At 34.6% G+C, this 144179-nt stretch overlaps 10 protein-coding genes and 3 long non-coding RNA genes across 40 annotated transcripts; 6 read left to right on the top strand and 7 right to left on the bottom strand.

The window, feature by feature from the left end:
• Window positions 1–334: 334 nt before the first annotated feature.
• On the bottom strand, window positions 335–16972 carry LOC126967460 (HSPB1-associated protein 1). Of its 25 annotated transcripts, none has more exons than XM_050811933.1 (11): window positions 16412–16972; window positions 15006–15139; window positions 12114–12238; window positions 9998–10122; window positions 6564–6674; window positions 3782–4927; window positions 3554–3705; window positions 3098–3515; window positions 2908–3059; window positions 2794–2869; window positions 335–2641 (listed from the first exon to the last, which is right to left on the bottom strand). In XM_050811933.1, exons 1-6 carry the CDS (start codon window positions 16736–16738, stop codon window positions 4535–4537), a joined length of 1215 nt encoding a protein of 404 aa, XP_050667890.1. In that variant the 5' UTR covers window positions 16739–16972; the 3' UTR covers window positions 335–2641; window positions 2794–2869; window positions 2908–3059; window positions 3098–3515; window positions 3554–3705; window positions 3782–4534. The 25 variants fall into 25 exon arrangements, with proteins under 25 accessions (XP_050667890.1, XP_050667885.1, XP_050667891.1 ...); XM_050811928.1 differs by having other exon boundaries at window positions 335–2679; XM_050811934.1 differs by having other exon boundaries at window positions 335–2755.
• Window positions 16973–18490: 1518 nt separating this feature from the next.
• LOC126967465 (single-strand selective monofunctional uracil DNA glycosylase) lies at window positions 18491–22938 on the bottom strand. The gene is made up of 5 exons (XM_050811958.1): window positions 22353–22938; window positions 21528–21647; window positions 21309–21452; window positions 19270–19425; window positions 18491–19189 (listed from the first exon to the last, which is right to left on the bottom strand). Exons 1-5 carry the CDS (start codon window positions 22617–22619, stop codon window positions 19073–19075), a joined length of 804 nt encoding a protein of 267 aa, XP_050667915.1. The 5' UTR covers window positions 22620–22938; the 3' UTR covers window positions 18491–19072.
• A 1102-nt stretch (window positions 22939–24040) lies between these two features.
• Window positions 24041–24930, top strand: LOC126967466 (tRNA-specific adenosine deaminase 2). The gene has a single exon (XM_050811959.1). The coding sequence runs from the start codon at window positions 24380–24382 to the stop codon at window positions 24902–24904; it is 525 nt and encodes a 174-aa protein (XP_050667916.1). The 5' UTR covers window positions 24041–24379; the 3' UTR covers window positions 24905–24930.
• Window positions 24931–26508: 1578 nt separating this feature from the next.
• Window positions 26509–28227, bottom strand: LOC126967464 (protein HEXIM1). The gene has a single exon (XM_050811957.1). It carries the CDS (start codon window positions 28030–28032, stop codon window positions 27043–27045), a length of 990 nt encoding a protein of 329 aa, XP_050667914.1. The 5' UTR covers window positions 28033–28227; the 3' UTR covers window positions 26509–27042.
• Window positions 28228–30382: 2155 nt separating this feature from the next.
• On the top strand, window positions 30383–35841 carry LOC126967467 (trafficking protein particle complex subunit 6b). The gene is made up of 3 exons (XM_050811960.1): window positions 30383–30708; window positions 30924–31187; window positions 35591–35841. The coding sequence occupies exons 1-3, from the start codon at window positions 30625–30627 to the stop codon at window positions 35717–35719; spliced, it is 477 nt and encodes a 158-aa protein (XP_050667917.1). The 5' UTR covers window positions 30383–30624; the 3' UTR covers window positions 35720–35841.
• A 6464-nt stretch (window positions 35842–42305) lies between these two features.
• Window positions 42306–44226, bottom strand: LOC126967468 (uncharacterized). Its single transcript, XR_007730000.1, has 3 exons — window positions 44102–44226; window positions 42988–43089; window positions 42306–42595 (listed from the first exon to the last, which is right to left on the bottom strand). It is a non-coding gene; the product is annotated as an uncharacterized LOC126967468 (long non-coding RNA).
• Window positions 44227–45049: 823 nt separating this feature from the next.
• LOC126967459 (DNA polymerase alpha subunit B) lies at window positions 45050–60823 on the top strand. Of its 2 annotated transcripts, XM_050811925.1 has the most exons (12): window positions 45050–45248; window positions 45369–45594; window positions 45727–45769; window positions 50783–50853; window positions 53847–54014; window positions 54834–54957; window positions 55607–55731; window positions 56462–56610; window positions 57342–57576; window positions 57989–58192; window positions 59577–59769; window positions 60674–60823. In XM_050811925.1, exons 1-12 carry the CDS (start codon window positions 45173–45175, stop codon window positions 60800–60802), a joined length of 1743 nt encoding a protein of 580 aa, XP_050667882.1. In that variant the 5' UTR covers window positions 45050–45172; the 3' UTR covers window positions 60803–60823. The 2 variants fall into 2 exon arrangements, with proteins under 2 accessions (XP_050667882.1, XP_050667883.1); XM_050811926.1 differs by lacking the exon at window positions 45050–45248 and having other exon boundaries at window positions 45470–45594; window positions 45732–45769.
• Window positions 60824–63812: 2989 nt separating this feature from the next.
• LOC126967462 (mitochondrial amidoxime-reducing component 1) lies at window positions 63813–76936 on the bottom strand. Of its 2 annotated transcripts, none has more exons than XM_050811954.1 (8): window positions 76716–76936; window positions 74703–74928; window positions 73751–73895; window positions 72124–72221; window positions 70560–70668; window positions 67569–67774; window positions 64381–64449; window positions 63813–64007 (listed from the first exon to the last, which is right to left on the bottom strand). In XM_050811954.1, exons 1-8 carry the CDS (start codon window positions 76726–76728, stop codon window positions 63878–63880), a joined length of 996 nt encoding a protein of 331 aa, XP_050667911.1. In that variant the 5' UTR covers window positions 76729–76936; the 3' UTR covers window positions 63813–63877. The 2 variants fall into 2 exon arrangements, with proteins under 2 accessions (XP_050667911.1, XP_050667912.1); XM_050811955.1 differs by lacking the exon at window positions 76716–76936 and adding an exon at window positions 76682–76701.
• A 3361-nt stretch (window positions 76937–80297) lies between these two features.
• Window positions 80298–112850, bottom strand: LOC126967457 (zinc finger FYVE domain-containing protein 26). 2 transcript variants are annotated; one of them, XM_050811923.1, is made up of 16 exons: window positions 112630–112850; window positions 110938–112564; window positions 110618–110736; window positions 106203–107921; window positions 104238–104336; window positions 103338–104156; window positions 102854–103125; window positions 102051–102191; window positions 100512–100636; window positions 99174–99577; window positions 96925–97389; window positions 93873–94095; window positions 90775–91069; window positions 89440–89574; window positions 86832–86958; window positions 80298–82052 (listed from the first exon to the last, which is right to left on the bottom strand). In XM_050811923.1, exons 1-16 carry the CDS (start codon window positions 112693–112695, stop codon window positions 81888–81890), a joined length of 6801 nt encoding a protein of 2266 aa, XP_050667880.1. In that variant the 5' UTR covers window positions 112696–112850; the 3' UTR covers window positions 80298–81887. The 2 variants fall into 2 exon arrangements, with proteins under 2 accessions (XP_050667880.1, XP_050667881.1); XM_050811924.1 differs by lacking the exons at window positions 110618–110736; window positions 110938–112564; window positions 112630–112850 and having other exon boundaries at window positions 80303–82052; window positions 106203–109629.
• A 672-nt stretch (window positions 112851–113522) lies between these two features.
• On the top strand, window positions 113523–116606 carry LOC126967368 (uncharacterized). The gene is made up of 3 exons (XR_007729983.1): window positions 113523–113786; window positions 115397–115582; window positions 116481–116606. It is a non-coding gene; the product is annotated as an uncharacterized LOC126967368 (long non-coding RNA).
• A 4636-nt stretch (window positions 116607–121242) lies between these two features.
• LOC126967367 (uncharacterized) lies at window positions 121243–122509 on the top strand. Its single transcript, XR_007729982.1, has 2 exons — window positions 121243–121324; window positions 121457–122509. It is a non-coding gene; the product is annotated as an uncharacterized LOC126967367 (long non-coding RNA).
• A 6277-nt stretch (window positions 122510–128786) lies between these two features.
• LOC126967518 (probable cardiolipin synthase (CMP-forming)) lies at window positions 128787–132748 on the top strand. Its single transcript, XM_050812009.1, has 5 exons — window positions 128787–129429; window positions 129993–130130; window positions 130881–131096; window positions 131846–131941; window positions 132420–132748. The coding sequence occupies exons 1-5, from the start codon at window positions 129016–129018 to the stop codon at window positions 132570–132572; spliced, it is 1017 nt and encodes a 338-aa protein (XP_050667966.1). The 5' UTR covers window positions 128787–129015; the 3' UTR covers window positions 132573–132748.
• On the bottom strand, window positions 132739–136068 carry LOC126967519 (transforming acidic coiled-coil-containing protein 3-like). The gene is made up of 2 exons (XM_050812010.1): window positions 135799–136068; window positions 132739–135691 (listed from the first exon to the last, which is right to left on the bottom strand). The coding sequence occupies exon 2, from the start codon at window positions 135616–135618 to the stop codon at window positions 134662–134664; it is 957 nt and encodes a 318-aa protein (XP_050667967.1). The 5' UTR covers window positions 135619–135691; window positions 135799–136068; the 3' UTR covers window positions 132739–134661.
• Window positions 136069–144179: the final 8111 nt, after the last annotated feature.

Consider the following 144179-nt stretch of genomic DNA (forward strand, 5'->3'; position numbering starts at 1 on the left):
ACTGTATTTTATTAGATAATATATTATTATTATATGTAAAATAATGAGAATTAGACAATAGGGTTAACAAATTGTTTAAATTGTATCGTATTTTGTTTTCCTGTGGCAAATCAGGCATATATGGCAATGTGTACATTATAAGATTAGCTATTTTTATGCTATTTAATTCACTGTATAGTTTTTGTAGATTTTTTTTATTTAAATCATCTCTTCTCCCAATCATTACAATAATAGAAGTATTAGAGCAGTATCACTTAAAATTCGTTTAATAATTTGATAATAATTTGCCCCTGGCATGCAAGTATTGGTTACTGACATACAATAAAACCATGACTAAAAATAAAACCATATATTGCATAATAAATATTTTATTACACATATTGCAACACTTCCGAACCATACAATCGTTTATTAGATATAAGCCAAGTCAGTATGAAGAAGAATCTAAAATAGTTTGCTTATCGTTCTGTCCCATTTTTCCCAAATGTGAGCGTCTCACGTGCCTAAATACAAATAGTGGGTCAACTCTTTTGAACGCTGTCTCTACGTGTAGTCGCCAATGTAATAATAGGCCAGGGTTGTCACAAAAACTTTCTATAAAATGTTGAAAATGTTGTCATACAGCCATTTACAACACAGGTCGTAAAAAAAAGCCAAATCGTGTTGTGACATGAGTATTGAGTACCTTTACAAAAACACAAGTGATTTGATCTACGTGGCATGTCTCAATAAGAGTAGGAGATCGACACGCAGCAGTACTGCGTGCAATAATCAGCACTGAATGAACCATTAATACGTCAGGAAAGACCATGTCAGCTGTAAAAACGTCGATAAAATTGAGTTTAGAACTTACCTCTATTTTGAGCAATTCACGCACACTAACACAGTGTCATACAAATCGCGAGTGTATAACGTAGCTTGTAACGCACACTAAACTAATAATCCTTGTCTGTTTTTATCAGTTTTCTAACATTAAGAGACTCTATCTAAGCGTATATATTATCTAAGTTTACTTTAATAGAAGAGGCCGAAATGTAGGCAAAAATAAGCATGAAATTTTTATTAACCGTACTTATAATTACAATTGCGAAGCGCTATTTTAGATTATTTCTCTATTGACTAGGCTTATAAATTGCCGCCTTATTTATCAAAAAAATATCACATCTTCACAATTTAATAAATTCAATATAGAACTACTTTAAAAGTATAACAACCACTTAATCACTATTTCAAATTAAACTGAAATAATGTTCTTACATATAAAAAAGAACAAAAATCCACTATACTAAACCAGCAAGAAAAAATATAAGAATTATTAATTAGTTCACCACTATGGCGAACGGATATTGTAAAAACGTTGAAAAATAACTCGATCATTGCTAGTTTCATTTTAACTTAAACACATTTCAATTCAGTCATTAACAGACTGCTATAAGGTTCCTTTGTTTAACCTATGATATGCCAACACGTCCTGCGCGCCCGCAGAAACCACCAGCTGAGTTCTTTCGGCGCCCAAACTCGGCGCCGGCCACTTAAGACCCTAAACCCGCTTGTGTTTACGAGATATCATTATGCGGTTTATGTAACGGGTTCCTACATAAACAAGCTTGGTTATGATAAACAAAAAACGTGATTTATGATAGATTCGTGCTGTGATATCATCGCTCTTTCAGAGTTAACACAATATTCTATTTTTATTCAAATCTTTAAAATACGGGCAGCACCTGAACTTTACATATACGTAATATGTACCATATTTTATATGAACATCGTGGGTTTTAATTATGAATTAAGTAACCCGTCTTGTGTTACAATAATAGCTAATAAAACGTACCTATGTGCTGCCGCACATATTTTTTTTTCTGGGATTCGAAGATTAAAAATTCGCATAGACATCTTTCTTTTAGGCGGTCGTTACTTTCTTACAGCCGAGGGAAACACTCTAAGAAAAAAACTATTCTATGAACAATTACTGTGAGATTACGTCTAGTAAAAAACGGAGGTAGCCGAAATCCACTACGTTTTAATCAACTGTTCGCTTTCAAACTTAGCCGGATTATACTTCGTCAATGTAAACTAAATTTCAATTTTTACTTAGGCAGTCCCGCCTCTTATTACGTAGTATTTACATCCTCTTTGTACTTCACTTCTTTTATAAAGGCACCGGACCTGCGCAATGTTGACATCACTCATACGTGGTAAACGTATAAAAATTTTTTGGTACGCTACTTGCGCGGCATAACAAATATTTTTTTATTTGTTCCATGGTTGGAGAATAGTACATTATGATACAAAGGTTTGCCTTGCAGGTTATTGCAAACGAGCTGTCATTAACAAGTTTTCACTGCGTAAAACGTAGTGAATTTCGGCCTTCTCCGTTTTTACAAGATTATAGCCGTCATCTGTCAATCTATCAATGACTGCATGTTTCATACAATCGAGCAAATCGCTGTTTTCTTAGAGAGTTTCGCTAGACTGAAGTGTACGTCTTACATCTTGCACAAAATACAATGTAATTTAATAATTATAATTATACACTGAATTATTACTATTTATTAAGTCTTCTCTGTAGTCTTTTAACTAGTTTGGTAATGACACACGACCTGTTTACTGTTATACTAGTTTGGTAATGACACACGACCTGTTTACTGTTATACTAGTTTGGTAATGACACACGACCTGTTTCCTGTTATACTAGTTTGGTAATGACACACGACCTGTTTACTGTTATACTAGTTTGGTAATGACACACGACCTGTTTCCTGTTATACTAGTTTGGTAATGACACACGACCTGTTTACTGTTATACTAGTTTGGTAATGACACACGACCTGTTTACTGTTATACTAGTTTGGTAATGACACACGACCTGTTTCCTGTTATACTAGTTTGGTAATGACACACGACCTGTTTACTGTTATACTAGTTTGGTAATGACACACGACCTGTTTACTGTTATACTAGTTTGGTAATGACACACGACCTGTTTCCTGTTATACTAGTTTGGTAATGACACACGACCTGTTTACTGTTATACTAGTTTGGTAATGACACACGACCTGTTTCCTGTTATACTAGTTTGGTAATGACACACGACCTGTTTACTGTTATACTAGTTTGGTAATGACACACGACCTGTTTACTGTTATACTAGTTTGGTAATGACACACGACCTGTTTACTGTTATACTAGTTTGGTAATGACACACGACCTGTTTACTGTTATACTAGTTTGGTAATGACACACGACCTGTTTACTGTTATACTAGTTTGGTAATGACACACGACCTGTTTACTGTTATACTAGTTTGGTAATGACACACGACCTGTTTACTGTTATACTAGTTTGGTAATGACACACGACCTGTTTACTGTTATACTAGTTTGGTAATGACACACGACCTGTTTACTGTTATACTAGTTTGGTAATGACACACGACCTGTTTACTGTTATACTAGTTTGGTAATGACACACGACCTGTTTACTGTTATACTAGTTTGGTAATGACACACGACCTGTTTACTGTTATACTAGATTGGTAATGACACACGACCTGTTTACTGTTATACTAGTTTGGTAATGACACACGACCTGTTTACTGTTATACTAGTTTGGTAATGACACACGACCTGTTTACTGTTATACTAGTTTGGTAATGACACACGACCTGTTTACTGTTATACTAGTTTGGTAATGACACACGACCTGTTTACTGTTATACTAGATTGGTAATGACACACGACCTGTTTACTGTTATACTACTTTGGTATTGACACACGACCTGTTTACTGTTATACTAGTTTGGTAATGACACACGACCTGTTTCCTGCAGGATATTTGTGATATACTGAGCAACATAAGAAATGGAAGCATAAAAAACAATAGGAATAATCAAACAAAAAACGTAGGTACAAAATTATTTCTCTATCATGTAAAAAAGTCTTGTATAATACTAATAAATTGTACTTATCAATAATAAAAATATATTATAGTAATATTAATATATGGGTGGAGATACCAGTGGGAGGCTCCTTTGCACAGGATGCCGGCCAAATCATGGGTACCACAACGGCGCCTATTTCTGCCGTGAAGCAGTAATTTGTAAACATTACTATGTTTCGGTCCGAAGGGCGGCTGAAATTACTGGGCAAATGAGACTTAAAATCTGATGTCTCAAGGTGACGAGCGCAATATTGTAGTGCCGCTCAGAATTTTTGGGTCTTCAATAATCGAGAGCAGAACGTCATTGTAATGGGCAGTGCGTATCAATTAGCATCAGCTGAACATCCTGCTCGTCTCGACCCTTATTGTCGTAAAAAAAAGATATATACTTTAAAGAAGACAAACAACCATATTGTTAAAAATATATGTGATATTGAACATGACTTTTTTTGCTATTTACGGTTCGTTGTAATAGTAATTATTATAATGAACACATCTCATCTTTATAATAAAATATTCACTAATAAAAAATTACAACAACCTGTATGATCGACATACAGATATAATATATTCTTGAGTAGCTCAAAACTAACTAACTGAGTTTGGCTAAGAGGTTTTGTTTAACAAGTTCAATAACATCGGCCTGGCAGAACGCATCAATAACAGCCTTTGTGAGACAGAGACTACTGGAACCTTCCACTTCATCATCATCTGGCAACCTGTCAACATTAGCATACTTTGTCAAGTTAGTCTTCACCACCTTAACTAGATCATCACTAGTCACATTGGGCACATATTGTATGTTGTTCTCAGGATCTTCCAAAACAGCAGTCAGATCAAATTCCTCATCATCTGGCACTTGGGGTTCTTCTCGAGTTTTCAGCCGCTTCAGCCGCAGAGCTCTGCGTTTCTTGTCTATGTATGTATTGGCAACTGTCTCCAATTGTAGAAACAATACCGCCAACGGAGTATCAGCTATGTCAAACTAAAATTAAAATTCAAGAATTGAATACATTTTTGAAGCACGAAATTGTCTATGATGTTGTGAAAAGTTGGCATATAATATTGTAATTCCATCTAGTAGTTATATACAGACATAATATATCGCCCGTGACTTACACCCCGTACATTTCGCCGTAGGTACTATTTCAATAAAGTTAGGTATATGTCTTTACATAAATTAAATTTGAAAACAAAATTTGTGAACGATGTGGGACTTGAAACCGCTCGTGTTCCGTGCGTGCGCTCTTTCCACTGAGCCAACCGTTCGAGTGATGTATCGTTGATAAATCTTATAAGTCTGGTTCAACTCTCCGATCAAGATCGCCACGACGATTGGTCCTGCGCTGCCCTCATCCAACGTCCATCTTGTAGGGGGGCCTACCAACACTGTGTTCCAGTACCTTTACTTTGGGTCCATATTGGCTCACCTAAAGTGTTTTACCCGAAATTGTTATTCCTATCTATTTGTAATCCGAATCCTCGGCTAACATTAAATTTGACTCTGCATGCTTTTTTACTGCATATAAAAGAGCCCACAGTCCGATTGGATGATTATACAATCGTCATTGGTTTTTTATGATAATTACAAATGTTTTGCCTTGGAATCATTCCTTTGCTCTCAGCAAGGGCAAGAGCTTGCTCGCGCGTACCTAATAAAAATAAATCGAAGCAAAAAAGATATGACTTTGAATAATAGTATAAACGATGGTTATGTTGAGAAAATATAGGAAAACAAATAAAAGTATAATAGATGTTTATTGCTACTGACATTATGAAGTTGAATGCTTCGGAATTATTAACATTAGAGACAATTAATTAGGAATTGTGATTGTTAGGGTGAAAAATGTTAGGAAGAACATTTTCGAATTTCCAATTATCGAAGTTGAAATTTTAGGTGAACTTAGGCGCACCCCTTTACTTTATGTAAATGTTATTATTACATATAAATTACAATCGTATATTACAGCTGTTTGTTCTACACGTAATGATATTTTTAAAAGAAAACATGTTGGGCAAATTCTTTTGAACAAAATTAGGTTAATTGACGATTCAAATTTCAAGTGTTTTTTTATAAACCGGTATTGGTATGTCGGTCGATGCGTCACTCGGACCATATGTTTTTTTTTTATGAAAATAAGGGACGCGAAAAGCAGGACGTTCAGTTGATGTTAAATGGATACGCCCTGCCTATTACAGTGCAGTGCCTCTCAGGAGTCTTGAAAAACCTTGAGACATAAGATGTTAAGTCACATAATAAATCCACTAGCTGCGGCGCCTTTCAGACCAAAACACAGTAATGTTTACACATTACTCCTTCACGGCATAAATAGGCACCATCGTGATACCCATAATCTAGACGGGATTCTGTTCAAAGGAGCCTCCCACTGGTGGATACTAGTTCAGTTGGTAAGAGCGCTTGAACGGAACCCGAGTCCCGCATCGTTCTAAAATTGTGGTACAAATAAAATTTGTATATTAAATCCCAGAAGTGAGGGATATCACTTAAAAATAGGACAATAAATTATTATTAATATTATTACATTACGTAAGTACGTCACAAAATTTAAATGCATTTTAATTTATAACAGCACTTACTAACAGTCTGGTATTATACATACCTCGTTAGGATTAACAACCATTCTGGCCGTCTCAATGGGCAGGTCTTTACAAACTTGACCAATGAATATCTTAATAAGAGCCTCCGACACATGTGCTGAAGGATCCTTCTCCTGGAAACAAAATTAATGTTTGTTATGAAGCGATTGAGTTACATGTAACACAAATTAAAGTAGTCCTGTAGATAAAGCCACAACCAGAGAGTTGAACAAGACATACAAGATTTATCAACGATACGTCACTCGAACGTTTGGCTCAATAGAAAGAGCGCTCGCACGGAACGCGAGAGGACGCGGGTTCGAGTCCCACATTGTTCACAAAATTTGTTTTCAAATTTAATTTGTGTAATTAATTCCTGAAATGAGGGTTATTACCAATGACGTTCTATACATATGGACATATCATTCGCAGTCTGACAGCGGAACAGGAAAAGTGTGCTTAATGACAATGTAAGCACACTTTTCTCCTTAGTCGTGTGTTAACTGTGTGTCCATCAACAAACCTAAGTTTGCTATAAAAAATGCCTAAATAATACATTGACGACCCAAAAAAGGATGGTGTGACTTATCATCGGTAATGTTATTCTATTTATATAAGATTGATATACAAGAAGCGTAAATAGTAATTTAATAAAAACGTATATTTTTTCATTAAATATGGTACAATTATTGACAAGTCCCCAGACAAGACCCGCTTGTCAGAATGGGACAGATGAAAGGACACAGTTAGAAATGAAAACAATAGAGTCGCTCTTTTTAACAGACTTCAAAAAAGGAAGAGGTTCTCAATCAGTATGTTTTTTTATGTTTGTTTCCTCAGAACTTTCAACTGGGTGAACGATTTTGACAATTCCTTTTTAATTTGAAAGCTGGTGCTTCCCTAGATTTGGTCCAGATCTGACAATGGCAACCATGAGAAAACCATAAAAGTCTTAAATTTGCTATAAGTATGTGCGCAACAAATTTACGAATAACTCAATATCGCGCCAACCGATTTCGATAATTCGTTTTTTTTATTGGAAAGAATTATACTTCAAAGGTAGTTTGGTGATAGTTTCATTAGGTTCTGCTTATCCATTACAAAGTAACGGAACTCTTCAATTCTCAGGATCAAGACTAGGCCGAATCTTTTTTTATGCTTTCCGGATATTTGAGTCTCCTACCGTAACGTCGTTATGGTCAAGTAATTGTCGTAGTAAAATATGATGATCAATAGAACTCCTTAACGTACGGGTGCGAACTGTGGCAGAATTTCTAACAGTCTGTAATAATATTTCAATGCGCTTAGTTCACTGCTGCATTGCAAAATTTAGTAGATCTACACAAATTAAGACAAATTATTAGTTAGTGTAGATCAGATTCACTAAAAATCTAAAAATAAAACAAAAATTTATCAAAAAAACAACCGACTTAAAGAACACTATTCCAAAACAATAGATATAATATGCACTAAAAAGTATGAAAATAATTGCGTATTTTTATACAATCTAATTAATAAATCTCATTCTAGTAACGATTATTGTTATTTTTTGAGGCGGTGTCAGACAATGTAGGTTTGTAACTACCTACATATATAGTTATAGGTGAGATGTGCTTGAGTCGCACACGCGACGTGAGGAGCCGATAGCGGGGCCGCGGCGGGAGGATAACGAATCAAAAATAACAATAATCGTACCTAGATTTATTAATTAGATTATATAAAAATACGCAATTGTTTTTATACTTTTTAGTGCATGTTATATCTAGTGTTTTTGAAGTCGTTTGTTTTTTTGTTTACAAGAACGTGAACAATTACATACTAGTGCTATTTACACATTATCACGGAAGTATCGTTATCTAGTGATAATCCATACTAATGTACATCGCAAATATGTAAAAGCCAATATTTTTCAGCTTTCCCGTACAAGAGATACTGAAAGAGATTTGGCGCCAGTTGGTAGCAAAAGAGATTTGAAGAATTTTACAAACTTCACTTCCTCGAGGTTTTTTATATTTTATACACCACTAAAAGATTTAAGCGTTTAAAAATTCATGCTCAATAACATATGATAAAACTTTTATAATATTAAAAGTATTGAAATCTCTTTTAAATGTCAGTATATTTTGTCAATTTAAATATGTTGATGTCCGCTTACACTACATATACCAAAAAGTTACCCTGGAAAAGATATCAAAGTCTAAAAGACAAATTTTATTTAATTCAAGGTACCTTACATTTAAAGAACCAGTTTAACTAATTATTTTATGTGAATAAAAATATTATATTTGAGTATTAGTTTCTCTCATTAAACGTTACCGTAACTTATTAAATCCTATTCCCTTTAGAACGTAAAGAAGTAATAAATATAAATACTTTCCGATCTTTATCTTATGAAAAATTACTTTCATATTATCTTTATAATATGAAAGTAATTTTTGATTTAAAACGTAAAAACCTCCGACTGATCTTGATCGGAAAATAGGGTCAGAACTGACGAACGTAAAACTTATAGGAACCCTCTTTTTCGTCTGCGTTTAAAAAAATACTTAACTGCTACTCCACTGATGTCACTGTCCAAATCGGGTTCTAAATTCAAAATACGCAGGTAAAACTGAAATAGTGTTTACATTGCTGCCTATTGACCAATAATATTTTAAACAACTGGAGTAAACGCAGAAATGTATAGACATAGCTTGTACGAGTGAAACATCGCACATCACGTTGCGCCCTGTCAGCGGTTGCGCTGGCACGTGACGTGTTTCCACATTTTCCCCCAGTTCACGTTCGAGCATCAATCGGATCGCGTGTGCTCATAACCATTTACCATTATAACCATTTAGACTAAGTTCAATAAACTAATGGTTCTTAAGTCTAGTTTAATTTATGAACCAAACATAAATTAATCTGTACGGCAACCAGAACACCGTTCATAGCTTATTATGGTGTCATTTGTGGCATGTGCCATATTTCGGCTTTGATTTTGTATGAGGTGCATTGTTTATATGTATAGAATGTCATTGGTTATTACTTTAAAAAATTAAAATATTGTTTATATTTATTACAATCACAACATTATCATTAATGTATCAGTCTTTGTTGCTTCTCATCTATCATGGTCGACGTGCAATGTGCAGCTTACTACGAGTCAGTGAGTCTTAATGACATTTATCAGAATCTTTATTTCATTTTGCAAATTGTTACTTCAATTTGTTCTTAAATTTATTATCAAAATTAATCACATGGAAATTACACTAAAATCACATTAATATTACCTGTTAAAATTATTAATTCCCATATTCACCATACTAAAATAAAGAATGTTTGAGCACGTATTATCTGTAAAACTATATATAACTCTATATGTAAAACAACAATTAATCTATAACTACTGTCATGGAATATATTTTTTAATATTTATTAGCTTAAAATTAATTCACAATTCATAGTCAAACCTTACATGGGGTAGCCACATGTTAAGTGATATATTCAGCGCATCAATATTCTGAACGTAATGCCACCAGCCTCGCGGGACCAGGAGAGCATCACCTGCTGACAGCTCCACCATTCTTCCCCCAGTCAATCCTGAATTGAACAATATTTAATTATATTTTATACAATACTAGCTGACCCGAAGGACGTTGGTCTGTACATAATCAAAATTATACTGTATTTTATGAATTTGTCAATAATATTTCGTAAAATATGCTCCCTGTTGCTATAATGAAGTTGTTTCATGGCAGAACTGTCAAACCGTGCGTCGATAAATTCTCTCATAGAAATATGTGCATACAAAACAAATATTGGAAATAAAAATAATAATGGGTCCCAAATAGAAATAAAAATTATTCTATGTCTCAAGTTGGACTAAACTGCACTCCATGGTGTAATCCCCATTAAAATCCATTCATTAGTTTAGGAGTCCACTGGAAACAAACAGCAGGACACTGGATATATATAATAAGATAATATTTTGTTCATTGCTCCCTACAAATATAACTGTATGCATGTAATCATGCTCCGTGTAAAGCCGCGCTACATGTTAACAACAGCTCTCTGAATGTAGAGTTACCTACAACTTAGTATTTTAATGAGTGTATGCGTGTCTCTCTTATTTCTTGTAGTACTATTTATACAGTTTTCTTTAAAATTATATAATATAAATAATAAAATTTATGAAGACACCCGTGTCACTTTACTTGCACACTATTGCTACGAGGTGACGGCGAAGTTTTTGCCCCATTTTTCAAGTACATCGGCGTAGTTTTTGTCGTACAATAAGTGATTTGAAATTTATTTATAACTAGCTGACCCGGCAAACGTTGTTTTGCCATAAAAAATATTTTTTGAGTTAAACCGTTTCTTGGACATTGCAACTTTACCTGATTTTTCTAAAATATGAAAATTTTTATAAAATAAACGTAGCCTAAGTTACTCCTTATTAAATCAGCTACCTGGCAATAAAAGTCCCGTCAAAATTGGTCCACCCATTTCAGAGATGAGCCGGAACAAACAGGCAGACAGACAGACAAAAATTGTAAAAAATGTTATTTTGGTGTATGTACCGTATAAATATTCGTATTGTAGTAAAAAACGGTTAATTCAATATTACAAATAGACACTCCAATTTTATTTATATACAGTATAGATAACAATGTATTATTTTATTTTATTAGTATTTGGTATCTAAGCCTGCATGCTTTAAATATTACCACAAACATGTACTTATATCCTCGCTTGCACATAAAACTGCTACCACATGAATGCGTCTCAGCAAACACATTTCGAAGTCAATCAATACCTTGAGCAGCTACCATATTTTATGCATAGATCATTTATACATCTAGATAGACTATGACAGCTGTGATAACGTCGAAAAAAATTGACGTTCACTGTTAATCTATAGTTGAGCAATTCACGCACATTAACACAAAGCGTCATACAAATCGCGAGTGTAAGACGTAGCTTGTCACGCACAATAAAATAATATTCCTGACGTGTTTTCATCGTTTGTCTAACAGCAAGATACTCTGTGTAGACGGATAAATTATTTAAGTTTTGTGTTACATACTCATTACATATTATTATTATTATTTTTAGTAGAATAGGCAGATGATGCGTCTATACCATTTGCCATATCTATTCAAATGTTTGTCCAGAATATTATTAAACTGATTAACAGATTTTGATATAACCACATCCTTTGGCAATCTATTACATATATGAGCCAACTCTGTTGGTCAGGAACTGTATTAATGGATTTGATGATGCTAATTGATATTCTAGCTTCATATCATGTCCTCTTAGTCTAGGATTGCTATTTCTTGGAAACATGCTCTCAAAATTTAGGACATTATAAATATTATTTTGTATTTTGTATGTTTCAATTAGATCGCCTCTTTCTCGCCTGCTTGTGAGGGTGCTGAGTCCAAGCTTTGTAAATCTTTGTTCATATGTAACATTTTTCAGTTCCCAAGGCAACTTAGTGGCTCGCCTCTGTACCCTTTCCAACAATTCTACATCCTTAACAAAATATGGATTCCAGACCTGAAATGAATACAATGTTGTATATTTACCAGCAAATACATCCAGACTCTGTGGACAATAGAAGTTCAGTTCACTGTATACACTGGATTCTTCATAAGGCACTCTTGTTGGTTTCAACCCTGCAGTGTCAGGGGGGAATAGAATCCATCTCTTCCTAAAACGCAAAAAAATAAGAATAAAATGTTACTACACATTACCTACACACAATTGAGGTCAACATTCAAAATAGTTGACTGAATCTAAGTTATTATAGTATTACTTTGTTTACAGAAGCTTTTTGGCTCGAAAGCTCAGTCAGCTACAAACTCGTATAAACCTTTATCATTCTAATATGTCTCGAAAGTCGTAAAAATTTTATTTTTGTAGTAGGTAGTTAAGTATACGTAATAGTAATGCCTGCACTAATTAGAGTGGCCATGTATATATAGATATACAACATTTTCAATGTGTTTGAACTGCAATCATTAAACATATTTATTCCGAAGTTATTGTTAAGTAACAATAATGGCTTAAGTACTACCAAAGGTTTATGGAATGAAGTGTGACGGGAACACACAGACTAGACAGAAATGAAGGCCTGAGACAAAAAACAAAAGTGAACAACATACTTACTAAAATAGATCAGCAGATGTGGAGATGGACTGGCCACATGTTGAGATAGCCAGGAGAAAATTGTTACTAATTGGTATCCAAGAGGTTGCACATGGAGCCAGAGGAGACCTCCAAGAAGATGGGAGGATGAACTCAAACTCACAGCGGACCCGAACTGGAGAAGAGTGACCCACGACAGACTCCAATGGAAGCTAGAGGAGGCTTTAGCCAAGCGGCACACTGACTTAAGAGATATAATCTAACTCAGACTAAAAGGGCTTAATAGGATAGAATAGAACAATAATGGAATGGGGTGTTATATTTTAAAATAGCACTGATTGCCTTGTACAAAGCTGGTATGGAGCTGTGGATCATCAGTTGTATGTCCATACATCATACTATCAATAAACAAAACACATGCTGTATCAAAGATAAAATATCGGTGATCGACTGAGTTTAGATCTAAAAAAGGCTGTTAATAATGTTAATTGTTAACACCACAATTAGCTGAAATCCTATACGGAAAGAATACAATTATATAGCGTGATATGACACCTGCTAGGATTTTTATGTGTATCATAAAAGCCTCTAATCAATACCTATAAAGAGCGTGTCTTGATCATAATGTTTACTGTTCCAATACACATGTGAAAAGTACAAATATATCCAAATAAAATTTGAAAAAAACCTGAGACTTGACCAAAGCATGCAAGATTTTATATCGATACCTCACTCGAACCGTTGGCTCAGTTGGTTAGAGCACCGGCAAGGAACGCCGGAGGTCGTGGGTTCGAGTCCCGCATCGTTCATAAAATTTTGTTTTTCAAATTTTATTTGTGTATTAATCCTAGAAGTGAGGGTTATCACTTTAAAAACATAACAAATTGTTTAGATTTACAAGAGCGACATCTCAAGTCAATTTCCTAATATGCAAATATTGGGGTTGAGCAGGTTATCAACTGTAAAGTAGATCCTGTAGATGAAACCACAACATGAGAGTTGAACAAAGCATACAAGATTTTATAACGATACGTCACTCGAACGGTTGGCTCAGTTGGTTAGAGCACCGGCACGGAACGCCGGAAGTCGTGGGTTCGAGTCCCGCATCGTTCATAAAATTTTGTTTTTCAAATTTTTTTTTGTGTATTAATCCTAGAAGTGAGGGTTATCACTTTAAAAACATCAATCGAAATGTCAAAGTGTTCACTCATTTCTCCTCAGAAGATTAAACAGTGGTTATACAAGTGCAATGTGTTGATTATCCTGTGTCATTCACGGAGGTATCAAGGAGACACAAACCTCCATTTATGTGTAAATGGAGTGAACATTTCAGCCATATATCAGGAGCACAAATCATGGTCTGTTTTAAAAAACATGGCTTGCTCTTATCTACACGCCAATATAGCATCCAAATTCCACCTTCGTACGACACGCCACAAGTTAGGATATCATCCTCACCATCTGGATGTGTGGCGGTCCTCCACAGTGTGGTTTACAAGGACCTTTCTTCCATGTACTACAAAGCTGTGGAATGAGCTTCCTTGTGTGGTGTTTCCGAGACGATACGACATGGGTACCTTCAAAAAAAGGTACACCTTCCCTAAAGGCCAGAAACTCTCCTGTGACAAACACACTTGTAACAATCAGTCATTAAATTTCCCATGGAAGTGGATCAAAGCCCAGAAAATATTTTGAATAAAATTCAATTTTATTTATTGCTGAGTCTTCAATAAATTAATACATATTGTAAGTTTTATTAAAATTAAATTAAGTCATGTGTGTAAACTATAATAAAATATTTAAATTAGATCATAATATTGATATTTTTTCAAATTTTAACTTTGTGTCTTTGTCATTAAAAAGCTTAAATATAGATTAGTTAGTAAGTAATTAGTAGTAAATTCATTTCTTTTATTTTTCTAAATTGGATGTCATTCCAGAAAAATGTTCCAAACCACAATCATGTCGAAATTGAGTTAAGAACAGAAAACTGGTCATGTAATTCATATTAACAGACTGATAAAAAATGGCAGCCTTACTGTCACTCTTTAAATGACAGCATGACTTAGTAGCCCAACCCACATGTATGGAATACACTAATGCCTATTATACTTTAAACACAAATTACATAAAATGTGATGTTTGTGGCTTGGAATGTTTTTCAGGAACTATGTCCAATTGTTGTTGTGCCTTCCTTTTATACATTTGGATATATATAAATAATAACACTTATAAATGTTTATCTTATTTGTATGTATATAGAATCTGAGCATTCTAAAATTAAACTAAAAAAAATACATCAAAAAGATTATTTGGTCAGTAATACAAACCTTCCATGAACTTGAGCAAATATGTTATATCCATATGTGTCCTGATGTGCTGGTGTGTGTGAACCATCAGTTCCAACCCAAATGGTTGTGTCTACAGCACCTTTGTCATATCCAAATAGTTTCCAAGACATTTCCTTAAACCAATTATATTTTACTATTCCATTGTGCGTAAAACTGACTATAAGTTTATTAATTCATATTTAAATAAAAAATAAATAAATAGTATGTTATCTTTAAGAGAAAGACATAATATGCCATCTGGAACTTTTCTGTAGGCCTATGTAAGATACACAATTCCACCATACATTATTTTGTTATATCTCAAAGGGTTTAGACATTATTTTCATTCAAAGCAAAGGCTTATTTTTCCGACATCTCCAACAAATTTCATTAGTATATACAAAACTATACAAAAACTTTACCAATAACATACTAGAACATTCTTTGAGAACCATGCTATCCATTGGTGAAAACTGAGTGAAGATAGGTGCAGTATTTTATGAGTTTATCAAGGACAGACTGACAGATAGACATGGAGGATTTTTTTTATAATATATATTTTAAGCTTTGTGAATCCATTCAATTTTAGGTTCTGTAAGATGTGAATCCACTTTAGGTGTGTTAAAATAAAATAATTTAAGGTGAGTTTGTTAGTGGTCAGTTGTTTATTTGCACCTCTTAGAGTAAAAGTCTCCTCTAACAGCTGTTCCCAATATTCAGTGTATCTCTTACTTGAGATAAAAATCGTAACTATTGTTGACTTTTCTGTCTCAATAAACTTATCGATGGGAACTCACCTTATCAGTGCACTCTGTCTGTCAATAGAATGATGTATAGCTTACCAGCAATAAGAATGACTTATCGGGTATATTGGGACAGCTTCAGATTATTGACAGCTAATTACTTACAGTAGAAGGTAGTAACTTATCTCTATCTGTAGATAGTATATTGGGAACGGCCGTAAGGGCAAATACTCTCTGTTAGAAGAATCACAATAGCCTACTTTAATGTTCCATTTTTTTATGGAAAAGGAGGTTGTCCAATGTTCAGATCATCTGTTGTTAATTGATCACCACCACCCACATTTTCTTTCAACACCAGAGGAACCACATGAGTGTGGGCGGCCTTTAAGCAAGGTGAATTGGAAAGCCTAACATTGGAACACCTAGAATTGGAAAACTTAAAATAGATGTGATAGTGTGTGGTGGGCAACAATCAAACAGGGTGCATGGTGGAGAGTCAATAGTTGTACCAATTGCACCACCATTTTAAAAAAAAAACATGGTGTTAAAACAATTTATGTTGAATAGAGCTCAGTGGAGATTCAGAAGGGAAAAAACATTGAAAATGGTATAATTCATTTTAGCAAGTGGGGAGTGTGTATCTGGTGTCATAAAATTATATACCTTACATAATTCGCTGTCTGCATCAAACCACTGATGAACATACTTGTAATCAAAATACATCCATTCAGAACTTGCTTCTATACTGTCAACAAATTTTTTAAAACTCATTTTCTTAGTAATACATCTTCGTTCCCAACAAGGTTCATCAGATCTGAAATCTCTTTTTAAACAACGGAACGGCAATTCTCTTTCACCAAATACAGAACACCATTTTTCCACATCCCAATGGCGCATGGGCCAATTATTCACAAATTTATGAAAAACAATTGGAATTGTGGCATTCATTGTTATATTACGAATTAAATTTTCTTTTTGGGAATCTGCCATCGCTTTGCTGTGGACCGTGGACTACGCTCTAAAAAGCAAGAGATGTTCCAAGGTTCCAACTTCCAAGTGATAAACACAACCAAACACGTACACAAATAGTAATTCACAAGCGATATTTCTAAAATAATATTGAATATCTAATAAATGATATGATAGATATGAAAATAATTATAATTGTGAAGTTGTTAAAAAAGTCAACGTTTGTACAATAAATATGTAGTAAAATGTAAATATTTATATTTTGTGATATTATGTCAATTGTCTATTTTTTTTTATATTATTATTAGCAGTGGCCGAGCCATTCAGCTAACAGTTAATGGCTCGACCTCTGCCTTTTCCATAGGGAAGAATATTTAAAAAATTTAAGACCACTGGCAAAGAATATGTAATCGTACAAGTGCACTGGTAAATACTATATTATATTGTAATAGTACAAATACAGAAGTCTGACTCCGCAAAATCAATTAAAGAAATAGGGACTTGCGGTCATACAAAAAGGTGCAATTCAGATCGCAGAGCACTAAATTCACCTAGAAATTGCATCTCTTTCCATTGCGTGACTCTGACCTCAGAACGTAGTGTTTAAGTTCTCTTTGCTGACCTCTTCTAACTACGTTAGAGTTATCTTCGTAATGTAATGTGTGTTCACACATTACATTATCAAGAATATAAGTGAATTTGCCAGAAACTGTCATAACCATAATTTTAACACTAGGCTAAGTTGAGTTAGTAAGTCTTTTGTGGGGCGATGTATATGCTTTTACAACAAGATCCCAGAAAATGTTCAAAACAAAAGTATTACGTTATTCAAAAGAATAATTTGTTAAAAAACGTTTGTGTAGTAAAGGTTACTATAACATAAATGACTTTCTTAATGATACCACAGATTGGGAATGGAGCGACCGCCCTCATGCTATTAAATAATAAGTTTAATTGTATTGTAATTGCTACTTTGTAAATGTTACTTTAATTGTAAAACATATTTTTGATGAAAAAAAAAAGCCCGCTGAGTTTGTTGCGCCCATTCTTCTCAGGCCTGAGGCATTCATTTTGGAATGGGTGGTAGTTTTTTGACTTTCAATAAGTGATTTCACATCCTATTTTGAATAAAAATATTTGAATTTGACCTGAACTCTGTCACCCAATCCCACCTTCGCACGATACGCCACTTATTAAGATAGGTGTATCACACCCACTACCTGGATGTCTTGCGTTCCTCTACACAGCGGTTTTATAGAATTTTTCTTCCAAACTATGGAACGTACTTCCTTGTGTTTTGTGTTCCAGCACCATACGACATGAGTACCTTCAAAATAGCCGAAATTTTTAAGGGTATGGATTAAAATTTAATTAAAAGCATATGAGACATTCTTTTAAAGCTCAGGCGCAAAATATTTTGATAGACGTCGAGTATCAGATTACGCTACGCCTTAAGTCGTTGAGCTTTTTTATATGAAAAAGGAACTGACAGTCTACAATCTACATTGAAAGTCCTAAGTAACGAAGTGAGCTCACCCCGCTATACTTATACGGTTTATAAAACCCATAGGCCAGAACAGTTAAAAAACACAACAGCCACGAATTAGGAGTGGATTTAGTTTGGGGATTTAGAGTATTTACAAGTTTCTTTGAATTCGGTTTCATCTAAAAAAATCGTATACATTTACAAATAATTAACAAACATTAGGTATTTCATAATATAAATTATAAAGGCTTTACGAACAATGGTTGTAGGTAAATAAGAAGTCTAAAGATTTACAATATTTTATTTAGCTAAATGTAGGTATCAACCTTAATGATATATTAACTAAAGCTAAGACACTACACTGGCAGACATACAACTGCTACTTCTTTGTCTACATCTTGCTTGACTTCTTAATTATGTTTAATTTTAATCTTATGCTAAAAGTAAATAACGAGTTATCTATACAATAGTAGGCGGTATAAATGAGTATCATTATTAAAGCGTTATGGCATATCTTACAATCGGCGATTACACTCGAGCACGATCGTGTGGAGGGCTTATTCGCTTCTAATCGCCGATCATTGTTTATAATCGTCATAGTGATCGTGACGATCGGTGACTTGTCGGTTATTCGGGCACGCATCAAAGGGAATTCGCATGAAGTGCTTGGGTGTGCCCACACGTTCGCTGGTCATTCATTCACTGGAGTAAGCGAAGCCGTACGTACTTCGCCTCCTCACTGTTCCTTTTATTTACATAGCGCGAGTACGATACAGTGTCTACTAGGTGGTCAAATGATTGTATACTGAAATTAAATGAATGGTAAACTCCGCGTCCATCTTGAAGCCTTTAAAGTGTCCTCTGTTATCCTATTCACCTTGACTGTAATACTGCAGGAGATCATGAGATTTTAAACAATGCAATGCCTTTTCTTCCCAGTTATTGTTTTTCACTACTCTCGGACTTGGATGTGGCATATAAACAATCTAAAGGAAATTTTGTATTTAATAAATTTTATATTAAGTTTTCCATAGTATGAACAACTTAAAAATCAAATTTCAGTTACCTTAACATTTTTTAACAAAATGTATTGTGATATAGCTTTTTGGGCTCTCAAAAGGCAAAACCTTCCAATAGCGACAACTGTATCCACTTCATACAGCCTCAGTACATTTGCCAACACAAGATCTCCAATGTTATACAGGGGTTCCATTTCCGACATCTATAATTTTGAATTTTGTGTTTTACTAACTTCGATGAAATATGTATCTACCTACTCGAAGATAAAAGTAATGCTTCGGCCGCATCTGCGCCTAGTCCCCAGGTAATACGTGCCGAAGCTTCTTGCGTTTTGACACTATAAATTTAACGCGATAAAGCCTGTGGTCTCATTAGCGGCTTCTATTTTCCATAAATTATCGTGCAAGAATCCAAGATGGCCGAAATAATTTCTAGATATATACTATGGACGATTACTTTCATTACTTTGCCACCAAATGTTTTTTTTTTGGTTTACATGTTTTGGATCACATATGTTGATAAGGAGGAATTCCAAGACCATTACATCGCTGCACTCCATTTTTATCATTTAAACGTAGAATACTTAGCCACCCGCACCAGTCTGAATTAATCAAGAACAACAGACGAAATGAACAATGCTAGTCGCACCACATGAAGTGCGATGTTAGCGTGTTAAAACTTAAATCCTTTGATGTACCGACTACCGACTCACGTGCGATAACGCACACGCAGCCGGTCACATCTCCGCGTATCGTGTCATAACAGGAAGCTTCGTGACGATAGACGCAGGTGTGGCCCCAGCATAAAAGTACAACAACATTGAAACAAACATAGACAGAAGAACACGAATAAACGTGTGGTCTAATTTGTGTTTACTGTTTGTTCATGTAAGGGAGAACAAACAAGCGTACGGGCCACGGGTGATGTTAGGTCATCATCGGCGCCCACATTATCACAGGAGCGTTGCCGGCCTTTTGGAAAGTGTGATACGTATTTTTTTTTAAGATACCTATGTCGATTCGTCCCGCAAACATCCCACAAGGAAGCATATTCCACAGCTTGGTTATACATGGAAGAAAGTACCTTGAAAACTGCACGGTGGATGAATGCCACACATACAGATGGTAGTAATGATATCCTAACTTTGAATCAAGTCAAACAGCTGTTCGGATCAGTCCTCTCTGGTATGCAGTAGAAGACATACAATGAAGCGACATCTCTACACAACGTCAACTGATCTAGTTGGTCATAGAGATGTTATTTCTGGACCTCGCTGGAACGTGAAGCCCCCTCCCGTTCCCCTTTCACCCCCTCGTGCTCGTTCCGTAGCGTCAGTACAGTTTGCAGTTTCATTGTTAATGGTTCTGTAGTTTCTGTTGTTCTTACGCCACCTAGGTACACTTAACATCAAACCACTTTCAGTTGTTTGTCCTCCTCTTATATAAAAAGAAAAAGATCAGGTTTAACAATAATTTAATGATGGCTTTCACAAATTGCATAAAAATATCACCAATTGCCACCCAATGGTATATTGTACATTTCATATCACTATAGACAAAAACATTGAACAAGAGATGCAATAGAACTAACTATATTGTGTGGTGTTCATCTGAAGCAGTATTGCCACCACACCATTATTATTATATGATTTGAATAGTGTCACATTACTACACTTTTAGTGGTTTTGTTATTTGTGATGCGGATACTACAGCAGGACCTCTATAATCTGAACCCCTTCTAAACCAATCACATCTGTAATCCGATAATCATTAAATACCTGCCTTGAATGGACTGACCAAGTAGTCATTACTGTGCCAGGAAATATGATTTTATATGAGTTGTGAGACAAAACTTTTTAAAGTTTCACAAATGTTATGTTTATTGATTAATATACATTTAATATTTCACAATTCTATTTGTTTCATGTCATAAAAAATACCCTGTAGAGTTTCTGTACTATAATAGTGTATAAGCAAACTGGAGTTTTTCAGAGTATGGATTAAAGTGGTCCTGCTCTACTAAAAGTCAAGCACATTTTCTGCTTATACCTTTACTTAGTCCAACTTAATGAAAGGTTTTACATACTTTGAAATCAGAAGGTGTTATGTTGCAGCCACTGGAAGTCATCCATTGTTGATTTATATAATTATAAACAAAACTTGTTTTAAAGAAATTTTCAGGAGTGTGACAAAGCTTCTTAAATAATCCCCAGAACCTCTTTCCACTAACCTTTAATAAATATAATAATAGGTCAATATTACAGTAGACATGACATTAATTCCAAATCCATAAACAATACCCAACCTCAGTTCTTGTACATTGGAATCCCTTAACAGGCCGAAATTCATTCTCATTAGGTGGTCGGTCTACTTGACCTTCTATGCAGAGCCAATCCCTCACACTTGATATCTCTCCAAATGGAACCTAAATTCAATGCTGTGTGCTTTTTATTAAATATAATAAAAATTATCTCACAAACTATCATATTATAATAATTATACACATGAGCAATCCATTAGGTTGTTGGGCCCTAGGTTAAAAGCCTACTAAGTCACTGCCTGGTTTGTCAGCTAATAATTATCAGGTCCTGTATCCACCAAAGCAGACAGGAGATGTATTTTGATAACCAATCAGACTTCGTTATTTCCACATCTCCTCTACACTTAGCATTGGTGGAAATGAATCAAGTGGAGAGGAGAGATGTCTCATTTTTATATAGACTTTTGTGCTACATCGAGCAATCAGTAGGCGTGGAGGAGCAAAGACGCGTGTACGCGGCCGTCCCGCACTCGCGCGCCTTTTTCCCCATGACTCGCACACTCGAAGGTGTTGCTATAAACACAGCTCACATCTCCTCTGCGCTTCGGTGGAAATAACCTGACAGCTTCACGGCTTATCTCCTCTCCACTTTGGTAGATACTGGGCCTCATGTTAAAAAACTGTTTTAGAAAATGTGTTGGTATTAAGTTCTTATAAGGTATAAGAAAAAATGGGACAGTAATATAAACTGATATGATATGATTTCAATAATATTCTCCCAATTCCGTTGGGTTTAGGCCCTTTCCATCCACAAGGCCCTGGGCTGCATCTCTAATAAAAAATATCACTAGAAATATAAATGTGACTTACTCCCGTTTGTGACATTCCCCAAGGGCCGGGATTCATGCCAAAGAACATAATTTTTTTCTTTGAGCTACAATACTTTCTGATATACGTTTCAAACGTTTCACGAGCATAAATTGTTGGGTTGTATACATGTTTAACTTTACTTGGAAGAAATAATTGAGTTAGAGATTCATTGTAGTTTTCGATTATATTGAGGAATTCATCACATAAATCATCATTTGGTTCTTCATTTGTGTCTGATGCGAAGAATACGGATGTTACTTCAGACATAATATTATTTTCGTAAAAAACAGACTTATTAAATGTATTATTATGGTAAGTTTTAGGGATATGCTAGGTCTATTTAAGTACTAATTTGGAAGAACGTATTGGTAGAAGAAATTTTAAACAGATTAGTCGATATTATATCGGGTTATACGTTATAGTCGATTTCAAACCAATTATGTACTCATTTGCACTTATACTTAATATATGAAAGCTTCCATTCAACTTCCAAGTTGTGAAATTGCATTCATGATTCAACACAAAAAATATTTTTATTTTTTACTCCAACATTCAACATGTCAATGTTGACAACATTGTGTTTGTTATTTGTTTACAAAAAATGACTGCGGAAACTTGATCAGTAGGTAGCTGGTAGGTACTCTGTCGAATGCATGTCGACGATTCTGTCATTCTGGCAAGTGGCAACGTCAGGGTGAATGGGATTTAATTGGGGCCTATAGACTTGCATCCCGTGCTACTAAATAATTTTTTTAGGGATATAATTTTTTTTTAAACTAATTGAAGTAGCAAAGACGATGTAAATACTGTAATATTAGGCGGGACTGCCTAAATCATAAACCATGCATAGTGACTAGATTAATTGATAGCTTCCGTCTCACTCACACAAGAAAAGCTTAAGCGAGTCTTATGTAAAGAAATAAGTTAGAGTGATTAGATTTTTTATTTCGCCGTGGGTGCCGGTTTTTTCAAGGTCAACACACCCGGTGTGCTAATCAAACTTGACAGCGCTGCCTAGATATTTTAAAAACGTGTGAAATATCCACTATTTATTCCACATCAGTGATAATTTTAAGTAGAATCGAAGGAAATATGATGCAATGTTGTGTTTTACGATGTAAAAGTGATAGTGAAAGAATACTTGTGTTATATTATGTACCTATGGTACCTATATATATACGATATTATCTGTCTCATGTTGGCTACGGCAAACCGATGTCTAGTTACTATACTTGGTCTATGGCCTAAAGAAAAATTGAAATTTAGTTTAGTATGAAAGGTGCAGTCATTTGACATAAGTATGAAATAGTAGTAATTACAGTACGGCCATTGGCTAAGAAGTATAATCCGGCTAAGTTTGAAAGCGAACAGTTCCGTAAAACGTAGTGAATTTCGGTTTTTTATAAGATTATATCCGTCATCTGTCAATGACTGCACGTTTCATACAAATACAATCGCTTTTTTTTGAATTATCAGAGTAAAGAGTTTCGCTAGGCTGATTCGTTAAAAATATTAAATAAACCGGCACGCATGGCGAAATAAAAAATCTAATCACTCTAACTCATTTCTTTACTGACTCGCATAAGTTTTTTCTTTTTCTCGTGTGAGTGAGACGGAAGTTATCAATTAGTCTAGTTACTATACTTCGTCTATGATTTGAATTTGTCGTTTGAATTGTCTATGGTGAAAACTCAAATCAATTTTCTTTGTTTTTCAAGATGTTCGAAACTTGAAAGTTATTTATGAAATCGATGTTAATATTTAGAAATAATTATTTTTAAAGTGAAACTTGTTCTAACAAAACAGTCTATTTTAATGGTCCAAGAGTATGTAAATACTACGTAAAATTTATGTCAGTCATAATGTTAAAGATGTGCGGTTAGCGAAGGCTAATGATTGAACGCATAATGTTTTTTTATCAGAGTAAGTGTTCTGCGGGTTTATCTATGAAAACCTATCTACTAGATAATTGAGCAGGTATATAAGTAAAATAATACATGGCGCTAATTAAATAAAAATATACAAGTATGACTGTAAACATGGATGATATCAAACTTAATATGCAGCAGTTAATGGAGAGGACGTTGGAAATTGCAAAAGATGCATTGAATGCAAATGAAGTACCAGTTGGTTGTTTATTTATACACAACAGTACAGTTATTGCCGAATCGCGCAACAGCGTGAATGAAACTCATAATCCTACCAGGCATGCTGAAATTAACTGTATTGATAACACTTTGTTATACTGTAAACGCAATGGACTGGCATTTGAAAACTTTTTTAAAAATATAATTGTATATGTTACAGTTGAACCCTGTATTATGTGTGCAGCAGCACTAAAGATATTAAATGTTAAAAAAGTTATATATGGTTGCAATAATGATAGATTTGGTGGAAATACTGTTCTCAATGTCAATAATATATATACAGATGGCTATACACAGACAGGCAATATTTTAGCAGATGAAGCTATGACATTATTGAAAACTTTTTATAAAGGTACTAATCCAAATGCACCTGAACCTAAAGTAAAAAAGAAAAAATCATTATAACTAGAAATAAAAATGTTTTATTGTTATGTCATCTTATTTCTCTACATATATATGTGCCAGTTAATAAGAGATCAATACAAGTGATGTATGAAATTAAAAAGTGCATTTTATCATCTAGATGACTGAGTAATAATTTGATTCTAGAATCAAATTGTTACTCACCCAGTCACTCATACAATAAGTGGGCTATTTTCTAGTTTAGATATTTATCTGATTAACATAAGAGGTGGGACTTACTAAATAATGTTATTTTATCTAAAACAAATAAACAAACAGTTATACTTAAAATAATATATATAAATACCTCCTTATACTATATATATATCATTACAATTATATAATTTATCCATGGTTTTGAAAAATCATGTTCATAGATTCCGCTACATATAAACAGACATAAATACCAAGCTAATAACAGTGGAACAGACTGTTTAAATTACTGTATTGTCATCAGCCGTTGATCAATACAATCTGATATTTTCAGTGGTTGAAAATGATCTTCAAGGATTCTGTTACATACTAACCTATTGAAAACATGTTAAAAAGCCATTAAAAACTGCCACTAAAATAGTGTATTTTTCATATATAACAAAATATTTGAAATATCTGGTTTTTTGAATGTAACAACCCACCTCTATTAATATTATTATAACTTACCATAGTAAATGTAATAATGTGTAAGACGCTATAGTGATATACTTAATTAGTTCCACAATATCATCTCGACAATTCTCAATATCTTATTCTTCTAACTCCATAAATATATACATGTTTGTTGTATTAACAGTTCCATACAACTGTTAAATAATTAACAGTTGTATGGAACTGTTAATTATTTTCTAAGTATAAACTTAACATACTGTACAAAACATAAGAGTGAGATCTTCTTGTCATATTATGCAATAAAATTTAAATAAATAGAAGTAAAATACTAAAAATGTGAAAACTCCCCTGATCTCACTGTTACATAAATGATACAGTTCTACTAAAAATAATATAAATTGGGCAAGTACATTATGCTCCAGGGTCCCTGGTGCCCCAGATATTACTTATCTTGAAGTAATAATATTTACAGATATAGCATAATATGTGATCTAATAACAATTTTGAAAATTAAATTTAGTAGACAGCAAAAACAAATGCCAATTATATAGTCACCTGACATAATGTAGGCAATGATTGTTACCACACAGCCTATATCAATGTAAAATAATAAAATGAAAGTCTATGCATACAACCGCTATACCCAGACTTCCAGAAGTCTTTGTGGTGTCTTGTACTATGATAATCAGAATAAATATCAGTTTGATGTTATTGGTTTTTCGAGCTAAAAAAATTGCTGTAGATAGTTTTATAAAATCTGCATTTGGACAATATATTCCTGAACACCATACACGGTGGCCGAGAAGTTGACGTCCAAAGTTTAAACATCCTAAATTCATGTAAATGTTCAAGGTATCAAAAAAAAAATGGGGAGCCTATGGCTTCTATTTTTAAAAACTTCCCAGAACATTGGCCAATAAAATGAGCCAAATTCAAATTTTAGCTTTGGACATCAACTTCTCGGCCACCCAGTATAATATAAATAGCACAATAGTTATCACAACACACATGTTTATTTTCTTTAAATGTAATCCACAGGCTTTGCAATAATAAACTGATATGACACTAATGTTCACTTGCATCTGCAAAACCTGTCTGTTATGGTTTATTAGTCATAAATTATGTAGACATCAAACATGACATGTTGCAAAAATTTCAAAATATTTAATTGTCTGCCACCATTTAGGCACATTATCACATATTAATTTTTCATAATATTCTATAAGTATAATATATCAAAATTGGCACTGAATATTTGTAGTAATGTTGTTGCCTACCTGTAGAATGGACCACCTACCCAAGTGATAAACAAATATCTATCTATACATATTGTTACTTCAAAAATAAGTGACATCTGGGGCAAGAATCTACTAATAAGTTTTGAGCTTTTCAATAAATGCTAATAGAATGGTTGAATTTGTTGCATCCAACCCAAATAAGTTGGTATAGTGTGGGCACATACAGCCCAACTCAACTAAACTATCAACAGAGAAAAAGGTTGAAGTCTGCAAGAGCTCTAATAGATTTACAACATTTTATTCTGATAAGTTATGGAATCCATTTACTAGAGTTTCACTTTGCCCACCGTCCATGGAGCTGTGGTCCCCATTCATGGGACAAGTTGGCTCTGACATATTTTCATCAGGTTTTGGACTTGAATTGCAACTAGAGCTGCTACAGCTATCCGAACTGGATGAGCTGTCACTTTCTGAATCTTCACTGGAACTAGATGCATTTTTCTTTAAAATCTCATTTTCATGTTTCAATTTCTCATTTATAACTTCCAAATCTTTGATTTTTTCTTCCTGTTCTTTCAAACGTTGCAGAATCTCTAACACAGATTTTTCTTCTGTTGTGCCTGACAAAATTGTATCAGAAATGTCTTTATCAGTTATCATAGAGTTTCTATCTATGATTGCATCTTTGTCAATTACATCGACAATTTTTTCTTCATTCTCCTTCCCTTTCAAGCGATCACTTCTCTTTATGAGAGTTTCATATTTAGCTTCCAATAAAAGGTATTCCTGGATAAGTTCATTTTTAGACATATTTGTTAATCTTTCAGTTTGTGCATCCTCATACACACTAGAAAACTCTTTTGTTAAATATTCTTCCTCATCTTCAGGCAAGGAGTAGAAATAATTTTCTTCAGAGTCAATACTAAAACTGGAATCTCGAGTTCGGGCAGATGGAGTTCTAAATATATTCATATCATTTTCAGGTTCTGGTTTATGTATCTCCATTAGGAATTGGTTGTTGTTGAATGGTGCCTGGGTCTTAGCCATAACAACTTTGCGAAACCTATTGTTCCTATTAGGATTATTATTCCTTACTTCATTTTTTCGTCTCTCTTGCCAAGAACTCTTCAAGTAAGGCTTCGATAATTTACACTTTGTCTTGCCGCGCCGTCGCTTCTTCTTAATATTTTCAAATTTCGGTTTCGCCAAAGTTAATATAGATGGCGGTTCTAGCAAAACTAAGCTGGTAGTATCGCCATCTTTGGCTGGTATCTTATTTACATCCATTGGAAAACAAAACAACAATGTTAAAGTGATGAGACGTAACTATTTAAACAATTATTAACTATAATCGCACACGCGGATGACAAATGAACAGTTTTAGGAAAATTTAAGGTAACACGCTTAATTTTACAATAAAACGGATTAAATCTATTACAGTGAAACACCTCATACTCGCCATTTTAATTATATCTCTAATCTCAATTTTTTTTATTGAAATTTAACATACCACAGAGTAAGCTATTATGGGGGTGAACATACGAACATAGTGAACAAAGACAAGCGGAAACGATTAAGGTGAATACATACTATCAACACGCGGTCCGACACGGTGTGGCGACACCTTACGTGTGCCGTGCACATACACAACACCTTACCCGACGCTGCAATCTACATTAGCTTAGCCAGTATCATGTGAAAGGCGAGAGTGTTCAGTGTAGCGACGTAGCCAAGGATTTACTATTACGAGACGAGCTAGATGAAGATTTCGAGGAAGATTTATTGTACATTTTGGGTTTAGATATAATACAGAAAAACTAGAATAAAAAAAACGTATTAGACGAAGAAGATACTGGATTCATGAAATAAATGTATTTCATTTTGACAGCGAATGACCGCAAGAGCTCAGCGAGTCAACTTCACTTTCGTAGGCGATCGACAACTTGTTGCACAATAGGCAATATTCCCGAATCAGTAATACAAAATAATAAAAAAAACGGCCAAATGTGGGGCTTTTTATTATTATCAAATAAACTAGAGCGTTGGTTTTATTTTTCCTTTATATTTAAAATAAAGGTAAACTTCTATTGACCATAATTAAAACAAAAACTATTAACCATAAAAATAAATTAATCCCTACGTTAACTGACTTTGACCTTTGAAACCCTTAAAATTCCCCCTTTTTAACCGACTAAAAAATAAGAGGAGGTTCTCAATTCGTCGTTTTTTTATGTTTGTTACCTCTAAACTTTCGACTGGGTGAACCGATTTTAATAATTCTTTTTTTATTAGCTGATGCTTTCCGTGTACATCCGACGCCGACTAAAAAGACCTAAGTATAACCCGTATTCTACTAAGGAAGCGTTTAGCAGGAATGCTGCGGTAAATGAATAGCTATTCCTCTAACAAAATTGCTGCACGTTTGCTGCAAACTCATCGTATTTCTAACCGACTTCAAGAAAAGGAGGAGGTGCTCAATTCGTCGGTATGTTTTTGTTTTATGTTTGTTACCTCAAAACTTTCGACTGGATGAACCGAATTTGATAATTCTTAAAAACTAGTGCTTCCTATGTAGTCCCATTGTAATTTGGTCCAGATCTGACATTGGCATCCATGAGAAAACCATAAAAGTCTTAAATTTGCTATATAGCAAAGTGGATGATATATTTACGAATATCTCAATATCGCGCGAACCGATTTCGATGATTCTTGATGAGGCAGCAATGTAAAATTTTTTTCAGTTTTAGCTGCGTATATTAAATTTTGAACCCGATTTGGACAGTGACATCAGTGGAGTAGCAGTTAAGTTTTTTTTTAAACCCTGACGAAAAAGGGGGTTATAATATAAGTTTTGCGTTTGTCAATCTGTGCCTTTTTTTCTGATCTGCTCTGCTCAGTCGAAAGTGAGAAAGATTAGCTTTTACAGGTTTGCAGTGTAAATAAGTATCAATTATCACTAGGTAACGATACGTCTATGATACCGTGTAAATATCACTAGTTTGTAATTCTTCACATTCTTGTAAGACGTTCACATTAATCTGCAATATCTTTCCGTACACAAAATACAATATTGCCAATCATTGTTAAAGACCGTCTCTATAGTTTTCATTTCTGAATGTGATGTGAATACTTGTAAAAAATTGTACCAAATTTAATGGAAAAATATTATATTCGTTTTACTAAATTATATACGCTTTTTGCCAGCCCATCTTATATAAATAAAATCAAGTTACCGGTGGTAAGTCACACCATCTATTTTTTGTTTCGTTAACGTATTATTTGAGCACTTTTTTAAAGCATACTTAGGCTTGGTGATTGACACACGACTAAGGAGATTAGTAGAAAAGTTTGCTTACATTGTCTCTAAGCACACTTTTGCCGTTCTTCTTTCAGACTGCGATGTCCATATGTCCATAGAAAGTCATTGTTTGGGCGAATAAACATGGAATTACGTTAGGGCAGTCATATTATTTTATTTATACAATAATACAAAAAAATACTAACGTTCTGGCAGCTGAGCCATAAACACAAAAAAGAACCAAATATCAATGTCATTCTCGGAGATGTCATTACTCATTCATTCAATAGACCTACTTCTAATTATTTATATACAAATTACAAAACAATTTCTAAATAGTAGTGTTCTGTGGTTCTGTGTACTCAATAAATGATAAAATTTAATATTAAAATCGTTACAAAATAATAAATATTATTAGTTAATACAGAATATTTAATTTAAAACTGTAAAAAGCATACACGCTCGAGAAAATTTTCAAGTAATTATTTGTTTATGTATGTACTTTTCAGAATACACACAGAAAAATCTTCCAAATAAATTAGTATATTGTCTTATTATTATTATAATTTACATCACACTAAATGGCAGATGATATTATTTTTGAGTTACTACATTCAGAAATAATAAATTATGCCAAAGAACAATCGAAAAATAATGGGAATAAGGTAAGCCTTTACTTACATGATTTTAGTGTCGTTCTTTATTTTTGTATATAACTTTATCTGGAGTTGGTTCTGTAGTCTGTTGGTTAAAATAGTAGGTCGGATAGACTAAGTCTCATATTTTTTCAGTTTATAATGTTGAGTTTTGCAAAGTATTAAATTTATGTGAATGATTTTAACTCAAATAGTTGTAACTAATGCCGTAAACGTATTTTTAGGAAACAGACCTGTCAGTGGTAGAATATATTGGTTTTGCAGCTGGATATAAAATCATGGAAAGGTTGACCAGAGAGTGGCCAAGGTTTAAAGATGAACTAGATACAATGAAGTTTATTTGCACAGATTTCTGGACTTGCATTTATAAAAAACAAATTGATAACTTGCGCACAAACCATCAAGGAGTTTATGTGCTGCAAGATAATGCATTTCGTTTTCTCACCAACTTTTCTAATGGACATCAGTTTTTAGAATATGCACCCCAGGTAAATTTTCTTAAAATACTACTCAATATAGTAATACATTATGTACTTACCTAATATTTATGATGTATAATAGATAAAAGCCTTAGTAATATTCAAAAAACAAATAAAATGAATTTTAAAGATAAACAATACATTTTTATGGCAATATATTAAGATCAGAATGATTAAATTATTATTAACAAAGCCAAATACCTATTCTATACTCTGGTGAGTGGTTTAATTATTACTTCAAAGAATGGCAAAGCTACACCCATACAGCCAAATGAAAATGTCAAAATATACCTTTTAATTTTTATTATAATACTAAAAAGTTTTGTTTTCTTTTAAAAAAAATTTTATTTATATTTATATGAGTTTTATATAGTAAAAGAAACAAATGATAAAATTATTTAATCAAGAGCTGGTGAAATATGCTGAAGGCCTATAGAAGATGACACACTTTTTGTGCTACCGAGTTGGTGGCACACAAAAAGTCTGCATTGTGCGCAAAATGTCTTTGGCAGATATTTCACTGGCTCAACACACACAATGTACACTTTCAGTTATTTGTCTAGTTTCAGACCATTTGAAGGTCCTTCATCAGGGTGAGTGTAGTGGGTTTGCGATAACATCCTGTCTCTTACTGCGGACTTGTGCTCGTAGTGCGCGGCTGGACGGGGCGGGTAGCGCGGTATGCGCCGGGGGTGATGACGAGCACGGTATAACTGAAACGATGCCACTATTGCTGTTCACAGGTGCACAAAATGTACTCACAATGTCCATTACTGACGTGATCATCGGCACTATGGATCTTGTTGCGAGATGCGTTTAACAACACTGGTTTCCAAGTAGGTGACAAAGCCCAACCCTTGTCTCTATTAAAATTAGGTGGACGGTCGATTTCTATGACTTCCAGAACCCACCCGAGTCGGTTCCCACAAGGATAAATCGTGAGTAGTAAGTGCGAGTAATTACGGTAACAAAAACTGAGAATGACCAGATCTAAATGACACTCAAGCTACCAACATGTGAGCCAAAGATTACCGGCCTTACAAAGAAACTTGGTATTTATATATTTAAGTTATACCTGAGAAGAAACCAGTATTCAAATCTGTAGCAACAATTTACGAAACTAGAACAATAAGCAGAGATAACAGATTTATTATTAAGAGCATGCTTAGAAACAGAACCTTGATTTCATCTGGGGTACTAACGAAGCTCCTAGAAGTACGAGGTGTTACAGTAAGCATAAAACTGTGAAGAAGACTGAAATCAGTTGGAATAAAGTTACACTTATCTGCCAGAGGCCTCCTTCTTGCCACATATCATCGAGTAGCTACAGTTGTTTTTGCCCGCAATTATGAAAATTGGAACGACGATTCTTGGAATCAAGTTCTATTTACAGATGAGTTCAGATTTTGCTTAAAGTCAGATGATGAGAATAATTAAAGTGTAGTTACGCCTAGTGCAATATCATTGAAAAAGAGGCATATGTTGGCGCATCAGATAACTGACTGTTCCCCCGTACAAATACATCTCCATACCTTATGGTACCTTATGGTATGGAGATGTATTTGTACGGGGGAACGTACGGAACTCTGCGTCATTGAGAAAGGGATATAATCGACGGCACGATACGTAACTGACATTCTAGAAGACATTGTAGCCCTTTTAATAGGAGATGGTTTTGTTTTAATGCATAATGCACGCCCCCATATTGCTGCCGTAGTTGTTGAATACCTGCGAGATGGGATAGCAATGTCATGAGGTGGTCAGCACGCTCGCTCGACCTACATCCCATAGAGCATGTTTTGGACAAGCTTTGGAGACAAATTAAAAAAAGAAATCCTGCGCCGTTTACTATGAGATAACTTAAAAACGCGGTACAGGAAGAATGGAATGCAATCCCTCAAGATTTTATTCAAAAATTGATTAGGAGTATGCCAAGGAGATTGGAAAACGGTTCGAAGTGCTAGAGGGGGCAATACTATATATTGACTACTTATAGCCCACGTTAGGACCTTTCGTAGCCTTATGGAAAAACAAAAGAAAAAAGTTTGTTTCCTGTTCATTTTATTTTTACCCCACATTATCGCAAATATCTATAATGTTCTATGCTCCCTTTATTTTGCGTTCGTCTTAATTTATCGACGACTGTCAATGACGTTCTATACATATAGACAATGCACCTCATACAAAAACAAAGCCGAGATATGGCACACGCCACAAATGACACCATAATAAGCTTCGACTGCTATGTCTATAAATTTCTGCATTTACTCCAGTTTAATGAGAAAAAGTAATACTCAAATATAATATTTTTATTCATATAAAATAATTAGTTAAACTAGTTATTTAAATATTAGGTTCCTTAAATTAAATTAAATTTATCTTTTAGACTTAGATATCTTTTCCATGGTATCTTTTTGGTATATGTACCTAATGTAATGTGTATCAACTTGTCAACAATGTGGTTAAATCCAAAAAACTGATATACTTTAGTGGTGAAATATAAAAATGCTTATTTGATTTGTAAATTTCTTCACATCTCACTCTTGCTACCAACTGGTGCCAATTTTCTTTTATTATCTCGTGTACGGGAAATCTGAAAAATATTAACTTTTACATATTTGCGACGTTAATACGTATCGATTATCACTAGGTAACGATACGAGTACTTCCGTGGTAACGTGTAAATAGCACTAGTAGGTATGTTCACGTTCTTGTAAGCCGTTCAAATTACACAAAATACAATATTGCTAATCAATGTTCACTAGGCCTTAAAAAAGAAATTTCGCCTCCTCACATCGCACGTGCGACTCAAGCACATCTCACCTACAACTATGTATGTAGTTACAGGCCTGCATTGGCTGACTTTGACTCCAAAAATAACAATAATCGTTACTAGAATTAGATTGTATTAATATACGCAATTATTTTGTACTTGTGTTATATTGTACTTTTTAACGCATATTATATCTATTGTTTTGGAATAGTGTTATTGAAGTCGGTTGTTTTTTTGTGAATTTGAACTACGCTTACTAATAATTTGTCTAAATTTGTGTAGATCTACTAAATTTTGCAATGCAGCAATGAACGTAAGCGCATTGCGATATTATTACAGACTGTTAGAAATTCTGCCACAGATCGCACCCTTACTGTAAGTCGTTAAGGAGTTCCATTGATCATCATATTTTACTACGACAATTACTTGACCATAACGACGTTATAGTAGGTGACTCAAATATCCGGATAACATAAAAAAAAGATTCCGCCTAGTATCGTTGATCCTAAGAATTGAAGTGTTCCGTTACTTTGTCATGGATCCCATAAGCAGAACCTAAACAAACTATCACCAAACTATCTTTGTAGTATTTACCCTTTCCAATAAAATTAATAAAATAAAATAATTATCAAAATCGTTTGGTGCACCAATATTGAGTTATTCGTAAATTTGTTGCGCACATACTTATAGCAAATTTAAGAATTATCAAAATTGGTTCACCCAGTTGAAAGTTCTGAGGTAACCAACAAAAAGAAACATACCGATGAATTGAGAGCCTCCTCTTTTTTTGAAGTCAGTTAAAAAGAGCGACTCTATTGTTTTCATCTCTGACTATGTCCTTTCATCTGTCCCATTCTGACAAGCGGGTCATGTCTGGGGAGTTGTCAATAATTATTGTACCATATTTAATGAAAAAATATTCGTTTTTATTAAATTACTTACGCTTTCTGCATATAATCTTATATAAATAAAATATAAAAAAAAAACTAACCGATGATAAGTCACACCATCTTTTTTTTGAGTCGTTAATGTGTTATTTAAGCACTTTTTATAGCACACTTAGGCTTGTTGATTGACACACAGTTGACACACGAAAAAGGAGAAAAGTGTGCTTACATTGTCTTTAAGCACACTTTTGCCGTTCCGTTATCAGACTGCGAATGATATGTCCATATGTATAGAACGTCATTGATGACTGTAGTTGCAGGCGGTGGTTCGAAGTGAAGTATTGTCTCCCTCTATTGAATACACCAAGTGTTTGGGGTCCAATCTTGTCGCTTGATATATCGACTTCGACTATGCCTATAAAAGCTGTGGCAGTTGAGGAAGGATCTCGAATTGTGGGTAAACAAAAAATGCTGGCTGGAGTTAAGGAACATACAGAATTTTGATATAAAACATATTATGAATAGCTATTAATGTATCAACAAAATGGTGTAATAAATTTTTTTATGGAAGAGGAGGACAAACGAGCAAATGTCAACATTTCAAGTCATCTGATGGTAGGTGATCATTACTGCCCAAACTCTGTAACACCAGAAGAGTCACAAGAGTGTTGCTGACCGTATAAAGCATCGAATAACCGTACATCATATGACTTAGGTCCTTCCTCACAAAAATATTTTGTGTTTTGTTTCAGTTTGTGGCGTACACCTGCGGTCTCATCAGAGGTGGTCTAGCAAACCTCTGCATCAACAGCGTGGTCACAGCAGAAGTCCAGACAATGCCTTCCTGTAAATTCCATATTAATGTTCAACGAACAACCTAAAACAATTATATTTATGTAAGCCAGATAAATTTAGTAATTTATTCATATATATATATATAAATATTAATATTTTATTGTAATTTAAATTAACAATTTGTTTCATTAAACGTTATTACAATGAAGGCTGGATATTTTAATGAACAACTAATAATAGTAGATGACCCCGAAAAAGGCAAACGCTTCAGATTTCGAGACCCAGTATTCCAATATAAGACCAGGCATTAAGGGCCGCGTTGACACGACAAACAAGATTTTTTACTGGTTAACGCGAAAACTAGTGTATCTTCTGGTAGTTAAATTGGACAAAGTTCATTTAAGACCATTACGCGACGTTCTCTAAAGGACTCGATAAAAGATACAAGTTTCTGTCGGCACTAGTTGACGATTTCTCGAAAGAGACCTGCATAGACCGTGTATCAGCATCTTCAGTTCTGTCATCTAAATAGCCATGTTAGAGGCGTCAAACAACTCATTGAAATGCAGAAGAAACAGTGTAGGAGATAGAACACAGCCTTGAGGAACTCCAGCATTCACGAGTTCGAGCAATAAACGACTAAACCTGTATCCGCCACCCAGTGAGGAAGCTTTAAGAGGAGCGCCTCGTGATGATTCATCGTGGATGAACACGATCGAAGGCCTTCGCTTTATGGCGCATGGCGAAAGTCATAGGTACTGTCGGTCGTTGATCAACTGGTAATCCAATAAATAGTGGTAAATAATGCTTTTCATGATGTTGGAGAGAGTTTATAGGAATAGACCTATATTTAATCGGATCCAAATTGTTTTATTTAATCGTATGGACAAGGGCTGACTTCCATGAGTAAATAAGCTGTGCCGCTTGGTCGAGATATCTGCGCCTCGGTAAGGAATAACGAGGCCGGCTGCGCTGTCTCAAGGTGGAAGTCGATGGCGTTTAAATTGGTGTAGGTTCCCCTAATATTGCTTCCACATTAAGCGTAGAGCGGGGTGCTGTTTATTTATTTATTTATTAGGCACTTCAACAGAATACATATTAATACTTTTACATATAAACTTAACATAATTTACAATTCTAATATGCACACCTATAAAAGAAATGCACAGCATTGACTAATAATAATTTAAAGTAGGTGTTTTAAAATTAATTTACAGATAAAAGTTAATGTGAAAATTAAATTTAAATTACTAGGTTAGTTTATAGAATGACTTAAAAGTATGTTAGTATTTTATTCTTAAGCGAGCCATGAGAGTCATTGAATACATCTACATTTGGGTGTTTTCTAACAAGCATGTTGTATTGTTCACCAGCTCTGATAATTGGCGAATTCAGTCCTAAATTCGATTTTATAAGAGGTCTGCTAAATGTATTATGGATACTTTTACGCGGATACCTCGAAGGTACGGTGAAAGATATTTTATCGAGTAGCTCCGTATTATTGACATGGTTGTTAACTATTTTGGAAATAAATAAAATATCAAACATTTTACGGCGCGTGTTTAGGGATTTCATCTTAAAGAAAAAAAGACGCTGTGTGTAAGGACATCTGTGGCTAATTCCACTTGCTAAAAAAGCCAAGTGTCTGGTGAATGATCTTTGAATGTTTTCAATGCGTTGAGAATGTATATAATAAAAGGGATTCCACATTACACAGGCATATTCTAAGTTACTTCGGACTAAAGCATTGAAAAGATTAATTTTGGTGGATAAGAGCTTAAACTCTTTTGAATTTCTTTTGATGAAACCAAGCATTTGTGCAGATTTAGTCACAATATGATCAACGTGAGTTGTAAAGCGAAGTTCTCTGTCCAATATAACCCCAAGATCCTTTATTTCACTAAGTTTAAGCAAAGTTGTAGTACTGAGATTGTAATACGATGGAATTGATTTCATCTTCCTTGAGAATCTAACATGATAGCACTTTTGAGTATTGAGTTCCATTTTATTGTTCGTGCACCATTGTTCAATTCTGCATAGGTCAGACTGCAATTGAATTATATCCTCTGATGATATAATTGTCTTATAGATTTTCAAATCGTCGGCAAATAACAAAAATTTTGAATAATATATTTCAGAGGCAATATCGTTGATAAAAATTAAAAATAATATGGGGCCGGTGATGAGAGCCTTGAGGAACGCCAGACATAGCAAAGTAAGGCTGCGAATTGTAACCATTCACTGACACAATCTGAAGTATTTTTGCTAGGTAAGACTGAAACCAACTGAGGAGGGAACCAGTTATTCCAAAGTGGTATAGTTTTTTGATGAGAATGTTATGATCAACTTTGTCAAACACACTAGCAAAGTCTGTGTAGATTGCATCTACTTCATCACCCCGATCAACTGTAGCGCAAAGATCTGATAAAAAACATGCTAAATTTGTTGAAGTGGAACGACCTGGTAGAAATCCATGTTGATGAACAGAAAGGGAATGTTAAGACTTTAGATACAAGAGACTCGAATATTTTTGCAAAACAAGATAAAATAGCTATTGGCCGATAATTTTTCACGTTTGCTTTATTCCCTTTTTTTTTTTGCAAAGGAAATATTCGCCCCATTTTCCATTCATCTGGGAAGCATCCATCAGCCAAAGAGCGGTTAAAAATAATACATAATGGTAAAGCAATAGCAGAACTACAACGCTTAACAAAAATAGGAAGAAAACCGTCGGGGCCAGAACCCTTAAAAATTTCTATTTGTTTTAATTTAGCTAATACTTCCCTTTCGTGTACAGTAATTTTGTTCATAGCATTGCTATTAATAATGAAATGATCGTAGGGTGTGTTTTGTGAAGAGTTCTCGGTAGCATTATAAACAGAAGAAAAGTGGCTAGCGAAGAGATTAGTAATATCAGACCCGGTTTCAACAGATGTGTTGTCACTATACATAGTCGCTGGAAGTAATGTCGAATTTATATTTTTTGATTTGATGTAGCGCCAGAATGCTCGTGGTGTTTTAGCTATATCCTGTTCAATTGTATTTTTGTACTGATTATATCAAGTACTAGCTGACCCGGCAAACGTTGTTTTGCCATATAAAGTATAATTCACGCGATAGTTTTATAAGTAATTTTTTAATTTAAAAATTTTGTTCTATTGTCAAGTTTTTGCAGCGCACGCAAAAATAGGTTTTCGATTTTACACCTTGTGTTACAAAATAGTAATTTTATTACGGATCCCTAATTAACTAACATAGCCTATAGCCTTCCTCGATAAATGGACTACCCAACACTGAAAGAATCATTCAAATCGGACCAGTAGTACTCTGGTACTAATCTCTGGATTAGCGCGTTCAAACAAACAAACACTGCAGCTTTATAATATTATATAAGTATAGATTAAAAAGCTTTTGACAATGAACACGGACTGTTTCAAATTCTATCATATCGATTGGATTATTATATTTGCGATACCTCTTCCGGAGCTTTTCTTTTTCAGCAAGTCTTTTAATTAAGGAAATACTAAAACATGGTGGAAATTTGGACTTTATCGGCTTCTTTTTTAGTATAAATTTCTCTCGAACATCATACAATATTTGATAAAACAATGACACGACTTCATTTACATTACTACATTGCGCAAATCTGGAGTTCCATTCGACCCTGCATAATTCGCTTACAATTTTGTTGTAGTCGCCTTTAAAGTAATTGAAATCTTTGGATATTCTGGGCGGCACAAGTTTGGATGGATCGAAATGTGGAATATTGATAACTAGCGCAGGATGCCTATTATCTTGTTCACGCAGAATGTCCAATGATTTATTGACATATGCATTTCCTATATTCGTCAAAACCAGATCCAATAGCCTTCCATCAGAATTTTCGAATGTAATTAATTTGGTACAAATTATTTAACGATATGTAATCGATAAATGTATATCCCAGTGAGTTATTGTAACTAGTAGCCTTAAGATAAGTTTCTTCTAATTTAAGCCATTTAATGAACGGTAAGTTGAAATCACCCAATATTAAAACGTTATCAACCATGCTCATAACATTGTTGGCTTTGTCAAGATGATTCCTTAACACTTCCAGATTAAGAGGTGGAGGTAGGTATACAACACATATTGCAAGCTTTTTAATGTCGTTATTGAAATTCAAATTAAGAAGTACCCAAATATCTTCACCATTTTTTATTTTTGAATTAAGCCAGGTCTACGTTGGAGCGATAACATTAAAGTTTGTTTGCATAATTTGTTTATAAATGTTATTCGTATTTGTTCGTATACCTCTTACATTTTGGTAATATATATTAAGACAATCGAATTTTATGTATATAGTGCTAAAACATTAGTGGTAATGAAATTAAATGTCCTTATGCTAACATTTTAAGACTTCCAATGTCTCTTATTAGAATTGCTGGAGTTGATTCATCTTTGCGTACGAAAATGCGACTGTTTCGTACCCAAACAAATTTGTATTTTATATCCTTACATTTTTTTCGAGTAGCAACATGAAGGTTCTTATTGGTAGGTGTAACATGCTCGGCAACAAAGACAGGAGCTTTGTTACCGCCTATTCCGAGGTGCTGTGTCGAGAGTTTATCTTTAGGATTACTCCTATTGAATTTAATAACAGCAGCCAAGATCGTGTCACGTTGGCGCATAGTGCGCAGCTTTGCAATAACAGTACGGGGTCTTGAACTATCATTTGAGAGTTTAGCCACTCGTGTAACGTGAAAAATATCGTCTTCATTAATCTGGTTGTTCACGGCATTAGAGAGCTGAACCAATGTTTTCACTAAATTTTTCGATCTGTGTTCTGGTATACCATTAATTTCAATATTATTTTCTCGCATGTGTTGTTCTGATGCGTTCAGTCTTAAAGACAAATCCTTTAATGTGAGTTGTAATGTCTCGTTGTCACTTTTCAACTTGGTAAGAAGAACGGATTTCTCATCAAAAGTAGACTTAAGGTCATCATATTGTTTACTGATAAAATTGATCGTTTCTTTGTATTCGGTCATTTGTTTTTTTATGGCTTTCAGCTCGTCAGTTATGTGTGATTTGAGAATTGCCGTTGTTTCCTCCTTGATAGCCTCTCGTATACTTTCTAGGGTAATACAGGGGTTTGTAAGGTCTGGTTTATGTTTTCTGAATGTAACACTGTCGAAATTGTGCGTGGGACTCAAGCCAGTTTCAGCGGGCTCCATGCCCGGTATCCCATCGCGAACAACCGATCGAACAGGAGTATTAGTATTGTCCGATTTGGGTAACTTATTACGGCATTCAGGACATTTCCATATTTTATATTCGTTTGTGGTCTTTTTCCATTGATTTGTACCTTTTTTCAGAAACGTTTACACATAATAAATCGTATTTACAAACACAAAGCGAACATACTAAGAAATTTTTTGTTTTTATGATTTCCTTGCACCCAATACATTTATTAGACGACAAGGTATTCAGATATTGTTCTAGCAAAAAAAAACACTAATAAAAAGATATCGTCCGGAATTGAAACTAGGACCTTTGGCACTTAATCTTATTGCAATAGCACTAGTCCAACCGACCGCTTGTGATAGCTGTTGAAATATCTGTATTAAAAATATAATGTTTATATGGTAGATGAACGTCGGGAACAAAATGAATGTTTTTAAAATTTAAAAGTACCCTTCGTTAGAAAGAACACACTTTGTTGTGAACACAAAACTGAAGTTATTATATTATTATAGTAAAGTTTAAGACACTGTGAACAATGGTTTCGCGTATTCCTTTTTTAAGGTAAAGAGGTTTAAAAACTTATTCCAACCGTTTATTGTTTGTTAAATATCTGTAATAGTGAAAAGTGAAACATCTACAAACAGCTATAAAGGTAATTTTGTTATCACTTTAAGATATGTACTTTGATAGTTAATGATGCTTTTACACTTGTTTTCCAACTTTCTGGTTTACGTTTAGTTGATATGCTGCATTTCTAGTACATTCACACTATTTCAAGCATTATAAACCAATTAAAGTTGCGGAGCACTCAACAACACTTCTACTTCGTCGCTCGTTATATCGTACTTTTTTTACTGTTGTGTTGCTAACTCGTTTTTCCTTGGAAATGCTCGGTTTTGTGTCCTCCACAGACTACGTAGTGAGAGTTCAGCCCGAATGAGAATGGTCGGGGAAGTGATTTACGGAGAAGAACAAGGCAAACCTCGTATGCTGCAGAACTAAGTCTATTAGAAACGAATCTAAGTAAAGTTTCCACCGGTTTAACCTCCTCACCGTTTAACAAAATTGGTAAAACTCGCATTTTGGTACATTTTTGATATTTGGCGCGGTTTTCTTGCCATTTCACAATAGGTTTATGGCGCTAAACCAGGACACGATGTCAGATAGAACATTGTTTATTTCGTCATTCGTAACTTGGTTAATTGGTTAATAAAAACAATACTCTCTCTCTCATCTTCATATATTTCGAGATTCGGTGCGTGGTCCTGTATACGAAGGTAGTGTACCAATTCGCTGCACGTTTTTGTTCCATAAAATTTAGTTCACACTGTCCCAAAGGAAGTTTCACTTTAAAAATCTATCTCACATATGAAACTGCTCATGCCATCTCTTTTACCTGGTACCTGTTGAAATACAAGACTACTACGTTATTAAAATGAAACAAAAAGATTTAGTAGATACTATATAGGTAGGTATTTATTGTTCTAACATATGAAAATACATTGACAATCTAATTTTGTATCGCAAGTATTTATTTCCAACTATATTTTCAATGACACTTTCAAAATAATTGGGTAGGTAGGTTAATCATGTTTGACTTTCCATGATTCAGGCTTAGCATTGTCGTAAAGACACGAGATCACCATTACAATGCCAAGCAAGGAACTAACAATCGTTGAAGTGTAGAGAATTCTGTCACACATTCCACGTTTCAGCCAAATTGGCTTTCCATCTTCCATCTGAAATCAGTTTCAGTTTAAGTATTGCCAGAGAATACATTATTATATATTCTTTGGCACAAAATATATAAGTAAAATAATATTATATACATTATTATGTGCTCAAATGTTGCAACGAATAATGACAAAATTTCAGCGCTGTTTGCGCTAGCCTTTGCACATAAGACTGGCTAGATTGACAACCCTGCGACATGTTGTGAGCCAAAAAATAAAATAATCTAAATTGGAGTCTCTTTTCATTCTTTATAACCTGTGGATATTTAGTGTCACACATGCAGCAGTAGTACAATTTATTAAGTATCTACACTAAATGTGGGAATTGGGTGGCTACTTTGCACAGGTTGCCGGCTAGATTATCGGTACCACAACGGTGCCTATTTCTGCCAACGTACCTGGAAATCAGCCTGGAGTTTTTTCAATTTCAGGAGGCTGCTGCTGCTGTGCCGTGTTAGATTCAGTAATGAAGTTCTCCGCATACAACCACCAAATAAAATCTAAAACAGTCCATTTTGATGTAAGTAGGCACTATTTTTTTTTTTCAGAATAGTAGCAGTGAACACCGCCGAACGGCAAAAGAATTAATTTTGTTCCTGGGTAGGAACTTACGAAAGAAACTTACTCTATGAGTTTGTACTACCTACTAACACAATAATTACCAATACGATTGAATTAAGTAATTAATGCTTGTTTTTTGTTGATATTATGATAAAAACCCTTATATAGTGTACATAATTCCAAAAAATCATACATAAAAAGCGTAGCTGGCAATCTCATCGAAGTCAGCCAAAGAGCAAGAATGGACCACCTAATCAAACATGTTAAATCAAGCAACACATACACTACAATAACAATAAAAAGTTGAAGGTAAATAAGCGCATCTTGATCTTCATCAAATGACGACATTGCCACGGGTGCCTTTTATGGCCATTCATTCAATAAAATTATCATGGCCCTCCGTCGTTACAATTAGGTACTAGGTACTTGTACAATACCTTCTAATATACTTAATAAGCAAATGTTTATATGTGTGTGAATTTGTTTTTCAAATAAAAAAGAACAGAGTCGTCCAGGGGCGCTCGAAAGAAGTGAAGTTTTTTAGTATAAGCCTAAGCAGCTCAAAATTTTGATATATTAGTTAGTATAGGTTTCTCATAACGAATTTCACAGAGTGACACGTCCGGCGGTAAGCAAACACTTGCCGTCTGCGATTACCGACAGTACTATAATATATTATCGCCCGAGAAGCTTTGGGAATGCCGCATTGAACTCATGATTCACCAAGAAGAAATGTCAAAAATGGATAGACTACACTTTGAAGCGACCCAAAATCCCCAAGTAGAATCTGGTCTGAGGTCAAGAGATCTGCCTGTCCGAGCAGACCTATGCTGTTATTGACACATTGGATGTCATTGTAAGCACCTGGAGCAATAAATCATCATTCAGGGTGATAGGTACTGTGGACGCTCTCTATCTAATATAGAGGATAAATAATTCAAATAAACTCACAGATCCAACCACATTCATGTTGCTATTCACTCCAGATAAATGAGCAAATTTACGTAAAAAATAACACTGAATAACCTTCGGTCATTGCAGCATGACTCTGTCAAAGTAAATTTAGTCGATTTTTAAATCAGTAATAAGAAATTTATAACTAACCAATATCTACATTATTTTGTGCCAGTAATTATTATGTAGGTATCTACAAGACTCCAAAGTGGTTATTTATATTATACTTTTTTACCTACATAAGAAATTTCTTATGGGAAATTATATTCTTTTTTTTTTAGATGTGACCCTGAGACTTGAGGGAGATATATTAAATAGAACATCTCATGTGCCTGTAATCACACCAGAATCTACACCCCTAAAACCATGCTCTTATTTACGTACAAAAATTCCTTAAAATAGGTACATATTATGCGATCCAACTTTACGTCCTCGAACAATTCGCTCATTGGAACAGCAATCGCACGGAACGTGAGAGTTAGCGGGTTAGAGACCCGAATCGTTCAAAATTTTGTTTTTAAATTTAATTTTTACCAACTAGCCACAACCTGAGAGCTGAACAAGACACACCAAGATTGATGGTCGATGCGTCACTCGGACAGTTGGCTCAATTGGTAAGAGTGCTCGAACAGAAATTCGAGAGGCGCAGGTTTTAGTCCCGCATCGTCCATATATTAATATCATTTACTAATAATAAGACAAGCTTTCGCTAGCCAAAATGTATTCTCGTATTTTTCCTAGATTTTTGTTTTCTTTTAATCACCATTTGTAAAGCAGGTCAAAATAATATTCACCATAGGTAGCCCCGAAAGGGTCTCATTTTGTTAAATATTATATTCTTTGGTTATGTGTCAGAGTTATAGTGTTCTGTATTGAGTGTTGACTGTTGACACACGCGCGATGATTGATTGCTGGATATGTCATTTAGCGACTTCGCGCTCTTTTGCTCCGCGTTTCCTTCAAAAATTAACTTCAAATTTCAATCCGACAAATCACTTTGCAGGCTTGAGGCTAGGTCTTTCATGTTTCAATTTTCATAGTTGTATTGTACTTGTAAGTTGATAGAAAATGGCTACCGAAGATTTGGTGACTGAGCAGTTTCAGTTTTTAGGTATTGAAGTACAAAACGAAGTCTTGAGAAAATGTAAGTGAAGCATTATGCTCATAAGTTACGATATATAGTTATTAAGTTTGTAACTTAGTGTCAGTATCTCCAACGATCAAAAAATTAACATTCAAGGTTGTACTTTACTAACTTTTGTAGGTGTAACTTTATGTGATACATACAACGTTGATCCTGAAACTTTGGTTGAACAATGGATGGCGTTCAGCTTGACGCATCTGAATGGCGCACCACCAAGTATCGAATACTTAGAAAAGTTAGAAAAAAGGGAATTTTCCAAAGTGATATCAAGTAAGACACACAGTGATGAAACATATTCAAGTACCGGCGCGAGTTTAGCAGTTTACCGCGCACCTGATTCGGCGCAGTATCCTTTTGAATGTAACGAATTTAATGAATGTTAATGTTTGTTAAAGGTACGAAATAATTTAACTTTTTCTGGCGAAAATAAAAAAAATAGGGTTATGTTTGCAATTGTAAAATTATCCTTAATATTTAGACCAGATAATGATGTCCTCTCAAACTATATGACCACGCCAAAGGTATTTATTTCTCTTTATTTTTTATACATTGATTATTTCTATCCAGGTCTGAAGGTCTTCATAGAAAGTATCTGTGGGTGGAAAATGGGTGTAAGTCTAGAGGCACAGTGTTCTTCTGTGACTAGATCTACACTCATTAACCACTGACAGACCATGCATCGAGAAGTTGGACTAGACTAATATATGACATACAGGTCTTCCTGCTAAAACCTGCAAGTCAATAAATAATACTTCTATATTAATAGCTCCATATACCACCACAATTGTTATGGTAAATTGTCGAGATAGTGTTTGCTATAGTAGTCTAGTGATTCAATGTGGCCAATCTTTGATAGAAATATTATTTAAATTATAAGTATACATACATACTACGACTGTGACTTCTTTTTAACTGGCTTTTGCAGTAAACTGTGGATTTATATATTAAGAATACTGGAGAAAGAAGAATGATGCTGCCTCAATATTGCAAAACAGAATTTTTGATTAAGGGATCTAGCTGACTGGAAAATATTTGTGGGCGAGTTTGTTTCTGGTTCATGTAGATACACCATGACTAGATCCATACTCGTCTGCAGCCATCAACCCAATCTACATCACATGGACCATATGCAATCCATTTATAAATAAGTAAGAAAGAAGAAACCCATTCTGTATTTTTACCTACCAAGATATGATATGATATCACAGGTGTATGATATTTGACAAAAGATTTATAAAACAACAAATATCCACTAAAAATTATTAACAATTAATTGCATTAAATTCAATAATTAATTCAGTGTTAACATTTCAAAGTCAAATAAACTTTATTCAATTAGGCATAAACTAAACACTTTTGAATATTAATTATAAATATTTGTTTTAAATTACTGAATTTACTATATTATGTTTGAAAAATTTGAGCTCATGAGAAGAACATACAAGAAACTCAACGGCCACTCTTTTCAATCAATAGATAATTTTACAATAGCTGTAATATACATAAAAAGTTTGTAAGGTGCTGCATCCAATATTTGAATTGTGTTGAAATAATATAAATTATTTCATAAAAAGTACTAAAGAATGAACTGTATTAATATAAATTATTGTATATTGGATGCATCAATCTTTTGAGCTTCAAATTAATTGTTTGTGTAAAGATGCTTTGTGAACATGTTGTTTGTGACCGTTGTAATTAGTAATCACATGTAACAAATACAAGGATCTATTAAATATAACAAGTGGACCTGGCACCACAAGCAGCATTCATTCATGAGTTGGCACATGGACCAGCCATAGTTCCCTTGGCACATATTTGAGGGATTTCGTCGACCCGGCACATGATGCTGCTGCAAGCAGTGCAATTTTAGTGAGCATGATGAACCATGTCATTATAATGTCAAAACACCATTTTTACCTTTAATGTCATACTAGATAACAAAGTCTATATTGTAGTGTCAGTATAAGACACAATTCTATATTTAACTGTGTTTACTAAAAAACTAAATACTTAAACTCTGATTAAAATTTCATATATAATACTCTAATTTTATTAAGTTGTTGTACAAGAGGACAAATGCTGGATTATATAGCTTAGTACTTATTTGGTCAACTGTATGAATGTAAAGGTCTAACATTCCCTTTAATATTTCATAGCTAAGCTAATAAAATTAGTTTACAAAAAAGTTTATGATATTTTAACCAGATTCCAAAGAATCCAAGAGCGGTTTCATTGAGGTGTTTTGGCTGCTAACTCATATTAAAATTGTTATGTATTTTGAATCTCGTTTTCTCTATTTGAGTAGCATAAGATAGTATGGAATCAATGATATTACCTTTATTATGTTTGTCAAGTGAAGTCTCTATAACAATATTGAGTTTATATTATGGTACATTATATTATGTTTACGTTATTATTATTATGAGGGTCACACTAAAAATTTGTAGCCCAGTATGTTGGTAATAAAACTAAACTAAATAAAAATGTTGAAAATACCCAACTTCTAAAACTAAAAAGTATAAAATAACTCAATAAAGATTTAATTAAATACATCTCTTATGGAAGCCTAATAACACCATTAATATATTAATATTAAACAAATTAAATTTGTAACAAAAAATATGAACAATGCGGTACTCAAACCTGCGACTGATATCTAATATATATAATTCTCGTGTCCCGGTGTACATAATTGAACTCTCCGAAACAGCTCGACTGATTTTCGGATCGGACAACATCTATTTTTTATCCCCCCTAAATGTTAAGGGTGGTCCGGTCCCGCCCTAATTTTTTTGGACAAAATTTTTTGTTTTTATTTTTTTATGATACCCATATTTACCCCATTAAAAATGCATACAACTTCAAATACCCGCCTACGATCTAAACCCTTTTTGTTGCAAGATGGCAATCGAATATAATAATTATTGCAATACGATAATATTTGGTAGGTCTGAGAATCGGTCTTCATCTATTTTTTATACCACAAAACTTTTAATTAATTTTTTACTTTATATGGCAATACAACATTTGCTGGGTCAGCTAGTATATAATAAAATTCTATTATTTGAATTGATGTCTGATGTCAGTGCCAATCCAAATGTAATAGAAGGTACCTTCCGCTTAATCGGTGTCCTTCCGCCGCGACCCGCTCTCGCCTCTCACCTCCTCACGACTCAAGCACATCTCACCTATAACTATGTATGTAGTTACAAGCCTATCTTGGATGACACCGACTCCAAAAATTACAATAATCGTAACTAGAATTAGATTGTATAAAAATACGCAATTATTTTTATACTTAACAATAAATATGCACTATATTATATCTATTGTTTTGGAATAGTGTTTTTGAAGTCGGTTGTTTTATTTTTAGTGATATACAATATTTTTCAATGCAGCAATGAACGTAAGCGCTAAATTGAAGAGTTCTGTTACTTTGCCATGGATTCCGTAAAACCTAACCAAACTATCTTTGAAGTATATAAGTTCCTTTCCAATAAAAAAAGAATCATCGAAATAGGATGGCGCGATATTGAGTTAATCGTAAATTTATCATCCAATTTGCTATGCTTATGTGTAGCAAATTTAAGACTTATGATTTTTCTCATGAATGCCATTGTTAGATCTGGACCAAATTACAATGGGTAAACACGGGAAGCACCAGCTTTCAAATAAAAAAGAATTATCAAAATCGGTTCACCCAGTCGAAAGCTTTGAGGTAACAATTATTAAAAAAAAATACCGACGAATTGAGAACCTCCTCCTTTTTTTAAGTCGGTTAATAAAATAAATGATCTAGAAATTCTAGATGAACAAGTAGTGGCATATTCTTGTGTGTGAGGATCATATTGATATAATATCTCAAATAATTCAAATATTTTTATTAAAATTAGTATGTGATATCACATATTGAAATTCAATAACTATTACCCTTTACAAAATGTATGCTTCTGACTTACGGATTTTCCCCCAACAATATCAAAATATATCTGAAGAGAACTTAGTATAGGGTGTGGCTGCATTCGAACAAAGGACAAACGACTTCAAAGCTATCAATATGTAGCACATACAAATAATAGTATGTTATTAATATTAAAGGTAAAGGTTTGCATAAGGAGGTGTATTATATTACATTTTTAAGTTATTTGATACTTTTCAATTTTGAAGTCGGTTTTTTTTAAACGTAGTGTTTTTTTATTATTTACTTTTCTGGTGTCAGTTAATAATATATCATCAACCTGAATGAAAATTCCTAAAAGAGCCGTACACAAAAAACAATTATATCATTCATAAAAAATTTTCATAAAATGAAAACTACTGGGCCAATCTATGTATATAAATTTGGACCAAATGGCATCAATTCCGCATCGAACTAAAGAATAATTACGTAAATCGGATCATAAATCTCCGACTAATCGGTGTACATACATAAAAAGAAATACCGATCGAATTGAGAACCTCCTTCTTTTTGAAGTCGGTTAAAGAATATAATGTAATTTGTATAACATTCAATTTTTTTATTTTCCTAAATGTTTTAGTGTGACCTTCATTAAAATCTAGCAGAGATTTATTATTTAAATAGTGTGTGTGCTTATGTAGGTTCGCATATTACTTGTACTTCTCTGGCCTAATAAATAGCTTCAGTGATACGAAAGATAATAATTTTAAACAAACTAACACTAACTATACATGACACCAATACAACACGTCATGTTAAGCTTAGAAAATACCAGACTAGTCAATATCTTGAGTATCACAATATTAATATTTCCGAGAATCTTTTATATTCTAATGCGCACGGACGAGTAAAAAAATAAGGACTCCGTGTCACCTTACATAACAGTGAGGCACCAAAACGAGCCGGTAAGCGTGTAACTACATAGCTCCACGCATACACTTACACACTAATACAAGCCGATCGGCCGCCATTATGAGATTTGCCATCGTCTGTGATAGATCAATTGCGTTTACGTCGCATTATAATATTTTAAAAATACCGTCGTGCGTTGTGAAAAAGTGTAAAAACAATACTATAAAAGTATTTGTGGATTTATGATTATTTAAGGGAGAAAAAATTATTAGTATCTGGTATACCCCGTAACCGCACACTCAATAGCATAAAGGTGCTTCACTTGCTAATATCACGGCGCGGAGTCCTTTTTTTACTAGTCCGTGCCTAATGCGTACAAGAATTTTATTTTGAATTTAATAACTATATAGTAGCTTAGATTAAGGATTGGTCTCCGCTGATACTACGTAGGCGTACTCGAGCCAGTCTCGAACAATGTGTGACGGTCTGTTAAACTTTGCTAATAATTGAACCTAAAATACCGGGTTGCGTAGTAAAACTTTGTAAAAATAATAATACAATAAATAATAAAGACGGTTCTTAGATAGTTCGGTATCTAGTTGTAGCGCAACGGAGACCAATCCTTAATCTTAGCTATAAACTAAGGTAATAAGATATCAAATCTGACAAGACATAATTACCTAATCCATTGAATAAATATTTAGCCAGTGGGATTTCTTTTCAGAGGGTTACGGTTGAAATAGAGCATACAACCATTCAAGATAACTTCCACCCAGAAACATACTCACCAAATGTGTAAGTATAAATAAACTACCATACTAAAATAGTTTATATTGGCTCGGCAATGAACTGAGAACATCCACCCTCTCGCATACTATCTCACACACACACACCCTCAAAACTCTCACACACATTCACACCCTCTCCTTGTCGCACACACACACACACACATTTTTGTTTATACTTACTATAATATATAAAGTATCACATAGTTATTTTAACCAAAGCTTTTTTCTCATCATTTATTTTTAAGAGATTTTTAGTTGCTGTGTAAAAGTGAAATCCTGGTGACAAGTAACACGGTATTTTATTACCTACCACAGGCACCAGAGGTCCTCAACCAAACCTTGTGTTCCCTATATTTAAGCTTACATTGTATGGTTATTGGTGAGAGATAAAGATATAATACTATTATTATTATTCCAAATATTTTTTAAATTTTCTTTGATTAAAGCGAGTGTTAAGCATATTTTAAATAAAACACTTTTTAAAGGATTAAAACGCGAGTAATTAATTGGAACTGAAAACGAGATTTGGAAAGGTCTTGAAGCGTCGGGTTAACAAAATAAAATACAAATCTGACTTTTACGCAAAATCTTATTTAAAAACAGTTATAATTCCTTTAAAAACTGTCTTATTTAAATTCTTTTAAAAAAATATATTCGTATTTTGTGATAATTGGATCCTCTTGAGTGAAGGCCTTCTATCTTCATTTGTTTCTGTTATTAGATACCTTCTTCCAGTTTCTACTATTGGCCGTTCCCAATATACTACCTACAGACAGAGATAAATAACTACCTTCTACTGTCAGTAATTAGCTGTCAATAAGCTGAAGCTGTCCCAATATAGCGTCACATTGACAGACAGCGTGTACGGATAAGGTGAGTTACCGTCGATAAGTTTATTGGGACAGAAAAGTCAACGATACTTACGATTTTTATCTCAAGTAAGAGATAGACTGAATATTGGGAACGGCTGTTAATCTACTATATCTATCTATTTAATTTATCTAAATTACTACCTTCTACTGTTAGTAGCTGTCAATAATCTGAAGCTGTACCAATATATCCGATAAGTCATTCTTATCGCCTTATATTGGGACGCGTGAATTGCAATTTCCCTACAAACTTCTATCGCTGGTAAGTTATACGTCGTCTCATTGGCAGACAGCGTGTACGGATAAGCTGAGTTACCGTCGATAAGCTTATTGGGACAGAAAAGTCAACGATAATTACGATTTTTATCTCAAGTAAGCGATAGACTGAATATTGGGAACGGCCGAGACGCTCCAGGATTATCCATTATTTCTGGGACATCCTGCAATTACAGTGTATTTTATATAAACCAAAAGATTATATTATATTCATGACATTATACAATCTTAATATGATTAATTATTATTCCATACTTCTTTATCATCTATATATTATATTCTTTAACCTTATAGTAGGCTTTTAAAATAGACGATTCTTTATATTAATTTTTATAAAACATTGTAAGTACCTGTATCTTTATTTTGAATGTATTCATCCCTTCTATTATAAAATAAACTATCCATATCTAATATATAAAATTCTCGTGTCATGTTGTTAAACTTTGAACTCCTCCGAAACGGCTTGACCGATTCTCATGAAATTTTGAGCGCATATTGGGTAGGTCTGAGAATTGGACAACTATTTTTCATCCCCCTAAATGTTAAGGGTGGTCCACATAATTTTATTTTAATTTTTTTTACATTTTTTTTTAAATTTGTTTGATTATGAGTCAGCATTAAAAAATACATACAACTTCAAATTTTCACCCATCTACGATCAACAGTTACTTTTGTATCGCGATTTTAATATGGGCAATACGTTTGCTGGGTGAGCTAGTATTATTATAAATGGATTGGCAAGCTATGGTAAAAATACAGATGTGTTTAAAGTGATTTGTAAAAGGTTCTCTAGACTGCAGTTTATTATCCAACTCTCTTTTTTTGTAAAATAAATATTGTTTCGAAACATTTATTCAGTTCAAGTTACGTATGTTGAATTTTGAACTCGATTCAGACAGTTGACACACGACTAAGGAGAATTTTAATTGGACATATTGTATAAAATTATATCCAAGTTAATTGGAGTAGGAATGTATCCTATTTTTATGGCAGATGTTAAATCCTGGTCACCTTCTACCGCATATATCGACCAGTGTTCATATGACGTTGATATCTGGTTTCAATCCCACGACCACGCGATTCGCTATAAACGTTTTACGTCTCACAACCATTTGAAAGCATCCGCCAAGCTTTATAGAAGCAAATGGGTGTTAGAGGTAGGAACCGTACAACTCTTGAACTCTGGTACTGCTGATGTACACGGGCTGATTTTAACTTCGTATCAGGTGACCCACTTATCGGTTGGTACTCCCTCTCCCCTCCCCTTCTAATAAATTAACTTTATAATAAAAACATGGTTGTCAAGGCTCGTCATACTAACCGACAAATAATTTTTAAAAAAATGACGTCAGTACAAGTCAACGTCACACCTACAGGCGTTAGACACCCAGCATGCCACTTTTCCAACAAATGTCAAGTAAATTTATTCTATAGTAGGACCTCTTGAAGGTATAACACCTTAACTCACATGCCTATTAAAATGACTGATAACGGCCGTTCCCAATATTCAGTCTATCTCTTACTTGAGAAAAAATCGTAACTATCGTTGACTTTTCTGTCTCAATAAACTAATCAACGGTAACTCACCTTATCCGTACACGCTGTCTGTCAATGGGACAACGTATAGCTTACGAGCGATATAAAGTTTGTATGGAATTTTCAATTCACGCGTCCCAATATAAGGCGATAAGAATGACGTATCGGATATATTGGGACAGCCCTCAGATTATTGATAGCTAATTACTGACAGTAGAAGATAGTAATTTATATCTATCTGTAGATATATTGGGAACGGCCGTAAGTCAACATCTCCTTATATCGTTGCAAATTAATATTCATGACATATTTATTTTAGGGATCCTTCAACAAAGTATGCATCACGAAGTAATCAGGGTTCCGTGGTCCACTCATACGGCTCAGATGATCTACTACAAATATTTGGTAAACCTAATGAAGTAAATTTAATGGAACCAAACATTGTACAAGTACCAAACGATGATGGCGAACTGTTCACTAAAGCTATGTAAGTATTGTGTAACATTCGATACTAATAAACTTAATGCTAATACAACACATAATATAAGTGCTATATAATTTTAATTTAGGTCTTTATTGAGGTAGGTAATGCTTATTTGCCTATATGGAATGCACGCCCCTGACTGTTACCCTCTTCTAGCTAAGTAAAAACAATAGTTACTATGGTTATGAAAGGTATTCGATTTTATAACAAGTTTACTGCATTGTAGGGGTTATTAGGACTTGCTTGTAGGTAATGAAATGCGTGCTCTCGGTTCGAGGTCGTTCTTGCTACTGTTTTAAGTTCAATATAAAGTTACTATTCAGTAGTCGTAGCGTAGTCTACTCTTATACGATTATGTAAGGGCAACTACACACTCACAATGAAATTTCAACAATAAGATTGTTGTAAACATTGTAAATGCCTCTCAACAAGATTCAAGTTTATAATATATCAAACGACAATTTATGTAAAAATCCTATTAAATTTAATCCTAATAAAATAAATATTTAAATGATAAGAAAGCTTGTATGAATTATTGATTTAATAATATCTTTACTTACATAATATTTCATACAATAATTTGTATGAAATCTTAAGTAAGTAAAGATATTTCGCGAACATTTCATATTATATTATACTCGTTCTGTCTAATTTGGGTTTCTTCTCATCGGAGGCTTCGTCATGCTCGCTTAAAAATCATTCATTGCTTGTACCTTAAGCTATACCTTTATTTATTTAGAGAACCAATTATTTAATTGGTTCTGTTCATTTGAACAGAACGTCTGTATGGTTCAACAAGTAATCTATATTTTTATGTTTTAGGTTTGGATTTGAATTGCTTCATGAGAAAGCAAGTATCTATGAGAGCCACATTCGGTTCGTGTCACAGTGTATAATGAAGAAGAATAGTATTGCGGAGACACGTTCTGTACGGGAAAAGACACAGGTATGAGACCGGTAGAAAATAGTAAGTTTACTCTTCAACTGCACATTTACTGCAAATTAATCGTAATCTGTTAAACTGTTTTGACCTTTGAACTGTAATGACAGCAGTAGTCATGTAGTTGCGGTGCAGGAATTGCTATTGCTTTAATAAGACTGCACTTCAATTGCATGTTTACTGCAAAATAATATTATACTGCACTGTAACTGCACAACATACAATTTTACAGAATTGCTTTGAAGAATCCACTCAATGTGTCTTACCAGTTTCTCAATGTTTCCATTCTGCAAATGTGTTTTGACTTCGCCTCAGCAATAACTCTTTTCTGAGGTCTTTTACCTGGAGGCATGATATTACTGTTAAATAAAATGCTATCATCAAAAAAGTTGTATGCAAATCATATGATTTAGTAATATATTGTATATTCATTAAAAATAGCGAAAAAAAAGAATGCTAGGAGAGTTTCTTGCGCCGCTTCGCCATTTGTTTCCAAAGCGGTATTGGTATCTAGTATATTAGAAATGACATCAAAAAGAGTTCTAAAGGAATCAATTTTGAGAAAAAAATGCCTTTTATGCCTTTAATTTCTGATACTATATACATATTATGATATATATTATAATATTAAACTATATTTGATTTGATATAACAGAATGAGGTGTACGTAAGTGGACGGATCGAGTGTGACGCTGAAGCCAGACTCAATGCAAAGTGTGTTGTGCTGCAGGGCACCTGGGAGGAATCACTGAGTCAGTGTGTTCCGCTCGATCTGGACAGGTACGTACTTGTAATAAGCGAATACCGTTTACCCATGGGATCATACCCTATTGACCATTTTAAAAGACACGGAACTGTTGGAAGCATTCTTAGAAAGGTTCGACTGAGAAAAAAATAGCTAAGGGAAGATATGCTAAGACCCATTTAAAGGCTCCAACCAGATAAAAAATAAAGATTTTTCGCCTCATGACCATAGAACCGTCTCGTCAAAACTAGTACGCCGAAGATTAGTCTCGTTGGATCGATTGCACTACCAAAACATATCAGAGAACTTATTATAATTATTAATAATTCCCTACTCTGACGACCTTTTGCCTGCAACCTGGATCTTTCAACATGATATGACCCTAAACTCACGGCCAACAGTGTCAAATGTTTTATTAGGCAACAGCGTATATCCTGCCTGCAAATGTGCAGAATTTTTTTCTTCAACATAATTATAACAGGCTGAGAAAGAAAAAATAAAACAGATATTCGCAGTTACAGTAAAGTCATATAAATTATTGTTAAGTAGTTACCAAAACTACGATTTTCTTGTGTCCAGAATTAGGACTTTCATACCATACTAAACACTTTTATTAACAATTTTTTATTGTGATCAAGGTTGTTAAAATACAAGTTTGATTTCTTTCCACAGTCATTTTAAGTAGCACATTTGTATGAGTTTTATGTTTAAAAAATGTTGAATTTATTCTTGAATACTTGTATTATACGAATTATCTTATTTCAGTTTAAAACAGTATACCCTATTTCCTGGCCAAGTGGTGGTAGTGCGTGGGGTAAACCCCAGAGGTGACAGGTTTATAGCTCACCAGGTGTACTGTGATGGAAGCAGACCTATACCTGATCCAAAGGATGATATGATGAATACTCTAGAGGGTAAGGTTATTTTTTAAAGTGATAACCCTTACTTCTGGGATTAATTACACACATTAAATTTGAAAACAAAATTTATGAACGATGCGGGACTCGAACCTGCGACCTCTCACGTTCCGTGCGAGCGCTCATCCACTGAGCCAACCGTTCGAGTGACGTAAAGTTCATAAAACGGGGCACCTGGTGTAAAGTGATCACCGCCGCCCATATAATATAAGTGATGAGGGGCCAATTGATAAAATGGTAGTTGATAAAGAAAGTTTCTGAAACTATAGCAGCCCTTACAATTTTGTATCAATTTTTAAGTCCTTTTTTTATATTCAACTTAGACTTTTGTATTCATGCGATCCAAAAATATGGTCACGTCATTGCATTTGTTGTCTTGATAGAAATTATCAAAATGTTGAAAATTGATCTTCGTTTTAAAATGCTAAGTATCGAATTAATTCGTAATTAAAGAAGAAAATACCCTGACACAGATACGGGAGCGCATGCTTAAGGTGTTTGGAGATTCATGCCCTTCCCAATTGTGATTAAATTTGGTCCAAACAGATAAGACACGGGCCTGAGAGCCTTGAAGACGATCCCCGTAGTGGAAGGCATATTTCTGCAAAAAATGTGGAAAAGGCGAATCAAGCAGTGGGCGATGTTTGCATTAGCTGGGAACTGGAACATGGTTATCGTAAAATATAAGTAGTAATTTATTATGTTAATATTATGTGTAACATTCGCAGGGACTTTATCAATGGTGATAGCGGCTGGCCCCTACACCACATCCAACAACCTCTCGTACGAACCTCTGAAGGACTTCATCTCGTACATCAACACCCACAAGCCTCATGCTGTGCTCATGACAGGCCCGTTCTTGGATTGTGAACATGTAAAAGTTAAGGAGCATACAATGGCGAGCACATTTAAAACTTTCTTCGAAAAATTGATCGACCGGTTGGGAGACATGTGTAATACAAGGTAAGGTTCTAAGTTACAAATTTCATTTAAGAAGTTATTTTTTTATATAAGTGGGGCAAACAGGCAAGAGGCTCACGGGATTGGGAGTGGTGAGGCAACCGCCAATGGACATCCCCAACAAAAGCTGGTGTCAGCAGATGTGTTGCCGGTCTTTAAGGTAGGGCAGTATGCTCTTTTCTTGCAAGGTCCCCTAAGTCACATCGGTTCGGGAAAACAGGTACAGGTTATGGAGAAGGAACAAATAGATTGAATTGAAACAATAGTTAAAAAAGTACAAATCTCAATTTCTTTTTGTTCTTTACCTTAAAATAAATAATGCTTATAAAATTTATTGAAGTGACAATATCTAAGCTAAAGCAAAACACAATAAAATAATAACCGAACATTTTTCATGTTTATTTTTTTTTTTTAGTCCACACACTAAAGTGTACATTGTGTCGAGTTCAAGGGATGCATTTCACAATAATATCTACCCAACATGTCCGTACTCAGTGCGCAAGAAACATCCGAACATCAAATTTGTTCCGGACCCAAGCACCTTGAACATAAACGGTTGTTACATAACAACTACCAGTACGGATGTACTGATGCGTCTCAGCCAGGAGGAGATAGCTTTGTAAGTGTTTTTTTAATTTAGCTTCGATCCAGGCATCAGAAGCTTCCCAGACTGACTGACCTTCCCTTTAATTGAAAATAGGCTCGGTAGTGAAATATGTATTTATATAATTTTCTTTATTACTTTAGGATTATGCCTACATCAATATGTTAAAGAAATTTTCGTTTTGAGATTTTTTATAAAAGTTCAATAAATATAGGAAATTCAACAATTTGAAAAGCAATACAAAGCTACTTTGACGTAAAAGTATGGCCACAAATGTCAATCAATCCTCTTAACATTTATTTTATTAGTTGTTATGGACTATTACGTCATAACACACGCGCCGGAACCTGCAGGCAAAGGTGTCAGCAATCCGCGTCGCCGTCGGTTGACTATCATTAACAATGTCTTTTAAGTAATTCATAGGAGTTACGTTGTGTTATTAAATAAGATAATAATAATAATCCTCACAGAAACCGTGTCCTTTTTGTCTGAAGTGAATGCGTTCATTTAAGATGTACAGGTGCTTCATTCTGTTCCGGTCTATGGTTTACATAGCCTGTGTTTATATAAAGACTAGCTGACCCGATGTCATGCTCGTGAACGGGCGCCACTTGTGGTGGCAGGATGGTCCTGTTACCAGAAGGTCTGATTCAGATTCTTAAAAGTAATTGTTCTTATCGCTTATAAAATGCTCGCAAAATACTTAACACAATCACTTTACATAATATTATATTAGAATTGAAATGATTTGTAAAAAAATGAAAATGTAAATCTTGATTTAAAAATAGAGTGGCAATGAGTTTCTTGCTACTTCTTCTCATAAGCTAAACCCTTTACGAAGTAGTGGTAGATTCTATAAAAAAAACTTGACATTCATAAGTGTCATTTCCGTGACCTACATGAATAATGTGATTTGATTAGAGATCAGAGAGTAGTCCGGGTACGGCTCGTATGCGACGGTACAGTGTTTGTTACACGTTTTAGTTTCAATTAACATCGTTCAAAAAGTTTATCAAATTTAAATATTTTTATTGGGATTCAAGATCACTTATTGATCTTCAAAAACTACCAACCATTCAAAATAGACTGACAGACCTGAGAAGAACGGGCGCAAGAAACTCAGCGGGCTTTTTTTTATATAAAAATATGGATTACAATGTGATATCGTTCAATAAACATTTATAATTAAAGAGCCTGAGGGTGGTATCACTTCATAAACGCGCTTTTAGTATAAAATATCCAGTTAGGAATTTTAATCACAACACAAGTGGATTGAATCGTTATAGAACCAACTGTACAAGATTAAGTATTATTTTCAACTGTTATGCACATGGATCATCTGCCGGGTGTGAATGTTAACCAACGTTTCTTGTCTCTACTTGTTGTTACTAATGTTCAGCGGTATGGGCGGCGACAAACTGTCCCGGTTGTCGGGTCACCTGCTGTCGCAACAGTCGCTGCACCCGCTGTGCGGTGCGGGTGCGGGCGCGACCTCGCTAGCGGTGGACGCGACTCTGTGGAGCTCACACGGCATGCTTCCCGCCACGCCGCACGTGCTCGTGCTGCCCTCCAACTTCAGATACTTTGTGAAGGTTGTATTATTATTATATATCAGGCTTCCTTTCAAATAAATAAAAAAAAACCTTCTATACTAACTTTTGTACGCATAATGATAACTTGAATTAGATGTCTAGTTTTTTAGTTGTATCTTTTCACGACAATGTGACAACAATTTTGAATAAATGACATATAGCACTCCATGGTCTATTCCATTATTTCTTTCCCTTGTGGATTTTACGCAATGGAAACCATTATTTACTATTTAGCCAACATCAGGTAGTTGGCCGTCAAATAATGAGTATTTGTACGGTACATTAATATTACATCTCTTGATGAGTAATGTAAAGTATTGATTATGCGATTGGTTTACTATTTTTATATCCTAAAATATTTAACAAACAGACTAAAAACTAAAGAGGTTGTAACATTGTATATAGAATACTTTTAGAGAACACACGTTTTTTCACATGCAGGCTACAGTCTCACAGAGTGAGATCACTAATTGTACATCCAGTCAGAAATGCTAGAATACAGGGAGACGCTAACTTCACACACATATCTGCACTTACATTCCCTGTGATATTTTTTATAGAAGTAGGCGTTATTTTGTAGAAATCCATAATTATCCAAATTTTTTGAGTTATCTTAAGTGTAGTGTATCTCGTGCCAGAATTTGGCGAATCAACATCTCCTGAAGATGGCTCGTGTTGAGGCGTAACACTGTCGAATTGATTGAAGAGAAATATTAGCGGAAATAATAATTAAGTGAACTCAAAAACTTTGGCTTCCCTAGGATACCGAAACGTCCTGGGATCCATACTAAAATTTTGGTCTCAACACCAAAAGTTAAGCATTTGTGGTGTTAAGTGTGGATGGGATGATTTTCGTAATGAATTTTCCAAGGTATATTTATTAATTTAATATTTTTTATTCCAGCAAGTGAATGGGTGTGTCGTCGTAAATCCGGAACGTTTGACCAAGGGCGTCAGTGGAGGGACATTTGCTCGGCTTCTTGTATCCTGTGGCGACAAACTGGATATTGCTGCACAAATTGTTCGAATTTGAATAAAACTGAATTGAATCTGGGGTTATTGTTTTATTGCACAGCTTTCAGCATAAACACGGCCTTATGTCTTAACCAACGAGGCTGCCAAAATTAATTCTAACGGCTCGTTGTTTCATCTGCATGATCCCCGGATATTTTATCAATAAATTCAAACCGGACACCTAACCACAGTTCCATAATGTACCATCTTAGTATAACTATAATTACGATTAATATCTTGCATACTGTAACAAATAATAATATTTTAATACTATAATTAATTTATAGTATTTTTGTGTATTCATTTTACTAATTTGCGTAATATTAACAGTATGGACCGTATGGAATAGTGTAAAAAAATATAAGTATATTTCATTTTAAAAAAATGCGTGGGATGTCTATTTTCAATTTAAATTTATTTTCTATTTTATAGTTGAATTTTATATAAAGCGTGTTCTTTAGTTTTTTTTTAAACTATTAAGTATTTATTATACGCTTTTTATTAGCTTCCCCTGTATGTTTGTAACCGACTGCTTTGGGCGCGATTTTGACCCACTTTAAACGGCTAGATTTCGTTCAAACTTTGTAGATTTATCGAGGAACGATGACATTACACTAATTTGATAAAAAAATAATAGTTAAAAAACACGCTTTTTATAGAAAACCGAACTAAAAAATAGAAAATAAATAAAAGTTTAAAAAAACTAAAAAACACGCTTTTTATAGAAAACCGAACTAAAAAATACAAAATAAATTTAAATTAAGAATAGTGTTTAAAATTTCAATAAATATAATTGAATAATAGTGTGAATAAAAAAAAATATTTTATTTTAAAAAAAGCGTGGGGTGCTTTTTAAGATATTATCAAAATGATAATCACTCTACTCATATCTGTCAATAAAATATTTATAACTATTGACACCATACACCCCATGCATGCATATATATACAACGTGAACCAGAAAGGGTATAACATCCCTTCAATGGTACGTTATTTGGGTCATATGCAATAGTATGGTGATGTTTTAGTTTTAATAAATAAAGAAAAAACTTCCCTACGAAATAAAAATATTATTTTCCAATTTCTTTTCTTAGACAACCCTAACTTTTAAAGAGACCTCCAGTTTTAGGCGGGGCCTTTGTTTATAAACAGAATGAGGACCTATGACGACATAAACATAAACAATTATCTATGATTAAGGAGTATGCACACTACATGAAATGTGGCTTGTGTCTATGTATTTATTTATTCATTTTTTACTTCCTGTTTTTGCGAAACAAATAAACAAAATAAGAAGTTACATAACATTACACAGTTTCACATCTGTATTCCTGAAGGGTTAGGGGTGTATTTTTTCCACCCACGTTTCACTATGTTTAATTCCCACGTAATAGGGGACGAGCATCTACATTTCTGGGCTACTAGTGAGAAATTTCCTACGAAAAACTCAATAACTGCCCCATTCCATACCCAGGCCGGGTAGAAACCCGGTCCGGGAATGGAGTACCTATTATTAATACGAGGATGGTCAAAGATATCCATATTTGACAAAAAAATCCGTCAAAAACAATTTCTTAATAGGAGTCTATTAGAATTATCTTTATTGGATAAAACATTTTTTGAATTAAAATGTCAAGTCTCATTTGCCCAGTAATAACAACAGCTACAGTGCCGAATGGTTTGGTCTGAATAGACCAAACCATAATAATGCTTACATATTTTTGCTTCACGGCAGAAAAAGGTGCCCTTGTGGTATCCATAATCTATAATTACAAATTTGGAATTATTTTCAATGTAACTTGAAGAAAACTTCAAATAATTCTACATTGAAGTGCTTACGTAATTACTTATCAAAACTGTGAACTCATTTAATTTCGAACATAATAAAGAAATCTTGAATTAAAAATGGTGCAGTGTGTAGGGTGCCTTTAGAATAGACATTTACACACACACAGAGCAGTAAATATCGTGTTTCAAAGCACAATTCAAAGAGTATTACGCAGACAGGCCGATCTTTTCAACCTAGCATATTTAAATAAACACAAAATGTAAAAACACAGTTACAATTATACTAGTTTTTACCTTTTAAACGTGTTTTATTTAAATGTGTAACACTCGCGGAAATCAGAGTAAATACTAATATAACATAGTTTCATAATTAGATTAGAATTAACTATATTTATTGGGTAATACATAACTACAGTAAATACAAATTTAGTAGTATTTTCAATGTCAGCTAAAGCAAATGCACAAAATAACTTTGTCTTCATGGCAAAATGAGAACACAAATTGCTTCACAGCTGCAATGAATAGTAGGTATTTTACTATTATCTGATATTGTGTCACATCTACGTTTTTCATCTGTTTTAGGTCAAACAGAGTTCAAAAAAACAGCTGATTAGGGTTGAGGGAATCATAGTTTTTGCGAAAACTTTTAAATATTGTTTTAAAATATAATGCTAATTCATTTCTGACTTCACATAGTCATTAGAGATGACTTAAGGAATGTCTGGTTCAAAGCATAGTATACCCATTTAGTTTCACCTTGTATATTATATATTCTTAAGAATAATCTTTAAACCTAACAAGGTGTTCAGACATTTTAATGTATGAAGAAGGTAGTGATGAGTAAATAAAATGCATTTTTATATATGTTTTTATGAGCATGTATTAAATTTTAATAATATTAACAGTAATGTATAAATGTTCTTACAAGCAATATTTAGAATTTATAAAAATCTAGGTGATAAAAAACCCTTTAAGAGACAAAAAAATAATTTTAAAAATCTATGATAATTTAAGCCTAGTCCATAGAGAATAAACTAAAATGGCGGCTTGTACCCGTAATAAAAGCAGTACAGTCAGCAAAAAAGAGTCCAACAGCTCTCGCGTGCAAATTCACATTAAATTGATCTAAAGATTTTGTGCCATTGTCTTAGTAGTGATTTTTGTTGCATGCATTATTGCCGCGTGTTTGAGCGTGTTAAAGCAACAGGGTGTGAGCGAAGGGATAATGACAATCTACATACGCCATTTTAAATTATTTTCTTTATTGATTCGGCTTATAATAATAGATGTAAGAGTATCAAGACCGTTAAGCATAGTAAACAGGATCATTCACAGATATTAGTCCTCCAGGGCTGGAGCGCAGCGCCATTTGCAAACCCAATCGCGGCGAGTTGCCCGCAGCTTTACGTAGCTTTTCGTTTTCTATCTGGCGATACCTGCAATAGTATAGATGGCCATTTACTAGTGTATTGACACGAGCAATTCTTCTCGAATTAAAAAAAAATGCAAACTTAATACACAATAAAATTATGAAAATATTAAATTAAATTGTACCAAGCTTTATGGACGATGCGGAACTCGAGAAGTGTGGGTCGTACCAATTGGAATGTCTTGTTCAACTCTCTATAAACTAATTGTCAAATATTTCAATTTCTCTTTGATAGGACTTTTCATTTAGTTGTAATGAGTATGTATTTAGTTGTAATATATGAGTTTATCATAAAAAATATGATTTAGTCATAGACAAAAACTATACATGACAGTGATACCAACCCACAGAAAACAAATTAACTTTTATTATTTATTTACCTTTTCAATGTCTCCAACGCCTCCATATTACGTACTCCGGTTTCCGGGTCAATGGTTGTGAGAAGACATCTGAAACATATTATTATTTTACATTTTTAGGTAAAGAACATTAGGAATCAACATAAAAATGGGGGCAAAAAAAAAGTTAATAGTTCCGCTAAGTGTTCATTTAAGTTGATTGAAATACCCACACCCACATAGCACACAACGTTACTCACTACAGTTTTTACACGCTTTTTATTAGCTTCACCTGTATGTATGTTTGTTTGTAACCGACTAGATTTGGGCGCGATTTTGTCCCCCTTTAAACGGCCAGATTTCGTTCAAACTTCGTAGATTTATCGAGGACAGATGACAATACATTAATTTAATAAAACTACTCCATTTATCATTTTGCAAAATAATATTTTTGTTAATTTATATAATAGTCATCTATCGTCTATAGGGCAGGAACTGATGTTAATTTGTAATTTCAAAATAAATTATCAATTTTTAGTTCAGTTTTCTATAAAAAGCTTGTTTTTTGTTTTTTTTTAACTTCTATTTTTATAATAAATATTGTTTGCGCAACATTATTGTTTTGACATCCATATAATTTGGTACTGATACAAGTGGTGTTTCTTTTACCTACTTATATTACCTACTGCTTAAATCAACAAATTAATAATATACAAAAAAACTTAGATTAAGGATTTGTCTCCGCTGCGCACCAACTAGATACCGTACTACCTAACAACGATAGCTTTTTTTATTACGGTAACTTTATATTGTAGTGTGTATTGGCTATTTGTAAAGATGCTTGTGTGCGTGCATATTGACACTCAACGGCAACTTTCAAATTTTGTTACTTATATTCTTACGCTTCGTGTTATTTTACATTGAAATCAATAAAATACTAAATACTTACTGATGATATGTGATCTCAGTGTCTTTCTTTTTCCTTGTAGTATTATTTTTACAAAGTTTTACTACGCAACCCGGCATTTTGATTTCAATTCTTACAAAAGTATAATAGAACATGTGGCACGTCAACGTCACACATTGTTCGAGACTGGGTTCTTACCACTTGGGCGTAGTATTAGTTGCCGCACTTTGGGACTACTCCTGCGGTAGTTCTAGTTGAAGCGCAGCTGAGAACAATGCTTAATCTAAGCATCAAAATAAATTAATAATATTCTATTGCACGAGTATAATATACTTACTTATATTATACAAAAAAAAGTGAGTGTGTATTTATGTACGCACGCAAGGTGTTCTTTGACGTAATAAAACAAAAACCCTTAAAAATTTATTCCTAGTGCTATTTTACGTTTGTTGAAAAACAATATTGTATTAAGTTATTAAATACAACCAATGAAAACATTATTATACCGCATAATATATTTAATTACCAGTAGGAGGCTCCTTTTCACAGAACGCCGGCTAGATTATGGGTACCACAACAAGAGCCAATAAATATTTACCTAGCACCACCGGATCGTACCATAACATCGCGCACTCGGTTGTTTATCGCTATCATCATTACTATTCAAATATTTGTCCAAATATTGTAGTGTTAAAGACAAAGTTTATCTACTTTAAATACCAGATTCGATAAAAGCATTTATTTTGATATAAGGATCAACTTGTTATTATGCATGATCCCGTAGCGTTGCACGGGATCATGCATCACTTACCATCGGATATACTGGTTTATCCTTCTCTTTCTTAAAGAAAAACCTCTACACAATCTATTAATTGCACCTAATGATAGAAACTTAACTTTCACTGTTTATAATAATATAATTAACTATATTAATATTTACAATCAGTCGGTACTTTTTTATCTACAAGACAAATTCGTTACATAATTAGATTCTATTAAAAGTGCCGACATAATTATGATTCTATAATAATTGCAAGAATACAATGCGCTGTAAATATAAAAAAAACGTTCAATTCAATAGTGTGGCAGAGTGTGGGACGTGTGTTTGTATTGTTACCAGTGGGAGGCTCATTTGCACAAGAAGCCGGCTAGATTATGGGTACCCATTACTGTGTTTCGGTCTGAAGGGCGCCGTAGCTAGTGAAATAACTTAACATCTGTTGTCTCAAGGTGACGAGCGAGTAGTAGAGTAGTGCCGCTCAGAATTTTTGGGTTTTCAAGAATCCTGAGCGTCACTGCATTATAAAAAGGTATCTTATCAATTACCAACAGCTGAACGTCCTGCTCGTCTCTTCTCTTCCATATAAAAAAATATTGCGTGCATGTGTGTATGTATGCGTGTGTGTGTGTGTATGTGTGTGGGCTGGAACACGTGCCGAAAACCATTTAGTTACAACGAAACAGAGCGGCCAACTAACTGGCTGGACTGCTGGGTAGGTTTCTGTGTGTTCTGAGATTCAGAAGTGTTAACAATTAGTATAGACTGTAATAGTATTGCAATACGTGCGGTTTCTCTTTTTTGTAAAGATAATTTATATTACTAGCTGACCCGACACACGATGTTCTGTACATCTATACATATAAATAAAATTGGAGTGTCTGTAATATTGAAATAACCGTTTTTTACTACATGTATATGAATATATATATGGTACTTACACCAAAATAACATCTTTTACAATTTTTGTCTGTCTGTCTGTTTGTTCGAGCTAATCTCTAAAATGGCTGGACCAATTTTGACGGGACTTTTATTGCAAGGTAGCTGATGTAATAATTACTATTTTAGGCTACGTTTATTTTAGAAAAAAAAAATATCTTAGAAAAATAAAGTAATGCTGCAATGTCCTAGAAAACTCTAAAAATAGTTTATATGGCAAAACAACGTTTGCCTGGTCAGCTAGTAATAAATAAAATACTGTTTATGAATTTGTCAATAATATTTCATAACATCAATAATAATTATTTCGTTAAATATGCTCTCTGTTGTTATAATGAAATTGCTTCACAGCAGAACTGTCAAATCGTGAGTAACAACAAATGAGTGAGTGAGACCAAATATTGGAAATAAAAATAATCATGTGTCCCAAATCGAAATAAAACTATCATATCTCTCAAGTTGGACTAAACTGCACTCCATGATACTTCATGGAGTGCAGTTTATACCCATTATAATCCGTTCATTAGGTTAGGAGTTCACTGGGAACAAACATCAGGACACTGCTTTATATATATTAAGATATTTATGAATATAATAGATGCGTACCTTGTGCACGGTTTAATAATTTCGAAGACGTTGTCGCCAATTTTAACAAACTTCCAAGAATCTTCAGCGTAAGGTTGCCCCCCGGCCACCACGAAATTGGGTCTATAGTTTTGAACCGTCGCGGTCGAAGTCTTGAGCCTGGTGTTCAACTCTTGTATCGACACTTCATTTATCAAGTTATATGAGGTTTCATCGGGAAACGCACCCTGAAATTATCAACTGACTATTAATTATAACGCGATTTTGAAGGTTCGGGTGTTAATTAATGATAACTGACTATACCACTGGGAGGCTCCTTTGCACAGGATGCCGGCTAGATTATGGGTTCCACAACGGCGCCTATTTCTGCCGTGAAGGAGAATGTAACAAGAAACCAAAGAAGATGTGGGACCTAATAGATAGCTTAACTAACAATAATATAAGGGAGGTCTCAATACCAGCTAAACTGAAAAAAGGGGATAAGGAATTGAAAGATGGACAGGAAATTTGCGAATATTTTAATGAATTTTTTTCGACTGTTGGTTTATTGCTAGCGGAGGCCATTCATGCAAAGTACCATAATAACAAAATCTATACTGATGCAACACCTACCGATATCAATCCTAATTTTGGCCTCAGTAAACTAAATTTCACGACAAAAAAAGAAATCATTAAAATAATAAATAACTTAGATGTGAATACTAGCTCCGGAATCGATTACATAAATACAAAAACTTTAAAATCTATTAAAAACTCTATAGCTGACGAACTTAGTCGGTGCGTAAATATTTGTTTAGAAAGTGGTAGTTTCCCTGCGTCTCTCAAAATAGCCAAAGTGACTCCTATTTATAAATCAGGAACCAAAACAGATCCTAGCAATTATCGACCCATTTCTGTACTCCAGTATTATCCAAAATCTTTGAGAAAATTATATACAATCGGCTAGAATCCTACTTGAGCTCCATTGATTATCTATACCCTAAACAATACGGATTTAGATCAAAATCCAATACATTATCTGCCACTGTTGACTTAGTAACTAAAATAAAAAATAATATAGACGGCAGAAAAATTGCTCTGGGCATATTCATAGATCTAAAAAAAGCCTTCGACACGGTTAGCCACAAACTTCTCCTGGACAAATTAAAAGATATAGGTATCACCGATTACGCTCACAAAATCTTTGAATCATATCTAACTGACCGTTTTCAAGTGGTGAAGATCGGTGAATACCAAAGCAAACAAAAATTAATAACTTATGGAGTTCCTCAAGGCTCGATTCTTGGATCCATATTATTTCTGGTTTATATAAACAATATAAGTAAACTAGCCCTTAAAGGAGAACTGTCGCTATATGCCGATGATACCACCTTGTTTTATTATGGAAATAAAATTGATGACATAATTCGAGACGCCCAAAATGATCTTAACATACTTAATATCTGGTTTCAATGTAATTTGCTTACCCTTAATATAAACAAAACCCACTATGTAATATTTGCACCTAAAAATAAAAAAATTAATGACTTTGAACAGCTAAAAATAAATAATATTTCTATAAGTAGGTCCGATTCCGAAAAATATTTAGGTTTAACTTTAGATAATAGGCTTACATGGAAACCACATATTAAAAATATTAAAACAAAATTAGTATCTCTAACTGGAGCCCTTTGCAGTATTGTACGTTGCCTGCCCCATAAAGTTCGTTATTTAATCTATAACTCCTTTATAAAGCCACACTTAGATTATCTTATCCAATTCTGGGGATCAGCAGCTAATACTAATCTTAAAGTACTACAAACGGCACAAAACAAATTGATTAAAGTATTATTTAACTATGATTTCTTAACATCATCAGAAAAAATATATAAAGAAACAAAATTAATGAACATAACTAACACCTACAAATACTACACTTGTATCTTAATCCGAAAATTATCATCAAAAGAAATACATTCAAACATAACCTTAACAATAAAAAATAAATATCCCCAATTACATCGATTAAGAAGTGCCAATAATATAATCTTATGCCAACCCTGAACTAATTATGGTAAACGAAATATAACTTTTGAAAGTGTTGAACTGTATAATAAGCTTCCTAAAAATATTAAAGAGTGCAACAGTATGCACATTTTTAAAAAACTCCTAAAGGCCCATTTAAGCAATAAAACTGAAACATAAATAGAAATATCTTGAAATTAATTGTCAACCCATTGAATAGAAATAATATTTCCTGCTGTCACATCTAGTAACTCGTTATCGATGAATCTACGTAATCTTGTGTAGTGAGTTGTGACTCAGCCGTGGCTCGCGTCGACTGTTGACGTCGACCGGCCCGGGTCGGTATGATTTTGATGCGATGGTGTTTTAAAACTACCCACTAGTATTATAATTTTTATAAAATATTTGTTTTATTTTTTATTTAATATTTGTATTAGAAATTAGAAATGTATATAAGCTATACTTAACTAATTAGCCTATTTTAATTACTTTATAATTTCCTGTACGCTTTAAGATGCAATTTTGTTACCCACTTTTTATAAAATAGCCTGTAAGTTCCATTTAAGTGGAAATTCCTTTATGGAACAATAAATGTCTTAAACCATAAGCAGTAATGTGTAAGCATTACTGTGTTTCGGTCTGAAGGGCGCCGTAGCTAGTGTAATTACTTGGCAAATGAGACTTAACATCTTAATAAATGTCTCAGGATGACGAGCGCAGTTGTAGTGCCGCTCAGAATGAGGTGAGGTTTTTCAAGAATCCTGAGCGGCACTGCATTATAAAGGGCTGGGCGTATTATATACATATGTATATGACATGTATATTTTATGTACATGCTAATACATAATATAACAATGAAATATGTGCTGTAATGTTAGAATTTTATTATTGTATAATGACGTGGAGGTTATGTTATTTGCATGCCCTTTTTGCCTAATCTTATAACTTATATATAACTTCTATACACACATTATGCAAATATAGAATTATTACTATTATTATTATTACCGTATCCTGTTCCTGAAATTTGTACAGTTTCAAGCTGTTTATCAGTTTCCGGCTGTTGTTGGCCGCGTAGTACACCAGCCTGTAAGTGGCGCCTGGTCTAGCGAGGACGCTGAAATATAATAAAAGTTATGAATACTTTTGTGTTCTGTACTGTTTTAACCATACTCCTGGAGTACACTATCGTGTAGACCTGACAGCCCGATAAATGCGTGGCCAATTATTTTAATAAAAGGCATTTATTTTCTCAAAATTGATTCTTTTAGAAATTTTTGACGTTATACTTCTTTAGGCGCGTTATGAAAAAATTTTAAGATACGCGCGCATCACTGTAACACTAAAGTAACAGGGTGAAGTTGTTTCCTTAAATTTTCTGACGTTTGCGTCATTTCTTATTTTAATATAGGTACTAGATACAACTACCGCTTCGGAAACAAAATGCGCTCTGAGAGAGAAGAAACGGCGCAAGAAACTCTCCCAGCATTCTTTTTTTTTTGCGCTCTTTTGAATGAAATATACAATATTGTACCATCATTGCTATTGCTATAAAATAATCATAATCTGGTCCCAGGCTGTCGGATCACTTAGATATTCAGCTGTGGAGGATTTATGACAGAGCCATTTTTTAATAAAACATTTAAATTTATTTATAGATAATGCCTGAACAAGGAGCTGATAATGGCTGGGATATTATTATAAAAGTGTATACAAATAATGTTCGTTAATGTGTGCGTCAGCTAGAGGTTAAATATAATAATAATAATCTTTATTTCAGACAGTAGGTACCAAGTAGGCAATTTAGTCTTTAGTTACAAGAGATCTTAATTATCATATTAAGAACGTGGGCCGCAGTGATCACTTCTTTTTTTTTAAGTAAGGCCGCTGCAGGACACTTTTTTTATGTAACGAGACGAGCAGGACATTCAGCTTAAGATAATTGATACGCCCCACCCATTACAATGCAGTGCCGCAGAGGATTCTTGAAAACTGAATTGAATTTTGTGTGGCAATAAATTGCGCTCCTAAGATGTTAACTCTCATTTGCCCAGTAATTTCACCAGCTACTAATGCTTACACATTACTGCTTCACGGCAGAAATAGGCGCCGTTGTGGTACCCATAATCTAGCCGGCATCTTATGCAAAGGAGCCTCCCACTGGTATATTACTAGTACTATGGTACTGGTATACTTAGCATCAGGTGACCCATGCGCTCAGTTGTCTTCCTCTTCATTCATCTACCTTTGAACAGGTACCACAACGGCGCCTATTTCTGCCGTGAAGCAGTAATTCGTAAACATTATTGTTTCGATGTGAAGGGCGCCGTGGCTGGTGAAATTACTGGGCAAATGAGACTTAACATCTTATGTCTCAAGGTAACAAGCGCAATTGTAGTGGCACCCAGTTTTTTTTTGGGTTTTTCATGAATCCTGTACGGCACTGCATTATAATGAATGGGCTGGGCGTATTTATTACCATCAGCTGAACGTCCTGCTCGTCTGGTCGCTTAATTTCATTAAAAAAAGGTGTCGTGCAGCGACCTTGTCAATAGTTGGTAAAGTTACTCACGTAGTAAACCACTCGGACGCTTCTAACCCACAGTCGAAGACAGGCACTTCAATGGACCACACCGTAGCAGTCTTCGGCTCTAGATGTGACGACACAATCTATAAAAATGTTTTAAGATCATTAGATTTAGACTTGTGTGAATTCCTAAGTTAGTTTATTTAAGTTTTGCTGTGTTAAGTATTTTATAAACAGAAAGCGGACCCGACAGATATTGTCCTATGCACACATCTTGAATTTGAAAAACCGGTTAGCCGTTAGGAGGAGCTGCCTAACATACATACACATGGGCAGGAGATTTATATATGGACAGAATTGAGAAACTAAACCATTCTCGAATTCACTGGAACACAAAAAAAAATAACAAGATCGGTCCAGCCGTTTAGGAGGTAATTCAATTGTGAATATAAACCATAGAATCAAAAAAAAACATATCAAAATCGGTCCAGCCGTTTAGGAGGTAGTTCAATTGTGAATATAAACCATAGAATAAAAAAAAACATATCAAAATCGGTCCGGCCGTTTAGGAGGTAGTTCAATTGTGAATATAAACCATTGAATCAAAAAAAACATATCAAAATCGGTCCAGCCGTTTAGGAGGTAGTTCAATTGTGAATATAAACCATAGAATCAAAAAACATATCAAAATCGGTCCGGCCGTTTAGGAGGTAGTTCAATTGTGAATATAAACAATAGAATCAAAAAAAAACATATCAAAATCGGTCCGGCCGTTTAGGAGGTAGTTCAATTGTGAATATAAACCATAGAATCAAAAAAAACATATCAAAATCGGTCCGGCCGTATAGGAGGTAGTCCAATTGTGAATATAAACCATAGAATAAAAAAAAACATATCAAAATCGGTCCGGCCGTTTAGGAGGTAGTTCAATTGTGAATATAAACCATTGAATCAAAAAAAACATATCAAAATCGGTCCAGCCGTTTAGGAGGTAGTTCAATTGTGAATATAAACCATAGAATCAAAAAACATATCAAAATCGGTCCAGCCATTTAGGAGGAGTTCACTGTCAACACACGTACCAAAGAATTATATATATAAAGATAATCAGGAATAAATATTTATCGGTATCTTAATTTAGATATTAAGCTTTATTAAGATACATTTCAATGTTAAAGAAATAAAAATGGGCTCGCTTCGCTACCGGCTACGGCACGGTCTGACCTTCTACAATAACATTTAAGTAAGTTGAAATATTTTAAAGACATTTGTATTTCAAAACTTATAGCAGGTTTAAGGATAGATAGATTTTAATTTGATAATAAATTTCACTAAATAGTAAATGAGAGTGTACGTGACACGCCCACAAGTACCGAATTGTAATGGAATGAATTAGGGATCACTACTATCCTTCATTACCACACCCATGTACTCTATCTAGTGACCGAGATGACTCATTATTTGTCTCTATTACACATAATATGCTCGTGGTTAGTGAACCTGACCACAAAGCTAAGCCCCAGGTTTCCGGTAGATGCATGCAGTTGATAATTATATGTTTATTTATATATACATTGTATGAGTACGTTTGTGTATTAAATATATCATCATTTGGCCCATACTACTACAGACTATGATATACTTTTCTAACGACATCTCCGTCAATACTTACTTCAGCCAGATTAACATGCAGGGGCTCCATATTTTTATATTTCATAGTCAGAACAGAGCTCTTGACTGAAGTTTCTACCCCAAGTAATTCTGGATATGCTCTGGCAGTAATGAAATTGTACTTTGCATCCACCACCATCAAAACCCTGGAAGTGATTTAATATATAAAGTTTATACAATTAATTAACAAGGTGATGAACCATATTAATCTACAAGATCAACAAGAGAATGTCCACGGTCCTACAACATACACGAACATTGTTTCAAACCATGCCCCATGTTTCAAAAAAAGCAGTGAAAAAAATTATGAAAGTATTGCAAGACGGTTACCCATTGTTTGTAGATGTTTTTTTTTCTTTCGTTTTTCTTGTTAATTAAGTAGGAACCTAGTTATTTCTTTTTTTTTAGCCTTTTGCTTGTGGCTTTTTTTTTGTATTTTTCAAAATTATCTTTAGCTTTAAGTAACACAAAATAAAAAGTTTTAGTTAAACAAAGAATGTATATTATACCTACAAAGCATGTCTAGTTTGTTTGTAAGTGGAGTGTACAACATTATAAAAGAATTTTTAAATGTGTCCGTAGATTAAGAAAGTTGTATGCACATTGGCTTCCTAATATATAAATAAATAAATAAAATACATAGTTTCACCTGCACCACGTCTATTGTGTGAATTTGTTTCCCGTCCCGATACGACTTGCGTGTGTTTGCGTTGTGTCAACCATACTCTCATATCAACCATCGTCAACTTTTTACTTCCTGTTAGGTGTGCCACCTGCCAGTTCTTAAGTTCTATCGCCAATGCGAAACGCCGGCTCTACAGTTGCCTGTGAATCGCAGCTAATATCTTCGGATGCGATCACGGTGTGATGCAGGCATGACTTCTTCGTGAAGATAGAATCTGACATTTACAATAATTACTATAAATTTGCAACAAAACACACTCATGACTTACCGATCTCTCAACCACCCCTTTTTCACCCCCATAAGGCTGCACTCGACTCGATCTAAAGTCACAGGTCCACATGATTTAATTGGATATACGTAGAGCTCTTTTAAGGTTCCGACCTGAGTCCATTCTTCGGGTAGTTTGTTCTTTTTGTACTTGTTGTAAACACTGTACGCTATGTAAGCCCCACCAACGGCACCTATCGCCGCCACAGCTGTTGAAGTATTTAAAGCTGAAACATATAATTATTGTTTGTCAACACATTTACTGCTCAATCACAATGGTTTGATGCACGTGATAAGAGATCACGTAACATAAGCGTCAGCCATCAAAACGCCTGTGGGTACCTTTAGTACTGGCACCGCACAACTTGCATTGTTATCGGAGCCAATGAACAATGTGCTACAACTATCAAAATTCGCCAGCACTGGGCAGTGGACGTGTTATTCTTTGGATCAATCCCCCATTATGCGCCCTCATGGTCCTCTGGTCACTCAGTCCATACAGTCTTCTGTAGACCTAGGCCATCTGGCGAGTATCTCGCGGGATGCGGGCTCCGAAATAAGAACCGGAAATAAGAACAGTACTCCATGTCGAGCCGTATCTGCGACTCATACAGTTGCAGGTGGTGATTTGTAGTGAACGTGTAAAGTGTACAATCTCCCCTTACTGAGCTCACCGATTTCTCATGAGGCCAACTTCGCCTTTGCTTCCAAGTGACTACAGTTACTTGTACTATTACATATTCTTTGCTACGGTACTAAAAATCACGCAATATTTAAGTTGTGAATGCACAAACTTGTGCCATCTTAGGGTTGAACTGAACTAAGTTAAGCTGGTCCGGATCACTCACAGACACAATTTTAGTGAAAAATTATTGTTTTTGTCTGTAATTTTTTTAATTTGTACTGATAATTGTTGTTTTTATATTGATGAATATTCAGTGTTTAAGCAATGGTATATATAAATCAGAAGAAAGAAATGATTTATAAAAACCATTTCAACAGAAGAAAAAAAGTGATTTGAATTGATACTTTTTTTAAATAAATTTTTGATGTTGCAATTTTGAATATTTTGAAAAAAGCTTGGAACCTGATAAATAAAAAATTGCTTTACTTTTGCATAATTCATATTAAGGGGGTAATTAGTAAATTAGACAAGTAGTAATCACCTCCTAATGTGATATGTTATAATAACCCTGTATAGGTATAAGTAAGTATATATATAAAGCAACAAGTCACATTTTCATGTGCTTTGGGTCAACAGTTTTCGGGTTCAGTAACAAGATTAAAAAAATATCAAAGAAGTAGGTTTAATACACATATAGGTATCTACATCTATTAATGCTATTATATATAGCTATACCTGTAAATGGCTGATCCATTCACAGAAATAGCTGCTAGCCCTTGGGTTTCTAGTAGCCCTTTAGGTATATTTATTTGAATTTTTTTTTATTTCAGCCATCATTTCTCCTACCTCTCTGCCAACGCCATAGGTAATAAATATTTGAATAAAAATAAATTGAGTCTGCTTTGCTGCTATTTAGGGTAGAGTAAAATATAGTGGTCTCTTCATTTAAGATTCTTTTCCTATCCTAAACCTAAAGTAATATGTTTTTCTTGTAATCAAATAAATAGAAAAAATATTAAAATATTCTTCTTTTATTGCTCTAAATAGATAAACTATCAAAAATTGCGGCTTAGATATCTACTTGTTCAGGAAAATTGTAGGGTACTTTTAAAATATTTATAGTTACCTGTGTACTTTTCAATCCATCATATAATTTAAAATATTCAATTTCACATCATATAAAGCTAAAAATTTGTGTCGTTAATTTAACAGAACCACATAATTATCCAAAGCTCAATGTTGTACGCTGTATCATAGCTAAACATCAAACAAAAAAGGGTCTTATATCAAATCACATATCTAAGACTCAATTTAATTTAATTACATTTTTAGTAGGTTGGTAGGTACGTACTTACCCATTATTTTAGTGCATCTTATTATAATTCTTACCTTGATTTTTCATTTTAAATTTAAGAACAAGAAGTGTAAACTTTCGCAATAAAGGCAAAGTTTACTGTGTTACTGATAAGACAGATAATATATTGATAAGGCGTGTTATTATGATAACCTTCTCTTTCCAATCATCCAATGTGTCTGTTTCATATTTGACATGTTTGTGCCTTGTGAGTCGTGACCACAGTCCACACGGTACAACTAGTCACCTATGTTTATCACTTTAAAGTTGAAATCCTAAATTCGGAGTCTGACTGTGGTCTGTGACAACTGACGAGATTGTCGAAAAGTGTAGATAATTTAATAGCTTTGTAGGGTAACAATCTGAGGTAAAAAGAATGCTTTCTAGGGACTCATAGGCAGGCATAAAAGGCATTTATTTTCTCAAAATTGATTCCTTAAGAATTATTTGAGATATCAATTGTCATTTCTAACACTACCATTTCTTCGAAAACAAATTGCGCTCTGAGAGAGAAGAAGCGGCGCCAGATACTCTCCCAGCATGCTTTTTTGCGCTCTTTTAATAAAATATTCAATAATTTATTGTCGTTGTCATTGCTATAAAATAATTATTATCTAGTCCCAGACTGTCCGATCACTTAGATATTCGGCTGTGGAGTAGTAGGGTATATATAAAAGAGCCATTTTTTTTTAATTTTTAAATTTATTTATAAGTTATCACCACCGCCACACTCTCTGATCAACACCACATTCTCTTGCAACACCAGAGGAATCACAGGAGCGTTGTCGGCCTTTAAGGAAGGTGTACGCACTTTTTTTTAAAGCACCCATGTTGTATCGTCCCGGAAGCACCGCACAAGGAAGCTCATTCCACAGCTTTGTAGTACGTGGAAGAAAGCTCCATGAAAACCGCACAGTAGAGGACCGCCACACATCCAGATGGTGGGGATGATATCCTAACTTGTGGCGTGTCACGCGAAGGTGGGATTCGGCGGCAGGAATCAGGTGAAACAGCTCTTCGGAACACTACCCATGATAAATGCGGTAGAGGATACACAATGAAGCGATGTCTCTACGCAACGCCAAGTGATCCAGCCGTTCACAGATCACTGGGTACCCGACAATTCAAGCTGCTCTGCGTTACATTTCTTTGTGATTTTTTAGTAGGTGGTATGAAAATTTGTTAGTGAAAACCCCCCTTTGATCTTATTTCGTAGAATATATACGAAACAAGAAAGTATCGAGAGTATCCCTGTGGAATACCTATTCGTACAGATTTACCCGAAGACCGTATGCCGTTTACGTCGACTATCTGTACGCTTTCGATTAAGTATATTTTAACAGATTTAGTTCTTTATTTTTTACTCCATAATGCTTTAATATTAAGAGTAAATTTTCACGGTGGACACAGTCAAATGCTTTACATAAATCAAAAAAAATGCCCAATCCATCCTGTGCCGCTTCCCAGGCGTCAAAGATATGTTCGATGCGCTTAATACCCGCATTAATTGTTGATAAGCCCCTAGTAAATCCGAATAGATTTTAGTTTAATAATTTACAAACATGCTTTAGTAGCTGCTGAAGCAAAGTTTTTCAAAAATTTTACTAAAAACAGGCAGCACTGCATTACGCCTACAATTAGAATTAAAAGAACGGCTCAATTAAAAATAAAAAAAGAAAGGTGAAACTTTGCTGTATTTCATGAGGTCAGGCAACACACCCTCATCTATGCATTCGTTATATTACTGCTAATACAGATGCTAAGTTAATGCAGATGCTAATGAAGATAATGTCAAGTGTATTTTTAACAATATTTCTTAGTCAAATTGCTCCCTAGGTCCTTTGTATTTTTAGGTTAATTGATTTGAAGGTTTTTAGTATTTCAAATCAATGGACCATACTGGCACGTGTAATTTAAGCATATCCTGCGGATACCCATTAAGATAACATGGTTTTAGTGAGGAGTTTAGTTTGTGATAATTGGAATTTCCGAGAATACTCCAAATTTCTTTTACTTTATTTTTACTGATTTTTTTTTATTATTTTATCCTCAATGAAACGAGTTCTCGCTTGACTTACCTCAAACTACACGTCATTATTATCGTATTGTTTCTCTTAATAAAGCTCATATAAGTAAAGAGAATTTAAGCACTACGTTCAACATAAGCGTTTACGACTCTTGTGGATACCCATTGTTGCCCAATCATTAACACCTGGTTTGTTGTTTACTGTAACTGTATCCAAAGTATTATTATTCAATAGAAACTAGATTAAATTTCCTATCGTTCAGTATGTGAATATAAATTCTTGATAATGAACATCTATTCATCATTCAAAAGAATTATGAATATACGTTCACTAACTCGTGCAATCTCTGTTCGATTGCAATGAAACAACAAATAAAGTTGATTCTAAAACCATAAACACTTAACAAAAAAAACAACAAAACTAATTCAAAAACCTCGTTTATTCGAAAATATAACAATATTTCAACTTTTGTCGAAAGAAAGGTCTGTGTAAAATAAAATTAAACCACAAATCAAATAATTTGCACTAATTATAATAGATTGTTTCACTAGCTTTCATATACATTCACTGTAATCATCGTAACTATAAGCATTACTTTGCCACACGTAAAATAATACGCATAGAAACAAGCTCGCATGCTTGTTTAAATCACCCGGCAAAAACAACATTCAATGTTTAGAGAGCCTGGAACTCAAAGGGAAAATACAGATATTATTTGTTTTCGCAAAATAGTCAAATGGAAACAAAAACTTTTTTGCATGCTGTACATTGCACAAAAGTCATTCGAGCCAGGTGTCAACTGTCATGTTGATTCACCCGAGTTGTAGTTGACGTAGCCTGTTCGAATGAACGAATTAATATAAAAAAAAAAAAAAAATGTAGTTGACGTATATCAACGTGTAATGTTTTTTACTAGAAGTCTACAGTAATCGCAAATTCTTGAATTGGTTCAATAGCTGAACTAGTAAGGTTATAACATAAAACTACCAACGGTGATGTGTATTAATATCCGCTTAGTTAATATAATAAAATATTTGCACTAAACTTTAAAAAATCTTAATATGGTCCTTTTAGATAATGATTCAGTGAGTTGGATTTAGTTTACTTGTAATATAAAATACAAAACGTTCTCTAGCTTATTATATTTAACAAGTTTTTTAATTATTTCAGTTTTTAATAGAGCTTGCAAAGCTTTTTCAGAATGCCCGTACTTCAGGTTCAGTAACAGTGACTATGAAAAGATGTACGTACATATTTACTATATATTTAATTAAAAACAAAGTATATGTTTCAAATCAGTTCTCAATATAATTCACATTTTCCAGATGATGGTCGTACTGCTCCTAATCCACGTGGGGGAGTTGCAGTTCAAAATCCACAATACAAATGTCTTGTTAGAGCTCAGTGCCGGAGTAAAAAAATATCAACAGTGATTGAGCAGAAAGATGTGGAAAACTTTACAAATGTGTATTCAAATTTACTGAAAACTAGCATTAATGGTTTGAAAAGGTTAAAGAAACCTAAGAAAAAGGCAATGACAGCTCAATAGTTGAATATGAGTATCAGACTGAGTGTACAGTGGTGATGAGATGACACAAACTGCAGCAACACAGCGGAGGGTGGAGGTCCATTAAATGTGCTTTTCTCTCATACGAGATTTGAAGAGTTGGAGTCTTGCCTACTGGCCTGTGATATTTAACCACCTCTTCAATTATTTTATTTATAATTTTAAGAAATAAAACAAATGTAAATTATAATGTGTTAATATTTATTACACCATTGTTTATATTGTTCATAAGATACACATTATATATTTTTTATTTACTAACTTTATTAGTCTTCTCGTCATATAATAACATCATAATTTAAAATGATTTATAATAGCTAACAAAAATAATATGCTCCCTTATCTTAGAGAAAAACAATTACATGAAATTATATGGCTATTTGGTAATACAATAATTATCACAAGTTTCACCAATATTATATTTATAAAAATGAGATATAAGAGCTGTTAAGGTAGCTCCATTAATAATACTTATTTATTTATTTATTCAGAAACCCAACAATCACAGACGAATACAAAAAATGATAAAAATATATATATCTATGTGTACAGATAACTTATATGGTTACACATCATTCATTAGCTGTTATCTTCCTTAACATATAATACAACTTGGCTTATAGGAGTTAATAATGTTAGTTAAATTACAGTGTATAAAATATGTTAAATTTAAAATCAAGTCCAATTCAAAGCAACAGTATGTACTTCTAATGAATTTTAGTACATTAATTTATAAATATTTTAAGCCCATCTGCATCAATGTCCACATGTTGTTATTTGATTTAGGTAATTACTTACCATAATATGGGATAATAATTTTCTTAAAAAACTGATTTACCTACATGATGGCAACTTTTCCAGATCATTTTGTAAATGTGATAGAAAAATACAACATTCATTTACATTATTAATGATTTCATTAATTATTTGTGATTTGATTTTACCTATTTATGTAAAATCAAATGCTTTGTTATTAAAAATTCCAAATCATTTGTTCAATTTTTAAATACATAAAATAACAAACTACTCCGAAACGGCTTGACTAATATTTTATATGTGTATTCAGTAGATTAGAGAATTGGTTGTAGGTAATCTATATTTCATACCCCAAATTCCTTTATATTGCAATTTTTTATTAATGTATATTGTAACAACATTTTCCGTGTCAGCTATTTTAATAGAAATGTTTAGATTCTCAGTTTGTCCTTATAATCTTTGAAATATGTCAGATCCAGGGGTATATTCAATAATGCTGATAAGTACATGATGAGCAGTTAATTGAGGGTACTACGAAAAATTATTAACACTGTTAAATCACAGCTATTTGACACATAGTGGTTTGCTGATGGCTGCTTTGTGGATAGCAGTGAATGTGTTAAAGTTACATATAGAGCACCAATTTATTACTTCATACATCTTATGTTATTATGATAATCTTATTCAGTTAGATGAAGGCAGCACAAGACCAATCGTCATGGAGATCCTTGTGGGAGGCCTTTGTCCAGCAGTGGACATATTCCGGCTGATGACGATGATTCAGTTAGTAACCATACAACATAAAAACAGACTACATCATCAATGCCTCTTTATATATGATTTAGTTATAAACAATCCTATGACTTCTTGGATGTAAGTCGCTTAAGGCAAGCATTTCTAACTTGGTCGTTACCAAGCCTGTCTGCTTCTTGGAGGACACGTCGCAAGTCATTTGTCCTGTCGTGCCGGGCTGCCAATATGTAGGCACTGCTTACATTGTGGCATATTATGTAACAGGATATCTGAAAATAGTAAATTTATATTATAATTACATAATCAGTTTTATGTTCACATGATCAAATATTGAGTAGATTTATTAAGTAATAGTTAATAGGGACTTGAAACAAATTTGATATAATAAGTTTATATACCAGTACGAGACTCTTTTGCACAGGATGCCAGCCAGATTATGGGTATCACAACGACGCCTATTTCTGCCGTGATGCTGTAATGTGTAAACATTATTGTATTTCAGTCTGAAGCGGCGAAGTGAAATTTCTGTGCAAATGAGACTTAACATCTTACGGCTCAGAATTTTTGGCGTTTTTCAAGAATCCTGAGTGTCACTGCATTGTAATGGGCAGGGCGTAGCAATTACCATCAGCTGAACGTCCTGCTCGTCTCGGTCGGAGGTGGTGCTGGTGCGACACCATTTCAAGCCTTTTTATTTTAATTAGAGTTTCATGGTAGCGCTGCAGTTTACAGAATAGAAGTCTTCTGAATCGTCTCCAGTGCCCTCAACATTCATATTTTATTAAAAAAATCTCAACTTAATTGGTGCAGAAGATTCGGAGCAAACAGAATTCGCTGTGACACTGATAAGATAAGATTATTTATTTGTAGTCATGGGTATACATAGATGTTTCAAATCACAATAAAAGTTCTCCATTCCTTGCCCGCATGCTGTGGCGTACAAATAGTAATTAATAACAAGTAAAACAAATATATTTATACACAATGACAGTTAATTGATGTACATATCAATAATTGAATATTTTGAAATAACATATAACAAGTGAAATTGGTAAAAAGAAATTAAATTAAGTAATATGATATTTAAAAAATGTTAATTGAGTGTTGTATCTGAAAAGAAGTCTTTTATGGAATAGTACGATTTTGTCACTAGCACATTAAATAGTTTCTTTTTAAAACACGTCAACTTAAGTTCTGTGATTGTTGTAGGTATCTTGTTAAATATTCTCGGCGCCATTTCAAGAACACTATTGTACATCGAAGCTATTGTTGCTGCCATGTAAACGTTATCTATCCTTGCTTCTCAAATTAATATTGTGGATTTGAGATGTTCTGACAAATGTACCAGGGTTAGTTTTTACAAATAATGCTATTTCATAGATATATAGTGAGGTCAAAGTAAGAATTTTAAGTTGGTTAAAGAAGGGTTTACAACTATCCCTTATTTTAAGACTACACATTGACCTAATGCAGCTCTTTTGGGCTTTAAAAATTATATCTTTTTCGCATGAGTTTCCCCAAAAAATTATGCCGTAACGTAAGTTGGATACAACAAATCCATGATACGCTGTCAGAACAGTTTGTCTATTAGCGACTTTTGAAAGCTCATGAAGTGCGTACGAGAATTTACTTATTTTCTTACTAAGTTCTATTGCATGTGCCTTCCAATTTAATTTACTGTCAATGTTAAGTCCTAAAAATTTTGTTGTTTCGACACTTTCTACAACACAGTCATTGTACGTGACGTTAATTTTTTGAGGTGTGATTTTTGGTTCTCGCAAACGAAAGATCATAACTTTAGTTTTCTGTAGGTTTGCTTGCAAGTTATTAATGTTAAGCCAGTGTAGTGTATGCTAGAGCATCATTTATATTTACTTCAAGTTGTTTCAGGCTGTCACCTTTAATAACTATAGTACTGTCATCTGCAAATAAAATCGTAGGATATGGTATATTTGAGGGCAAGTCGTTTATATATACAAAAAATATAAGGGGCCTAGCACGCTTCCTTGGGGTACACCGTATGTAATTTCACGTTCTCGAGAACTACTAGTTTTTTCCATTTTACTACGTGGGCTTAGCTTAGTAATGTGCGTTATCTGTTTCCTGTTGGCAAGGTATGCTTTTATTAGACTGGGGACGTTCCCACGTAGTCCGCATGATCAACAAAATCAAATGCCTTTGTCATGTCCATATATAGTGCACAAACTGGCATTCGTTTATCTATATTTGTGACCACGTGTTTCATAAAATCATAAATGGCCATGTTTGTGGTGTACTTTTTTCGAAACCCTTTTTGCAATGTTGTCGATACATGATCCTGACTGTGGTCTTGTGCATTCTTTTATCTGTAGTTTTAAATTATATTGAGCAAGAAAACTTTCAAAATCTAATGATGTTTTATCATTTTTTAGCATATCAATATTGAAATCACCGCACATCACAAGTCCCTTCTTAGTATTTTTTAATAAGTTATACATAATTGTGTCAAGCGTTTCGTAAAATATATCTAATTCTCGGTTTCTATTACAAGGAACTCTATAAATGCATAGTATAATCGTGTCATGATTAATTAAGTCAATAGCGCAACATTCAATAATATTTGTTACGGATACTTGTGCCGGAAATTTTATTTCTTTGTATGGAGTTTTATTTTTGACTAATATGCATGCTCCTCCTCTTCTTTGTTTTCTTGAAAATGTTGCAGCAACGTGATAGTTTGGTATATGTAAAATATGTTCATGTCCAGAGAGCATGTTATGCTCTGTGATACATACTATATCAACATCCATTTTTAGTGTATAGTTCCTCTAAATGTAAAGTCAGTAAGTCCGATTTTGTAACTAGGCCTGAAATATTTTGGTGTAGTATATGTATGTAATTATTGCTAAAAAAAACTTGTTATTTTCTAGTGTCTCATTTAATGCTTTATGTGTATTTACTGTGGTATTTTTTTCGTGAGTTACTTCTTTGTTTATATGTATATCGTCATTTAGTTTTGTTGAGTATTTTATTCCACTGAAATCGATTTCTTTTATGAGATTCTTAATATCTGTCATCAGTGTTTTCATCCCAGTATTGTTCAGAGATCCCTGTCTTCCAGAGAACATGTGGTGATCATATGTCAAGTTTAAATTTGAGTCTAAAACATAGGCGTACTCGTGTCTTTGTATGTCTTTATAAAGAAGAGCGTTGAAGGCTTCTATTCTTTTACTGAATATCGTATTGTGTGAACCAAGTTGGAATGTAGGTAGACATAAGATAATATTCGTATTCTTTATAGATTGTAGGTTTTTTCTCATATCGGTTATTATGTCTACATAATTATTTGAGGATCTAAAGTCGCTTTCACCAATTAATATTACGCAATAATCTTCGGGACCAAAACTCGTAATTTTTTTATCAATATTATTAGTTAGTTGACGTATCCCTGTGTATGGGGATATGTAGTGGCAATAATTATTAACTTTGTCGAAGGTATTCTGGCATATTTGAGTTATTTTGTTTCTTTTATTGCTGCTTACCAAGCACAATTTACATTTGGGCTCGGTATACTCTGTAGTGTTTGTGTAAATTTTTGTGTTCTGCCATTTTATTTTCAGTTTCTTCATTTCCTGATTTAAGCATTTAATTTCTTTTTCTGCATTGATAAATTTTTGTTGTAAGGTTATTATATTTTTTTGTATAACTATTATATTATTACAGTTATTGTATTGCGGTAAATTTGATCTAGGAGGAGTAACTGTCGAGAATAAGTCAATAGACTGTACTGAGCGCCTCTTTTTCTTAACGTTATCACATTTTTTTACTGATGAAGTAGGGGTTAAGCAAAGGTTTTTCAATATATCATTTTCTCTTCTTAAGGTATTTATTTGTCTTTTAAGGTTATTGTTTTCTATGATTGTAATTTTCAATTCGTTTTGAGTACAGGCATGATCAGATAGTATTTTTTCCATGTCAGCTTGCATATCTGTTAGTGTTATGTTATCATTTGCTGTCAAGTCGACGCTCCTTGAAAGTTATTCCGGTGACAGTTTGGGATTCTCGGATATAACAGGTGAATAGAAGGAGCCATGGGAATCATCAGATTCCGAAATTATATCAGCATCAGATGTCGTAGAAGACAATATCGTCTCGATCTTGCTTTCTGGTGATGAAGTTTTGGGTATTATTTTAGGTTCCATTGTTGACAGTATTCTTTTTCTTAGTGTTATATGCGATTGTTCACGGCAAGGCACACTTTGAGATTTTTTTGAAATCCTTTATCATTATGACGAGCCCTATAGCCCAGTGGTTAGTGACCCTGCCTACTGAGCCAGAAGTCCCGGGTTCGAATCCCGGTAGGTAAACATTTATATGATGAATATTAATGTTTGTTTCCGAGTCATGGATGTTTATAAGTATTTATTGAGCGAAGCGAAGGTGACCGAGGCTCCCACCGGGTGACTCTAATTAATTCCTGTGTTAAATTGTTTCTCGGCCTTATCTGGACAGATTTTAAAAATTTTGAACTCATAGAAAATTTTCGAAATTTTCTAGGTTATTCTCGAGACAGAATTTTGAATTTCGACTTGATTAGATTATTATAATTAAAAACAAACATGATTTACAAATTATTTTAGACTAGCACGCGCTATTTATATATATAAAAAAATTGAGCCGATTGATCAAATCACAATAAGTTTTAATTGTTTTGTTTTTGTACACAGCACAGACTTAGTTTAGCTCGCTTCGCTCAAATATACGCAGCGAAGCGGTACGACGAGCGACTGCGGCATCCTAGTGTATGTTTAAGTAATTATATTGTATTAAATATATCATTGTCTTGTACCCATAGTACAGGCTATGCCTTGTTTGGGGCAAGACAGGTTGTGTAAAAGTGTGTCAATATTTATATTATACAGATAAGATAACAGAAATAAGTGAAAATTTTATTTTTCTAAGTATTCATGTACAAGAGTATGAGTCCAATACAGGGTGTATACTCTTGTACATTAGTTATATGTTGTTGGAAGTTGCGGTCCTCGTGTGCTATCGGCCGCTGTCGCTACCTTGCCGGCGACGCTGTGCACGTCCGCTATGAGCAGCTCGGCCTGCTCGTCGAACAGCTGCCCGCGGGCCTCGCAGCGACCCACCACCGCCGCCACGGCCGCTTCCAGAACTTGGTCGCTCATTAAACTACACACATAATACTCACTCAGATGTTATAATTATAAGTATAGGTATAATTCAAGGCAATAATATGCGAAGTGCTTGCTCTTCGCCGATGCTCTTAAACTTTCATTACCAATAAAAGAAAAGAATTACTGTGAGAAATTACAAAGTGACATCGACAGGGTTGTAGCCTGGAGTAAAAACAATTTATTGCAGTTTAACACCTCAAAATGTTATTATTTATTACTTTCTCATTGAGTAGACTGTATTTTGTTGTTCCGGATAGGTACGTATGGCGCCGACGTCGGCCGCTGTTGCTGATGGTGCCGTAGCGGTGACGCGTGCCCTTCGTAGTATTAATGAAATAGCCTCACAGACGGATCTGTTTTGTTGCACTCAGGGTGAATTCACGAGAGTAGCGTTATTTATAATATGTTATAAAATTTAAGGATGTAAAAAAGTGAAATATTGTATGTACCTCTATCGCATTGGAATATACTGTAATGATAGTATGTATTTTGATAAAATAAATAAAAGTTTTGGAGAAATTATGCCGTACGGAACCATTACCAGTGGGAGGTTCTTTTGTACAGGATGCCGGCTAGATTATGGGTTACACAACGGCGCTTATTTCTACCGTTAAGCATTAATGTGTAAGCATTATTGTGTTTCGGTCTGAAGGGATCAAATGAGAATTTTTGTGTTCTTCAAGAATCCTGAGCGGCACTGCATTAATTACATCATAGTATCACTTAGAACGGTTTTTTATGAAATGAATTAGTTTTACTCATTAGATCACAAGTATTTTAGTAAATGAAGCATTATGGAAGCGAAAACTTCTTAGCCGCGTTGGGCACTTTTTGTATGGGTGAAATCTCGTGAGTTCGCATCATTGAAATGCTTATAGCAGTATTTCTGTAGCTATACAGCTGACGTACTGTGCAAAATTAGTGCTGTGTATATCTTATAAGTAGAGTTGTCAACCTTACTGTATAATATAGTATCCTACCGTATTAGAGGCCCAACTACTATATGTATGAAAAAGTATATAATAGGTGAAACTACTATATTTCAAATGGCATCAAAGCTACTATATTTCAAATGGGTCAAAGCAATAATGTTCTGTTCAAAATGTGCAATTCACATTGAGTTTGACAGATTGACAATTTCGATTCGCGCTGTCAAGTTTGTCTTTACTGTTTTGGCAAACTATCTACTACTACTCTCTCTATCTACTTTTGAAGTTTAATAACAACTTTAACTTATAATATTATTAGCAAATATTTTAGTAATAATTTATTTGGACATATGAAATTCAGCTCTGGGGATCGGACAAGTAACATAGAAAAACTGGAGAGGTTCCAAAGCAAAATAATCAGAAACATGCTTAACATTCCTTGGCATGTTAACAACAAACTGATGTACGCAGACATAAAACTGGAAACCATTAAGCAAGAAATAGAAAAGTACAGTAAGAGCTACCAGTTTAAAATTAGGACCTAAGACTAAGACTTAAGGGTCCTGGCAGCTTTAAATTCACTAGGCTGAAGCGCCACTGTATTCAGGGACTAGCAGCAAGATTTGTGGACAATAATTGAGAGACTTCTCACCGGAAAAGCCTCTCCTAAACACAACGCCAAAATACAATCGTATTCAGACAGACAGGATCATTGTTGAAAGACAGATTGCCAAGACGCAGAAAAAAAGTCAATATTTAGTAATGTGTCTTCCACAAAATTATTGAAGCGTTGAAAATTGTCTATTTCCATCACTGACCTGTATAAATACCACCGGACAGGCTGTTCTATATGTTTGACATTTTGTTGTGCCTTTTTGAAGTGCCACTCGCGAGCTTCCAGAGAACTAATTTTGACGTAGGTATAATACAAATGGCCACGAAGGAACGCGCTATACTCAGAAGTATTTTTGAATTAATTTCGTCTGTTTCCGTGTTATTTATATTTCAAGAATCAACGTAATTAAATTCGTACAACGAATCAACGCACACATTTTTTTTGTAAATAGTTTCCCACCATCTATCGATGTTTGCTGAGGTTGTCTAGTTTTAGTACCGCAGTCTCTCGCTACTTGGCCAACATCGCCAAAATGGCGAATATCAAACAGGCACAAAAGCACTTTGACAGCCGCCAGTCCAGTGGTATATAGTAGAAGTCAGGGATTTCTAATGAACCTTTCGCCGTGACGTTCGTAGCAATGTGTATGAAGTAACAACTTGGAGTGCTGTCCGGAATCACTTCAGCTTGTTATTGTTATCAAGCCCTCATTACTTTCAGTTTATTCTCAATATCAGGTGTTTTTCTCGAAAGTGATATAATAAAAATATAATTTCTACCAGTTAAAAACACTCAACATTAATGTTAGATGAGCTCACTGAGCTCCAGTGGTCCGAACACTAGGCATTGGATCAAACTAAATAAAGTTAAAGTGTAGTGCGTGATCGATACTCTGATGTGGCAGCATCTAATGTTAATCATCAACACTTACCTGGCAGCAGTTTCTTTTGATCCTCGTATACACTTCGCCAACACCTTTACTTCCATAAACCGGTCTGTATTCACTAGATATTTCGCAACATGGCTGTATATGTTCATCGAGTCCAACCTCTGCTCTGTTATAATTCTGAAATTGAAAATCAAATTAAGCAGTGATATAATGAAGTTAGAGGTGAATCATAAGAAGTAAAATCCCCTCGATTTGATGTCACTCCTCTAACTGCCACAGCTTGAATCGGTATACTTGGTGTCGATTTATCGAGCGACGTTCAGTTCCGTGGTCACTTGGAAGAGATGGCCAAACTGGCTTTTATAAAGCTTGGTGTACTCAGTAAGGCGAGACAGTACTTTACTACAAGCAACCGCAACTATATGAGGCGCAAATTCGGCTTCACAGGGAGTACTAATCTCACAGGGACGGGCGCTCCCCAGTACCAGCTTCTTCCATTTGATCACAACAGCGGCTCGGCTCAGCGACTATTGCCTTGATTCTTTGACGTTGCGTAGAGAATTGGGGTCACTCTGCATCTTCTACCGTATTTATCACGGGGAGTGCTCAGAGGAGCTGTTCGGGTTGATTCCAGCGGCCGAATTCCACGACCGGACATTATGTGCAAAATAGCACCCACATCACGTAGACGTCTGACATTCCACAACCGCGCGTTTTAGAAATTTCTTGCAAAACGCTAGTGGAATCAATTATCAGCTGCGGTTGTCCCGACCCGATACGACTTAGGGCTACGACTTACGATACGACTCTCCCCATCCCGTGAGCCTCTTGCTCGTTTGCCTCCTCTTATATAAAAAAGTGAGTGTGCACTTCGCTGTGATAATTCCTCACAAATGTAACAAGGACGGAGGAAGTGTCGAAAAATCATGAAGTTCGTGTGACGTAATTTATGGTGCCCTTAAGTAGTGTAATTTGTGAATGTTTATTCAAGAAATTGTCCTATAATAGTTTTTTGTACTAATTCGTAACGAAGAGCGCGAATTCAATGACTCGTATTACATTTTATGAAATATTTTATATTTAAAATACCAGCCAACCACCACCACCAGTTTCAACAACTTTGAATCCAATTCATAAAATGGATGCAGCACGTTATAAACTATGTTTTACAGCCATTGTAAAATACTTTATTGATTGAAAATAGTGGCCGTTGAGTTTTCTCTCAGACACATCGTAGACACGAGCAGGCCGCGAACAAAGGTATCCGCGGCGTAAGGTATTCGTCCGTGACAGAACAGTGGACCTCCACCCTTATAGTAGACATGCTGCCCAACGAGCTCGTATCACGGTAGCTGTGTTACAGACCCCGTCGCTCACCTGAAGGCCAAATCAAATCCAGCATCGACGGTCGCGCCGCCAACGAGGACACCGGCCACAAGCCTCATCTTGTCTGTGTTTGATCCAAACAACGTGAGCGGTCTATTGTCTGTGTCCTCCGACCTCGGAGATGGTGAAGGTATTATTTCGTGCAGAACCTTGTTCGACACTCTGTTTGCCGCCTCGCAGTTGGCCAAATATTTTGTCAGTTCAATTTGACGAGTAAATGTTGTCATCAGATTGTCTATGGTTTTTCTGTCAAGATTGAACTGAATTGACCTCGGGTCGTTTATTTCTAAAAATAAAAAAGAAATATAAAGTGTTTTGAGGACTGTCCTCCAGACAATGTTAAACCGTGAAAATACTTATATAAAAATATCGAAGTTTTTTTTATGAAAAAAAGGGACGAGACGAGCATGGCGTTCAGCTGATGGTAATTGATACATCCTGCCCATTACAATGTAGTGCCGCTTAGGATTCTTGAAAAACCCAATAATTCTGAGTGGCATTGCAATTGCGCCCGTCACCTTGAGACATAGGATGTTAAGTCTCATTTGCCCAGTAATTTCACTAGCTACGGCACCCTTCACACCGAAACACAGTATTTTTTACACATTACTGCTTCACGGCAGAAATAGGCTCCGTTGTGGTACATCGTAACCTAGCCGACATACGGATCCTCCCACTGGTGAAGTAGCGCACAAGAACAAGGCGTACGGTCGGCGATCATTGTTAGTTCGTCCACGGTACGCCCACTCCCTCACTACACCATGGTGTACGTGTCGCTCAACATTCTTGAAAAACGCTAAATTATTGCCACGTCGTGATTAATTACATGTTAAGTCTCAGCAGCCAACTAATAGTAATTTACTGCTTTTATATAGACCGCCCAAATTCTCGTGCAACATCAGGGGGCACAGGAGCGTTGACAGCTTTTTACAATGGTGTACGCGCTTTGTCTCAAGGTACCCATGTCGTATGAAAGGCTTAAAATAGGTCACAGTTACGGCGCCCTTCTGCCTGAACAACAATAATACTTGCGAATTATTGCTTGACGGCAGAAAGATGCGCACTTGACAGTAGTGTTGTGTGAAGGAGCCTCCCTCTGGGGAAGAGTAGGAAGATTTAAAGGACTCTGCATAAATTAGAATTGGACGTCTAACTATTTAGAGATTAGCTCGGTTTTAAGTTACGCTTACATTATACATCTCTTCAATTGACAAATAAACGATTCGAGCCACTAACGATTGTCATAATAGTAGTTATTTATGCAACGATTGTGTAATAAGGGGTATTCATACACGAATGTGGGTTGTGGGTGTAGTATCACATGAGTGTTTAAATACCTAATTATCAACAGTTGCATACAAAACTTTATCTACACATATAATATGAATCCTCTAAAAGATTTTGAAACAGTTAGCTTACTACTAACATTAAAACAGCCAGTCTTAGTAGTAACCTAATATCATCGATTACTGATTATAACTAAATAAACTAAGTAATAATGACAGAATTATTAATTTTAGTAGTAATTTACATTTTGTATTATGCAATTATTAAAATTCAATTGAATATTATGTTCTTTTGCAGCACTTAAAATATCCGGCGGTGTGCTGTCAATACTTGAATCGCTCATTTTTTCAAGAAAAATGGCGGGGATTCGAATAATCCACTTTTTTTACAGTGCGCGACGTTTTGGTAGTGTAAACGATGTACTTTTTTTGAAATTTATACAGATACCACACATCGAGCAATAAGAATGTGGCGTCTGTTGAAACTTTTTGCGCATGAAGGGATCGAAAAAAAAAACAAAGAAGTGTTATGAAATTCAGTACAATGTTGTATTTGCATTTGCATCATCCGTTTGGATGGAGTAATGGTTACTAGGACATTGGGTGTTTTAATGTTGGCAAAAAATAATTCAAGTCACCAAATAAGTAGGTACCTAACATCCACAGTTTATCTGTTTGTAATTGGAAATGTAGTTTATATAAATTCCTTTATTAGTTTAAATTTAAAAAATATATATTAATATACTATCTTTATCATAATTATTTACGTCTATTTGTCTAAATATATATTTTTTCTGTCTTTTTTATAATATTACATTACCTAAAGCTAGTTTTAAAATCGCTATTATTATTGTATTTTAATAGTTATTAAATTATGCTTAGCATGTTGTGTACACACCCTGGTGGAGTTGCAGTCTATTTTGAATTTAGCTGATAGTTTTTTATTAATTTTGTATTTGTTGGACCTGTTGTGTGTACCTATTAAATAAATAAATAAGCTAACTGTCTGAGAATTTTTAATAGAGGTTTTAAAGCATGGGTTAAGATAATAGTTATTTATGCAACTGTTGTGTAATAAGGGGTATTAAAATACGAATGTGGATTTATCTCACGAGGCGAAGCCGAGTGTGATAATAGTATCACATGAGTGTTTTAATAGCTAATTATCAATAGTTGCATACAAGACTTTATCTACACTTAGAATATGAATCCTCTAAAAGATTCTGAAACAGTTAGTTTACTGTTAACATTAAAATACCTAGTCCTAGTAGTAACCTAATATCATCCATTACTACAAATAAACTAAGTATTTATTGATGAAAGAATTATTTATTTTAGTAGTAATTTACATTTTGTATAGTGCAAAAATTAAAATTCACTGGAATATTATGTTCTTTTGCAGCGCTTAAAATGAATTGCTCATTTTTCGTAAAGAAAGCAATAAAAATATCAAAGAAAAATGGTGGGGATTCGAATAACCTACTTTTACTTACGGCGCGCGGTGTTCTGTGTTAGTGTGGGACGCGCGTAAACCTAAGTGTTCTTTTTTTGAAATTCATACAGATACTTCGCATCGAGTAATAAAAATGTGGCTGTCTGTTAAAACTCTTTGAGCTTGATGGGATTAAAAAAATGGGGTTGTTATGAAATTCAGTACAATATTACAACACTCGTTTGGATGATGCAATGGTTATTAGAACATTGGGTGTTTTAATGTTGGCAATAAGCTAACCGTTTCAGATTCTTTAATAGAGGATTTAAAGCATGGGTGTAGATAAAAAGTATTATACGTGCGTGACTCACTGTGCGCGGTCGCGGGCGTGCACTGCGCCAGGTGGTGCAGCGCGGCGGCCAGGCGCGTCGCGCGCGCGAGCAGCGCGGCGTAGGGCGGCGCGCCGGGCCGCGCGTACAGCCGCGCGCACGACGCGGCCGCGCGCGCCCACTGCCCGCTGCCGACTTGTACGGCGTACAGCGCCGCCACGCGCCGCGCTCCCTCCAGCGTGCGGCACACGTGCATTATGTACTCCTGCAGCACGACTCACACTTCTGATTGCTATTCGAGACAACTCCCAGAGAACATTGTACATTACGAATTCAATTTTCCTCAAATACAAGTTGGAGCACCGAGCTATTGTGTGATCATTTGCGTCTACAGTAGCTGGTATGTAGATATATAACCGCGAGATGTATGACTGGCCCCAGTTCTTCATTTACTACTAGTTAGGCCTATATCGGTATCGTCATTTTGAGTATTTTTATGGCAATAATATAAAGAAAAAAAATCTAAATTAAGATTATCTAGCGTAAATTATAGTTATATATATATATTTTTATTTAATAGGAAGCCCACGTTGTTTGCAATTACCTTATCGTATATTTACACACTAATAACTTATATTATTTAACATCGTATACCCCATTTACGGGCTAACTCGACATGCAATTAATTACTTAATTAAATTACAAGTACTTAAAAACATTATTAAAATATAACAATTTCCTCGTTTACTTCCTATCTAAATTACTTTATAAATTACTTACCTACACTAAAATATAAAAAACGTATAACTCTAAACAAAAAAAAACAAAAAAAACTAAATTTTATATAAACTAAATTTAAAATACAGCAACTATTATTAAATATGAAAAAACAAATGATATTATTTAATTAAATGATTTTTAATAATTTTACACTTGAAAATCGATGCAGAGTTCCAAAATATATCCAATTCTGCTATTTTAAATATATTATTATAGGACGCTACAATTCTGTTAATATGAGCGGTCCTACCTAGATTACTCTTTGTAATTATTAGCATAAAAGTAATTTTATTTTTAATATGTGACCGTGCATTTTGTCTTCGAACTGCTAACCTTATTCTGTTTAATAACTTCGAGCTGTCAATAGCTCCATTTACAATTTTATGTAAAAAACAGAGATCTATTGAGTTTCTACGATTGCATAGTGATATGGTTTTATAAAGTTTTAAGAGATCGTTGGTATTATTAATTTCTTTTAATATATTATCCTTGTAGGCTGAGTGTCGTAAGAATTTTTTTTGTACTCTCACTATTCTGTCTTTATGCACTTGGTAGTTAGGATTCCATACAACAGAGCAATATTCAAGTTTACTTCTAATCATTGAATTAAACAGCGTTAATTTTGCGGATGATCTTTTAAATTCTTTTGTACTTCTTATTACGAAACCTAAAAGTTTAAGAGTATTACTCACTAGATTATAAATATGCGGTATGAATCTGAATTTACAATCTAGAATGATCCCGAGATCATTTATTTAATTGACGGTTTCTAATATGTTGCCATTTATACTGTAATCAAAATTAATATTTCTTATTTTTCTGCTGAAGGTAATACTGTAACATTTCAAATGATTTAATTTTAGATTATTTTCATTGCACCAAACCGAAAGTCTATCTAAATCCTGTTGCATGTTCCTTGAGTCTTCAATATTATTTATTTCACTATACATTGAGGTCATCTGAGTAAGATGGAATTGACAAAACTTAAAACATTTGACTATATCATTAATGAAAATACCAAACAACGTGGGGCCAAGATTGGAACCCTGCGGAACACCAGATGTCGCAATAAAAGTATTTGACTGGTACCCTCCAATAGCAACATTCATCTCACGGTTTTTTAAAAATGAGCCCATCGATTGAATAAGATTCCCACAAATACCGTATGCCCCAAGTTTTGCCAACAAAATGCGGTGATCAACGACATCAAATGCTTTTGCTAAATCTGTGTAAACACAGTCAATTTGATTTGAACTATCTAGGGCATCTGATAAATCATCGACAAACAATGCCAAATTAGATATAGTAGACCTCTTTTTAAGAAAGCCATGCTGGTTCTGTATCATTATTGATCTTAAGTGTCATGATAATATCGGACAGATTAATGATTCAAATACTTTTGAAAATACTGATAATATACAAATGGGTCTATACTTTGTTATATCTTTTCTGTCACCACTCTTAAACTCAGGGACTACTCTAGCCTTTTTCCATATTTTAGGAAACTCGCCTTCTGCTAATGATTAATTAAATATCGACGTTAATAGCCTTGCTAACAGAGCCGCGCATTGCTTTAATAAAGCTGGTATATCATCAGGGCCCGGCCCTTTATTAATGTCGAGGCTGCTCAGTTGTTTTTTTACATCTTCTTCCTTTATAGCTATACTATCCAAATAACAAATGGGAAAAGAATTAATGTTTGTAGTTGTTTGCAATACAGATCTTTGGGGTAATGTATACACACTAGAAAAATGAATACCAAACTGGTTACAAATATCTGAACCATTTGAAAACGAACAAGCGTTCAGCGTCATTAAAGCTGGATAATCACATTTATTACTACGCTTTTTTTTCAAATACGTGAAAAAAAATTTAGGGTTAATTTTTATGCTATTCTCCACCTTTTCTATGTAACTTTTATAGTTCATATTTATAATAATTTCACATATATCTCTTAATAATTTAAATTATATTTCATCTAGCGGATAACGGTATTTTTTAAATAATATTCTGTATTTGTTCTTTTCTGCCAACCGTTTAATCAAGTTTTTAGAATACCACACTGGATAACGAGTTTTGTTTAGCACTCTTTTTTTTGGAATACATTTTTCAATAACTTTATGTAACTCATTATAAAATATTTCCGTCAATTCATTTACGTTATCAAAAACTACTAATATATTATAAGATTTACAATCTGATTTAATCATTAGCATTATTTTTATTCTGATAATATGATGAGATGAGGCAGAGACCGTTAATACATACATCATAGTACAATAAGCTGAGAGTTCAACAATAGTCGCTCACTCACCGACCACATCTCGAACGAGCTGTCCATGTCTCCCATAGCTTTCAACATCTCGCTCACTTTGTCCTTCTTGTAACACTCCATGTAAACAGAATCCGTAAACGTCTCCTTATCAACGCCGTTCTCATAGCAGTACCGTATCACTTCACCCAAAGTACTGTGCTTCATGTAAAACGCGATATTTGCCGCGTGGGAGCCGTAGTTGGTGAGATAGTAAACGCACTCTCTATAAAAGAACGAATCCAGTTTATGTCGTTGATCCGGCTTCGCTTCAACGTTAGTGTTCCTCCGCAGCAGACCATGAGCCAGAGACTTCTTCGGGTGTACGGGAGCCGTATGCAGGTCGCTGTAGTCTCCCTGTTTAATACGTTTGACGCTCGCCAACATGTGCATTATGTTCAGTGCTGGTTCAGTAAATGGAAGCTTTTTCTTGCCTGTGTTCATTGATGATAATGTTTCATTAGTTGTCTGCAATGAAATACAATAATAAATACTTAAAACGCGGCTGTCAGAAGTAAAGTGAGAGTGCTAAAAAAACCAATAATAATAACAAAACCCTTCGTGAAAATTAAACCAATGAAAAGAGAAACAATAAACAAAAATAAAAGTATTTCTTAAGTATGTTATACCACATATTAATTTGGATAATAAATTAAAACTAGACACTATTAGGATCAAATTACCGCTTCAGTATCATTTACACAACGTTGCAAAAAACCCAAGCAATGCAACTATTTAGAAGGAAGCTAGGAAACGCGAGTCTCAAGATTTTCTAGGGCGACGATTCATCGCATAGTGCTATCTGATTTACAACATGAAGCCTACAAAATTTATATTAAGCAAACAATTAAATGAGGATGTTGGATAAGAGCAGCGCAAGACCGATCGTAGTGGAAATCTTTGAGGGAGGCCTTTGTCCAGCAGTGGACGTCTTCCGGCTGATGTGATGATGATGAAACACTTAAAATGATCATGTTAAAAGATCAAACTATCTGAATATATTGATAGAGTGATACAACAATTTTTACAACATTTTCATTTAGTAGGATCCACGATCGTCAAAATTGCCGCTTTCGGGTGGAGACAACCCCAACTAAAGTAATCGTCTAAGTTGTTATGTCAGTATACCTTACACGAGTTGTTCCCCCAATTCAAAGTCAAGTTTTTATTTTCAACTGAAATAGATCGTTTTGAGACACCTGCATACCAAGTCTATACATGTTACAATAATGATGTGACATCTGTCAATTTTCAATCGGACAAAATTGACCTTAACGTCCGATATGATCATATGAAGCTGCTTAATATCCGGCTCGAAGGACCTAATTTTTGGGTGTAAGTCAACAAATAATATCTGTAGAAACACAGCCGTCACTGTTGGCATAACCGATAGTTAGCGAAGTACACTATCCAATTATTATTTTTAAGATATCTATTTATTTCTAGTGTAATTAATTTTTTTTTCAGGTGATAGATGAAACTAATAAATTCCGTCGCGGCAACGAAGCACCATTCGCATACGATATGTCACGGTAGGTAGGTAGGTAATTAATTGCTTTCAAAGCTACACGAAGAAATAAAAATAGCACTAAGATATTAAATACTGTACCAGTTATTCAAAAATTCATAGTTTTTAAAATTATTAGTTTTAGAAACCGTCATACCCTACCGAAAACTGTTAACGTTTTTAGATTGGGAAGCGCGCGGCAGTTGCCACTCTGTATACTTATATATATCGTGTAACGGTCTTAAATCTGACGCTCTCGTGTAACGCTAGAAAATCTGACGCTTAGCTCGAGTAGACAGCCTGCACGGCGAGCGGCCCGCGCACCCGTATAAAAGTTTCACTTCCACAATTGGCCCGCTGAGTTTCTAGCACCCGTTCTTCTCAGGTGTTTGGGATTCTTTTCGAATGGGAATCTTGACATTCAATAAGTAATAACTAATAATAATAATTGATTTAAAATCTTCATTAAAAATATTTGAATTATATTAGGTCTCAAGTGTAAAAGGACAAAGGGCAGGAAATATATCATATCTGGTTCAGGGCTTACGCAGGTACACCCCCGTATCAAAGTAAATAACTTTTACGGTATTGATATTTACCATGAATTCTAGTTTTCAAATTTTCCGAATTAAGTATCAATATAAACTTTAGTTTGAAATATTATTCGTTTGCAGAACAACATAAAGACAGGTGCCAATATACTCGAAGAGAATAACAAAGAGATCGTAAATTAATGCAAAATTACCTTAATGGTTTCAGCTTTATCAAGCAAATGTTGATTGACGGGATAGTTAATATTTTCAAGCATTTTAATGATTTCATTCAAAAGGGGCGGGTTGTTTCGGACGCGTACTTCCGCCGGCCCCGTCGTGGAAACGGAACCCGAACTCCTGCTATTCTGTCTCCTTACAAAATGAGCTTCAGACGCTTCCTTGCCGTATTCCAGCTCATCTGAACCGTCTACGAATACATTGGGCGACGTCTTGAAACAGAGCGCGAACTTCCTTCGGGCCTCTCTGTAGCAGCCGGCCTTCAGACACGTCTTGCCCCAAGCGGCGAGCACGCTTGTCCGCGGAATGCCAGACTTTGTCGCAATCTCCAGTGCTAGCTCCCATTTTTCAGCCTCGAGCAGAGATCGAACCATTTGACCTGAAAATGAATGTGGGATCAAAAATAGAAAAACATTCAAACGCGTTGTCCGCGTCGCGCATCGTCAGCAATTTGATGTACTCACTAATAATGATGTTTGTGTCTAAGCAACTGTACAAGTATAACATTTAGAAGTGAAATTTATCTCTTCGATGTTATTCGCTTGGTATCGCACTTGTAACTGAACTGCTTATGTGCCTGGGAACAACATTCGAAAACTTTTAAGGCAAGCCTAGTCAATATTTTATTTTTGTCGCACAATTCTAGAACGTTCTCATGTTTCTTCCCTTTCGCACACATCATGCCGACCTTGTCATGCATTATAGAATTTTCACTCTAGAATGTTCCTTGACTAAAGCAGTATAACCCTTTCTGAAAATGCCTGATAATTGCACCAGGTAATAAGGCTTGCACCGAAACAGTTCCCGTAAACGAGGGCCACTATGTGTAATTCACAATTGTTTTTCTAGTTAGCTTAGGGTCCCTGATGGAACGGCCTGTAATCATGTTTCAGCTTGCTTTGATCCTTTACCAGTGGGCGGCTCCTTTGCATGCCGGCTAGATTATGGGTACCACAACGGCGCCTTGTGTGCATTACTGTGTTTCGGTAAGAAAGGCGCCGTAGCTAGTGAAATTATTGGGCAAACAAGAGTTAACATCTTATTTCTCAAGGTGACGAGCGCAATTGTAGTGCCACTCAGAGTTATTGGGTTTTTCAAGAATCCTGAGCGGCACTGCAGTGTAATTTGTCGCCATCCCTACTCTGTGTGTGTTTGATATTTAACAGAGATTGGCGAGAAAATTAGAAAACAATTAGTATTTATATTACAAGAATGACGAACTACAAAATTTGAATTACAAGATAAAACGTAATAATGGTGTTGTTTTATAGTGATATCAGATCTATGAGCAGACCAGTATAGATTGTACTGACTAGGATGTGCTCCATGCTGCGGCACCAGATGCTGTGCCTGATGCTGCACCAGGGTGGCCATAGCTTCCACGTGGGACAGGCAGCGAGAAACGTGCGCTGCGCCCGTCTCCGCTGTCTGGCACCCCCTGGAGTGTTAAACAGGATTATTATTGATTGACGGTGATACATCTTATACATTAGATATAGGAATAAATATTTGAAAAGCGACTCCATTGGTCAGACCAAAATTGAGGGTAAATTATACAATTAATATCAATGTTATGAGCTACATGGTTGGTGGCCGCGAGTTCGTGGACGTCGACGTGGAAGCTATGCAGCACCAACGACACTAAGTAGCTCGTGTGGTATTGTAGCCGACCGATATAAAATAGTAGCCTATGTCCTAATCCGAGGTAGAAGCGTTTATCAACGGTGCATGCTCCGACTTAAAAGTCATAAACACTGGTGTCCCGCAAGGCTGCGTGCTATCCCCTATACTGTTTCTTCTTTATATCAATGATATACTGAAATCAGCAGTATTCATTGTTACGGAGACGACAGGAAAGGGTATGCTTCCTACACCGGCCGTGACAACACGTCCCAACGAGAACTGGAACAAACTCGTGTCTGAAATTGAGACTATGCTTTGAGTCTCGAAATCGGGCCGACAAAATTTGTCCAATTCAACCCCAAGAAGACACAAGTTTTTGCGGTTACCGCTATAAAGTCTGCCTTTGTCGTATCCCCTCGATTCGAGATCACTTCTGTAACTGCCAATGTTTCGGCATAATTGGCGTCGATATATCGAGCCACATTCAGTTCTGTGGTCAAGTGACCAGTGGAAGGGAAGGCCAAACTGGCCTCTTAAAAGCTTGGTTTATTCAGTAAGGCGAGACAGTTCTTTACTATAAGCCACCGCCTGCAACTATTAACTATATAAGGCGCAAATTGGGCCTAACATGGAGTACCTCTCTCACCTCCATTTAACCGCATACAACGAAGAGCGGCTCGAATCATCCACGATCAAATCATCCCCGATTGACTTGATTCTTTGGCGTTGCGTAGAGATGTGGGTTCTCTCTGCATCTTCTACCAAATTTATCACGGGAAGTGCTCAGAGGAGCTGTTCGGGTTGATTATTATTATAACCGGCCGAATTCCACCACCGGACATTACGTGAATATGAAAAATACCATCACGTCGACGTCTGGTATTCCACTACCTCGCTTTTTACAAGAAATGTCTTGCCACGCACAGCCACTTTGTGGAATCAATTACCGGCTGCTGTTTTTCCGAACCGGTACGACTTAGGGACCTTCCAGAAAAGAGCATACTCCCACATTAAAGGCCGTCAACGCACCTCTTGACACCTGATTTAGCGGATGTCCATGGATAGTTGCCTCACCACTACCCATCCCGTGAGCCTCTTGCCCGTTTGCCTCCTCATATATGAAAAAAGCCAACACCATTTCAACTTTCAGCCGTGAAGGAGCACCAAAACATTAGTAAGATCTGCTCCATTCGTTTGTTTGTTTGTTGTTGCCAACTCAATCTGCTTACGACTTCTTAACTGCTGTCCTCGAGTATAGCTCCGCAGCCGCCAGCAGCAGGGAGCGCCGTGCCCGGACCAGCCAGCGCGAGTCCCCGCAGCTGCCCTCACACAACTCCCGCGCTAGCTCGTCGCTGCGGTCTAACAGGAACCTGCCAAATTATTATTCTGAACTACACAAGTATCATTCAATTCTTGCATTTAAATAAAACACTTTTAAAGAATTAAAAAAAAAAACAGCCTAAAACGAGCCCCTGAAAACACGCGTTTTAATCCTGGAAAGGTCTTGAAACGTCGGGTATAAATAAAATAAAAATGTAACTTTTACGCAAAAAATCTAATATAAAACCGTTACAATTACACGCATTTTAATCCTATAAAAGTGTTTTATTTAAATGTGTAACACTCGCGTTAATGGAAGAAAATACAATTCTCGCATTGTAATTAAATATAAAATTTAAAAACTAATATTGCTCGTAAAGTAAGCCTAATTAAATCGTTCTTAGGACATTGCGAAATAGACTGTTCAGAATAGATATTACTCCAGGGCGTGCATTGGTAGTTGCGCTTTAGTCCGACAGCGCTAGGTTTTAAGGTCTAATTATTGAAGTTTTTTGTGTTTCGAATAAAAATTTTGTTAACCTTATATCTATTATAGTTTATGACATTCTAAGTTTGGTTATAGAATAACGAAACTTAATTAAACTAAGACAACGTTAACACTAGTGCTATATTTATTTAGGTTCTTAACGAGGTAGGCACAGCCTAATTGCCTATATGCTGATATTACTGGAACGTGGTTCTGGGCACAAACCTGGGATAATCCAGATTAATAGTATGCATCTTCATAATGGACAAACAGAGTGTCACATTTGGGGTGAACTCGTAACTGAACTCTGCTCGTACCGCAGCATTCTTCTTGTCCGCGGTGGAGAGACACCAGTCCAGGCAGTTGGCAGTACTACCCGCGGAGGAATCGCTGCTCATTATCATGTTGTCATTATCTGAACTTCTTATCGTGTTCGTGGTCTGCGTGTAGCAGTCATCGCACACGCGGAATTTAACACCACTCGGATATGTTGGCACCTGAAATTGTAACCAGCAGTGTTTCTGTAAGCAAATGCAAAATATCTACTTACCCTTATAATTATACGAGGCGTAATACTCATGTTACCGGAACTACTGATCACCTTACAATAAGCAAACCTCAATTGGCGGTTTAAGGAAATCTTTTACGGAAGAACGTTGATGGATCAAGTTACTTGTCCTTAGTATAAAAAAAATATTTAAAAGCTCACCTGCATTCTACTTGTTGAGCAAGCGTGGCAAACGACGCGACCGCAGCGCCGACAGTGGTGGCGGCGGATGATGAGTGAGAATATCGATATTCTGCATAGCATGCATCTATCCACCGTGTAGTCTTTCACCCACTGCTCCTTGGTCGGTACTTGTTCCGGCATCACGAAGGGTTTCGACACCCCCTCCAAGTTTATCGAATCAATCGATAGCAGCAATGCATCGTCCCAAGGTTTCGGCGGTGAAGGTCGTGTAACAGCGTTTGCCATACTAATCATATCCAATGCCTTCTCAGCATAGAACCTAAGCAAGGAATCAACAGCGTTGCGAGATATAGTCACCGATTCAATTGTTTTCATATTATAATAAAGATAATCTCCACTCGAGTCGTTCTTTAAATGAGGCGAAATTTTATTCAAGATTTCATTGAGAATGTCCAACTTGCCATTCATTAGCAATTGTTCGATCATCAGAATAGGTTTCTCCGTTAAATCCCAAAAAAGATGCCTCAAATTTGGTTCCATTTCTAAAACTATGTGTAGACCGATTTTAATATTTTCGAAGGCCTTCGAAGAAATTGAATGGTCGTTGATAAACTCGAGGCAAACTTTGATAATTTCGATGTTTCTAACTTTCTGTATCTCAGCCAGGATTAAATTCAAAGCTTCTGACGGCGACAGTCGATGAAGAAGCCCCCGGACTACACTGGGTGTTGCTAAATTTGAAAATTCAAACAGTTGCCGCAGTAAATTGATAATTATCAAATTTTTCATGTGATCTGATACATTATGTAAATCGGCCCAGTCCAAACACAATTTAAACTAGAAAACGAAAAATGTATGAATACTTTCATTCACAAAATAAACTCCCAAATATATAGGTTTCTGGAATGTTTCTATTACCTGTTGATTATCCATAAGCACTTCTACAATATGTTCTGGACTTTCTATTGATTTTTCATAAGTATTATACCAATTATTTGTTCCTAGTATAGATGATATCTAGAAAAAATATATAATTATACAATTCAGAATTTTAACGATTCTATAAATAGCTCGGCGATAACACTATTTTTTGGCAGCGACTGATAAATTATAATAATGTTGTAAAGGACGTAATAATGGATATCACTAATTTTTATAAAAAATTTAATATAATATTTATATGATATGAAAATAAATATATAATCGTAAAAAATATATACGTCAAAATCAAACTGGCAAAATCAACCGAGCGTCCGTCTGGCCGCCATTTTGACGTAGTCTGTCACTCGCATCCAGGCCCTTACTGTAGTTGGGTAGTTTTATTCCTCGATGCAACATTTGGGAGTGCTTAGATTGGGCTGAGAACATTGATCGTGGAGTGTGTTGAAAGGACAATCGAGACAATTAGTGCTACAACTTCATGATTACTTTGTACAAGAAAATCAAAATGGCGGTCCGCTTATACCTATCTCCCAAGTGCGAAACCGTGTTGCGGCCGCGTTGCTTATCAGTCTTACAACGGTGACTAAAATCACTAACGAAGCCTACGGCTGGAGCGGCTTAGTACAAAACAGGCTTTTTACACAAAAAGAAAACGCCGGCGTCGTGATGTGACAGCAGTTCACGATTTTGACGCTGATGCCATTTGTCGTCATGATTAAGAAAACTTGTTTCATTGAAAAGAAGTCGTCTATTTCCTGGTCGAAAATCTTCTTTGGCGAAAATTTTGAAAGTAATTGGCTTTTCGTATAAAAAATCGAATAATAGAAAACTTTTAGCGGAACACACTGGTACTACTTTGGCACGAAGTAACTTTTTAAGAGAGGCAAAAAAAATGAAGATTCGACAATATGGTTCAACGCTAACCACGCCGTATCTCCTATCTCGTATCCTGGACTGACGACACTGCTGCTTCCACTGCCGCAGTTCCAATTAGAAAAGACGAAGGCCTCATCATTTGCCAAGCAAAAGGTTTTGTTCAAACGCACTGCTGACATTTAAATCAAAGAAATCTGGCGATTACCACAAAGAAATGAATACGGAGGTGTATGAAGAGTGGTTCAAGAACTTGCTTCTATGATTGGAAGAACGGAAGCAAGTCAATAAAAAAAAAGAAATTATTAATTGGAAACGCGAAAATGGAGAAAATGTGGACGAGTCCATGTTAAAAATATTAAAACCAAAATGGTATGTGATCGATGAAATGGCAGCAGAATATGATCATATCGTCCTTAGGATTCCTCCATATCACTGCCAATACAACGCAATAGAGCTTATATGGGCACAAGTAAAAGGACATGGCACATGAAACAATACAAGCCCATTCACAGCTAATAAAATGTTGCATTTACTCAAAAACAGACAAGTGAGGGAGGGAGGAGAAGCAGTGTAGGAAGAAAACTAAGAGAGTTATAATGTCTGATTGGGACCGTGACATTGCATTTGATAATTTATACACACAAGAGATAATCATCAATATTATGTACTGAAGACTCCTCATCGGACGAATCTAGTAAAATGGTGATTCTGACGACTCATTTTAATAAAAGGAATTTTAGTTGTTATATTTGTAGCCCTTATACTAAGAAAAAAGCAAAACTTTATATAATGTTATTATTTTAATATATTGGTGGAACCAATTTAAAATTTTGTCGTCTTCTTGATTAAATAACATATTACACCTTATTAGCATTCATATCTACAGATTATTTGCAATTTGTGACTCAATCGTAGTAATCGTTATGTGTAGCATGACTAAGGGTGCGGTACACGTCCATTAAGTACAATATTATTTGTATTTAATTTTAACTTAATCAACACGAAACTTCATGGGCGTAAGCTGTCAAAAAACGATTAATGAAATGGATTAAGTGTAAGTCTTACCTGGTCATATATGGGTATTTTGGCGATCCAATTACTGCACTTCGCGTAAAAATCATCTTCGATGGGTGATTTGCCCAATAGGAATCGTAAGTAATCTACCAATTCTAGAGCACCCTCCGGCGTCCAGCAATTCAAATTGTTAAATATCAAATCCACCTTCAAGTCAGGACATTTAACATGCTGACAAAACTTCCAATTCTGATTTATCATAGAGTTAGTAGATAACTTATACAAAATTAAATCTTTTAAATTATTTAAATTTGCACTTTGTGCGACTTGTCGTTCTGAAAGCGAATCAATTATTCTCAAACATTGCAAAATCTTTCCACATTCCAATAGTTTAGGCAAATATGAAAACAGTTGATCCAAGTCAATGGTAGTGTGCAATGATGCCAGATATTTGTTGTTATTGAATAAAACTTTTGTTTGATCGAATCTTTCTAGGTCCATAAATTTATTTAAGCATTTTGTTCGCGCATCTATACTTTGCTGCATATCAGTATCGTTAAGAGCCGTATGAATTTTCTTTATAATATGCGCGAGAACCCAATTGTGTAAAATAACATATGTCAGACATTGCGGGTCCGGCGTGCGTGGTAAAGGAGCAAAGTCAGCTATAGGCTCAATAAACAGTTTCTCCTCAGGATTCTTAAAGTCAAACACGAAATGTAGAAGATTATTGAAACTTTCTTCACTTGCTTCATTCGACAATTCCACTAATGTTATCGACGGACAAAAGTTTAAAATAAGCTTGGGTATGAGATTTACATTAAGTTTCTTACATATGGCTTCCAAATGCGTTATAGGCAAATCCTGATTGTTTATCATATTTCCAAATATATCATGCAAATGCCTTTCCAGTATAACAAAATATGGTGCAGCCGTTGTTAATTGTGCTTCATCCAACACATTTTCGTCTTTCAGCTGCGATACAGACTTCGCATACATATAACATTTTCTGAGATAATGAACTCTAGTTTTCTTGTTGTTATATTGAGTTACTTCTGCAATGTTACACAAGTCCTTATCGGATGCAGCTACTACATTCATATAAATTTGGTGATATTTCTGCAAGACGCTCGAATCTAACTCCTTTGACCTACTTGAATTTACAATTACCTCTAGGTCTCCACAGCATTGCTTTAATTCCCTGGACAGCTGGTTGAGTTTGCAGAAATCTTTATGTTTGATAGGTATTCGACAGTCTGTTATGAGCTCACAAATATTATCTCCGTACGTAAATGTACTATCAGTATTGCCGAATATTTCAAATGTAACACTTGCTATATCTTCTACAAATTTAATATAATTTTTAGTATTTTTCGATGATGTGGTATCTGTACCAGATCGAACTTCGGCTAGTTTTCGCTCCACAACATTAATAAGGCCATAGGTTATTTCTCTATTTAGGCCACTACTAATGAGAATGTCAACTGCATTTATAAATGGTGAATTTTTGTGGGTGTAAAGTTGCAAGTGTGGATGACGAGAGCCTAATTCTATGACATCAAAGGAATTTGGTGCTCTGTTTGCAGCTAAGAAGCCTTCCACGAGGCCCATTACTTCTGTCGAAACAACGGAGAGCGCTGAAAGCTCCTTGCTCGGATATCGTGAACAATCGCGATAACAAATTATATTCTTTAATTTTGCGATTAAATTCCTCAGTTGTTCTGTGAACGCCACTTCCGTTGCTATTTCTGAATCAAATAGGTCAAACATCTAGAAAGGTACATTATATTATTATTTTTCCTAGGAGTCATATGGTATGCAAGTAATTTAGGTGACTTTTTTATGGAAGAGGAGGGTTAACGAGCGTACGGGTCACCTGATGTTAAATGATCGCCGCCGCAAACATTCTCTTGCAACACCTGAGAAATCACAGGAGCATTGCCGACCTTTAAGGAAGGTGTACGCGCTTTTTTTGAAAGTGACGACCCGGAAGCACCGTACAAGGAAGCTCATTCCACAGCTTGGTTGTACATGGAAGAAAGTTCCTTGAAACCGCACTGTTTCGATGATATTCTAGTTTGTGTGCGAAGCGTGTCGTGCGAAGATGGAAATACGCAACAGGAATCAGGGAAAACAGCTCTTCAGAACACTTCCTGTGATAGATGCATAGAAGACTCGTTCGAGTCGTTTACAGAGCACTCGGTCACCGACAATTCGAACAACGCTACAACCCAGTGGGAGCGCCAGACCAGAGATGACAGCAATACTCCGATGTGGCTGGACCTGCGCTTTGTTTAGCGCTAGAATGTGGACCGGCTTGAAGTATTGCCGTGCTCTATTTATGAGGCCCAGCTTCTTCGAATGCAATATGGTTTTTCATTCCACAGTCACTACTGCTCTACGGTTATCTGGAGCAATTTTCCGGCAAGCCTATTTTTAATATTTAATCTAACGTAACATAATACCTACAACTGGCGCCACCAATGCATCTGAAATTAGTATTTACTACCAACTAAGGTATACTTTGATTCACCGATCTACTACCAGGTCGCCAGTTTTAAACTAGATAGCATTGCCGCAGTGACGTCATCTTTCTATGAGGCAGTATTAACAATCTCATCCCAGGCGACGCCCGCCACCCGGCCCTACGTCGCGGACGTCTGTTCGTGCTCCGCCACCGCGGGTCAATGCGTGGGGCCGGTCACCTCTACCGGTTGTTGCAACCAAGGCGGCCCCTGCGTCTTAGAGGCCACCGTTGGCGCGGCTTGCCGTGCCCGCATCGCAACATAAAACTGGCATCGCTATGACCTGACCGATGACATATGACCGATAAACGGCCATGTGTGGTCTCGCAAGACAAATAAATATCGCTGCGGGCTCCACCAGTGAGCTCAGAGCGACCCTCAGGCCGTACTTCTGTCTAAGAACATCGTTATGTTCAAGGCCGTGTAAGACATACCGCGCGAATTAACATTCGCGATGGCTAACTGTGGACGGTTAAATTGCATACGCTCCGTTTGCGTACTTTAACGCATAGAACTCGAACAACAATTAGACTTGATCATTAAACACCCATGGATGCACTTCCCTGCAATATATATGGATGTGAGACATGGGCACTCAATAATGAGCACCCCAACAAGCTTAAGTACTGCCAAAGGTCTATCGAACGAAGTATGACGGGAACACAGACGCTATACAAAATAAGAAATGAAGACCTGAGACAAAAAACAATACTTAATAAAATAGATCAGCACAAGTGGAGATGGACTGGCCAGATGTTGAGATAGCCAGGAGAAATGGATCAAAATTGTCACTAATTGGTATCCAAGAGGTTGCACACGGAGCCAGAGGGGACCATGTGAGGATGAACTAAAACTCTGACATGACATATATTTTAAATACGTAAAAATAATTAATATATTAACACAGTAAGTCATTTTTCAATTAAATTTGGCGCACTGATTGTCCTGGAAGTTGAATAAATATTATTATACTGTTGTAATGCAATTTACATTGCAATGTAAATTGCATTACAACAGCTATGACACTAAAATTATGAAAGAGAACGTACAGTCTGAAGAATATATTAATAACTGTATTGAAAGTAACCTTGCTTTTCTTCGTTTATAAATAACTTTTATAATATTTAAATATTATATTATAATAAAGAAATATAAAGTCCATTAGAAAGAGAAAGGTATTATACACTACTCGCTTGTGTATACGGCTGTCGCGCCTGCGCACGTCTCATTTAACGGTTCTATTCCACGGATTTTTTCTTACGGTTTTACTATCACATTTTTTTCAGTTCTGTCCCACAGCAAAATCCCTATCTCCTCCAAGCCTGCCGTAAGGAACTTCATTCCAATAAAATATGTTAACTTTTATTGAAATTATAATGTTGACGACAAACCTCATATTTCTATTTGATAAACACTTCAATTAAAATGTAGCCTCGATTAATCTATATACTAATGAAATACGAGTTTAATAAAATATCTGATAAGCTAGTAAATAAACAACACATTGTTGGCAACAGAGGCCAATGATTTATAGTTTAGATTGTAATATTTATTACTGATAATGCTGCACTAGCCATTGTTTTTCTAATACAATATGTTTTCAGCTGGAAGTACATTCTAACAGTATAATAAATTAGCTACAAATGTACATTATTAACTATTACTCATATTTTTACTTTGATTAATACAGACAATTCCGCGGCAGCCCCAAAACTATTGAAACTAGAAGCCATAAATTTTTCATGAAATTGACATATTCAAGTTACCCGACCTGATATGTATAACTTCTGTTCCAGTTGGGTAACTTGAACGCTTCTCATATCAGTATCAGTCTTTGACTCTGACTTGCATAAGCAACAGGTGGAATAATATTAACAAAAATAGCACAGTGATACAATAAAGACTATAAAATGATCTTAGCTTCATAGTTACCATACATACCTCTAATATTTGATTAGCTTTTGGGAAATCATTATGGTGTAAAGCTAATGCAACCAGACAGATTGGTTTAGCCAACATTATTGATATAAAGTCTATTGTATTCCTTTTCACACTGCAGGCTGAAACATTTATAATTTTAAGTTTTTATTGTGTCATTGTAGTACATCACTCAATCTATTTCCCTTGATTAAAATACATCATGAAAAGCATGTAAATATAAACTATTATTGCTAAATACACATATTATGTCTAAGCAATTTAATGAACCTCATTGTTCTCAAACTCAGAACAGTTTTTGTTCCAATTGCTGATTTATTTACCTTCATCAGCTGAAATAGTAGATGTCAACATAGTTTTACCAGGTTCAGGTTTTGGATTAGTAAACCGTCTCCGGACTTTAGGTTTCTTCTTCATTCTCATATCGAATTCCGAATCATCATCCTCACTGCTGTTGTCAACTTTCACATAATCCATGCACAGTTTTAATTGTGCTGGACTGGTGTCTGGTGGTAGAGTTGATACCAACTGCATTTTCCATATTGAGTGGTTAACAACATCTGCTAATCTTTTAAACCTTGTGGAGATATTAATTTCTTGGGTACCTATCTTTTTTGATAGTATTTCTATACACATTTTAAGCATATTCAGAATTTCTTGTGTTGTAAAAGAGCTGCATATGAATCCTGTATTTGAGTTCTTCACAATTTCTTTGCTTTTATTTTGTTTTTTTGAATAAAAGTAAGAACATTCTGAGTGTGTCCCACAGGGAATGTCCTGGTTGTGTTCATAGCAAGAAAAGTATTCATATCTCAAAAATAAACATGAAAATATATTTTCTATGACTTCAATACAACAATGTAAAGGTTGCAAAGCCAATACCAATCTTTTAATTTCTTCCATAGCACTATTAATTTCCTGCATGTTTTCTGAACCTTCTGATGAATTTAATATAGTGTCAATTACCTTTGTAATTATACAATAACTATTATATGTTGAAATATCCCAGACTGCATCACGATGGCTCTTTGTGTCAACCTGCTTATTGCTTAGACATTGAAGTTCATAAATGTAATCATTGTTCATGGTCAAAAGCTTAGATACTTTATATCTATCTACTCTAGAGAGCCTGCAGACTTGTGATATGACTGTCAATGCACTCTGAACTAAAACTTGATTAAATATTGAAGTGCTCAGAATTTTACAATTATTTTCCATACAAAACTTAATTAGAGTTAGTTCTCTTTTAATTTCAATTAGATAAAACTGTAACTGTTTGTCAGATGTTGTATAATTATCAAGTATTGAATATATATTGGTCAGTTGATTGATCAATGATGGCAAATCATATGATTCCGGGCAATTTGTAAGATCAATAAGCACTAAAAATAGTAATTGCTTTGTAAAATTATTAATTTCAAATGTAACTGTTTTCATATCATGCAGTTCTTGTTTATACACTGCAGCAGCTTTAAGCAGCCAATGAATTTTCTCTTCATAGCATAGTTCTAACATATAATCTGCTGTGAGTTTAAATTCTCTTTGCAGATCATCTCTGTATATCATATCAGTAAACAAATGTATAAGCTCAGGTTTATTTTGAGGGATTAAACTAATCAGCACTTGTTTTCTGTGCTGTTTGAAACTATCACCCCCTATTTGTTTAAGTAAATCATTGGAATATGTTGCTTCTTCATTCCATTTTGTTATTGCTAGTGTTGTTATTAGCTTATCAGCATCATTTTCCGTGATTCCATCTCGTATAAATTCATTTATTATTGAGTTTATTTTAAGCAGCTCTGTATCAGATATAAGCTGTTGCATATATTTTATAATTTCACACGTAGTTACAGGATTGGTCCTCAAATTATTTTTAAGAAACTGTACAATCTGGTTTGTCAATGTAATAGTCTTTCTTTCATCTGTTTCATTGAATAGCCGTGTAAATTCCTAAAAATATAATCTCATAAAATTTTGTCTTTATTGTATTGAAACTGTAATGTTTGTTTACTTACATCGTAAATATCATCAGTAATGTTATCAAGCAGATGCAACATATATGCTAATTCTTCCTCAGCCATGGTTTTGAAAATGCTTCAATAAGCTTTATTATTTTAAATTATGAGCTAATTGCATAATAAAATAACTTCGAAATCCGAAAAGGTATGTATTTTACACTTCATATTTATTTAATTCGTAACAAATATTTATTATTACAAAGACCAACAATGAACAAAGAGTAAGGACCAAGACTCGTTAGAGTAAAAGTGTTCTGTGATAAAGACATTTTTTTTTTTTGGTTCTATTCGTCCATCTGGACAGGCAAAGGGGTCAAAAGCCCATACAGCCATGTCTTCATTTTTATTTTTCTATTCTTCACGTTACACAGCTTGTTCAAAGTCAAGCTAAGTATTTAATATTTATATAATCTTCATCTTCAAACATAAATAGTACAATTTCACATAAAAGTAGTATTTCGTGTTCTTCATGTTTCATTTTCTTCATATACATATAGGTTCGCATGAAAGGCCGAAGCCAAGTCTTTTATTGATAATATTCTTGTTCCAATTAAGATCAAGCTTAGCCCCTTATTTTTAATAATAAACTTTTATGATATAATACTAAAATATAAATCTCATATACGTTATAAGAAATATATTATACATGAATTATAAATAATAATGATGAATATTAGTTGAATATAATTATAAGATAATATGAAACTAATTTAAGGTATAACTACAAATATACTATTTACATATATTCATTAAAATTTATATTATAAACACAAGTCCAATAATAATTTATGGACGAATATGTTTTAAGTCTGTGTAAGGGATTGTGTCAAAAGGCAAGCCGTATCTTCAAATTTCGCCTACCGTTGAAACTATAAATTTGTAAAGCGGCACGAAGCAGTCATAAGTTTTCAATAACTGCTGAAGTGAGCGCGGGATGTCTTCAGCATTCTTATAAATATCCAAGAGGCAGTCTATCAATGTAAATCTTTGAAGATTATATTGGGGACAGTCAAAGAAAATATGATTAAGAGTTTGGATGGATAAATTACAGAATTGACAAGTTGGAGAATCTAAAACACCGATCCTAAATAAATGAGCACCACTACGAGAATGTCCCAGACGTAACCGACAAATTGTGGTGTAAAATTTTCTGTGTAAGTATTTTTTATATTAACAAACCAGGGAGGAGAGATTTCGTTTTTAATGTCGGCTAACCATTTGCCCTTTGTTTGAACAACTTGTTGCCAATAATTCTGAAAGTCTTGCAAGAATGTACCTTTAAAATGAGACAGTGCATCTGTGTGTGGTATGGGAATGTTCAAAGCAGTATGTATCTGATTACTATTCACAATAGATTTAGCAAGATAATCAGCTTGTTCATTTCCTTCCACGCCTATGTGTGAAGGAGTCCAGAATAAAACAATATCTTTTGTTAGGGATAAGCATTGATATTTGTCTCTAATATTGTAAATGATGAAATTAGTTGTAACATTACATTTAGGATATTGTAAAGCTTTTAAAACACTCATGCTATCTGTTATAACGATCCAATTATTATATGACTGTTCTCCAATATATTCTAGAGCAGCATATATGGCAGCACATTCTGCTGTGTATATACTAGCCAAGGTATTTAACCTATGACCAAACCCACTCCGCAGTTGTATGTCATAAACTGCCATAGAGACAGCAGTATTACTTTTAGATCCATCAGTATAAAGTTGGTTATAATTTTGCCACTCTGACAGCATACTATATACATCTTCCTTATATTTTAATGATTCATTAATAATTATTTTAATAGGTGTATATTTTGAATTATAAGAATTTAAAGAACATGGCCAAAGAATACTAGAAAATAGATTATGATCACAAGAAAAATGTAACAAATCAGAGATGCCTTCTACTTGATAGTAGGAATTATTGTCAGTTCGGTTAATATAGTCCTGCTTTAATTGGAGTGGATGATTATTAATAGAAGTTAATTTGAGCAAGAATTTTGTTTGTAGATATTTGAATCTAAGAGCTAGTGGGGGAATATTACATTCTACTTGTAATGATATAATAGGAGTAGACCTAAAAGCGCCTGTTATGATCCAAAGCATTTATTTTGTATTTTTTCTAATTTATTCACTAATGTAATTACTCCACCATAACAAAAGAAGGCATACTCAAAATGGCTACGGTCTAATGACTTATATAGTGTTAGCAAGATGCGTGGGTATGCACCCCAATATGTACCAGCTAATGATTTCAGAATATTGCAGGCCTTTAATGCTCGATTTTCTAATATTTCAACATATTTGTGTGCCATCTAAAATTACTTAAAAACGTAACCCTTAAAACTTTATTGAATTATCTATTGAAATTTCCTGAGTACCATAATACATTTTTGCATCTCTTATTCTTATAGAATGCTTTGAAAATATTACTACTTTGCTTTTGTCAATACTGACCTCAAGACTAAGATATTGAAAATAAAGCTCCAATTTTTTGAGTGCTACATTAAGATCTAACACAACATTTGATAAATTAAGTCCTGAACTATACACTACTAGATCATCAGCAAATTGGAGGTTAGAAACTCTATTACCCAAAACAATATTTATTTGATTTATGTAGATTATAAAGAGCAATGGACTCAAAATTCCGCTCTGCGATACGCCTCTATATGAATATCGAGGACCTATTAATTGGTTATTGACTCTATGTTAAAGTTTACGACCATGCAAGAAATTGAATATCCAACTAACTATTTTTTCAGGGACATTTAAGGATAGAAGAATGGATGATAATTGTTCTAAATCAACATTATTAAATGCTCCTACAACATCCAAAAAAACACCAGCCAATATCTTATTGTCAATCTGGGCACTATGGATGTCAAGACATAAATGTCTTATACTCTCACAAGCAGAACGACCACATCGAAATCCAAATTGATTATTAGGTAAGAGGTTGTTACTTTTAATATAAAATATTAATCTCTGTTTTATTAATTGTTCAAAAATTTTACCAACACACGAGCTTAGTGTGATAGGAGGATATGAATCAGCTGAACTAGAATCTTTCCCATGATTTAAAATTGGAATTAGACAGTCTGTTTTCCATTCTTCTGGAATAGTGGAGTTCTTCCATAGGAGATTTAATATTTTTAGAAACTTATTTAAGTTAGAAGAGTTTAGGAGTTTAAACATTTTATAGGAGAGCCAATCCAAACCGCATGCAGAGTCCTTTCTTGATGATAGACCAGCTTTTAATTCTTCAATAGTAAAAGGGGCAATCATAAAAGAGTTGGTGCTATTTAAAGGATGATTATTGTGAATAATTGTCAAATTTGGTACTGTATCTGGAGTATATTTGTGTAAAAAGTTGGATATCCAATTATTGCTAGAGAAACAATTATTATTAGAATATAAGTTCTTAAATTTCCACATTTTTGTCCAAATCTGTTTCATTGGTGTTAACCTATTTATGGTGGAGCAAAAATCTGTCCAGGATTTACGACGTTCAAGTCTTAATATACATTTTTTCTTTGCTTGAGCTTGCTTAAAATGAATGTAGTTTTGGATATTGCAATTTGATTTGAATAACAGATAAGCCTGTTTGCAATCTTCTACCACTTTAGTACATTGCCGATTCCACCAGGGAAGTTGTCGCTTTCTTTTAGGTAGATTAGTAATATTGTTACAGTGGTAGTTGGTTTTAGGAACTGAATTTTCTACCGCTCTAAGAATTATGGAACAGAAGTTATTGTAAGACTTCTGTAGATTACAATTATTTATATCAAATTGTTTTAACAAGTCATTTACTAAGTTCTCATATTGGTCCCAATTTACTATTTTCAGATTACTGTGTGGAGGAATGTTGGATGGAATTGAAGAAGATTCAGTTTCCGACACTACCATGGAAAATTTTGTGATTGTAGGCAAGTGATAGCTGCCCAAAGAGTCCTGATGAACTTGCCATTCACAACAGCACAGGAATAATGAAGATGATACTATTGTTAGATGTAGTCCATTTGGTCTCCAAGAAGTAGTACCCACTGTAGTTGGTTGATCATTATTTAAGAGCATTAAGTCATTATCGTCCATTACATCCATGATGTCTCTACCTCTAGAATTGGTTCTATTACAACCCCAAATGGTATGGTGAGCATTAAAATCACCAGCAATTATTAGTGGTTTTGGAATACTATGCAACAGTCTATTAAATTTAGATTTGTCAAAGTTAGGTACACTGTTGCCAGGACTATAAAAGCTAACAATTGAGATGTCTTTTTGTTTGTATTTAATTTTGATTGCTACATTTTGCAAGGAGTTATCAGAAAATGTTTCTAACTTTTGAAAATAAATGCCATTTCTAACAAAAATTGCTACACCATTGTGATCATTACCACAATCATTTCTTATTATTGTATAACCTCTGATAGAAAACTGTATATTTGGTTTAAGCCAAGTTTCTGATATAAGTGCTATATGTATGTCCTGCTCATAAAGTAGGTTTTGAAGCTCAAGTCTGTTACTCAACAGACTTTGAGCATTCCACTGTACTAAGTTAAGTTTGTGACAGTTGAATGTGACGTTTTATTTTTAATTTGTATGGTATCTTTAATAGCTGAACTAATAGCGTGTGAGCTAATGCATTGATTCTGTGTTTTATTTAGTGTAATGACTTTTATTATTGATTCTGTGATTAGGTTCATTGCTAATGGATTGGATAAAATTAAATTAATGATGTCTTGTGTGTTCTCTGTCTTATTGAGTGATGGAAAGTTTGTTGGATGTTTAAATAAATCTGATAATGGTGTTTTACTTTTATTTTTCCTATCCAATATCTTTTTTTGTTTTATAGGGCATTGACCTGATACTGCAAGATGGTTACCTTTACAGTGCACACATACTGCTTTGTCAATAGGTATAGTACATTCTTTATATGAATGATTTTCAGTGCAGATTGAGCAACGCTGAGCATTCTTACAGAATTTAGCCAAGTGGTCAAACCTAAGGCATCGGAAACACTGCTTAACTGGCGGCACATAAGGTCGCACTGGTAGACGCCACATCTTTAAGTAAACGTAATAATGACTGCCTGTGTAGGTTGTAATATAAAACCACTATCGGATTTGTTTTTTTTCATTATACGCCGAACAGAAATATTTTTTTTTGTACTTGACAAAGATTTGAAAATTTTTTTGTTGGACATATCAATGGGTACGGAGGAAATCACTCCAGACAATTCAGTGGCACCAGCTGGGATGGACGCCTTAATATTTTGTTCCCTTAAAAATGTCGTGTTGTCTAGGAATGTATTAGCCAAATTGGGTCGTTCAAACACTACTCCTATCTTATGTTTGTTGAGTTTCTTAAGATATTTAATGCCTTTAATGAAGCGCGATAAGTAGCTACTAAGAGTTAGCATGTCACAACTACCAAGTGGCTGTTCAGTGACACTCTCTATGAAGACTTTGATGACCGGCACCTGCGTCTTCCGGATATCGGCGACAATAGTCGGCCACCCTATATGGCAAATAAAAGTCCTCGTGGTCTTCCAAAACTGTACGCGAATCTGAGTATTCGCTACTTTCAGAGGTGGAATCTAAAATAGACTCACCTTTATCTCGTTCCGGCTTGGTTTTTTTCCGCCTTTTCGACATCTCTTAGCACAAACCTAAATCACTAAATATATAGACTTTTACTTATACTAAACAAATTAAATGATAAACATATACAAATACTTATATACTTTTCAAAAATATGAGGATTATATACAATATAATAGAAATATTAAATTTTATAGTTAAAAATACCGCCCTAAGCAATCAAGAGTTCCCGCGCTTTTTCTGTGGTAAAGACAAGTATTTTTTTTTTCTTCGTCTTTTGGCAATAGCGTTTACTTTTTGCCAATAACGTAAATTAAAAGATTGGGAAACTAAGTTAAAAAAGGATACGGAACACGGAAAAGGATCAGATAAGTAGAAAAAGGATTGAAACGGATATTAAAAATTTCATAAATATACATATATACTTGCTACTTACACAACATTACAAATATTTAAACTTTAATATGATTCTGAAGAATGAAAGATGACAATATTTTATAAAATTTACATGGATACATAATTAGACAGGATATACAGGTAGGAAAAGGAACATTAAGAGATATTAGATCATTCAGGAATGAGGAGCGGTCGTATAGAGAACATGAAAAGAAAATGTGATCTAGATCACATTTATCGGATTCACATTCACACATGTCAGTAGATACAATGCCTAATCTATTAAGATGAACAGGAGTGCAAACATGACCCAAACGCATTCTTATGATAGAAGAACATACTAACTTATTGCATTTGGCACGGAAAAACCATGGTTTAAATGAAATAAGTGGCTGAAGGTTAAAATATTTCCTGCCTTTTGATTGACCAGTTTCAGTCCAAAGTCTATTCCAACAATCCTGAAGGTGAACTATAGGAAGAGCACCTAGATCCTGGCAAAAAACTTTATAAGGGAAAATGTCGCCATCGACCACGGCTTCATAAGCTAGTTGGTCTGCTTTTATATTACCAGGAATGTCGCTATGGCTGGGGATCCATACAAACAACATAGAAAGACCAAAGTGATTGCATTTATTTAATAGATTTCTTATTTCTGACAACAGAAGAAATGTTTTTTGATTTAAATGGGAACCTATTGAGAGACTGTAAGGCACTTTTTGAATCAGAGAAAATTATTGTTTTTGGAAGTTTAAATAGAATAATATATTCAATAGCCTTAAAAATACCATAACATTCCCCAGTAAACACCGATGTTTCCGGAGGTAGTTTAATTTTCTGTGATATTTTAAATTGAGCGTGATAGACACCTACACCAACGGGATCCAAGGAGGAATGTTTAGACGCGTCTGTGTAAATATGATGGTAATCAACCCAAACAGTATTTTTAAGAAGATTAAACGAAAAATTTGTACTAATATCGTGCTTATTTAAACCTGAGTCAAAATTAATTTCTGGAAGCAACATTAATGCTTCAAAGCTAGTACTGAAAAGAGGATAATTAATGGATCGATGAATAGGAGCTTTTATGTTGATAAATTTCTTAAAACTATTGATTAGACAAGGTGGTTTTTTATTTGACCAATATGCAGATGAATCTATAATGAGAAAGTTTCTGAAGTTTGTTATAAAGAGAGTGGTTAAGAAACTGAAAAGATCGGAATATAAATTTGTCTGCTAAATATTGACGACGTAGATGTAGTGGAGGATCACCACATTCTACTTGAAGAGCATTGATAGGACTTGACCGCATAGCACCAGAAACTACTAGTAAAGCTTTGGACTGTATGAGATCTAGTTTTTTAAATGCCTTAACACTACCAGGCTCCAGCAAGAATGAACCATAATCTAATATACTTCTTATAAGAGCATTATATAACAATTTCATGCAAAAAGGGTGCGCACCCCACCAAACACCTGACAGACATCTTAAAATATTAAGAGTACGCTCACATTTAGTATTTAGGTAATCACAATGTGGGATACCAGTTAGTTTCGAATCTAAGACAATTCCCAAAAACTTAACATTATCTTTAACTGGAATCTGATAACCCTCATAAAATATAGAAATAGGAGGAGGAGTTCTTGATCTCGTGAATAAAACTATTGTACTTTTTTCAGGTGATAGATCAAGGCCATTTAAGTCCAACCAAGTTTTTAAATTTATCAGCGGTTGTGTTATAGAAGAACTAGCTTTTTCAATAGAAATATCACGACAGTAAATTAATAGATCATCAGCATACTGAAGAACATTTACACAATTAAGTGATGATTTTAAATCGTGTGTATAAATATTATACAATATTGGGCTAAGTACTGATCCCTGGGGGAGGCCCTTTGAAACAAGTCGAGTAATTGACTTCCTGTCATCTAGTTTCAGGATTATGTATCTTTCGGAAAGCATGTTTATGATAAAATTTGTTAATAGCAGAGGTATATTAAGTTGTAAAAGCTTACTCTTTAAAATACTTATTACGACATTATCATAGGCACAATTTATATCTAAGAACGCAGCTATTACTGATTTATTATTTGAAAATGATAATTGAATATCAGAAATGAATATACTTAAGCTATCAATAGTACTTTTCCCACGTCTGAAACCGAATTGGGATTCACATAATAGACCGTTATGCTCAACAAACCATTCTAAACGATTTTTTATAAGATGTTCTGTAATTTTCATCAAAACAGAAGAAAGTGCGATTGGGCGATAGGCAGAATGGTCTGCAGAACACCTATTAGGTTTCAGTACGGGAATTATTTCTTGACGTTTCCACGTGGAGGAGATGTTACCAGATGTCACTATGGAATTTATAAGAGATAAATAATAAAATAAAGCATCATCATCTAAATGAGAGATAAAGGAATACGGAATACCGTCCAGTCCAGGAGCAGAATCCTTAACATGAGACAATACACCTTTTAGTTCAGTGAGAGAAAATATACTGTTTAAACCAAAACAGTTATCATTATTTATATTTATTACAGGGTAACCAATTATTAAGTCTTCAGGAAAGAAAAGTTTATCTAAAAAGCTATTAAATAAATGAAAAGGGATTGATTTTGGAGATGAATCTTTGTATGCAGATCTAAACCTTCTTATATTTTGCCATACAAGAGATGGTTTGACATCAGGTGATATTGAATAGCAGAAATTTTTCCGGCCATCAAATTTCTTTTTCTTTAGAAATTTTGAAGTTTCTGACATACTTTTTGTAAGAATTTCAAAATTCTTATCAGTGGAACATTGACAGTATGTAATTTCAGCATATTTTCTTCTCTTTACTGCCTCAGTACATTCGTTATCCCACCAAGGAGGAGAAGGAATAAAACCCAAAGAGCTATTTTTACTTGGAAATATCTCATTGGCAACCTCAATAAAGATTCTTGCTAAAGAATCTGCACACTGAGATTCTGTACCTGGATTAATTTTTGGAAGTGTAATAATTTTGTTTTTTATTAGATCTTTATATAAATCCCAATCAACATCATTAAGCTTATATTTTAAACGAGGAGAATAAGTTTTATGTAATACTTTATTGTTATTATTGCAGGTTGGAAATGATAATAATAGTGGGAAGTGATCACTACCAAAAGTAGATCGTAATGGATCCCAGGACAAAGAAGAGGCAAGATTAGGTGTAGTGACTGTTAAATCTGGAGCACTTGGGCCCTCGTCAGGATGAGAACGTCGTGTAGGACGACCATCATTTAATATACACAAATTCACTGAATCAAATATATCTATTAATGTGTTACCATAACTATTAGAAGATAAGTAACCCCAGGATTCATGGCGACAGTTAAAATCACCAAGGATCATAAAAGGCTTCGGAAGAATGGAAATAATATCTTTAATTTCATTTAAGATTGCAGAAGAAGGATGAGGTATATAAATAGATACATAACAGATATTTTCAACTAAAGCAGCAATAATAGAAAAATCATTACTGTGAGAAGGAATAGAGAAGAGAGAAAAGGAAAGAGGCTGTTTCACAAGCATGGCTACTCCACCATGCCCATCCACACGATCTTCTCTGAGACATGAATAACCTCGAATCTTAAATAAAGATCCTGGTTTCAACCATGTCTCTTGAAGAGTACAGATATAAGGTTTATATTTATTTAATAAATAAATAAGATCACTTTTTTTAGGAGTGATGCTTTGACAATTCCATTGAAGAACTTTGTCCATTATTTGGTTTATAAATTTGAGTAATTGCAGAAACTAATAAGGCAGCGTTGGACGGTGAAAATTCATTCGATTGACTAAGAGATTTTATAAGAGAAATAATTAAATCAATTACTGAGGATTCCAAAGGATTTTCATTTACTTTGTTAATTAATGCACATCCATTAGAGGGTTGGGGAATATTAAAATCCCTTAAAATTTCTTGGTGAGCAGATTTGTCATATCCTTTGCTAAGTGTAGGTGGAGGCTTTGGTTTAACAAAAACAGTTTTTTTATATGAAGTATTGTTTATAGCTTTATGTGTTGAATGTTGATGCTGGGTTGGAAAAGTATTAGGAGTGATGTTAGGTGATGAGAGTAATGTATCTGCATATGAAATTCGAGAGACAGTTGGATGTATCTTTGAAGCTTCTGAATAGGAAATACAGTTTTTAGCCATTGATTCCTTTATAGCTCTTTGTCTTTCATATTCTAAACATTTTTTATCAGTTGCAATATGGGAACCTTTACATAAACAACAAGATATAAAATCATCTTGAACAGAGCAGTTATCACCACTATGTCCTTGACCACATCTAAAACATCTTGGTTTAGATCTGCATTGAGATTTCACATGACCAAACCGACAACAATTGTAGCATTGAATAGTAGGATATATATACAAGTCTACAGTAAGAGAAGTGTAGCACATATATACTCGTTTAGGCAAAAACTGTCCATCAAAAGTAAATACCACAGACTCAGTACATTTAAGATGGTTTTGTCCATCAATCATCATCTTTCGTTTTATTCTCCTAATTTTTATGATTGGACCACAGCCAATAGGAACAGAAACATTATCTTTTATTTCCTCTTCAGACCACTCAGCTGGTACTCCTCTGACTATTCCTATTCTACTCACAGAAAATGATGGAATAAAAGCCTTATATTTTTCATTTTCTAAATTTTTGTTTTCAACAAAGTCATTTGCATCTTGGTACTTAGAAAAAGAAATAGATAACCTATTCCGGCCTATCGTTTTTAAACTTCCATTCACAATATTTTTAATAGAATTTCTTTTGAGAAAACGACCAAATGTAACTGGATGTAAAGTAACATTATCATCGGGAGATGAATACTGTTTCTGAATGTGTACAACAAAAGGAGCAGCATCTAATGAGTTATATAACAGCCTTGCAACAGGGGGCTGTGGCTGTTGTGGAGTGTCTGTGTTATTTTTTTGAATGTTCTCTACTACTATAGAAGAATTATTGCAGGAATCGACTTTGGAAAGAATTTGTTTATCACTAATGTCTACACATTTGCAATCACTTTCCTTAATATCTTTCTTATCACCACGGTGTTTTCGTCGTCTTTTATTACAGTGTCTGCATATTCTGGGTCGAGCTGACACTTTTACGGCCACTAGATGTCTGAGACACAGAACCATCTGTATCCATCGTGCTACCTTCGTCATTATGAGAAATTGTCACTACATGACCTATATCAGGGGCTGTCCCCCCAGGATCATCCGGGGGGTCCATCATAAAATAGAAAAGTGAGGAAAAGAAGACTTACCAATAGGATGAAAATTACACAAATAAACAAATTTACACTTTAATACAAACTAACTACTAAAATATATACAAACTACAACTTATCTGATCAAAATATCAAAATATTTACATGAAATTTAAAAATAAAATGAAAAATTAACAAAATTACGTGCGACCGATCTTAAGTTTCCCGCCCTTTTTTTCAAGTATTTTTTTACTCCTTGAACTTTGAAGACATACAAACATTTTTTTTTTTTCACTTCTTTTTGGACATTTTGGCTCGAACATTCCGTGCAACCGGTTTCAAGATTTTTTTGAATAAATTTATTTCTTAATGTTAGTTTTCTTGCATTTTCCACATAGAATAAGTTTTATTTATTCAAATTTTGAAACTTTACAGTACGGAGTATCCTCGATTACGGAACCTTCTTGTTAGAACCTTGTAAGTTATCAGATCTAAGAAAACTAGATTCCATCCATAAATATAATATGAAATCTAGTCCATTGAATGCATTACAGTAGAGTGTAATGAACCCCCGCTTCATTAAGATCGTCAGTTTTTGTCTGATCGTCTATTTTTTCGTGTTTTACAATTTCCAAATAACCCCTAATAACCAAATTAAATACTCTTACAAGCCACTCCCTTGTCTGGTAAAAAGTAATTTGTTGTATAAATCAATTCACTTCCCGACACATCGATGTCCAAAGCTGGATTTATTTAACTGTAAAATAGCAAGAATTGTGAAATAGCAAGAAAACTAAAAATAAAAAATTTACCGTACCATATGTCAAAATTGCGCGTTTACCACTAAAAACCCCCATTTGTCGTATCACCGCTCTTCGGCAACACTTCCCTTAAAGCCTCGCCTAGTATCGGAATACTGGGTCTCGAAATCTCGAGCGATTGGCAATTTCGTGGCCTTCTGGAGAGCAAAGCCAAATTGGCTTCGAAGAAGCTGGGCGTCATCAATAGAGCACGGCAATACTTCAAGCCGGCCCACATTTTAGCGCTCTACAAAGCGCAGGTCCGGCCACACATGGAGTGTTGCTGTCATCTCTAGTCTGGCGCACCCCAGTATCAGCTCGATCCATTTGACAGCGTGCAACACAGAGCAGCTCGAATTCTCGGGGACCCAGTGATCTGCAAACGGCTGGATCACTTGGCGTTGCGTAGAGACGTCGCTTCTTTGTGTGTCTTCTACCGCATTTATCACGGGGAGTGTTCCAAAGAAGTGCTTAACCTGATTCCTGCCACCGAATTCCACCTTCCACAAGTCAGGATATCATCCGCACCATCTGGATGTGTGGTTGTCCTCCACAGTGCGGTTTTCAAGGAGCTTTATTCCGCGTACTACAACACTGTGGAATGAGCTTTCTTATGCGGTGTTTACGGGACGATACGACATGGGATCCTTCAGAAAAAGCGCGTACACCTTCCTTAAAGGCCGGCAACGCTCTTGTGATTCCTCTGGTGTTGCAAGATAATGTGGGCGGCGGTGATCACTTAACACCAGGTGACCCGTACGCTCGCTTGTCCTCCTATTCCATAAAAAAAACACCTAATGAATTTTATATAAAACTAAAAACATTAACTTAAGCTAGATGAACACAATTCAACCCCACAGTCCCCAAGCCAATAATCCGCTTTTTCTAGCAGAAGTCTTCTGAACCTAGGGACCGACGGATTGAATATGTCTACCTTCTGACAGACTTCATTATACAGAGAACAAATGCGATATAAACTAGAATGTTGACCATAATTTGTGCGTGTTGAGGGTAGACTGAACGTTTTCCTATTAATAATACGGCTGCATTGCCGTGGGACGATGAAAAGAGGACTGTCTATGTGGCCATGAATCAGTTTGTAAAAAGACAAGGTCTGACACTTTCCTACGCTGTACAAGAGACGTCATGCCAAAATGCACAAGTCTAGATTCGTAGCAGTCTAATCGACGACAAAGATTACTTGAATATGAGAGATGATATAAGAATTTCGGCTGCACCTGCTCTAACCTCTTAATATGAACTTTGTAAGAAGGGTTCCACACCGGACTGCAATACTCTAAAAGACTACGCACGTAGCTGTTAAAAAGTATCTTCGACACATCAGGGTCGTTGAAAAATTTAGTTTGTCTAATCACAAAACCTAAAAGACGAGATGCCTTTTTGGAAATGTAGTCAATGTGCTCTCTAAAATCTAATTTTGTGTCAACCATGACGCCTAAATCTCGCATTGTACAAACTTCTGCTAGTGGACACGCATTTATGAAGTAAGTAAGTAGTGAAGCATTTCGTTTTCGAGAAAAGTTTAAGTAAAAACATTTTGAGGAATTTAAAACCAACCTATTACTAACACACCAATCGCAGATCATATCAAGATCACTTTGTAATATGATCGTATCTTCTGTAGATTTAATTTCACGATAAATTTTTAAGTCGTCTGCAAACATTTGAAATTTGGATTTTAATTTAGTCGCTAGATCGTTCACAAAGACCAATAAAAAAGGGTGCCCCAAATGGGAGCCCTGTGGAACCCCTGATGGCACGGCTCTTGAAATTAACTTAAAGCCACGGATCTTTACAATTTGGGAACGGTTTTGCAAATAGGATTCGCACCACTGCAGTAGAGAGCCACATATTCCTGCGTGACCAAGTTTTTTCTATGAGCAGTACGTGGTCAACCACATCGAAGGCTTTTGATAAATCAGTGTAAATAGCATGCAATTCGTGACCATCTGTGAAAGCTTGAGTAATGTCACTAACAAAATCCACAAGATTCGATGTTAAACATCGAACAAAAAATTGAGATGGGCCGGTAGTTAGTAATATCTCCAGGATCTCCCTTCTTGTGAATTGGACTGATGTGCGCAACCTTCCATCTTGAAGGAAAAGTTCCACATAGTAAAGACTTATTGAAAATGATTCGTAGCGGCTCAGCCAATTTTGTGCCACAGGCCTTTAAGAAACTAGGAGGTATAGAATCTGGACCAGGACCTTTATTTGCATCTAGGCTTTTGAGCGCGGATATGACATCTGAGTCTGTGAAACGACATAAACTAATTGACATGTGGCATTCGACGATTTCATTGTGTTTAGTTCTTGGGTTTGGGTCATGCTGATAGGTTGACTGGAAGTATTCTGAAAAAAAAATGGCAATCTGCTGGCCACCTTGAACGCTTTGATCTAAGTAAGTCATTTCAGCCGGTATGTCGCTGCTATTTGATCGTAGAGATTTTATGAAAGACCAAAAGTATTTAGGATCCTTCTTGATTAAATTTTTGGCTTCTGATTTTAACCTATTAGTCGTTAGGATTTTGTCACATCTCTCGCGGCGTAACCTATATGTAAACTGATCCATCGGATTGCCATACATTTTAAATCTTTGATGGTACTTTGCCTTTTCCTTCAAACTCTGGATCAACGATCGACTGAACCAAAATGGGAAATTGCTCCGACCTTTCGTACTCATTGGAACATTTTTATTAATGATGGATGTAAGTATATCATAGAAAACGTCTACTGTCTCATCGACTGTTAAACTAGGATCGAGAGTTTCCTCCCAGTTAATGTTATCTAACTCGTTTTTAATGATGTCATATTTAGCTTTGCTAAAATTAGGCCTGGGTGTTTTTTTAATTTTTGGGGGCCGGGTGATGCGTCTCCAAATCCACAAGTGGGACACCCTGGGTCACTGATACTAGTTTCGGTGAGTTTGAAATAACTAGATCTAAGAATCTGCCGTTTAAGTTTGGTATTGCACACATTTGGTGGAGATCGTTGAAAGAAAGAGAATCGATAAGCAAGGCATCTGTGCTATCTGTAGGAGAGCTAGGGATCAGAGAGCATAAGTTTCGGTCTGTACAGTGAGACCAGTGGAGGTAGGGCCTATTAAAATCAACTACTAAAAGAAGTATAGATTCTTTTGACATTTTGTGTTGTATAACATTTGTTACATTATTCATTAAATTTTCTAAAGAATCATACTTAACGGGGGGAGGAAGGTATAAAGTACAAATACATAATTCCACTTTTGAGTTACCCTGGCCAAACTTAATCGTAATCCATAGGTTCTCATTAGTGGACTCCCACTTCAATTTCCTAACAGGGGAATGTTTTTTGTGGACTGCTATGAGGACCCCACCTCCCTCCACTTTCTGCGAGACTGTCGAGTTTCGGTCTCGCCTAAAAACCAAGTATCTGCTGTCTATAAGTTCATGATCATAAACAGACTCGTTTAAGTTTGTCTCAGTTAATAGAATAACGTCCAAGTCTTGTTTTAGTACATTTTCTCGTAAAATATGCGCTTTGGTTCTAAGACCATTTACGGGCAGCCGCGTGAAGAATTTTGTTGTCTGGAGAAAGATGCTCGCACACGTACACTGGTTTTTTGCTTCCAACAAGTCCCAGGTGATTTGTATTGAGTTTATCTTTCTCATGAGTCTTGTTGAAAGTTTTCACTGCAGCTAATACTGAGTCACGTACAAGGGGACTCGCCAACTTCAGGATAATGGAACGAGGTCGGTTGGACTCCTGGTTTCTCTTTGCAACACGATGGAAGTTCACAAGGTCGTGGAATGACAGGTCACAGCCGACAGTATTTAACAGTTGCTGAACTATGGCTTTCAGGTTCTCAGTCCTATGCTCAGGGACACCTCTAAATTACAGTCGCGGGAGTGCTGTTGTACGTTTTGTAACGTGATTCGTTTCCCGACCTTGGAATAAATAAAAACACTTTGGAGTACAACATGCATGAAAACTTCCAATGTGAATCAATGAAAGAAAACTTGAAGCTGGCGGATGCATGGAATGTGCGAGCCAAAATCTATAAAAAGGAGCGGAAAAAGAACTATAACTATTACGTATTATTTTCATTATTTACATCCTCTTTGACTATAACCTATTTAGTATTTACTATTTAGATCATCTTGCAAAACTGAAATACATAAACATTAGTTGAAATAAAATTTAAAGAAAAATGTACTTACTATAGTTATTACATTAACATTTCAGATAAAGAAATCTAGGGTAACTAATTATGTATTTTCGTACAATTTAAGGTAGTGAATGAAACGTTGAAAGTGTAATCAAAAGTACAATTTATGAATGGAATTATGGGAATGAAAACCTATAAAATGTTTACCAATTTTTATAAAATTTACGTTAAAAATTCAAAACAATTTAATTCTTTATCGATATGTTCTCAAAATAAACGCTACGTTGTGAAGAATCCTTTAAATAATGCATCCATGGTTTGTGTTTATTCGTCGGAAAACAAAACTTTTAAAAATTTAGAAAATAGAGCTGAAGCTTTAAAGGATGCGCTAGATCACAAAAGAGAACAAATGAAACACACAGAACAGAAAATTCGACTGAAAAGTGTTGAAATTGTTCGTGATATTAAACAAAAAAGAGAAATAACTAGTCAGAAGTTTAAGGAGAAGAAGAAAGTTATTATGAAAGATATTTTAAAGACGAAAGCAAAGGTCCGAGAGAAGTTTGAAGAGGTGGTTGAGGTATTTAACATTCTTATAAGATAATCCGATAATAATATGTGCACAGTCCTCATAGCCTCTTGACTTGTGTTAGTATTTATTTTATGGAAATAACTGACAGACTAAGCAGATAGCCTGATTGGTGTTCAATGCCATTATTTAAACACAACTCATATATTGGATGCAGAACCTTATACACTAATTTGTTAGGTTTATTACAGCCATTGTAAAATACTCTATTTGATTGAAAAGAGTGGCCCATTGAGTTACTTGTATGTTCTTCTCACAACCTCAACTTTTTACGAACATATGGTAAACTCAGGAATTATTAGAAATATTTGTAGTGCTTAGTATAAGCCTATTTGAATAAATTTATTTGAATTTTGACTGTTAATATTTTTAACAGCCTGTGAATAACTCCACCTATGGTATAGTAAACCACACAAGGAAATGAATCACCTAAGGACTTAAGATAAAATATTTCATGAGCCCATAATTTTATTGGTGTTGTGTTGTCAAGTGATTTGTATGATACTGTGTATCTTTGTAAGTTTGTCCATAAATCTGTAATTAATTTGTTTCAGAAAGAAAATGTATTTACAGTGCCAAATATTTTATGTGTAGCAAGGATAGCAATGTCACCATACTTGGGAACAGTAATATTACAAGAAGAATACAGCCTTGCACTTGGACTGCTAACATTTGCTGGTATAACTGACTTGGTTAGGAAAACTTTATAGAAATATTTAACATTTCATAATGCACAATACTCCTATACATATAGCATATCTTTACTCAGCTACTAATATCTATGTGTATAGCTGAACATACTGTTAATGGTATATCCATTTTACTGTGATTCCTCTGGTGTTGCAATAGAAATGTGGTGTTCTTTATACAAATTGTTAGCTAACCTTAGTTTCTTCTTTTATGTTGAAGTTGAAAAGTATTTATAACTTAAATCTCTTCCTATATCTATTACATATCATGATGGTAAGTTAGATGATGTATAGATGGTAGTATTTTTTCATAACATTGGGTGAGGCAGAAAGGGTAAAAGGTTAGGTAACCCTGCTCTAGAGGAAAAACATTAGACAACTGTGTGATGTAGTTATAAAGTATGATGAAGTGACATAGTTTAACCAAGTATTAAACTATTACTTGACCTTCCAAAATCTGACAGCGGCATAAGGCACATTGCACCCTGACAAAATTCTGACCTTCATTTGGTTTATTATGCATGGTCTTATAGCTTGTTTCAATAGTTTTCTTATACATTCACTCAAATAATCCTAATTATAAGCAATCTACTAATACATGTAAAATAATAAGCTTTGACAGACCGCTGCGCGCGCGCCAAGTCGCGCCGGTCTCAGGCATACCGCGGGGCCGATTAATTATTAATCAAATGTTTTTGAGATATATTCTAAGAGAAAAATATCTTAACTTGGATTAACTATAATTTTTTTCAGCTTGATGGTTGGATTGCACGTAATTGGAAAGGACAGTCATCTAAAATGGGGTCTTTCCTTGATCCTATGGCAGATAAAGTACTAATAGCAACATTGTTTATATGTTTAACATATCAAAACCTAATACCTCTTAGCCTAACACTTCTCATTGTTGGAAGAGATGCAGTACTAGTCTCCGCCGGTTTTATTATCAGATACATAAGTCTTCCACCACCAGTAAGTATATGGAATTATTATTTGATTGAATTTATATGAATTATTTAATTATATAGCAATAATTCTATTCATTAAACATGCTATTTATGCAATATTTTAAACTCAGCTATCTAAAGAACTACTTTTTTTTTATTAGGTTTATTTACAATCACTTACAATAATACACAGAAATATAAAAAGTAGAACTAAAAACTAGGAACTAAATGTAGTGATTACTTACAAATAAACACAGCATGCACAGAAGTAATTCATTTTAGGTATTATATTATACAATAAGTTACGAACTAAAAATTTTTTTTTAAATTAATAAATGAGTTATAGACAGTTACATCAATTTTCCAATTATAACATTATTAAAGATTACCAATGATGCTGCAAATGGCCTTGCGGAATTTGTCTAAGGAATCAGCAAATATAGCAATATCAGCTACGCTATAAGAATTTAAAATTTTACATAATCGAGGGACTGGGGAATTGGCACCTAGGATCATTCGACGAAGTGGAGGACAAAGTGGAGTAATAGGGTTACGTGGAATTCTTACTGGTACTCTTAGGCCAAATTTATTTAGCAATTTGGGACAGTAGATAAAGCCGTTCAATAGCTTATGAGTATTTTCAAGCATGATAAGTGAAAAAAAAAAAATTGTAATATAACATTGTACATACAGTATTCAATAATTGATGACATCACTCACCAATTGTTTAATGTCACAATGTTTCAAAGTTAATGTTATACATTATGTTTCCAGAGAACACTGAGTCGCTACTTTGATGTGACACATGCGACGGCTCAACTTGCGCCCACATTTATTAGCAAAGTTAACACAGCTGTTCAATTGTTATTGGTAAATTGCACATGAATTGTTATATAATCACATTATCTTAAATGGATGAAAATTTTAAAGAGGCAAAGCCAACAAGTACATAGGTCACTTAATGACCTGCCTATCTTTAAGATGAGGAAGTATCAATTGTTTAAAGTAAGCCATGCCATATTAATCAATTGCTGTATGCGTGATCCATCAAGTTCTAAATTAAACTTTGCAACTAACTCACAGTCACACTCACGACAATGTCTGCAGCAAAACTCTGTCCATGTGCCTATTAGGCATTTTTGCTGTCATGAAATGCCCCATGACAAGAATTATTTACAATTTAAACAAATTCTCCCATGTATAACCAAACCTTGGAATGAGCTTCCTTCTAGTGTTTCAAATCAAGGGCTACAATTTTCTTGTGCCCAATATTTTATAATTTCTAATGTACTCTCTCATGTACTAGTCACACAGTATCAATATAATATAACAAGTGTTTTTTTCTCAGGTGGGCACAACACTTGCATCACCTGTGTTTGGTTATGTTGATCACCCAGCACTGCAGGTGTTGTTTGGAGTCACAGCAGTATCCACGATTATTTCAGCAGTTAGCTATTTGATCAGCAAAGATACCTACAAGGTTCTTAAAAAGAAATTATGATGTCAAGAACCTGAATTCTTTTTTTTAAATCAACCAATAATGCACTCACCAACAAATCAAATCTTGTCTTATAATTTTATTATACTTAGGGTTCATAGCTTATTCTTGTATCAAAGAGTAATGTTTAGCATAAGCCAGTACAAGGAAATAAAATAAATACTACCGATTACAAAATACGAATTCTTTTATTTGCTCATTCTAATAATTAGATGAATGATTTTAAAATAAAAATTGTGAAAAAATATAAATTATACTTAAGTTATTCATTTTTAGAAATTATAATAATTTGCCAATAAACATAAAAATATGAATTCCAAATATTCAGTCTGCATTTATAATGTTGGTAATCATATGTGAAAAATTAGATACACAATGATTAAAAAAATAGATTCTGGAATGTGAGGTTCAGGAGTATTAGATCGTTATGACAACATTGAAGTTGTAGTAAGTGAAAATTTTAATATGGGGATGATTGTTCACATGGCAGGAAAGATTTTAAACAAATATGTATTATTCAATAAAATAATAATATATGGATTTGATACTATGTTAATATAAACTTATATAGTGCATAGAAAACACAAGCATTCCAGATACTTATTACTATGGTGTTTGAATTTGATAATAACAACTACAAAGACTATATTGGTTACTTCAATTCAATTAAGTTCAAAAGTAGAAAAATAAAGTTTCATTAAAATTATTCAAGCTAAGATGGACCGAGGAATAAATTATTAACACAGACATCAAAATTATTTATAGCATGATAACATATCTATTAGTGTAAATGAATGATTAAATTCTTTTATCCAGACCATAGCTATTATTATACTAGATAATGTAAATTATAGGATCCGTCATATATTGATATTTGGAAAAACTTACGAGTAATACTTAGGTGTTATGTCTCACAGTTTGTTGTCAGTGATTGGACTATTTGGATGGTGACAATTTATCATAAAAATAGACAACACAACAAAATATGTACAAAAGCAAACTATTTCAGACTAATTATTTTCTAATAAATCTCAACATTTTCATACACTCATGTTGTTTATAGACAGTTTAGATGATTATTAATTCTTAAGCAATATTGTTTTAAGAGAAGCACAGAAGTAACAAGCGAAATACATATAACTTAACAGACTAGACCTGTGTAAGAGAATGTTTTTCAGAGCCAGGGAGATTATTAATTAATATTTAATTTTATAAGTAAAGCATGTACATTGCTTTCTCCTATTCTAGCATATCTTTACTATGTAAAAAATTAAAATTATGGCAGCTGAATAACTTTGTTAACATTCTATAACCAAAAATTAGTAAAATTTTAATTATTATGTAAGATAAAATATTAATTTTAAGCCAATTAAACAAGCACCAATCAGACATAAACAAAACAAGTACAAATGTTATAATTTGATTTGTTTTTTTAAATCATAATAATATGTAACTATACAAGTCACTGAAACTGATTGCACACATTCAGGATTAATGTGCAAACAATTTATTCAATAAAAATGGTAACAAGTCTTGATTACAATCTTACACAACACTATATTAAATTATCATTATATGACTGTAAATATTTCAAATAAACCGCTTGAGTAATTATACTTGGAAATGTTATAATTACAGTCAAGCCTAGCTTGTTAACCTCCAGTTTCCATTTTTGGCCATAATTTACATACACATCTTGTCATACAGTCAAAGTACAATATGCTATATGGTGTTGGTGGCAGGTAATCATTTTTATACTACATGTGATTAATACATTGTTAATGACTAAGAAACACATCTAGCATGTCGACTACATCATCAACATAACATAAATTGCTTAGGAATAACAGTGGAGGTGTTAGTATTACACACTTGTAAAAGTTTTGCCTAATTATGTGACTATTATCTTCTTATATTGATGTCAAAAGATACCAAAAATTAATTTTGGTGCCAGATTATATACTCAAGTTAAGTCCAAAACCAGTGAAGCTCAAGTGAATATATATTAAACTATGTGTTACATTTTTATTATTACTCTATTAATATATTAAATAAACCTATGATACTGTTAGTGCAATATTCAATAAATAGTTTATCCAACTTTATTAATTAGTTCATCGCATATGGCCGTTAGTTCTTCATTATTTTTAATTTTCTGTGCCAGTGACTCCTGCAAGTTGGAGGCTCGTATTTCACATTTTTTCAACAAAGCGTTGAGTTTTAATATTTCAGCTTGGTGTACTTTCTTCACAGAGTCTAATTCCGCATTGGCCTTGTTCAACTGCTGCATTGCGTGCTGCCTCAATGTTTCATATCTGGCTTCTAATTTCTGTATGGCATCATTATTTTCTTCCAAAGTTTGCTTCAAAGCTTCTTCATTGCTTTTGTAACCTTGAATAATAACCTTGCATCTTTCATATTTAGTGTGTACATCGTTAAAGGCATATTCCGTTGAAGCCAAATGTGAAGCAGCATCGTCCCGTTCCCTTATTAATATTGCTTTTTCTTCATTCCATCTTTTTAATTCAGAGTCTCTTTCACAAATAAGTGAGGAAATAGTTCTTTCATATTCTTCCAACACGAGACACATTTCTTTGTTATTCCTAGACTTCTCTGATAATTTTTGTGAAAGTGTTTTTTCTTTCTCAGTATACTCCGTGAGTTGCTCTTGTAATTTTTTATTTTCCATTTCATATCTTTCAAGCTCCTCACGCATCTCTTGGCTTAGGTCTCTTAGACTTTGAGTTTCTTCTTCTTGAACAGTTAACATTTCTTTTACAGCTCTCAACTGTTCTACCATATGCGGGTCCATGTCTGTTGCCCTTGTTATAACTGGAGGTGGTGGTGGCAACGTTGGGCCTAAACTTAATAATCTGTCAATAGTAACAATTGCAGGTGAAACTGAATTTGGCCTTACTTTTGTTGATTGCTGACTTCTGTTAACAGCAGGTGTAACTACTTGTGTTGGTTTGTCACTAAGACCACTGTTACCTGATTGAAGAGATAGTTGCTGCATTGAATTCAATATGTTTTGCTCTGTACCAGACATGGTACAAAATATGTATTTATTTCAATTTCTAAAAACCGCAAACCGTTTGCACTGACTGTTTTGTCATCCTATTCTGGAATGAAAGACAGGAATAATTATCCTCAAGGACAACAACACTTAGTCATAGCTGTGACTAATTCTTAACCAAAATTTTCATTTAAAATATAACTAAGGTCATACCTGTTTTACAAAATGCAGCAATTCTTCACATCCCACGCATAAAGTAATAAGTAATTTAATTTTCAAATAGGTACGTGAAAAGACAACCAACTATCATGATCTCACAAATGGTTTTGAAGCAATTTAACACAGCAGTTATTCAATTGTGTATTCTCACACACACTGTCCTCAGCGAAGTATAAAATAATAGTTATTCCACAAGTTTTAACAAATAAACACATACAACAATTACTCAATGAATACCCGTCATTCGCATGAAATCTAACAGGATTATTTTTAGACCTTTTTTTTTAATTTAGTACCATTAACGGCTCTGGACACAAGTTCACAGAACACCAAGCCCATAGATAAGAGTAATTGTCAAAGAGATTGTAGCTGTACCTACAACCAATAATATCAATTAATACAAATGTCTAATATCTAACTTGTAACGTAGCATTATAGATCGTAGAAATAGTAATCGTGCATAATAACTGTAATAAGCGTATGCCGAAAGATTCGTTCTAACAAGAACATTTTATTTTATATAACGTAATATTAGCTCTGACAAGAACATTTTATTTTATATAACGTAATATTAGCTCTGATAAGAACCATTTCATAATGCTGTACATCAACTCAAAGAATCATACAGATCACCAGTAGTCAACTCGTCGAAGTACAATCATCGTCACGTTCTCTCGACGACCGCAGATATACTCACGTGATAAGTCATATGCTCCGCGTTACACAACCGCACAGCAAGGCCGAGCGTACTCGACTGACGCGTCGGGGGGTCGATCACTATTCATGCAATGTTAATCAATGAGCGACAGAGTAGGTGCCAAATGCTCATTGACATCGAATGATCGAGGTTCGACACGAGTTTACACAAGCCCGCGCTCGCTGCCGGTTTACTGCGATAGCATTAGTTTTAGAGCGAGATTGAACACATAATATTATTCTCAATTCTTATTGAGTGAAACGTTTTACTATTGGTCAAAATGTAAGCTATAGTATTGGTGTGTATTTTCTGAACTTGTAAATATTTTTTAAGTACCTAACAATAATTGTAATTGGTTAACTACTTTTAAGGATTTTGTGTATATATCATGTAACTTTCTAATAAATCATCTTCCACATATTCCTCACAGTCAAGCAGTTGTCTTATTTAATGGCCAAACGCTCAGTGTATAAAGGTGTAACCTATCAGATGTCAATATATTAATTTTTTATAATTAATTATATTATTTATGTGTATTATCTGTATTTTACTAGATAATTTATTATCATTACATGTCAAATAATTAGAATGAGAAAATATTGTTAACATATTGTTCAAATTATATCTTATTTTGTTTTCCTGTGGCAAATCAGGCATGTATGGAAATGTGAATAATATAAGATTTTCTATTTTTGATGTATTTAAATCAATATACAGTTTTTGTATTTTTTTTTTATTTAAATTACCTCTTCTCCCAATCATTACAATAATAGAAGTATTGCAGTGAGTATCATAGATAATTCATTTAATAATTTGATAATAAGTTGCCCCTGGCATGCAAATATTTGTTACTGACTGCCCGTTACTTATTTTATGAAAAATCAACCCCATATTTCTTCCCAGATCATTGCTGTAGATCTTTATATCTTTCCTATGGGAAGAAAATATTTGTGGATGTTGATTTTCAATACCTGGAGAAGTTGAGAAGGTGCCCGGTATGAGAAAAATATGGAGAGTTAAATCTACTCATCACATGGGATAGTAACGTTTTTCTCATTTAAATAAAAACAGACTTTGTCTGCTTACAAAAAAGGCAACAATTATCTGGCGTCAAGCATTTTGATTATGTCTCACAGAAATGTGAGAAAAATATTAATATTCTTCGCTCATTGTCTGGTGTCTGGTGGGGAGCTCACCCCGTCACTCAAAAATTACTATACAATGCCATAATTCGCACTCATTTAGATTATGGCACTATTTTCTTAATCCCAGCAAACAAAGCAGGTCTAAATAAATTGGACAGAATTCAGGCTAAATGTTTACGTTTAGTATTGGGAGCTATGAAATCCAGCCCTATTAATGCAATGCAAGTAGAATGTGTGGATCCTCCCCTCTCACTACGTAGACAATTCCTTGCCAATAAATTTTTCTTTAAACTAGCTGGCTGCCGAGCTCATCCCTTACTCCAAAAATCAGAACAATTAGCTGTTTTATACAATGATAATAATATTGTACCTGAAGACAAAAGACCTTGCGTTATAAATAGTTACCTTTTATTTTCTCAGCTCTCTAACCCTCTCTTTCAATATTCTAAATTGCCTTTATTTTCTATGCCTTTCTATGCTCTTACTTTCCAACCCTCAGTAATTTTAGACTTAGGTGTTGATAAGTTTTCTATAGAAGCAAATAAAACTTTTTCTCATATAATGGACTCAGATTTTCGACATTGGTATAAAATCTACACGGATGCTTCAAAAACAGACATGAGTCCGGTTGGGGCTGCAGTATGGATTCCCTCAACAAGAATTATACTGAGTTATAGCTGCCCACCCACCACTTCTGTGTTTACAGGGGAATCAATCGCCATTCTTGAAGCTATTCTATTTGTTAAGTCTCACAACATGAACAATTCTATTATCCTTTCAGACTCTAAAAGTTGCCTCCAATCAATTCTCTCAAATCCGTTTACGACAAAAAGTCCGTTTCCCATCATTCTCAAAATAAGAGAAACTTTGAAAGAGTGCTATGAACTCAAAATTAACATAGTTTTAGCTTGGATTCCAGGTCACATGGGCATCTCTGGTAATGAAAATGCAGATGCCTGTGCTAGATCAGCTGCTCATTCAGGTTCCTTTCAGTATTCAGAACTATTCACTCATGACTTGTGCTCTACCCTGAAACCCAAGATGTATGAGAGTTGGTCAAACATTTGGCAAGTTTCCAAAACTTTAAAAGGCAAATTTTATGGAGAACTCCAACCAGAAATTCCTCAAAAACCTTGGTTCTCAAAATGTAGGACTCATAATAAAACAATAATCTCAACTATATGCCGCTTACGTTTAAACCATGCCTGCACTCCAGTCTTTCTAGCAAAACTTAGAATTAGGGATCATTCTCTATGTGATTGTGGCCTCGATGAGGGAAACATGGATCATTTATTCTTTAGTTGTCCCTTAATGCAATCTTCTCTGCACAATTATATACCCGCTGAAGTCCCCCGTCCAACCTCCGTTAAATGTCTCCTCTCCCTAGTTTACACTCCTTTTGTAAATATTTTGTGTAAATATATTAAAATAAATAAGATTAAGTTGTAAATATTATTTAGTACTTATATTAATTTATTATTTAAGTATTTCTATTTGTGTATGTCATTTATAGCCTTACAAGCATGTATATTATTTGTTTCAGATATTATTAGAAAATTAAACTTTATGTAATCTGAACACCGATTATTACCGTTAAACTTAGAAGACACATACTCAAAGCTTGGTAGTCTAATCTAACGTGATTCTGGCAAATCTGTGGTATATCTTCCACAGAAGCCACAAAATAAAGCTAATAATAATAATAATGCTGTACATCAACTCATAGAATCATACAGATCACCAGTAATAATCTAATCAATGTACGAGCATCGTCACGTTCTCTCGACGATCGCAGATATACTCACGTGATCAGTCATTTGCTCCGCGTTACACAACCGCACAGCAAGGCCGAGCGGACTCGACTGACGAGTGAAGCGTCGGGGGCAGCGTTAACAACTTGAAGTGGACTGACTATCGTACCAGAGGAGTAAAAATTATCGTACATGGATCGAAATTATCGTATTTTTTAGGATAATGTCTTTTATAGATAAATAAATCATATAAATTGTAATATTGATATGCATGCAAGTACTTCTTTCTTCACTTAATTTGAATAATTCCGTTTGTCAGAGCGAATACAGACATATAATCATAATAATATAACGAAATAACTGCCAACTTTTCTACACGAAAATATACGATACATATGAAGTGTGAACATAATCGAAATATCGAACTTATATTCTCTTGTTCGCATTGGTAGATGCTATACTAACCAATAAGAAAGCGTGTACAGCAGGCGCTCGATAAAGTTACAGTATCGGCAGTGAAACTTAGTAGAGCGGATCGTAAGGACCAATAGGAATAGAGAACTTGTATTTCCCGGTATTTTCCCAAGATTTTATTGGACAAAATAAAATCATGCTACTGCGATTTAGACTATCAATATAAATTCTCAAATTTTGCATCATGATAGAAATTATCGTACAATCTGCGTACGATAATAATATGCTATCGTACATCGTACGTAGGCACAAAATTATCGTATGTGTACGATAATTATCGTACGGTTCCGAACGCTGGTCGGGGGTCGATCGCTATTCATGCAATTCTAATCAATGAGCAACAGAGTAGGTGCGGAATGCTCATTGACATCGTATGATCGTGTTTCGACGCGAGTTTACACAAACTGCGATAGCATTAGTTTTAGAGCGAGACAGAACACATAATATTATTCTCAATTCTTATTGAATGAAACGTTTTACTATTGGTTAAAATGTAAGCTGGTATTGGTGTGTATTTTCTGAACTTGTAAATATTTTTTAAGTAACGATTGTAATTGGGTAACTAGTTTTAAGGATTTTGTATATATATCATGTAACTTTCAAATAAATCATATATCTTTCACATTTCTCACAGTCAAGCAGTTGTTTTATTTAATCGCCAAACGCTCAGTCTCTAAAAGATCATTGACTTAGAATAGTGACTTTTGGTTACTTTTTTTTCTTCTTTGCACTGCACAGACTTTTGGTTACTATGACTACAAAAGTAGATAATAGCTTGACTTTTTTAATGAAAATAAGGGACGAGACGAACAGGACGTTCAGCTGATAGTAATTGATACGCCCTGCCAATTACAATGCAGTGCCGAACAGGATTCCTGAAAGACCCAAAAATTCTGAGCGGCACTTCAACTGCGCTCGTCACCTTGAGACAGATGTTAAGTCTCAATTGCCCAGTAATTTCACTAGCTACAACACCTTTAGACTGAAACACAGTAATGCTTACACATTACTGCCTCACGGAAAAAAAAGGGACCGCTGTGGTACCCATAATCTAGCCGGCATCCTGTGTAAAGGAGACTCCCACTGGCAACTAATGTAGGTTTGACAACGAAAGAACATCGATTTGTGGCCATTGCATCCACATAAGTTGGCAGCACAGTATTGTTTGGAGTGCCAAAAGATCAAAAAGGATTTCGGGAAAAGGCAAGTAAATGTATTAGCCCTTGCGCTTGGGAATCCAAACACAATGGAAACGCTACGAGCAATCAATAGTGGCGGAAACTGACTGCTCTTTAACTGACTGCCTTTTATTTGTTTTGGACTCGGAATCAAGACGTCGGTTTTTGATTGACACTTGCTCCGATCCCTGTTGTTTCCCACGCCAGTTCCTGAAGGGGCGGTACCAAGCATCCAATTATGAGGTGCATGCGGCTATCGGCAGTTTAAAACTTACGGCACAACCATTCTTTGCCTAAATTTGGGTCTCCGCCGAGAATTCAGGTGGAATTTTGAAAGCGGATGTTAGCACACTAATCATTGGTACTGATTTCCTTGCTTATTATCCTAAACTGTTGCCAGACTGCCGCGGCCAGCGTCTCATAGATGGCAGCACTTTCTACACCTGCCACCATTGCTTAAGTGAACCAAGCCAGCGTTAAGACTGTTGCCGCTGAGGATTCACAATTTAGCAGGATCATGCAGGAATTCCCTGACATCACACGACCACCGGGTCTTCCAAGGACTATGAAGCGTTCGACAGTTCATCACATTGTCACAACCGATGGGCCACCTGTTTCTTGCCGCCCTCATAGACTGGCTGCTCAAAAACTTCTGCTTGCAAAGAAGGAGTTTGAGGAAATGGTCCCATGTGGATTTGCGCGTCCTTCTATTAGTCCTTGGGCTTCACCATTCCATATGGCACGCAAGGGTGAAGACGGCTGGTCTTGGTTCGGCATATTGCTGATTTCTCCCACAACCTTGCTGGTGCCACAATCTTCAGCACCATCAACCTGGTGAAAGCTTACCAGCAGATCCCAGTTCTGGAGAGGGACATCTGTAAGACAAACTACGCCTTTCGGGTTATTTGAATTTCCTTTCATGACTTTCAGTCTCCGTAACGCTGGAAAAACCTTTCAGCGCTTTATGGATGAAGTCGTGAGAGGACTCGACTTCTGCTTTCCCTACGTCAATAACATCCTGCTGTTCTCCAAGGATGCTGCTGAGCACGCCGAACACCTGCGTGTCTTTTTTCAGCAGCTGTCTGAGTATGGAGTTTTAGTCAACCCTTCCAAGTGTGTGCTGGCTGCTATAGAGGTGACATTCTTTGGCTACCGTATCTCAAAAGACGGTACCTGCCCACCACCAGAAAGATTAGAAGCCTTGGCAGTTTTCCCCTACCTAAAACTGTTGAGGGACTCCGGTGATTTTTAGGGATGATTACCTTCTATAGACGTTTCCTACCTAAAGCCGCCGAACTTCAAGCTCCGGTGATCAATATTTATTTATTTATTATGTTTATTTACAATCACTTACAATAATACACACAGATATAGAAAAGTAGAACTAAAAACTAGGAACTAAATGTAGTGATTACTTACAAATAAACACAGCATGCACAGAAGTAATTAATTTTAGGTATTATATACAATAAGTTACAAATTAAACATTTTTTCTTAAATTAATTAATGAGTTTTACACAGTCACATCAATTTTCCAATTATAACATTATTAAAGATTACCAATGATGCTGCAAATGGTCTTGCGGAATTTGGCTAAGGAATCAGCAAATATATCAATATTAGCTACGCTATAAGAATTAAAAATTTTACATAATTGAGGGACTGGGGAATTGGTACCTAGGATCGTTCGACGAAGTGGAGGCCAAAGTGGAGTAATAGGCTTACGTGGAATTCTTACTGGTACTCTTAGACCAAATTTATTTAGCAATTCGGGATAGTCAATACAGCCGTTCAATAGTTTATGAGTAAACAGAAGATCCAGAATTGCTCTACGTTCTTCCAAAGTGGTCATTTTAAAGATGGCCAGCCTTTCTTTGTAAGAAGAAATTTTCTTGGCTTTACCGGCCCTAAATGCCACATGCCACAGAAATCGCTTCTGAATACGTTCCAGTATTTTTATTATTTAGGATATGCGTAGCATAGTGAGTACGCCAGACAACTGAACCATACTCCAAGATGCTCTTAACCAGACTGAAATAAAAGAGCTTTTTTATTTTTAAGCTTTTAAAATTTTTTGTGATACGTATAACAAACCCAAGCATTTTAGAAGCACGTTTTATAAATGCTGTGTTAAAATGAATAAAATGTTTTATGTTTTCTAAATGGGTAAGAAAAGTTTTTTTATCGAAAGTCACACCAAGATCCTTAATAACTTCCAAAGTCTCTAAAGAATGTTCTTTTATATGGTATTTGTATGTAACATTGCTCGATTTTCGAGTAAATTTTACTTGGTAATATTTTTCCTTATTTATATTTACACCGTTTATTTCACACCATTGCATAAGTCTTTCTAAGTCCTCCTGAAGAAGCCTACAATCAATCAGAGAATCTATAGTCTTTGCGAATTTTAAGTCATCAGCATATATGTACATGTAAGATGTCAAAAAACAATTGAATATATCGTTGATAAAAATATTAATCAATATGGGACTTAAATGTGAGCCCTGAGGGACGCCAGATGTAATTTGACAAACATTAGATTGAAAACCATTAACAACGACAAAGAACGAGCGAGCCTGTAAATATGATTTCAACCAGGTAAGGAGAGAGCCAGTAAATCCATATGCTCGTAATTTACGAGAATATCATGTGGGACAGTATCAAACGCCTTAGTAAAATCGGTATATATTACATCTACTTCCTTACTTTTATCTATTGCATTGATTATAGATTCAGTAAAAGATACCAGATTCGTGCTTGTAGATCTAGAACAAGAAAATCCATGTTGATCGGAGGAGAGATAATTCCTCATATGGTTCTGAATCAAAGGATAAACAGCGCATTCAAAAACCTTAGCCAATGTGGACAAAATTGAGATGGGTCTGTAGTTACAGATCTGATTAGTACTACCTGATTTATGTACAGGTACCACCATAGCTGATTTCCATTTATCCGGAAAAGTGACAGATACCAGTGATTTATTAAAAACAGAACATAATGGTACAGCTAGAGCTGAAGCATAAGATGCGATAAAATGTGGAGATAATCCATCTGGACCCTTATTGAGATCAATACCTTTTAAAAGTTTTAGTACTTCTTCACTAGTTATAGTAGGAAATGTAACAGAAAT

This window comes from Leptidea sinapis, chromosome 13 (assembly GCF_905404315.1).
Source record: "Leptidea sinapis chromosome 13, ilLepSina1.1, whole genome shotgun sequence".
Taxonomy (NCBI): Eukaryota; Metazoa; Arthropoda; class Insecta; order Lepidoptera; family Pieridae; genus Leptidea; species Leptidea sinapis.

Coding starts and splice junctions, on each gene's coding strand:
- LOC126967460 (XM_050811951.1), bottom strand. CDS start 16,738: ATGGCAGATTCCCAAAAAGAAAATTTAATTCGTAATATAACAATGAAT. Junction 10,123..12,113: donor GAGTCTGGATGTATTTGCTG/GTAAATATACAA, acceptor TGTTCAATTCAG/GATTGACTGGGGGAAGAATG. Junction 4,928..6,563: donor TGGTTGTTAATCCTAACGAG/GTATGTATAATA, acceptor TTTTAATTTTAG/TTTGACATAGCTGATACTCC.
- LOC126967465 (XM_050811958.1), bottom strand. CDS start 22,619: ATGTCTGAAGTAACATCCGTATTCTTCGCATCAGACACAAATGAAGAA. Junction 21,648..22,352: donor GGGGAATGTCACAAACGGGA/GTAAGTCACATT, acceptor CATTGAATTTAG/GTTCCATTTGGAGAGATATC. Junction 19,190..19,269: donor TTTTGTTAAAAAATGTTAAG/GTAACTGAAATT, acceptor AATTTCCTTTAG/ATTGTTTATATGCCACATCC.
- LOC126967466 (XM_050811959.1), top strand. CDS start 24,380: ATGACTGTAAACATGGATGATATCAAACTTAATATGCAGCAGTTAATG.
- LOC126967464 (XM_050811957.1), bottom strand. CDS start 28,032: ATGGATGTAAATAAGATACCAGCCAAAGATGGCGATACTACCAGCTTA.
- LOC126967467 (XM_050811960.1), top strand. CDS start 30,625: ATGGCAGATGATATTATTTTTGAGTTACTACATTCAGAAATAATAAAT. Junction 30,709..30,923: donor CGAAAAATAATGGGAATAAG/GTAAGCCTTTAC, acceptor ACGTATTTTTAG/GAAACAGACCTGTCAGTGGT. Junction 31,188..35,590: donor TTTTAGAATATGCACCCCAG/GTAAATTTTCTT, acceptor GTTTTGTTTCAG/TTTGTGGCGTACACCTGCGG.
- LOC126967459 (XM_050811925.1), top strand. CDS start 45,173: ATGGCTACCGAAGATTTGGTGACTGAGCAGTTTCAGTTTTTAGGTATT. Junction 45,770..50,782: donor ACTATATGACCACGCCAAAG/GTATTTATTTCT, acceptor ATTTCTTTTCAG/AGGGTTACGGTTGAAATAGA. Junction 58,193..59,576: donor AGCCAGGAGGAGATAGCTTT/GTAAGTGTTTTT, acceptor ACTAATGTTCAG/CGGTATGGGCGGCGACAAAC.
- LOC126967462 (XM_050811954.1), bottom strand. Junction 73,896..74,702: donor AAGGGGTGGTTGAGAGATCG/GTAAGTCATGAG, acceptor AATCACTTCCAG/GGTTTTGATGGTGGTGGATG. Junction 64,008..64,380: donor GCGTTGGAGACATTGAAAAG/GTAAATAAATAA, acceptor ATACTATTGCAG/GTATCGCCAGATAGAAAACG.
- LOC126967457 (XM_050811923.1), bottom strand. CDS start 112,695: ATGGCTGAGGAAGAATTAGCATATATGTTGCATCTGCTTGATAACATT. Junction 107,922..110,617: donor AAGCTAATCAAATATTAGAG/GTATGTATGGTA, acceptor GTACCTTTCTAG/ATGTTTGACCTATTTGATTC. Junction 104,337..106,202: donor AAATACCCATATATGACCAG/GTAAGACTTACA, acceptor TATTTTTTCTAG/ATATCATCTATACTAGGAAC.
- LOC126967518 (XM_050812009.1), top strand. CDS start 129,016: ATGAATGGAATTATGGGAATGAAAACCTATAAAATGTTTACCAATTTT. Junction 131,097..131,845: donor ACATAAGTCTTCCACCACCA/GTAAGTATATGG, acceptor TTATGTTTCCAG/AGAACACTGAGTCGCTACTT. Junction 131,942..132,419: donor CAGCTGTTCAATTGTTATTG/GTAAATTGCACA, acceptor TTTTTTTCTCAG/GTGGGCACAACACTTGCATC.
- LOC126967519 (XM_050812010.1), bottom strand. CDS start 135,618: ATGTCTGGTACAGAGCAAAACATATTGAATTCAATGCAGCAACTATCT.